Below are 142317 nucleotides of genomic sequence, written 5' to 3' on the forward strand. Positions count from 1 at the left end.
TCAGCTCTGGCCTGCTCTGGCCTATGGTGGTGCTGGGGATTGAACCTGGGATCTCAGAGAGTGAGGGATGAAAGTGATTTGCATTGCTATTATGTTGTTTGCCCAGCCCCTCAAACAGGTCCTTAATACTACCTTAAAGCATTGGCCAACTCTCCTTTTACCATGGGAGGCCCAGAGGGTTCTGGGCACCTAATGAAACTCTACTACTTTTGTAGCTGCTTGTTTTCACAGTTCCCTCCCCTTAGTGCCAAGACAGACTGAGATTTTCATTTACTTGACCTACTTGTCACCAAAGTGTATAAACAAGAGAAATTCACAATGCGTGTTACCAACTCTTTTAGGGTTTGTCAAGCAGGGTTTCCGGTCTCTACCACCTGTGAAGCGACTCCCCTGCAGGTGGGGAGCTGAGGGCTAGAACCGGGATCCTTATGCAGGTCCTTGCGCTTTGCGCCACGTGCGCTTAACCCACTGCGCTACCGCTCGACTCCCGATTTTTTTTTTTTTAGCACCAGGATTATCGACAAGGCTCAGTGCCTGCACAACTCCATTGCTTCTGGTGGCCATTTTTTTTTTCTTTTCCTCTCGATCGAGGGTGAGAGACAGAGAGAGAAGTAGAGATGCCACCGCACTGCTACACCTATCATGAAGCTCCTTAGCGTCATGCATAGTGCAGTGGGTGCCAGGCCTTGAACCCACTGTCCTATGCAGGTGGACTGTTTCCTGGCCCCAGATATATGTTTGTACAATAGTAATGTAAAGTTTCCATTTATTTACTTTTTTTTTTTTTTTACCACTAGGGGTATTGATGGGGCTCAGTGCCTGCATGGCTGCATTGCTCCTGCCAGCCACTTTCCCCTTCTAGAGAGAGGGTGATAAACAGAGAGAGAGAGAGACAGACAGACAGAGAGACAGAGAGAGAGACCGAGACCACAGCACTGCTCTACCACTTGTAAAGTTCCCCCTTCCAAGAGTTCCCACATGGTGACCCAGGGCTCTGACCCTGGTCCTGACCCTTGATAATACGTGTGCTCTATCCAGTGAACCACTTGCTGGCCTCAAGTTTTTTGTGTTTTTTTTTTTTTAATATTTCTTCCTTTCTTTTTGTTGCCCTTGTTTCATCGTTGTAGTTGTTATTATTGTTGTTATTGATGTATCTGTTGTTGGGTAGGACAGAGAGAAATGGAGAGAGGAGGGGAAGACAGAGAGGGGGAGAGAAAGACAGACACCTGCAGACCTGCTTCACCACCTGTGAAGCGACTCCCCTGTAGGTGGGGAGCCGGGGGCTTGAACCGGGATCCTTACGCCGGTCCTTGCACTTTGCGCCATGTGCGCGTAACCCACTGCGCTACCGCCTGACTCCCAGTTTTTTTTTTAACACATTAGTTTATATAGAAAATGATGTCAGTGAAAATGACAAGTCAACTTTTACAGATCTGGATATAACCAAACCTGTGGTTTCTGAGGTTTGAGGAAGCCCTCCCTAGGCCAGGCTTCTGTTTCCTTTTTTTAAAATTTATTTTATTTATTTATTCTCTTTTGTTGCCCTTATTGTTTTATTGTTGTTGTCGTTGGATAGGACAGAGAGAAATGGAGAGAGGAGGGGAAGACAGAGAGGAGGAGAGAAAGATAGACACCTGCAGACCTGCTTCACCGCCTGTGAGGCGACTCCCCTGCAGGTGGGGAGCCGGGGTTCGAACCAGGATCCTTATGCCGGTCCTTGTGCTTTGCGCCACCTGCGCTTAACCCGCTGCGCTACAGCCCGACTCCCCGAGGCTTCTGTTTTCATTATGTTCTCTTTTCTTCTTCTTTTTTCCCCTTCTTTTTTTTCTTTTGTTAAGAGGGGAAGAGAGAAATTGAGAGGGAAGGAGAAGATAGAGAAGAAGGAGGAGAAAGAGAGGGAGAAAGAGAGGGGGAGGGGGAGGGAGGGAGGGAGAGAGAGAGAGAGAGAGAAAGAAAGAAAGAAAGAAAGAAAGAAAGAAAGAATAGAAAACGAGAACTGCAGCCTTGCTTCACTACTCATGAAGGATCCCCCTGCAGGTGGGGACAAGGTGTGCTTTGCTGGATATGCCACTGCCCAGTCACCTGCTTTTCATTGGGTTTGCAGTGGACTTCTTGAAATTGGCTTGGAAAAAAGGAAAAGAAAATAAAAAAAAAAGAAAGGAAAGGAAAGGAAAGGAAAGGACAAGAACAGAAGTCCAGGGACCAGGAGATAGCTAACTCAATAGACTACACACATTACTATGCATGGGACCAGAGTTCGGGCCCCAGGTCACTACATGGAAGTACCATGTACCCCAGAAGCTTCCCAGTCACTGGAGGTGTGCCATGGTGGCTTTCCTTCACTCCTTTTCTTTTCTCCTCTTTTCTTTTTTTTATTTTTTAAAAAATATCTATTTATTGGATCGAGATAGTGAGTAATATAGAGGAAGAGGGATACAGAGAGGGAGAGAGACAGACTCCTGCAGCCCTGCTTCACTACTCATGAAGTCATCCTCCAAGTGGGGACTGAGGGCTTGAACCTGGGTCCTTGTACATTGTAACATGTGTACTCAACCAGTTATACCACCACCCATCCCCCCTCTGTCTCATTTTCCATTTATCTCTGAGATTGAAAGGAAAACATACTGAGTTTGTGGTGGCAGTGGGGGTGGGAGTGTGGAATCACACAGACATCCAGCCTCAGCAAGGCCCTGGAGGCAAAAAGAAAGGAGAGAGAGAGGAGGAGGAGGGGGAGGAGGGCAGCGGAAGGAAGAGGAAGAAGGAGGAGGAGGAGAATGAGAAAATAATGGAAGTCCAAGTTACCTTGAGGTGCTGGATCATTTCTTTCAAAGGCAGCTCTGTGATCAGACAGATGTCCAGGGATCCAGGGGTTGGGTGAGCAGCTTTGGGTTCGAATTCTTTTCCCACTTCATGGAGGTTAAATTTCTGGTCTCCAAAACACAGGGCTTTCCGGTCTCCCTGCAGGGGGAGAGCAAACCACTGACATGTAAACTTCCAAGATGGGTTGAAGAAAGAAATAGATAAGGATAGTTATTTATTTATTTATTTATTAAAAATGTTTTTTTAATTATTTTTTTTTCTTTTTTATTTAAGAAAGGATTAATTAACAAAACCATATGGTAGGAGGGGTACAACTCCACACAATTCCCACCGCCCAATCTCCATATCCCACCCCCTCCCCCAATAGCTTTCCCATTCTCTATCCCTCTGGGAGCATGGACCCAGTGTCATTGAGGGTTGCAGAAGGTAGAAGGTCTGGCTTCTGTAATTGCTTCCTCGCTGAACATGGGCGTTGACTGGTCGGTCCATACTCCCAGTCTGCCTCTCTCTTTCCCTAGTAGGATGGGTCTCTGGGGAAGCTGAGCTCCAGGACACATTGATGGGGTCTTCAATCCAGGGAAGTCTGGCCGGCATCCTGATGATACCTGGAACCTGGTGACTGAAAAGAGAGTTAACATACAAAGCCAAACAAATTGTTGAGCAATCATGGACCCAAAGCTTGGAAAAGTGGAGAGGAAGTATTAGGGAGGTACTCACTGCAAACTCTAGTATACTTCTGCTTTCTTACTTTGGTGCCATACTCCAAACTCAGTCAATTTCTGCTTTGCGTTTCTACTTCTTTTTTTTTTTTTTTTTTTACATGCATAACATTCCCCAGATTCCCATTTAGCAATAAAACCCCCACTATTTCATTCATCATTTTTCATGGACCTGTATTCTCCCCACCCACCCACCCACCCCAGAGTCTTTTACTTTGGTGTAATACTCCAATTCCATTTCAGGTTCGACTTGTGTTTTCTTTTCTAATCTTGTTTTTCAACTTCGGCCTGAGAGTGAGATCATCCCGTATTCATCCTTCTGTTTCTGACTTATTTCATTCAACATGATTTTTTCAAGGTCCATCCAAGATCGGCTGAAAACGGTGAAGTCACCATTTTTTACAGCTGAGTAGTATTCCATTGTGTATATATACCACAACTTGCTCAGCCACTCATCTGGTGTTGGACACCTGGGTTGCTTCCAGGTTTTGGCTATTACAAATTGTGCTGCCAAGAACATATGTGTACACAGATCTTTTTGAATGGATGTGTTGGGTTCCTTAGGATATATCCCCAGGAGGGGAATTGCAGGGTCATAGGGGAGGTCCATTTCTAGCCTTCTGAGAGTTCTCCAGACTGTTCTCCACAGAGGTTGGACCAATTGACATTCCCACCAGCAGTGCAGGAGGGTTCCTTTGACCCCACACCCTCTCCAGCATTTGCTGCTGTTACCTTTTCTGATGTGTGACATTCTCACAGGAGTGAAGTGATATCTCATTGTTGTCTTGATTTGCATTTCTCTAACAATCAGAGACTTGGAGCATTTTTTCATGTGTTTCTCTGCCTTTTGGATCTCTTCTGTGGTGAATATTCTGTCCAAGTCCTCCCCCCATTTTTGGATGGGGTTATTTGTTGTCTTGTTGTTGAGTCTGGCAAGCTCTTTATATATGTTGGTTATTAAACTCTTATCTGATGTATGGCATGTAAAGATCTTCTCCCATTCTGTGAGGGGTCTCTTGATTTGGGTAGTGGTTTCTTTTGCTGTGAAGAAGCTTTTTAATTTGATGTAGTCCCATAGGTTTATACTTGCCTTAGTCTTCCTTGTAATTGGATTCGTTTCATTGAAAATGTCTTTAAAATTTATGCGGAAAAAAGTTCTTCCAATATTTTCCTCTAAGTATCTGATAGTTTCTGGTCTAACATCCAAGTCCTTGATCCACTTGGAATTTACTTTTGTATTTGGTGAAATACAGTGATTCAGTTTCATTCTTCAGCATGTTTCAACCCATTGTTTCCAACACCATTTGTTGAAGAGACTCTGCTTCCCCCATATAATAGTCTGGGCCCCTTTGTCAAAGATTAGGTGTCCATAGGTGTGGGGCCTCATTTCTGGGCTCTCAATTCTATTCCACTGGTCAGTTTGTCTATTCATGTTCCAGTACCAAGCAGTTTTGATGACAATGGCCCTATAATACAGTTTGAGATCTGGCAGTGTGATGCCTCCGGTTCTGTTCTTTTTTCTCAAGATTGTTTTGGCAATTCTAGGTCTTTTCTGGTTCCAGATAAACATTTGTAGCATTTTTTCTATTCTCCTAAAAAATGTGCTTGGGATCTTGATGGGGATAGCATTAAATTTGTAGATGGCTCTGGGTAATATATTCATTTTGATGATGTTAATTCTTCCAACCCATGAACATGGAATATCTTTCCACTTCTTTGTGTCTTTTTCAATTTCTTTGAGTAGTGACTCATAATTTTCAGTATACAAGTCTTTCACTTCTTTGGCTAGGTTTATTCCTAGATATTTTATTGTTTTTGTTGCTATAGAAAAAGGAACTGATTTCTGGATTTCAATTTCTTCTAACTTAGTGTTTGCATAGAGAAATGCCACTGACTTTTGAATGTTAATTTTATAGCCTGACACATTACTGTATTGCCTGATGATTTCCAAAAGCTTCTTGCTGGATTCCTTAGGTTTTTCCATGTATACTATCATGTCATCTGCAAATAAGGAGAGTTTGACTTCTTCTCTTCCAATCTGTATGCCTTTAATTCCTTGCTCCTGCCTGATTGCTATGGCAAGAACTTCCAACACTATGTTGAATAGTAATGGTGATAGTGGGCAGCCCTGTCTAGTACCTGATCTGAGGGGAAATGCTTCCAGTTTTTCACCATTGAGTATGATGTTGGCTGTAGATTTGCTATATATAGACTCCACTATCTTCAGGAATTTTCCATCTATTCCTATTTTTTGTAGTGTTTTGATCATAAAGGGATGTTGTATTTTGTCAAAGGCTTTCTCTGCATCTATTGATATGACCATGTGGTTTTTGGTCTTGCTTTTGTTGATGTGGTGGATCACATTGATTGATTTACGTATATTAAACCAACCTTGCATGCCTGGGATAAACCCCACTTGGTCATGATGAACAATTTTTTTGATATACTGCTGTATCCGGTTGGCTAGAATTTTGTTCAATATTTTCACATCTATGTTCATCAGAGATATTGGTCTGTAGTTTTCTTTTTTGGCTGTGTCCCTGTCTGCTTTTGGTATCAGGGTGATGTTGGCTTCATAGAAGCTGGCAGGGAGTATTCCAGTGTCTTCAATCTTCTGGAAGACTTTTAAAAGTAGAGGTATTAGTTCTTCTTTGAAAGTTTTGTAGAATTCATTTGTAAAACCATCTGGTCCAGGACTTTTATTTTTGGGAAGATTTTTGATAACTGTTTCAATTTCATTAGCTGTGATGGGCCTGTTCATGTTATCCACTTCCTCTTTACTTAGTTTTGGAAGTTGGTAGGTATCTAGGAAATCATTCATTTCTTCCAGGTTCTCTAGCTTGGTGGCATATAGTTGTTCATAGAAGCCTCGCATGATATGTTGAATTTCTGCAGTGTTTGTTGTGATTTCTCCTCTTTCATTTACTATCGATTTATTTGGGTCTTCTCCCTTTTTTGTTTTGTGAGTCTGGCTAAAGGTTTGTCGATTTTGTTTACTCTTTCGAAGAACCAACATTTACTTTCATTGATCTTTTGTATGGTTTTCCTATTCTCAATGTTATTTATTTCTGCCCTAACTTTAGTAATTTCTGTCCTTCTGGTTGCTTTAGGATTCCTTTGTTGTTCTTCTTCTAGGTCTTTAAGATGTGCAATCAGGCTGTTTATTTGTGCCTTTTCTTGTTTCCTAATGTGTGCTTGTATAGCTATGAACTTCCCTCTTAGGACTGCTTTAGCTGTGTCCCAAATATTTTGATAGCTTGTGTCTTCATTTTCATTGAACTCTCGAAACATTTTGATTTCTTCCTTGATTTCCTCTTTGACCCAGAAGTTGTTAAGAAGTGTACTGTTGAGCTTCCACATTTTGGCACTGTTACTAATCTTTTGTTGATTGTTAAGTGTTAGTTTAATTCCACTGTGGTCTGAGAAGATGCTTGGGATGATTTCAGTGCTCTTGAATAGGCTGATGCTGTCTTTGTGGCCTAACATATGGTCTATCCTTGAGAATGATCCATGTGGATTTGAGTAAAATGTGTATTCCAGTTTCTTGGGATGAATGACTCTGAAAATGTCCAATAGTTCTAGTTTATCTATCTCTTCATTTAGCTCCCTTATGTCTTTATTGATTTTCTGCCTGGATGATCTGTCAAGTTGAGATAGTGGAGTGTTGAAGTCCCCTACTATGATTGTGTTACTGTTAATATATTGCTGTAGCTCTTTCAGTAGAAGTTTGATGTATTTAGATGGCTTCTCATTGGGTGCATAGATATTAATAATTGTTAAGTCCTCTTGATTGACTGATCCTCTGAGCATTAAGTAGTGTCCATTCCTATCTTTTTTAATCTTATCTATTTTAAAGTCTATCATGTCAGATATGAGAATAGCTGTTCCTGCCCTTTTTTGTGGGCCATTGGCTTGAATGATAGTTTTCCATCCTTTCACTTTAAGTCTGTGTTTGTCTTGTTGCGTTAGGTGAGTTTCCTGTAGACAACATATTGTTGGGTTGTGTTTTCTGATCCATCTTCCTACTCTGTGTCTTTTAATAGGTGAATTCAGGCCATTGACATTTATTGATATCAAAGACTGAAGATATTTTAACGCCATTCTTGTAGAGTTTTAGAGTGTTTTGATATATGTCCTATTTGTGGTGGTCTGGTTGTTTATAGGAGACCTTTCAGAACTTCTTTCAGGGCAGGCTTGGTGATGGTTGCTTCCTTCAACTGTTGCTTGTCTGAGAAGGTTTTGATGCTTCCATCTAGTCTGAATGACAGTCTAGCAGGATATAGTATTCTTGGCTGAAAGTCTTTCTCATTGAGCACTCGATAGATATCTTGCCATTCTCTTCTGGCCTGTAGTGTTTGTATGGAGAAGTCTGCTGCTAATCTTATGGGTTTTCCTTTGTAGGTGACTCTTTGTTTTTCTCTTGCAGCCTTGAGGATCCTTTCTTTATCCTTATTCCTTTCCAATCTAAGTATGACATGTCTTGGTGTCTTTAGGTCTGGATTAATTCTGTTTGGGACCCTCTGGGCTTCTTGAATCTTTATGTCTTTGGTGTTGTCTAGACTAGAGAAATTTTCAGCTATTATGGCCTGGAGAACGCTTTCTTCCTCCCCTTCTCTTTCTTCCTCTGGTAAGCCAATAATGCGTATATTGTTTATTTTGAAGTCATCCCATAGGACTCTGTTGTTGTTTTCAGCATCTCTTAATCTCTTTTTGAGATCTCTTACTTCTTTTTTAGTTGTCTCTAATTCATCCTCAATCTTGCTAATTCTGTCTTCAGCCTCATTGATTCTATTCTCTCTGCCCTCTACTGCTTTCTGGAGTTCATCTATTTTGTTGCCCTGCTCTGATACTGTTTTAGTTTGTTCAGCTAGTTGCCTTCTTAGCTCAGCGATTTCAGCTTTCAGCTCTCTAATAACCATGAGATAATTAGAATTTTCTTCCATATTCTCATTTGTTGTTCCTGCATTTCTGATTACAATTTTTTCAAATTCTTTACTCACTCCTTTTATTATTTCCTTAGCTAATGTTTGGATGTTGAACTCGTTGTTTTGTGCTTCACCCTCTGGAGGACCTTTAGCTGGACTCTTGTCCTGGTTCGAGTCTCCAATATTTTTTCTTGTTGTTTTAACCATTTTATATAAGTTAACAGTTTTTTCAATCCCTGAGTTGGAGTCCAGTGGTGTAAAAGCCTTTTTTTTCCCCCTGTAGGCTATGGGAGCCTGAGGGCTTTTAAACTATCAATAGGCTTCTTAGCTTAATCACTGACTCCTGACCAAGAGATAAAGCAGGGTGTGGCAGAGATAATCCAGTGGTTATGCAAAGAGACTTTCACAGCCCCTCAGCTATGCCACCGAGGTATAGGTCTTCTCCTGAGTTTCCCGGTTAGATCTCTGTACCCTGGTGTCCCTCCCTGTTGCTGCTCCAGATTCTGAGGGTAGTAGCAATGGAGACTCAGAGTTGCACTTGGTGAGTCTCTGGGGAGTCCTTTCCTCCCTTCAGCTGTCCCCTTGTTGGTGGAGCAGACTGGAGGTGGTGTCTCCGCTGACAAACTGTCAAACTGTTAGCAGTCACTTAATCTCTCCTTAGGCCCCTCTCTCCTCTCTGTCACCAGCCACGCGTGTTGTACTCACGGGTGATTTACTGGGTTTCTGTGGTCATTCTAGTCCTGTCTTGTTTCGGTCTGGGTGGTCTCCTTTGGTATTCCTAGTTGATCTGGGAGAGGAGAGTAGTGGAGAGAAAGCGATCTGCTGCTCGTAGCTCCGCCTCCAGAAGTTGAATCCCTCTTGTATTTTTTTTTTAACCTGAGCTCTGCACAGCTCTGTCTATTAGTGGTGCCAGGGATGGAACCTGTGACCTCTTCCAGGCAAGTCCCATGTACAAGCTCCTCAGCTATGTGAGTCTTTTTTTAGTTTGTTTAGTTTTCAAGTATTTTCATCAGATTTTTTTTTTTGGGTCAGAGCACTGCCTAGTTCTGGCTGATCATGGTGCTGGGGATTAAACACAGGTTTATTTTATTTGTTTCATCAATTAGAGAGTGAGGGAGAGGGAACCAGAGCATCCCCCTGGCACATATGATGTTACTTATGGAACTCAGGACCTCTTGCTTGAGAGTCCAATACTTTATTTACTCTGCCAATTCCTGGGCCTCTCATCAGATCTTATTGCCATTGCAGTTTGCCACTTGGGGGAATGATTACCTTGAAGCTCACCACCTCCAGGCCCAGGGTCCTGGAATAAAACATGGTGGTATCTTTGATGCTCTTCACTGTCATCACAACGTGGTCAAGTCTGTGGATGAGACATGGAGGAGAGGCCTGGCTTCTGTCCCTCTGAGACTTAAAAAAAATCAAGAAAGAAAACAAGTTAAATGTCAGAAGAGCATGTCAGGTGGTGACGAATCTGATTGAGCACACACTTTACCAAGTGCAAGGACCAGGGTTCAAGCCCCTGGACCCCACCTGCAGGGGGGAAACTTCATGAGTGGTGAAGCAAGTCTGCATGTGTTTCTTTTTTTCTCTCCCTCTCTCAATTTATCTCTGTCCTGTCAAATATAGGAAAGGGGAAAGTTTTGTTAAATAGCCACCAGGAATGGTAGATTTGTAGATATCAAGCCCCAGCTATAACCCTGGTGGCAATTAATAATAATAATAATAATAATAATAATAAATGAGGTTAGAAAATATCATGCCCAAGTTTTCCTGTGCCCAGTTCCTTACCTTTCCAATAGCCAGATTTCTTTTTTTAAATTTTTTAATTACTTATTTTCCCTTTTGTTGCCCTTGTTGTTGTAGTTATTATTGTTGTTAATGATGTCATCGTTGTTGGATAGGACAGAGAGAAATGGAGAGAGGAGGGGGAATACAGAGAGGGAGAGAGAAAGATAGACACCTGCAGACCTGCTTCACCACTCATGAAGTGACCCCCCTGCAGGTGGGGAGCCAGGGCTCGAACTGGGATCCTTAGGCCAGTCCTTGCGCTTCCTGCCACCTGCGCTTAACCCGCTGCACTACTGCCTGACTCCTAATAGCCAGATTTCTTCTGCACCCTGGGAGGAAACTTTAGTGAGTCCTACTGAACATGTGGAGGTTCACAGGAATCCATGTGCTGGTCTAGCAGGTGGCACAGGGTAAAGTGTTGGACTCTGGAGCATGGGGTCCTGAGTTTGAGCCTCAGCATCAAAAGCGCCAGAGTGATTCTCTGATTCTCTCCTCTCTCAGCAACAAATAAATAATAGAGCCCATGTATCTGCTATAACCGCCCTCAACTAATTCCTTCTCATTCTATTGCTGAGTCTTCATTGCTCCAGGCCAACGTGTTCAGACAGAAAGAGGCAAAGTCTGAGAGATAAGGTCTGGCTGGTGGCTCACCCAGTAGAGCACATGTGTGAGGACATGGATTCAAGCCTCTGGTCCCCACCTGCAAGGGAGAAGCCTCATAAATGGTGGAGCAGTGCTGCAGAGAAAGGTCTCTCTCTCTCTTAATGTTTTTATTATCTTTACTTATTTGACATAGACAGCCAGATATCAAGAGTGGAGAAGAAGATAGGAAGAAAGACAGAGAGACACCTGCAGCACTGCTTCACCACTCATGAAGCTTTCCCCCTGGAAGTGGGGACTGGTGGCTTGAACTCAGGTTCTTGTGAATTGCAACATGTGTGCTCAACCAGGTGTACCACCACCTGGCCCCCTCTGACCTTCTCTCTTTTCTCTCTTCTCTCTCTCTCTCTCTCTCTCTCGTAAATAAGTATATATTTTCAAATCTACAGGATAGGGGGCCGGACGGTAGCACAGAGTGTTAAGCACACATGGTACATAGTGCAAGGACTGACATAAGGATCCCGACTTGAGCCCCCAGCTCCCCACCTGTTGGGTATTGCTTCACAAGTGATTAAGTAGGTCTACAGGTCTATCTTTCTCTCCCCCTCTCTGTCTTCCCGACCTCTCTCGATTTCTCTCTGTCCTATCCAACAGCAACGACAGCAATAACAAAATAACCACCACAACAACAACAATGATAAACAACAAGGGCAACAAAAGGGAAAAAATAACCTCCAGGAACAGTGGATTCGTAGTGCAGGGACCAATCCCCAGCAATGACCCTGGAAGCAAATTCTATCTTCATGACATGGGCATTAGTAGAATTGCTGAGCTCTGTAGTCCTCATGAACAGAGAAGGAGCAGAACTGAGAAAATGACTGACATTTGGGCTCTGCTAAAACAAACAAACAAACAAAAACTTGTCTTGGGAGTCAGGCGGTAGTGCAGCGGGTTAAGGGTACGTGGCGCCAAGTGCAAGGACCAGCATAAGGATCCCGGTTCGAGCCCCCAGCTTCCCACATGCAGAGGAGTCGCTTCACAGGCTGTGAAGCAGGTCTGCAGGTGTCTTTCTCTCCCCCACCCCGGTCTTTCCCTCCTCACTCCATTTCTCACTGTCTATCCAACAATGATGACATCAACAACTACTACAACAATAAAACAACAATGGCAACAAAAAGGGAATAAATATATTAAAAAACCTGTCTTAACAATGTCATCAACATTTGAACTTCTGTAGACTCTGTAATAGCACCCCATTTTTGTTCCTGACACTTTGACTGAGGTTCCCAGTTGGATCCACAGAACTGCATGTGACGGAGTAGTGCTCTAGCTTATCTTTCTACCTCTGTCTCTCCTTTCTCTCTGCCTTATGTTAAACTCTGTCAGGTATAATAAATGAAATTTTCTTTAACCCGAGCACTGCTTAGCTCTGGCTTATGATGGTGCTGGGACTTCAGAGCCTCAGCTATGACAGTCCCTTTGCAGAACTATTATGCTGTCTTGACAGCCCATCTCACACATACACACACACACACACGCACACGCACACGCACACACACACACAATCTGGTACACTCCAACTGCAGTCTCCCCAGTCCTATGTCTTCTACCAGTGTTAACTGCTGCTGGGGCTTTGTGCCTGGATGATGGATTCACCAGTCCTTGTGGCCATTTTTTTTGCTTCCAGGGTTAGCACTGGGGCTCAGTTCCTGCACTGTGAATCCAGTTCTCCTGTGGCCATTTTTTTTTTGTTTGTTTAGGATAGGACAGAGAGAAATGGAGAGAGGAGGGGGAAGTCAGAGAGGGGGAGAGAAAGATAGACACCTGCAGACCTGCTTCACCGCCTGTGAAGCGACCCCACTGCAGGTGGGGAGCCAGGGGCTTGAACTAGGGTCCTCGTGCTTTGTACTTTGTGCACCTAGCCCAGTGTGCAACTGCCTGGTCCCCCAGTGGCCATTTTTTTAAAGAATTTTTCCTTCTGTTTGTTTGATATCAGGGAGAAAATAGAGAACAAGATAGGAAGAGAGAGAGAGAGAGAGAGAGAGAGAGAGAGAGAAAAGGAGAGACACCTGCAGTATTGCTCTGTCGTTTGTGAAGCTTCCACCCTGCAGGTGGGAACCAGAGACTTGAATCCAGGTCTTCTTGCCTAGTAACACATGTGCTGTAGTACTTTGTGCCACCACCACCCAACCCCTGACTTCTGTTTCCCTATAGAGCTCTCTTCATGGTCCCTTTCAGAATGCTATGGGCTTGTGGAAATTGTTAGCAAAACACAAGTTCAATGTCAGGCCTCTGGCTCCCTTGCACACTTCCACACGAATGAACTCCACCCTGGCCCAGGTCCCCTCCTTCAGACAAGTGTGTACTAGCTCGTCAAGTGTGTATTGGCACAAGGCTTTTCTTTCCATGTATCTCTGCTGCCCTCTGCTTGTTTTTAAAGAGGCAGGGAGAAAGTGAGGGGCAGATTGGAAGGTGAATGCTAACAAGGCCTGCTTACCTGCTTCTCTGACGTCCCAGTCCACATCCTAGCTGGCAGCCAGAGGGGCAGCCGGCGCAGCATGGCGGCCAGGAGTCCGTGACTGAGCACCTCTAGAAACGGCCCTGGCTCAGCGCCCAGAGATCAAGGGGCAGGGCTGGGAGGGCCACGAGTTGCTGGTAGCAGGTGGTGCCAATGCAGGGACTCTGGCTTGAAAGTCAGAGCCTCAGAAGTCGTGGCTCAAGGTGTCTCAGCCAACTCGAGCCATTCTGACACAGTAACAACCACAGAAGTATATTTTCTTCCCTCCTTCCTTCCTTCCTTCCTTCCTTCCTTCCTTCCTTCCTTCCTTCCTTCCATCCTTCCTTTTTTTTTTTTTTCCTCCAAGGTTATTGCTGGGGCTTGGTGCCTGCACTACGAATCCACTGCTCCTGGAAGCCATTTTCCCCATTTTTTGTTACCCTTGTTGTTGTTACTGTTGTTACTGTTGTTGTTGTTGTTGTTGTTGGATAGGACAGAGAGAAATGGGTAGAGGAGGGGAAGACAGAGAGGGGGAGAGAAAGACAGACACCTGCAGACCTGCTTCACTGCCTGTGAAGTGACTCCCCTGCAGGTAGGGAACTGGGGGCTTGAACCGGTATCCTTACGCTGGCTGGTCCTTGCACTTTGTGCCACCTGCGCTTAACCTGCTGCGCTACCACCCGACTCCCTATACAACTTTTTTTTAGCTACTAATTTGTTGTTGCTTCCAAGTTTGGGCTGTTATTATACATTGTGCTGCTATGAACATAGGAAGTATACACAGATCTCTTTGGATTTCTGTGTTTGGTTCCTTAGCATATAGCCCCACGACAGGAATTGTTGGACCATAGGGCAATGGACAAAAGGCTAATAACCAAAACAGAGGGAGCTTAGGAGAAAAATATCCAAAAGTAGGGAGAAGAGGGCCGGGCAGTGGCGTACCAGGTTAAGTGCACATAGTACTAAGTGCAAGGACCTACACAAGGATCCCAGTTGGTGCCCCCCGGCTCCCCACCTGTGGGGGGAGAGGGTCACGTCACAAGCGGTGAAGCAGGTCTGCAGGTGTCTATCTTTCTCTCTCCCCCTCCCCTCTCAGTTTCTCTCTGTCTTATCCAATCAAAATGAAAAATTTCTTCCAGGAACAGTGGATTCATAATGCTGGCATCAAGTCTCAGTGACAACCCTGGAGGCAAAAAAAAAAAAAAAAAGAGGAGAAGATATGGACAGAATATTCACCAAAGAGGAGATTCAAAGAGCTAACAGACATATGAAAAAGTGCTCAAAGCCACTGATTATTAGAGAAATGCAAATAAAGACAACAGTGAGATACCACTTCACTCCTATAGGAATGTCATACATCAGAAAGTACAGAAACAACAAAGACAGGAGAGGGAGAGGTTGTGGGAAGTAATGGAACCCTCAAATATATGGGTGAGGGAGATATCATAATGTTTATGCAAAGAGACTCATGTCTGAGACTCCAGAGTCCCGGGACTCTGGAGCCCTAGCACCATCATATGCCAGATATGATCAGTACACAGCTAAAAATAAAATAAAATATATTCAATTTTGTTTTTTCATCACAGACCATGTGGGTGAGAGATTCATGTATTCCACTCTGGGGAGGAAATGCAGTTGGAGGTATGCATTCAGAAACAGCTGAAGCAGGGTCAAGTGTTGGCATACCAGAGTAAACGCACACCCTTACAGTGCCAAGGATTAAACCATCATGCAACCTGCTTCAAGTCCCCGCTTTTCCACCTACATGGGGAAGCTTCATGAGCAATGGAGCATTGAAGCTGATGTCTCTCCTTCTCTCTCTCTCCCCCCTTTACCTCTCAATTTCTCTTTGTCTCTATAGAAAAAAAAAGCCTCTGAGAGAAGTGGATTTGTCATGCAGGTCCTGAGCCCCAGCAATAACCCTGAGTGGTGGGAAAAAAATAGCAACACTGGGGGTCAGGTGGTAGCGCAGTAGCTTAAGCACACATGGCACAAAGCACAAGAACAGCGGAAGGATCCCGGTTCGAGCCCCGGCCTCCCCACCTGCAGGGGAGTTGCTTCACAGGTGTTGAAGCAGGTCTGCAGGTGTCTCTCTTTCTCTACCCCTCTGTCTTCCCCTCCTCTCTCCATTTCTCTCTGTCCTATCCAATCACGATGACATCAACAACAACGATAATAATAACCACAACAGTGGTAAAAAAAAAAACAAAAACAACCAGGGTAACATAAAGGGAAAAAATAGCAACACTGAGTCAGAGAGAGCATTCAAAGAGCAGCTGTTGGATGTGATGTCGATTCTGGCTGCGACATTTATCATCCCATCGATCGCCAAGGTTGATTCGGCTGATCTGGCTGGCTAGGCGAGTGTCCCCTTCCTCCCTCACCGCTCCATGTGTGTCCCTCCCAAAGCTGAGCTCTCAGTGGAAGAGGACGACCTTTCCTGAATATAGAGACAGAAGGACCAGTCTTTGGTCGAGGGTATATGAGTTTCTGCACTCCCCTGCTAGAACCTCCAAACAAGCTCTCAAAGAGCAGCCATTAAAGGCTTTAGACAAGGAACCACTGACATCAGCAGACCAAAACCAGTGTGAATTCCCATGAGTGTGCTTATATCCCAGAAACAAATTTTTAAGAAAAAAAAAACAAAACCAGAAACAGCCTATTAGACTTGAAAAAGTCAATTTATTTGTTAACAAGAGAACTAGAGCATCATTCTGTTCTGTTTTGTTTGTTTTGTGTGTTTCTTTTGTTGTTTTCTCCAAAGGCACTCTTCCTCCCTTCCTTCTTTCCTCCCTTCCTACCAGAGCACTACTAAGCTCTGGTTTATGGTGATGCTGGGGTTTGAACCTGGGACTTCTGAGGCTCTGGCATTTAAGTCTTTTTTTTTTTTTTAAATACCAGATCACTGTTCACCTCTGGTTTATGATAGTGCAGGGGATTGAACCTGGGCTCTGGAGCCTCAGGCATGAGAGTCTCTTTGCATAAACATTATGCTATCTACCCTCCACCCATTTAAGTCTTTTGAAGAACCCCACTATACTGTCTCCCCAGCCCTTGCCTTGACTTCGTTGTCTAGGAAAAGGGTACAACTTGTTTCAGGCTTCCTTTGTCAGAGTAGTTTATATGTAGAAGACACACACATGGCTGCCATGTGTCACAGTACATGGTTTGGATGTCAGACTGGAAGTCATAAAATACACAAAAGAAAATATTGGCAGAACACTCCACAGTGCCTGACGCAAACTGTGTCTTTGTGGTAGGGAACACAGCATAATTATTTTGCGAGAGAATTTCATGCCTGAGGATCTGAGGTCCCAGGTTCAATTCCCAGCACCACCATAAGCCAGAGCTGAGCAATGCTCTTGAGTTTCTCTCTTTCTCCCTCCCACCCCACTCCTTCCTTCCCTTTCCCTTTCTCCTTCTAGCTCTCTTATCTCTTGCTCTGTATCTCTTCCTTTAAATAGATAAATCAAATTTTAAAAAAAAGAACTGTGTCTCTATAGTCCTACAGTAAGGAAAACAAAAGAAAAAGTAAACCAATGAGATTGCATCAAACTGAAAAGCTTCTGCACAGCAAAGGAAACTATTACCAAACAGGAAGGTATACTGCAGAATGGGAAAAGATCTCTACATGCCATACATCAGACAAAGAGTTAATAACCAAAGTATATCAAGAGCTGACAGAATTCAACAACAACAAAAAATGGGGAGAAGATATATCAACAGGCTCTTCACCAAAAAAGAGACCCTGCAGGCCAATAAACGTGAATAATTGCTCTTTCTATCTTGTGTTAATTGTTATTATTATTGCCTCCAGGGTTATCACTAGGGCTCGGTGGCTGCACTACAAATCCACTGCTCCTGGTGGCCTTTTTTTTCTGGATTAGACAGAGAGAAATTGAGAAGGGAGGGGAAGATAGACACCTGCAAATCTGCTTCCCTATTTGTGAAGCGACCCCCCCCCCCGCAGGTGGGGAACCAGGGGCTTGAACTGGGCTCCTTGTGCGGGTCCTTGCTTCATAACTACATGCACTTAACCTGGTACACCAACACCAGCCCCAATTTATTATTATTATTATTATTATTATTATTTTCTTTTTAAAATTTTTTATATTTATTTATTTTCCTTTTTGTTGCCTTTGTTGTTTTATTGTTGTTGTACTTGTTGTTGATACCATCGTTGTTGGGTAGGACAGAGAGAAATGGAGATAGGAGAGGAAGAGAGGGGAAAGAAAAACAGACACCAGCAGACCTGCTTCACCACCTGTGAAGCGACTCCCCTGCAGGTGGGGAGCCGGGGACTTGAACTGGGATCCTCACACCGGTTCTTGTACTTTGCGCCACGTGCGCTTAACCCGCTGTGCTACCACCCGACTCCCGTTTATTATTATTTTAAAAGAAAGTTATGGTATGTATACACCATGGACTACTACTGGGCTGTAAGAAACGATGACATCTTCTCTTTTCCTTCATCTTAGATGGAACTTGGAGAAATCATGCTAAGTGGGATCAGCTAGAAGGAGTGTGACTACCAGAAGACCTCCTCGCTTACAAGGGGGAGTTTAAGAAACAAAGAAAAAGGAAGTCACAGGGTGAAACTTCGACTAGCTGTGGTCTGTTGCAGCAGAACCAAGGACTCTAAAAGGGGAGGTGGGAGGCAGAGTCAGAAGCAGAGAAAGAGGGTGGGGGCAGATAGCATAATGGTTATGCAAAGAGACTCCTGCCTCTGGCCCCGAAGGAAAACCCAGGTTCAATCCCTTGCCCCTACCATATACCAGAGCTGAGCAAGCCTCTCTCGCTTTGTAGCTTTCTCTCTCTCTCTCTCAGCAAGAAGAGATAAAATATTAAGAAAAATGTCAGTGTGTGTGTGTGTGTGTGAGATACACTGAAGTTTCCTCCAAAGTGGTGCGTCACGCACATGGCAGAGCAGCACACCATCCAATCGAGCTATTTTGCCACTTGGGAGTTTACCTGTTAACCAACAATACTCATAGTCATCTGTGAGAAGACCAAGAAATGGGATTTATCAATAGTTACTGTGTGAGGAACCCTGGTCGTGTGGCAGAGAAGGGGGCTCGGAGGTGTCACGCAGGAGGAATAATTCCTGAACGCCAGTAGAGTGGGTCGTGAGTGGTAATGAACTCTGTGGGCTTCGGAGCTCAAGCATAGTACAGCCCTCTTGCAGGAGGATCTCGGATTCTAGAAGCTGCTCCTCTTTCCTGTCCAGCTGGTGGAGCTCTAGGGTGAGGTGGGGTGTTGCCCTGGGGCCTTGGGGTGGGGGCTGCATGTGGAACCCTGTTGGACAGAGACCCAGTGGCAAATGAGGCTCAGGAATCCTGGGGTTTAGCATTTCTTTTCTTTTTTCTTTTTTTTTTTTTTTTTAAGATTTTTATTGATTGATTCATGAGAAATGATAAGAGAGAGAGAACCAGACATCACTCTGGCATGTGTGCTGCCCGGGAGTGAACTCAGGACCTCATGCTTGAGAGTCCAATACCTTATCCACTGTGCCACCTCTCAGACCACAAGGGTTTAGCTTTTCTAAAGGGCTTCAGGGTATATTTATGCTTCCCATAGATTTTTTATATTGATTTATTTATTCCCTTTTGTTTCCCTTGTTTCATTGCTGTAGTTATTATTGTTGTTGTTGATGATGTCATCGTTATTGGATAAGACAGAGAGAAATGGTGAGAGGAGGGGAAGACAGAGAGAAAGAGAGACACCTCCAGACCTGCTTCACCGCGTGTGAAACGACTCCCCTGAAGGTGGGGAGCCGGGTTTAGCTTTTCTTTTCTTTTTTTTTTTTTTTTGCGTTTCTACTTCTTTTTTTTTTTTTTTTTACATGCATAACATTCCCCAGATTCCCATTTAGCAATAAAACCCCCACTATTTCATTCATCATTTTTCATGGACCTGTATTCTCCCCACCCACCCACCCACCCCAGAGTCTTTTACTTTGGTGTAATACTCCAATTCCATTTCAGGTTCGACTTGTGTTTTCTTTTCTAATCTTGTTTTTCAACTTCGGCCTGAGAGTGAGATCATCCCATATTCATCCTTCTGTTTCTGACTTATTTCACTCAACATGATTTTTTCAAGGTCCATCCAAGATCGACTGAAAACGGTGAAGTCACCATTTTTTACAGCTGAGTAGTATTCCATTGTGTATATATACCACAACTTGCTCTGAATGACTCTGAAAATGTCCAATAGTTCTAGGTTATCTATCTCTTCATTTAGCTCCCTTATGTCTTTACTGATTTTCTTCCTGGATGATCTGTCAAGTTGAGATAGTGGGGTGTTGAAGTCCCCTACTATGATTGTGTTACTGTTAATATATTGCTGTAGCTCTTTCAGTAGAAGTTTGATGTATTTAGATGGCTTCTCATTGGGTGCATAGATATTAATAATTGTTAAGTCCTCTTGATTGACTGATCCTCTGAGCATTAAGTAGTGTCCATTCCTATCTTTTTTAATCTTATGTATTTTAAAGTCTATCATGTCAGATATGAGAATAGCTGTTCCTGCCCTTTTTTGTGGGCCATTGGCTTGAATGATAGTTTTCCATCCTTTCACTTTAAGTCTGTGTTTGTCTTGTTGCATTAGGTGAGTTTCCTGTAGACAACATATTGTTGGGTTGTGTTTTCTGATCCATCTTCCTACTCTGTGTCTTTTAATAGGTGAATTCAGGCCATTCACATTTATTGATATCAAAGATTGAAGATATTTTAACGCCATTCTTGTAGAGTTTTAGAGTGTTTTGATATATGTTCTATTTGTGGTGGTCTGGTTGTTTATAGGAAACCTTTCAGAACTTCTTTCAAGGCAGGCTTGGTGATGGTTGCTTCCTTCAACTGTTGCTTGTCTGAGAAGGTTTTGATGCTTCCATCTAGTCTGAATGACAGTCTAGCAGGATATAGTATTCTTGGCTGAAAGCCTTTCTCATTGAGCACTCGATAGATATCTTGCCATTCTCTTCTGGCCTGTAGTGTTTGTATGGAGAAGTCTACTGCTAATCTTATGGGTTTTCCTTTGTAGGTGACTCTTTGTTTTTCTCTTGCAGCCTTGAGGATCCTTTCTTTATCCTTATTCCTTTGCAATCTAAGTATGACATGTCTTGGTGTCTTTAGGTCTGGGTTAATTCTGTTTGGGACCCTCTGGGCTTCTTGAATCTTTATGTCTTTGGTGTTGTCTAGACTAGAGAAATTTTCAGCTATTATGGCCTGGAGAACGCTTTCTTCCTCCCCTTCTCTTTCTTCCTCTGGTAAGCCAATAATGCGTATATTGTTTATTTTGAAGTCATGCCATAAGACTCTGTTGTTGTTTTCAGCATCTCTTAATCTCTTTTTGAGATCTCTTACTTCTTCTTTAGTTGTCTCTAATTCATCCTCAGTCTTGCTAATTCTGTCTTCAGCCTCATTGATTCTGTTCTCTCTGCCCTCTACTGCTTTCTGGAGTTCATCTATTTTGTTGCCCTGCTCTGATACTGTTTTAGCTTGTTCAGCTAGTTGCCTTCTTAGCTCAGCAATTTCAGCTTTCAGCTCTCTAATAACCATGAGATAATTAGAATTTTCTTCCATATTCTCATTTGTTGTTCCTGCAGTTCTGATTACAATTTTTTCAAATTCTTTACTCACTCCTGTTATTATTTCCTTAGCTAATGTTTGGATGTTGAACTCGTTGTTTTGTGCTTTGCCCTCTGGAGGACTTTTAGCTGGACTCTTGTCCTGGTTCGAGTCTCCATTATTTTTTCTTGTTGTTTTAACCATTTTATATAAGTTAAGAGGTTTTTCAATCCCTGAGTTGGAGTTCAGTGGTGTAAAAGCCTTTTTTTTTCCCCTGTAGGCTATGGTAGCCTGAGGGCTTTTAAACTATCAATAGGCTTCTTGGCTTAATCAATGACTCCTGACCAAGAGATAAAGCAGGGTGTGGCAGAGATAATCCAGTGGTTATGCAAAGAGACTTTCACAGCCCTTCAGCTATGCCACCGAGGTATAGGTCTTCTCCTGAGTTTCCCGGTTAGATCTCTGTGCCCTGGTGTCCCTCCCTGTTGCTGCTCCAGATTCTGAGGGTAGTAGCAATGGAGACTCAGAGTTGTACTTGGTGAGTCTCTGGGGAGTCCTTTCCTCCCTTTAGCTGTCCCCTTGTTGGTGGAGCAGACTGGAGGTGGTGTCTCCACTGACAAACTGTCGAACTGTTAGCAGTCACTTAATCTCTCCTTAGGCCCCTCTCTCCTCTCTGTCACCAGCCACGCGTGTTTGTACTCACGGGTGATTTACTGGGTTTCTGTGGTCATTCTAGTCCTGTCTTGTTTCGGTCCGGGTGGTCTCCTTTGGTATTCCTAGTTGATCCGGGAGAGGAGAGGAGAGGAGAGAAAGCGATCTGCTGCTCGTAGCTCCGCCTCCGGAAGTCCTGGGGTTTAGCTTTTCTAAAGGGCTTCAGGGCACATTTATAATATATATATATATATATATATATTTTTTTTTTTAACTAGAGCACTGCTCAGCTCTGACTTACAGTGGTGTTGGGGACTGAATCTGAAACCTGGGACCCTCAGGCATGAAAGTCTTTTGTAGAGTCACTATGTGTGCTATCTCTCCAGCCCTCCCACAGGTGGATGAAAGGCAGTTTTGTTTTATTTTATGTGATTTTCTTTCCATTAGGGTTATGACTGGGACTCAATGCCTGCACAATTACACCATTCTCAGCGGCCTTTCTGTCTCTGTCTCCGTCTCTGTCTCTCTTTCTCCCTTCCTTCCTTTACTTCTTTCCTCCTTCTTTCCTTTATTTCAAATAGTTTCTTTCTTTCTTTCTTTCTTTCTTTCTTTTTTTTTTTTTTTTTTACCAGAGCACTGTTCAGCTCTGGCTTATGGTGGAGTGGGGGATTGAACCTGGGACCTGACTGAGCCTCAGGCAGGAGAGTCAGTTTGCATAGCCATTATACTATCTACCCCCACCCCGTTTATTTCTTTCTTAATGAGAGAGATACAGAGAAAGAGGCCAGGTAGTGAGTGGTGCGCCTGGTTAAGCGCACACATTACAGGGCACAAAGACCCAGTTTCAAGCCCCTGGTCCTCATCTGCAGAGGAAAAGCTTCACAAGTGTTGAAGTAGGGCTGCAGGTGTCTCTCTGTCTCTTTTCCTCTCTATCTTCTTGTCCCTTGTCAATTTCTTTCTGTCTCTGTCCAATAAATAAATAGATAAATTTTTAAAAAGGGAGATACAGAGAAAAAGATAGAGATACCAGATCACTGCTCAGCTGTGGCTTCTGGTGGTACTTGGGATTGACCTGAGACCTCAGAGCCTCAGGCAGGAAAAGTCTTTTGCAGAACCGTTATGGTGTCACCCAGCTCTCTTCCTTTTAGACATAGGGTGAGAGATTAACAGAGAGAGGAAGGCAGAGTGCCAGAGACACAACAGCACTGGTGCACCACTCCTGAAGGAAACCCTGCAGGATCTTCCATGTTGTCACCAGGGCTCAAACGTAGGTCTCCGCACACAGTAACATGTGCGCTCTGCCTGAAGAACCACCTCCTGGTCCCTAAAGAGACCTTCAAATGGGGTGAGGGGGATAGGCAGTAGCACACTGGGTTAAGCGCACATAGCGCAAAGCACAAGGGCCGATGCAAGGATCGTGGTTCAAGCCCCCGGCTTATGAAGCAGATCTGCAGGTGTCGATCTTTCTCTCCCCCTCTGTGTCTCCCCCTCCTCTCTCAGTTTCTCTCTGTCCTATCCACAACAGTAACAGCCAGCAACAACAATGGGGAAAAAAGATGGCTGCCAGGTGCAGTGGATTCGTAGTGCAGGCACCAAGCCCCAGCGATAGATAACCTTGGAGACAAAACAAACAAGCAAGCAAAAAAAACTTCAAATGCATATTCTCTCTCTCTCCCTCCCCCTCCCTCTCTCTCCCCCTCCCTCTCCCTCTCCTCCTTGCCCTCTGAATTATAGGAATTAAATGAGCATACGGGGGGGGGGGGGGGAGGCACTAACACACCTGGTAGAGTGCACACGTGCAAGGACCTAACAGCCAATCAGCAAGTTAGCCCAGCCACTCACTCCTTCTGAAAGTCCAAGGACCAACCGAAGAAGCCTTATCTCAGCAAATGCAACCTGGAGAGGGAGAGAGAGAAGGAGTAACATCTGTGGCATCATGAAGGCTTCCCCCTTGCAGGTGAATACCAGAGACTTGAACCTGGGTCCCTGTGGATAGTAACTTGTGTGCTCTACTGGGTGTGCCACTGTTGAGCCCTTTGCATCAGAGTTTCAAAAGCATTTATGAGGGGTGGGGAGAGGAGAGAGAGAGGACCCCAGAGCACCACTTTGGCACCTGTGATGCCAGGGATCAAACTCAAAACTTTATGCCTGAGGTTCCAATGCTTTATCCAGGCTGCGGCATCGGATTTTGATGCTGGGTCTCTGTGCTATGTGTGGATCTCTGGCCTAACTGTTTGAGATTACTTAGCTCTCGGGATTGTTTTCTGAGAGCTGAATTGTCTGAACTGGAAGTGCCCATGTCTAGGGCTCTTTAGGGTTCATGAAGTCAGTCCAGAAGCTCTGTAATTGACGGGGCCAGGTGATGGTGCACCTGGTTAAGCGCACACACATTACAGTCTCAAGGACCAATATTTAAGCCCCTGGTCCCCACCTGCAGGGGGAAACTTCATGAATGGTAAAGCAAGGCTGTAGGTGTCTCTCTGTCTTTCTCCCTCTCTATTTTCCCTCTCCCCTCTCAATATCTCTGTCTCTATCCAATAATAAATAAAAAAAAAATAAGAGAATGAGATCACTGAAGCAATGGGGTCTTTTCCCCAGCAGTGACAACTCTGACTCTGGCTATTTTAAAATATTATTTATTGGGGGCCAGGCAGTAGCACAGTGGGTTAAGTACACATGGCACCAAGCGCAAGGACCAGAATAAGAATTCCGGTTTGATCCCCTAGTTCCCCACCTGCAGGGGGTCGCTTCACAGGCAGTGAAGCAGGTCTGCAGGTGTCTATCTTTCTGTCTCCCTCTCTGTCTTCTCCTTCTCTCTCAATTTCTCTCTGTCCTATCCAACAACAACAACAGCAATAACAACAAGGACAACAAAAATGGGAACAATGGGGAGTCAGGCGGTAGCGCAGTGGGTTAAGCACACGTGGTGAAAAGCGCCAAGAACCGGTGTAAGATCCCCGGTTCGAGTCCCCGGCTCCCACCTGTAGGGGAGTCGTTCACAAGCGGTGAAGCAGGTCTGCAGGTGTCTATCTTTCTCTCCCCCTCTGCCTCCCCTCCTCTTTCGATCTCTCTGTCCTATCCAACAACACAGACAGCAACAACAATAATAATAATAACTACAACAATGATAAAACAACAAGGGCAACATAAGGGGGAAAAATGGCCTCCAGGAGAAGTGGATTCGTGGTGCAGGCACCGAGCCCCAGCAATAGCCCTGGAGGCCAAAAAAAAAAAAAAAAGGGAAAAATGGCCTCTAGGAGCAGTGGATTTGTAGTACAGGCACTGAGCCCCAGCAATAACCCTGGAGGCAATATATATACATGTGTGTGTGTGTATATAATTAATTTATTTTTAGTTTAATAAGAAAGATACACACATACACACACACACACACACACACACACACACCACAGAGCACTGCTCAGCTCCGGCATATGGTGGGACTGGCTGTTGAACCTGGGACCACCTCCAGTTCTTTGGAGAACATGTGTGCCAGGCTGAGAGGTTTCAGAGACACTGTGACTCTGTGATTCATGGTGTTCTATGTTCGAGCTCTTTTACAGCGCTTATGTGAGATATGAGGGCTCTAATTCTTTGCCTTTCTTGTTCACAAGAGTTTGAGATCCTCTGACTGTGTGTAGGATTTGCTCCCAGGACATGAAGCCTCTGATCAACTCTGGGGTCTGTGCCTAGAATATGAGGTGGCAGGTGTTTGGGGACAGTCTATTTCTGTCACTTGGCTTGAGGTCTCTAAGTTGCTTGAATGACTATGTTCAGGTCTGGGAAGAGAACAGGTAGGCGGAGAGCATTTCATATCTGAGGCTGTGAGGTCCCAGATTCAATTCCCAGCACCACCATAAGCCAGAGTTGAGCATTGTTCTAGTTAAAAATAAAATAAGGAATGGGCGGCGGGGAGACACAGCATTATGGTTATGCAAAGAGACTCTATCCCTGAGGCTCTAATGTCTCTGCTTCAGTCCCCCCTCACCATCATAAGCCAGAGCTGAACAGTGTTCTGGTTAAATAAATAAATAAGTAAATAAATAATAAAATAATGGGATGATCTCACTCTCAGGTAGAAGCTGAAAAACAAGATCAGAAAAGAAAACACAAGTAGAATCTAAAATGGAATTGGTGTATTGCACTGAAGTAAAAGACTCTGGGGTGGGTGGGTTGGGAGAATACAGGTCCATGAAGGATGATAAATGACATAGTGGGGGGTGTATTGTTAAATGGGAAACTGGGGAATGTTATGCATGTACAAACTATTGTATTTACTGTTGAATGTAAAACATTAATTCCCAAATAAATAAATAAATAATAAAATAAAAATAAGAATTACCATGCCCATGGACATGTCCCACAGTGCATTCCATCTTGGAGTTTCTCTGAGTTATTTCTTTTTCATGATTTTATTAATAAGAAAGAGAAAAAAAGAGAGAGAAAGAACCAGACATCACTCTGGTACATGTGCTGTCTGGGGTTAAACTCAGGCAGGACCTTATGCTTGAGAGTCTAATGCTTTATCCACTGAGCCACCTCCACGACCACTATTTATTTATTTATTTTTTTATCTTTATTGGATAGAAACAGCCAGAAATTGAGAGGATAGGGGAAGATAGAGAGGAAGAGACACCTGTAGCCGTGCTTCACCACTCGCAAAGCTTTCCTGCAGGTGGGGTTGGGAGCTTGAAAGCAGGTCCTTGCGTATTGTAACCTGTGCACTCAACCAGGTGCGCCACCACCTGGCCTCTCTGGGTTATGTTTGTTTAAGGTGATTATGAGGTTGTCAGTCTCTTTGGATTCTAAGTTTCACGAAGTGCTATACATGAAGTGTATGGAGCGTGAACTGCAAGAGAGACAGGGAGAGAGAGTGACAGAGGTAGAGAAAGAGAGAGGGAGAGGGAGAGGGAGAGAAATGGTCGTCATCTGACTGCAGAGATGATGTCAGTACAGGCTGCGGGGCCTTCAGGGCTTCAGTGCCTGCACAAAGACTATATCATTCCCAGTGGCCATTTATTCCCTTTATTTTCTGAGACATAGAGAAATATGGAGATAGGATAAATACTCCCAACACTGCTCCACTACTCATGAAGCTTCCCCCTATGAGTGGGGACTGGGAGGTTGAACCCAAATCTTTGAGCATGATGACGTGTGCACCTACAAAGTGAGCCAGGGCCCAGTCTTGGGGATTACCTTCCTGACGAAGATGTCTCTGCCTTACTGGGATCTGTTTTCAGAGTTATCTATGAAAATGCATCACAGGCATGATATCCCTGTTATCTTGTCGTGTCTGCATCCTGGACTGTGTGGTCTCTGGAATATTCTAGAGGTCTGTGCCCAGTGTGTGACATCAGTGAGGTGCTGGTTATCTGTCTCTGTAGATTCTCAGTCAAGCTCCAGGCATCGTGAGTTATCTGATGGGAGGCTTTTCAATCATTTGGCTTTTGCTAATCTTTCTGGTGGTCTACTTCTGAGGAGTGAGGAATCTGTTCCAGACACCAAGTTGCAGACGCTATCATAATTCCATCCTGATTTCACTGAGCAGACAACCTCACTAATGTGTCCTAGAACCTCACCTCTCCAGAGCCCTACCCCGCTAGGGAAAGAGACACAGGCTGGGTGTATGGATTGACCTGCCAGCGCCCATGTCCAGTGGAGAAGCAATTACAGAACTTCTATCTTCTGCACCCCCAAAACAATTTTGGCCCACCCATACTACCAATGAAGGAGAAGTGATAGGATGAAGAGGATAAGAGGGCTCTGAACTCCAGCTCTCTCAGGACCCAGGGAGAGAGAAGGAAAAAGGGAGGGACATTTGGATGTACTAATAGGGTTGTGTGTGGCTTGGAAGGGGAGAGAGGCCTAGCCCTGGAAGAAAAAGGGGGGCAATTATGTACAAATATAGACAGATCATTGTAAAGATGATAAATAATTAACCCATACTGCAATCTTAGGAGAACTGCTGTGGCTTGCAGTGGAGGGACTAGGGATTCAGAACTCTGGTGGTGGAAATGATATGGAGTTATAATCCTTTTGACATGTAATTTTGTAAATCAGTATTAATTTTTTTTAAAGAGTGAGACATCTAGTCTTCTGGCATCTATAAATATTTCCAAGCACTGAGCTTTATTGGTATCTCATTACCCAGGTAGGAGATCTTCATGCTCTAGAGCTGGATAACTTACTTGTTGGTTACTTGGGGTTTGTTTCTCTGACACATTTCCAGGTCTGTGTCCAAGGTCTGGTGCAGCAGGGATACCTGAGACCGTCTGAGACCAGAATGTTAAGTTTCTAGAATGTTTCTTTCCTCCAGCGTGTGGGACTTGAGTGTCTAGATGTCTGTGCTGCTGATTACGAAGTCTCCACAGATATCCAGAAATGTTTTCAGAGGTCTGGTTCTGTGTCTTGTCCCAGGTGTGAGGTCCCTGAGTCATTTGGGAACTTAACACACATGGGTGTCACCTTTCTGAGAAGTGGGGGTTGGGGGGATGGGATTGCTGAAATGATGATGACTTCGATCATCAAGTTCGTGCTACAGCTCTCTGAGTTTTTGCAGGGCTGGTGCTCTGTAGGGGGCCTTTGAACAACTCCCCTGGTTGCTTTCACCCAAGCATCTGAATTGATTTGAATTGATTTGAGGTCTTTGTCCCAATTTTTTTTTCTTTTGCCTCCAGGGTTATCGCTGGGGCTCAGTGCTGGCACTAGGAATCCACTGCTCCCGGTGGCCATTTTCTATTTTTATTGGATAGGACAGAGAGAAATTTAGAGGGGAAAGGGAGATAAAGAGAAATAGAGAAAGGTAGACACCTAGACCTGATTTACTGCTCATGAAGCTTTCCCCCTGCAGGTGGAGAGTGGAGGCTTAAATTGGGATCCCTGTGTAGGTCCTTGTGCTTAGTACTATGTGCACTTAACTGGATCACCACCTGGCCCCTTTGTCCTGATTTTTTTTTTAATTTATAAAAAGGAAACACTGACAAAAACCATAGGATAAGAGGGGTACAACTCCACACAATTCCCACCACCAGAACTCCGTATCCCATTCCCTCCCCTGATAGCTGTCCTATTCTTTATCCCTCTGGGAGTATGGACCCCAGGGTCATTATGGGGTGCAGAAGGTGGAAGGTTTGGCTTCTGTAATTGCTTCCCCCGCTGAACATGGGCGTTGGCAAGTCTGATCCATACTTCCAACCTGTCCTTCTCTTTCCCTAGTGGAGCAGGGCTCCCGATTTTTTTTTTCCCTCCAGGGTTATTGCTGGGCTCGGTGCCTGCACCATGAATCCACCGCTCCTGGAGGCCATTCCCCCCCTTTTTTTTGTTGCCCTTGTTGTTGTAGCCTCGTTGTGGTTATTATTATTGCCATTGTTGATATTGTTCGTTGTTGGCTAGGACAGAGAGAAATGGAGAGAGGAGGGGAAGACAGAGAGGGGGAGAGAAAGATAGACACCTGCAGACCTGCTTCACCACCTGTGAAGCGACTCCCCTGCAGGTGGGGAGCCGGGGACTCGAACCGGGATACTTACGCCAGTCACTGTGCTTTGCGCCACATGCACTTAACCCACTGCGCCATGGCCTGACCCCCAGGGCTCCCAATTTTTAATGTATGTCTCAGGCTATAGTCTTAAGACTGCTTTGGAGTCTATGTACCTGTTCTGATGTATTCAAACTCTTTGGGGTTTGTCTCCCACTGTTTGTGTTGGGGGGCTGAGATGATTTGGTGGTGACCCAGGTTAGGGTCTCTGCAATGTCTTGGAGCCTGTAAGCAGAATTTGAGATCTATGAACTAACTCTTTATCTATTTACCATATATCAGTTTTTTTCACTTAAAAAAAAATTTTTGTCTTTTTTTTTGTTTATTGGATAGAGACAGCCACAAATTGAGAGGGAAGGAGTTGATAGAGAGGGAGAGAGACAGACAAATACCTGCAGCCCTGCTTCATCACTTGTGAAGCTTTCCCCCTGCAAGTGGGGACCGGGGGCCCAAACCTGGGTCCTTGCACATTGTAACGTGTGCTCAACTAGGTGCGTCACCACCAAGGTGCGCCACCACTTTTTTCTCAGTATTCACTGATATTTTTATTAGTGATTTAATAATAATCAAGACAATAACAAAATAGTGGGATAAGAGGGGTGCAATTCCAGACAGTTCCCGCCACCAGAGTTCTGCATCCCATCCTTTCCATTGGAAGGTTCCCTGGAGTATGGACCAAAGATCTTTTTTTATTATTTCCCCTCTCATATAAATTGAATAGTGATTTGTGAGACTATAAGTTAATCGGAGTGTATCTTAACACCAGTCCCACCACCACCAAAGGTCTGTGTCCCACTCCTCCCCAAAGATCTTTATGGGGTGCAGAAGGTGGGAGATCTGGCTTCTGTATTTGCTTCTGTGCTGGATATAGGCATTGACAAGTCGAGCCATACCCCCAGCCTGTTTCTATCTTTCCATAGTGGGGTAGGGCTCTGGAGAGGTGGGGTTCCAGGACATATTTGTGAGGTCATCTACCCAGGGAAGTCAGGTTGGTGTCATGATAGCATCTGCAACTTGGTGGCTGAAAAGCACTAAGATACAAAGCAGAACAAATTGTTTAGTAATCAGTAACATAAAGGTAAAGATATAACAGATGACATTTGGGGTCTTCATGTTGGAAGAAGCTAGGAAGTCTATTTTAGGGATAGCCTAAGGGGCCCATGGTTTTACTAATTTTGCCTGAACCCAACAGCTAACATGCAGGTGGGCTGAAGGACCTTTTATCTGATGCACTCACTCCCACATATCTGATGTAGAGGTCTGGTTCCAAGGACCATTGGGTGGAAGGACAAAGGGAGAACACTGGTAGAATGAATTCGAAAACTTCCATTTACCTGCTTTGAGTGAAACAAAGACCAATGAACTCAATTATTCATTATTAAGGGTAAGAAAAATGAGAAAAAGCACATGAATACACTTTGAAGACTGTTTGGTAAATAGTAGGACCTGTATATCAACTTAATTTTTGATTCATACTTACAATTTTGATAAAAATAATATTTGTATCTTTTCTCCTGGAATGTCTGGTCCACAACTTCCCTTAGAGACTGCCTTTATTTAAGCCTCCTATCAAAGAAAATTTAGTTTTGCTTCACAAAGGCTAAGACAGTTTAAAGCATAGGGAGGTAGTCTTAACGTAAGAGCTTTTTGCCTGCCTCTCCTATCTTTGCAAGTCTGTGTTTTGACAGGATGTCTGTTGCATTTGAACTCTAGGCTTCAAGGAAAAACCCTGTTTTATCTCCAGCTAACTTCAAAAATCTCAAGCCCTCTTGTCATTTGTAATCCTTAGTGCAGAGTTAAAAAGAGGAAGAGGATTTGTTTCCAAATGTTTTACACAGGATTTTGACCCTCTAAAGGCAAGATGTGTTTTCTTGAATATTTTTATGCCTCACTGAATCACAGTGCAGCAGACTGTAAGCACCCCACGTAAACATTAGAAGCCTATGGATTCAAATTATTTTTGTGTCATTAAAATAAGCTTCAGTTTCCAGGTAGATAGAAATTTCAAAAGAGGGCTGGGGAGATAGCTTAATGGTCATGCGAAAGACTCATAGGCCTGAGGCCTTGAGGTCCCAGATTCAATCCCCAACACCACCAGAAGCTAGAGGTGAACAATGCTCTGGTTTCTCTCTGTATCTTTCTTTTGCTATATTAAGTCTTTTAATTATGTTTGTTTGCTTGTTTTGGTTGGTTGGTTTGTCTGTTTGTTTTGCCACTCTTAGGTCAGAGCATGAGGCCTTGAGGCTATTTTGTGTGAGATCCCCAAACTGTTTGAGACTCTATGTGCCATGGTGTGAAGGCTCTGAGCCTTGCCGTGTCCAGCGCTAACTCTCTGAGCCATGCGGGGTATGTTTGCAGTGGAGAGGTCTCATCCAGCTTCTCTGCCAACCAGTGCTCCACAGTGGAGTGTTAATCACCTTCATTCATTTACCCTATCCTCTCCTTGTGCAGACAGACCCATGAATGTGTTCCTTAGCACCCTGTTTTAGAAGTGGGATCACCAGGTCAGAGCAGCCATTCTTTCCTTATTCTTCTTCTTCTTATTATTATTATTTATAAAATAGAAATATTGACAAGATTATAGGATAGAAGGGGTACAATTCCACACAATTCCCACCCCCAGAACTCCGTATCCCATCCCCTCCCCTGATAGCTTTCCTATTCTTTAACCCTCTGGGAGTATGGACTCGGGTCATTATGGGGTGCAGAAGGTGGAAGGTCTGGCTGCTGTAATTGCTTCCCCGCTGAAATGGGCGTTGGCAGGTTGATCCATACTTCCAGCCTGTCTCTCTTTCCCTCAGGGGAGGGGTCTGGGGAGGCTGGGCTCCAGGACACATGGTGGGGTCCTCTGCCCAAGGAAGTTGGGTTGGCATTATAGTATCACATGGAACCCGGTGGCTGAAAAAGAGTTAAGATATAAAGCAGAACAAATTGTTGACTAATCAGGAAACTTTTCTGGAAAAAGCTAGTAGGTCTATTTTAGGTATATTCCAAGGGGCCCATGACTTTACCAGTTTTTGCCTGAGCCTGACAGCTAACATGCAGGTGGACCCAGGTGATTGTCGGGGGTGGGGGGCCAGGGATGGTGTCATAGTTGGAAGAGGAGTCATGCTTTATTCAGCAAATCCCCTTTTGATCAAATACTCTGTGCAGGGTACAGTTTTAGGTGCTGTGGAGACCCAGAGAAATGAGTAATTCACACACATGCACATGCAGGTGGTACTGGCATTGTGGTGGGTTACTTTTTAAAAAAATATTTATTTATTCATGAGAAAGATACTGGGAGAGAAAGAACCAGACATCTCTCTGATACATGTGCTGCCGGGGATCGAACTCAGGACCTCATAGTTGAGAATGCAATGCTTTATCCACTGTGCCACCTCGTGGACCACTAGGGATACTTTTAAAATTTCCTTTTTAAAAGGATTTATTTTTTATTTATTTTATTTTAATGAGAAAAAGTAGGTACAGAGGGAAAGATACCAAGTGAGTGAGAACTCTGCTCAGTTCTGGCTTATGGTGGTGCTGGGGATGGAACCTGGGACCTCAGGGCCTCAGGCTTGAAATACTTTTGCAGAACCAGTGTCATGTCTCCCCAGCCCTAAGGATTTATTTTATTTCCATGACAGAGACCAGAGCATGGCTTAGCTCTAGTATACTCTGGTACTAGACATTGAACTTGAATTTCTGGGACCTTGGGCATACAAATCAGGTGTGCTAACAATGTTATCTCCCCTAACCCCCCCTTTTAATGTTGCTAGATATTGCACAAGTTCACACTTTAATCAGCATTATCTGGGAATGTCAAGGAGTTCTGCTGGATGTAAAAGACTAGAGCCGAGGTGGGTTAAGGAGAAAGGGGTTTATTCGTGTGGACTGAGTCCAGATCACTCTGAGAACTCACGGCCCCAGTCAAAGGGGCAGTACAGGCTTATATAGGGGGTGAAGACTAAACAGAAATCATCATCACAGGGAGTCGGGCGGTAGTGCAGTGGGTTAAGTGCACATGGTACAAAGCGCAAGGACCGGCATAAGGATACTGGTTTGAGCCCCCTGGCTCCCCACCTGCTGGGGGGTCGCTTCACGGGCAGTGAAGCAGGTCTGCAGGTGCCTATCTTTTTCTCCCCCTCTCTGTTTCCCCTCTCTCGATTTCCCTCTGTCCTATCCAACAACAACAGCAGCAATGACAGTAATAATGACAACAAGGGCAACAGAATGGGGAAAATGGCCTCCAGGAGCAGTGGATTCATAATGCAGGCACCGAGCCCCAGCAATAACCCTGAAGGGAGGAAGGAAGGAAGGAAGGAAGGAAGGAAGGAAGGAAGGAAGGAAGGAAGGAAAGAAGGGAGGGAGAAATCGTCATCACAGAAGGAAAGACTACAAGCTTAAGGGGTGGGACTTGTACCCATTGCTCAGGGTATGGTTGCCTTAATTTAATCTATGCCATTATAGAAGTCCAGTCTGACCTTCTTCATCTCAATTCTTTGTTTTCACTCAATTGACCTCCTGCGTAATTACCTGTACAACCTCAAACTCCCGCACATACTCAGTTCCTCTGCACATTCTTAGCCCTTCTCTATATTTTCAGTTTTTCTATTCTGTGTCACTATGACTTAGTAATATGTGTTTTGTTCCCCCCTCTTAGTTCTATGTTGCCCCTCCGGCTCTGGTCTTCCTGTCAGGTGTCTTCTACCCCTGTAGCCGGGAGTGGGGGGGTATTCTTGGAGTCACCCAGATTTCTAACAAGCAAAAGCAACCCCTGAGGCCTTCTTACAAACACACCGGAACCATATTATAAGCACATACCACAAGCACACTCAGGGGCTTAATCTTTGGAGATTTCCATCTCAGGAATAAATGACTTTTATGGGCCAGACTTCCTCAACAAAGGGTAGCACACCTTGGCCTTAAAAGCAGCTAGGATATCTGGGACAGTCTACTGGGGAAGATGAGAGGTGGAGATGGGGATGCAACAGAAGAGGTGGTCTTGTTGTCCTGGGGGTGAATAAATGAATCCTGGGACACTGACATGAAAAAGTTCTCTCTGGGGCTGGCCGGTGGCCCACCTGGTTGAGTGAACGTGTTACACTGCAAGGCCAGGGTTCAAGTCCCTCAGTCCCCACCTGCAGGGGGTAAGCTTCACTAGTGGTGAGTGAAGCAGTGCTACAGGTCTCTCTTATTCTCTCCCTAGCTCCTCTTCTCAATTTCTTTTTTTTTTCTTCTTCGTCTTTTGTTCCAGGGTTATTGCTGGGAATCTGTGCTGGCACTACAAATCCACTGCTCCTGGCAGCCATTTTCCCCCCGTTATATTGGATAGAACAGAGAGAAATTGAGAGGAGTGGGAGATAGAGAGGGCAAAAGACAACTGCAGACTTGCTTCACCATTCGTAAAGCTTTCCCCCTGCAGGTGAAGATGAGGGGCTCTAACCAGGATTCTTGCACGGGTCCTTGGGCTTAGTACTATGCATGTTTAACTGGGTTTGCCACCACTCCACCTCATTTATTAGTTAATAGGACACAGAGAAATGAGGAGGCCGGGCAGTGGCACACCCAGTTAACTGCACAGTACTAAGCCTCAGGACTTGCGCAAGGACCCGGGTTTGAGGCCCCCCCCCCCAGCAGGGGGAAAGCTTCTGTCAGCAGGTGTCTTTCTCTCTCCCTCTGTATCTCTCTTCCCCTCTCAGTTTCTCTCCCCTATCCAATAAAATGGGAAATTATATATATATTTTAAAAAAAAGTTCTTGCGGGGATATAAAGCATAATGTTTATGCAAAGACATTCTCATGCCTGAGGCTCCAAAGTCCCAGGTTCAATCCCCCGCACCACCATTAAGTCAGAGCTGAGCAGTGCTCTGGTAAAAGAGGAAGAAAGGAAGGAAGACTAAAAAAGTTCTTGCTAAAAAGGATAACAGAGAGTGCAAAGACTTAATGAGGAGACAGGGAAATTCCGGAATATTCCACCAGGACACAATAAGGAAATGGAACAGTCCGGGAAGTACTACCATGTGGGGGTGTCACATATATAGTGTCCCCTTATCAGGAAGCGCCTCCACCGTGCTCTTCTACCTGGTCCCTCCCAGATTGGCTCTTTGATTGGCTCCGGTGTGAGAGGGGCGGGATTAATGTACTTGGTGATTGGCTGCGAAGTGAGATGGGCGGGAACAAACCCCGTCCCTGATTTCTGATTGGCCGTCGCGAGAGAGCGCAGCCTAAATTCTTCCAGGGTACTGAGGTTCTGCGGAATCTTTTAGAGGCTAAGAGCCGGACCCTGTGGCTCTGTTTTACCATTGGCCTCAGGTGGTGCGCAGGCGCTCTGAATCCTGACTTGCTTTTCCCGCCCCACTGAGGGCTTGCGGAGGCTGGGCTTTGGCTTCGGGAGACAGTGGGTTCAAATCTTGTCTAGGAACTTCAGTGTGCGCACCTGTCAGAGAAGCTGGCACTAATGGCTGGCACAGAATGTATCGGGTAACCCTTTCTATTTCCTTCTACCTTTCTATCTTCCATCTATCTTTTGAAAACCGTGCTCATTGCACCCCAGTGTATTGATTTCGGGACATCCTCCCTCCGCCCCCCCCCCCACCCCCGGTCACAACAGCACTGAGAAAAACTCTTCTCCAGGACTCCAGGCATCCATATGCCAGGCTGCTTGTCGGTCTGAGTCTTGCAGAAAGAGTTCATAATTCTCCTCTGGGCACCCCCCCTCCGGGGAGGATGATTTAGGGTTTGGTGGACTGGGAGGGAGTGGGGAGGTGAGTGCATGTGGATGTGTGTCTCTGTGTAGGGCACGGTTGTGAGCCAAACTTGACTAAAGAGAGATGCATGATAACATACTCAGGGAGGGTAGGATAAGTAGCGAAGACTGAAGTCCAAGGAGTAGAGTTTTGAAGCACCGGGCAGGAGTAGTATCTAGTAAGGAGGAAGGAAGTTGTTCTCAGATCGGTCGGTTGTCTCCGTGTGTGCGGTTTTGAAGGGCTGTGTTATTTTTGTTTTGGAATCTCGGGTATGGCATCTATCAATGGACTGAAGTGTCTAAGCTGTTTGGAGGTGGAGGCTGAGGGTGGTGTCACGAAGATTTGGATCTTTCAGATGATACTTGTGGGTCTCTGTCCCAAGTCATCAAGTCTCTGAGCTGTTTTTCTTTTTTTGGGGGGGAGGGGGTAGATATACCTGGCTGGTTATTCCCCCTTAAAGCTGAATTTTTGGGCTGGGGAGTTAGCATAGTGTTTTAAGCAAAAGATTTTCACACCTGAAGCTCCTTAAGTCCCAGATTCCATTCATCCTCCTCTCTCCGCTACCATCACTGTGAGCCAGAGCTAAGTAGTGCTCTAGTTTTTTGTTTTTTGTTTTTTTTTTAAAGAATATATATATATTAAATTTAATAGTAGGTCTCTAAGTACTAGAGGGGCTTAAGATTATTTTCCAGGCTGGGGAAACAACATAATGGCTATGCAAAAAGACTTTAATGCCTGAGACACCAGCGGTCCCAGGTTAAATCTCTAGCACTACCGTAAGCCAGGCTGAGCAGTGTTCTGGTTAGAAAAAAAATATATGGGATTCAGGCGGTAGCGCAGCAGGTCAAGTGCAGGTGGCGTGAAGCGCAAGGACTTGCGTAAGGATCCTGGTTCGAGCCCCTGGCTCCCCACCTTCAGGGGAGTCGCTTCACAGGCGGTGAAGTGGGTCTGCAGGTGTCTGCCTTTGTCTCCCCCTCTCTGTCTTCCCCTCCTCTCTCCATGTCTCTCTGTCCTATCTAACAACGACGACATCAATAACAACAATAATAACTACAACAACAATAAAAAATAACAAGAGCAACAAAAGGGAAAATAAATTTAGAAAAAGTTTTTTTTTAAAAAGAAAAAAGTTGTATATAGGTATATTCTAAACTTGTTGCCGAGATGTATTGCAGTTGTTGTTGTTGCTGCTGCTGTTGGATAGAACAGAGAGAAATTGAGAGAGGAGGGGGAGACAGAGATAAACACCTGCAAACTTGCTTCACTGATATCCCCTACAGGTGGGGAGCCAGGGGCTCCAACTGGAATCCTTGCACAGATCCTTGCACTTCACACTATGTGCTCTTAACCCAGTCTGCTACCGCCCTCCAATGCATTGCAGTTTTAATTTCAGTCTTGTGAGTTCCTATTTTATGTTACTCATTTTTCTATTTATTTGTTTACTTTTGGTCATCTCTAGAACTTCACCATTCCCAGATGACTTTTCCAAAGAGGCAGAGATGGGTCGGGGGAAAGAAAGCACAGCACCAAAACTTCCTCCACTCTGTTGGGGAGCCAGGCTCAAACTTGGGTCAAACACATAACACCTATCAACGTGGACTGTTTTGCCAGCCCTGTGTCCATTGACCTTTTTCCCTTATTATTTTATTTTATTCTATTTTATTTACCACAGCACTGAGCATCTCTGGTTATGGTGGTACAGGGGATTGAACCTGGGACTCAGAGGCAGAGCCTCAGTCTGTTTGCATAACCATTATGCTATCTATGTCTAGTCGCTTTGAACAGTTACAAAAAAGAACAGTGCAGAGAGTTCTCACTCCTTACACAGCTCTCCTGAATGTTGGGAACTCACTTAACTACACTACCATTTTATTTTATTTTTTTTTTATTTTCCTTTTTGTTGCCCTTGTTTATTATTATTGTAGTTATTAGTGTTGTTGTTATTGATGGCTTCTGTGTTCAGAGTGTGGGCACCCAGGGACTCTTAACTTTTCAGTCTTGGCTAGTTTTTTTTTTTTTTTAATATGACTTATTATTAATGAAAGAAAACCAAAGCATCCCTCTGGCCCATGTGGTGCTTGGAATGCAACTCAGGTTCTCGTGCTTGAGAATCCAATACTCCAGCCGTGACACCACTTCCTGAGTCGTGCTCGGCTGGTTTGGATTGGTCGCTCTCAGAGGTGAGGAGGCCAGGGAGCATGTTTGGGTTCTGAGGTGAGGGCACATTTTCTCCACCTCTGTGCTCTTGGTCTTTTGGGCCGGATAGTTCTTTTTTGGCCAAGCCATGGAAGGATGTTGTAGGAGTTTGCTGAGGCTGCTGTATAAAACATACCTTCTGGGTCTGGGAAATAGCTCACTTGGATAGTGTGCTACTTTTCCATGTGTACTATCCAGGTTCGAGACCACCTGCTCTACATGGAAGGAAGCTGGAAGTTCAGGATCAAAGTGTTGAAATTTTCCAAAGCCTGTAAAGGTCAGTCTGCCTTACATCTCTGTCCTTACTCCTGGTGGCTTGCTGGCAGTCACTTATGACCTTTGGCTTCTGTCATATCTTCCTCATTTTGCTTTTGTCTCCACACGGTGTGTGGCCTTCCTCAGTGTGTATCTGGGTTCGAGTCTTTCCTTTATAGTTAAGTCTTCTTATTGTTGTTTTTTTTTTTTTACACCAGAGCACTGCTTAGCTCTAGTTTATGGTGGTGTAGGGGATTGAACCTGGGACTTTGGAGCCTCAGGTATGAGAGTCTCTTTGCATAACCATTATGCTGTCTACCCCTGCCCAGTTATGTTTTTTAATATAGAGACAGGGACCAGGTGGTGGTACACCTGGTTGAGTGCACATGTGACAATGCGCAAGGACCCGTGTTTGAGCCCCCAATCCCCACCTAAAAGAGGAAAGCTTTGTGAGTGGTGAAGCAATGTTGCAGGTATCTCTCTGTCTCTCCCTCTCTATCACCCCCTTCCCTCTAGATTTCTGCCTGTCTTATCCAATAAAATAAATATAATAAAAAATTTTTAGAGAGAGAAAAGGTAGAGAGAGAGAGAGAGAGACCACAACACCAAACCTTCTTTCAATGCGGCAGGGGTTGGGCTCGAACCTGAGTCGTGCACATGGCAAAGCAGCGCATGACCCGAGTGAGCTATTTTTCCAGCTTGTCTTTCCTTCATATACAAACACTGGCTCTGTTGAAGTAGGCATTTGGCTACTGCAGCATGACTTCATCTGCTGGCATCTGCAGTGGCCTTGTCTCCGAATAAGACTTCATTATCCAGTCCCAGGGGTTAGGACTTGAGCAGAAAAAGAGGGAAGTATGGCGAGAGGGAGGGAGGGAAGAGCCCCCATAGCTGCAGAATATCAGGGTCCCACACCATGACTTTTAAAAAATATTTTTATATTTATTTTTTTATTCCCTTTTGTTGCCCTTATTATTTTATTGTTGTAGTCGTCGTTGGAAAGAACAGAGAGAAATGGAGGGAGGATGGGAAGACAGAGAAGGGGAGAGAAAGATAAACACCTGCAGACCTGCTTCACTGCTTGTGAAGCGACTCCCCTGCAGGTGGGGGGGGCAGGGACTGGAACCAGGATCCTTACGCAGTCCTTGCACTTTGTGCCAGGTGTGCTTAACCCGCTGCGCTACTGCTCAACTCCCACATCATGACTTTTTTTTTTTTTAACAATCCTTTACACTACACCCTCCAAAAGTGTCTCCAACTACCTCTTTGTAGTCAAATCCTTTTTCCACCCTTAGCAACCATTGATCTATTCTCTATCCCCTATAGTTTTGTCTTTTGCAGAATGTCGTTTATATGGAATTGTATCGGGTGTGTCTGAGTCTGGCTCCCTTCACTTGGCAGAATGTATTCTCTGCTGCTGCACGGATCGATACCTGGCTCTCTTCTACTGCAGAAGTACATCTCAGCGTCGTCGTTGCTCTGAGTTCATTCTCCAGCTGAGGGATACTACATTGTTTCCAGATTTCAGGGATAATGACTAAAAGAGCAATAGATGTTTGTATACAGGCCTTGTGTGTGTGTGTGTATGATATGGATTTTTCATTACATTGGACACAATATCTAGAAGGAGATAATTAGGTCATATAACAAATGTTTAACTAACTTAATTTCTTTTTCTAGTGGGTGGAGGGGAAGGAGGCTGGAGACAGCAGGATTGTTATGCAAAAGACTTCCAGGCTCTAAAGTTACAGGTTCAACTCCTAGCACCACCAAAAACTAGAGCTGAGCAATGTTCTTGTTAAAAAGAGAGAGAGAGAGAGGAAGAAAGAAAGAAGAGAAAAGAAGGAAGAAAAAGAGAAAGAGAGAAAGAAATTCAAGTAGCCTGGATGGTGGAACATTGGACTTATAAATATATGAGGTGCCAAGTGTGATGCCAGATTATTGCACATGTCAGAGTGGTGCTTTGGTTTTCTCTTTCTCTTCCCCTTTCTCTATCATGAATACATAAATACATTTTTTAAGTATTTTTTAAATTTCATAGAATTTTTCAGTGTTTTATGAGTGTTGCATTCTTTTTTATTTTTAAATTTCTTTATTGGGGAATTAATGTTTTGCTTTTATTCTTTTAAAAGAAGACTACTTATCAATGAGGAAGTATGTGTGTCGGGAGGGGCAGGAGACACAAGGAGAGAGACGCAGGAAAAGTGAAATTATATGTGGGTAGGGTGGGGCTGGAGAAAGGGGAACCACAGCATCACTTAGGAACATGCAACACCCGGAATCAAATTTGGGGCCTCATGCTTGACAGCCCAATGTTCTGTCTGCTGAGCTACTTCCAGGGCCACAAGATTTCTCTTTATTTTTATTTGAGAGAGATGGGGAGAGGGAGAGGGAGAGAGAGACATGAATACGCACACCAGAACATTATTCCAGTGCATGCAGGGCCCAGATTGAATTTGGGTCCTCCTGTGCAAGTCCTATACTCTGCCACTGTACTGACAGCTTTTTTCCCCCTTAAAATTTTTTTTTTGTGTGTTTTATTTACTTATTTGTTACTGGATAGAAACAGAGAGAAATTGAGAAGGGGGGGAGATAGAGACAGAGAGACACCTGTATTCCTGCTGCAGCACTTGTGAAGCTTTCCCCCTGCAGGTGGGAACCAGGGGCTTGAACCTGGATCCTTACGCACTGTCATGTGTGTGCTTAACCAGTTACGCCACCGCCTGCCCCCCCCCCCCACTTTTTTTCCCCAGAGCATTCATTCCTCAGCCCCTGACTTCTGGTGGTCCCAGGTTCTGGTGGATCCACTTCTGTTGATCCACTTCTGGTGGATCCTGGTACTTTGGAGCCTCTGGCATGAGAGCACTAGTGGCATTTAGTTGGTAGAAATAAGAATTAAGCACTGTAGTTATGCAAACAGGTCTCATGCTGGAGGCTCTGAAGCCTCCTCCGCACTGTGTCAACCTAAAGTGTCCCCAGACATTATCAGTTGTTCATGGGGGGTGTGTGGTCGTGGGGGTGAGTTGCCTCTGGTTGAGAATCATTGGTTTAGGGTGTAAAGGGTTTGAGTGATTCGGGGTGTGTTGTGTCAGGGGCCGGATGGCCTCTTCATGTATCAAAATCCAGATCTGATGTGTCTGTACACACACGCACGCACACACACACGCCTGCCCGTATGCCAGCTGAGGTTAGTGGGAAGGGGAGGAATGGTCACATGATTGGCAGTGAATTTCTCCTGGTGGGTTCACAGCCTCTTTGGCCTCCAGTCTATAAACCATGCTGCTTCCTTTAGATCAGAGCTGGACAACTTTTTAATTTATTTATCTGCCCAAGACCATTTAGATATTTTAATTATTTTTTAGTTTAATTATTTTAGTTTATTTATTTTTACCAGAGCACTGATCAGCTCTGGCTTATGGTGGTATCTTTGGGTTCGGGGGTTGAACCTGGGACATTGGAGCCTCAGGCATGAGAATCTCTGCATCACCAGTATGCTATCTACCCCCCATCCCCATTTGGATATTGATAACGACATTCTTGGGTCCTGCAAAAGTGTCAGCTTAAAAATGACCACTTTGGGCTGGAAAAATAGCTCACTTGGTTAGTGCGCTGCTGTGTGATGTGTGCAACCAAGGTTCGAGGCCAAACTTCACCACACTGGAAGTAGTTTTAGTGCTGTGGTGTGCCTCACCACCCCACCCCACCCCGCCCCTTTTTGCCTCTAGGGTTATTGCTGGGGCTTGATGCCTGCACTACAAATCCTCTGCTCTTGGCGCCACTTTTTTCCCCCTTGCAACCCATTCTGTTTTATTCAGGAGAACAGAGAGAAACTGAGAGGGGAGGGGGAGATAGAGAGGGAGAAAGACAGACACTTATAGACCTGCTTCACCACTCGTGAAGCATCCCTACTGCAGGGACGGGAGTGGGACTCAAATCTGGGGCCTTGCACGTAGTACCATGTGCGCTTAACTGGGTATGCTGCCACCTGCTCCTCTCCCTCTCCCTCTCCCTCTTGCCTCCAGGGTGGGGCTCGGTGCCTGCACTATGAATTCACTGCTCCTGGAATCTACCTTTTCCCTTTTGTTCTTGTTGTTTATTGTTGTTGTTATTGCTGTCGTTGTTGTTGAATAGGACAGAGAGAAATCGAGAGAGGAGGAGAAGACAGAGGGGGAGAGAAAGAGAGACACCTGCAGGCCTGCTTCCAACCCCTTTGTGAAGTGACCCACCCACCTCACCCCCGCAGGTGGGAAGCCAGGGTCTCAAACTGGGATCCTTATGCTGGTCCTTGCACTTTGCGCCATGTGGGCTTAACCCGCTGCCCTACCGCCCGGCCCCCTCTCATTCTCTATTAAAAAAATGAAATAGGGGGCCAGGTGGTGGCACACCTGGTTGAGCATACATGTTACAATGTGCAAGGACCCAGGTTTGAGTCCCCACCTGCAGGGGGAAAGATTTGCAAGTGGTGAAGCAGTGTTGCAGGTCTCTCTCTCTCTCTGATTTTTTTAGTGATTTGATATTGATTTACTAAATTACATGTCAACAGGTGTATAAGTCTACACTGTTCCTACCACCAGAGTTCTGAATCCCGAGTCCTTCCATTGCAAACCACCACTGTGGTTCTCCCAAGGTTGCAGATATGGATTAACTCTCATCTCTTCAACTATCCGTCTTCATTTGTACATATTTGCCCCCCACCCCTTTTCCTTCCAGGTCCAGTTCTCTCTTCCCCTGCAGGCCACACATAACCCTATTACTACATCCAAATATTTCTCGCTTTTTTTTGTCCCTTGTCTCTGGGACCTGATAGAGCTGGAGCTCAGAGCCCCCTTATCCTCTTCCTCCTATCATTTCCTCCCCACTGGGAGTATGGATCAAGGTTGTTTTGGGGTGCAGATGGTAGGGGTTCTGGCTTCTGTGATTGCCTCTCCACTGGATTTTGGTATTGGCAGGTTGATCCATACCCCAAGCCTGTTTCTGTCTTTCCCCTAAGTGGGGTAGGGCTCTGGGGAGGTGAGGTTCCAGGACACACTGATGAGGTCGTCTGCCCAGAGAAGTCAGGGTAGAATCATGGTCGCATCTGCTACTTGGTGTCTGGAAGGTGGCAGGACATAAATTGAGACAAAATGGTTAATGAACAGGAACCAAAAAGTAGAAATAGGGAAGATGAGCTTGGGGCTCTTAGGGTGGTAGAAAGATCAGAAATCCATTTTAGGCATGTTTCTAGGGGCCCAAGACTATGCTAGGTTTTGCTTGAGTTTGATAGCTAGCACGAAGTTGGATAAAAACATTATCTGAGGGAGTTGGGTGGTAGCTCAGAGGGTTAAGCATACTACATGGTGCAAAGCGCAAGGACCGGAGTAAGGAATCCGGTTTGAGCCCCCGGCTCCGCACCTGCAGGGGAGTCGCTTCACAAGCGGTGAAGCAGGTCTGCAGGTGTCTATCTTTCTCTCCCCCTCTCTGTCTTCTCCTCCTCTCTCCATTTCTCTCTGTCCTATCCAACAACAACGACATCTATAACTACAACAATAAAACAAGGGCAACAAACGGGAATAAATAAATTTTAAAAAATCTGAGAAAATGGTGTCAGAGTAAAGAAAAGGATTAGAGAGTTGGATTAGGACAGAGAGTAGCTCCCATTCTTGAAAAAAATTCTGTGGATAGAATTAAATATTAACCTCCATCCACCTGACCCAGGGCCCACATATATATTTGTGTTTAACATTAGAACCTGTGTAACCTCTAAGCCCCTATTGGTCTGAGCTCGCAGCTCATGATCACAGCTGGGGACATTGGAGGTTGCACTCATTTCAGGACCAGTCTTCCTCGAGTGACAGGGCAGGATACTCCAGCCTCCCTTCGGAGACTGGGGCAGTCCCTACCATCGCTGCTCTATGGTGAGGGCAAGGTCCTGAGAGAGCCCACAAGAGGATTTGTGATGACGTTCCTGATAGAAGCGCCCAGTGGGGAGTCAGGCAATAGCACAGCGTGTTAAGTGCACGTGGCGCAAAGCACAAGGACCGGCCTAAGGATCCCGGTTCGAACCCCCGGCTCCCCACCTGCAGAAGGGTCCCTTCACAGGTGGTGAAGCAGGTCTGCAGGTGTCTGTCTTTCTCTCCCCTTCTCTGTCTCCCCCTCCTCTCTCAATTTCTCTCTGTCCTATCCAAACAATGACGACATCAATAACAACAACAATAATAACTAAAAACAACAAGGACAACAAAAGGGAAAAATAAATATTAAAAAAAAAGAAGTCTAGGCCCATCATATTTGTGTGGGAATCCAAAGATTCCCTGATTAGGGCCCCAGATGGTGAGGTGGTATGATGTTGACCAGAGGGGTCATTATTAAGTGGGCCCATCTCTTGCCGTTGTCCTACTTTTGTAGTCTTCTCTTTGTCTGATGACCTTAGACTTTCTCCCAGTTGTTTAAGCATTGAGTGCCATTTATTTATTCAGCCCAACCAGAATCAGGTTATTAGGCTCTATCTTCTTTGGGCCTTTCTGATTTATTGCTAAGCTAATTTGATCAAAGTCTAATCAATTACAGAATTCACAGCGCTTTCCTTAGGCACTACAACTAGGATTCCAGGTTTATTAGGTCTAAGTCTAATCAGCAAAGACTATTGAATACTATTACTTTGAGTTATATAATTGCCCCTAACTTATGGCTACAGGTACACCTGTACTCGGTACCCCAAACACTACCCCATACCTAGTGTCTGTTATTTTGTTAGCTGCTGTGTCATCTATTAAAGTGGATGTAGGTAGTCCCATGTGTTAGGAAAGATCTCACCAGATTTGAAGAGTTGTAAGGTTGACATCTCAAGCTTTGTTCTTTTAAAGTTATTTTTTAATTTTATTTATTTATTTATTCCCTTTTGTTTCCCTTGTTGTTTTATTGTTGTAGTTATTATTGTTGTTGTTATTGATGCCATCGTTGTTGGATAGGACAGAGAGAAATTGAGGGGAAGACAGAGGGGGAGAGAAAGATAGACACCTGCAGACCCGCTTCACCGCTTGTGAAGCGACTCCTCTGTAGGTGGGGAGCTGGAGGCTCGAACCGGGATCATTACTCAGGTCCTTGCGCTTTGCGCCACCTGCGCTTAACCCGCTGCACTACCGCCTGACTCGTGACATCTCAAGCTTTGTATCTCTGGGTGTTGTCCACTGAGTGTATTCAGTAGTGGCGTAATGTGGGATGGCAGCTCTAGTAGTGATTTGCTTGAGGTCACTGTAGGTATCACGGTGATAAGGAATCAGAGAGAAATATCGAGGTTCCAGGACTAGGTCTCTCCCTGTCTATCCCTCTTGATATCTGACTGTCTTTATCTAATAAATAAATTTTTAAAAATTTAGAATAGGAAAGCTATCAGGGGGAGAGGATGGGATATGGAGTTCTGGGGGGTGAGAACTGTGTGGAGTTGTACCCCTCTTATCCTATGATCTTGTCAATATTTCTATTTTATAAATAAAAAAATAAAGACAGAAAAAAAATTTTAATTTAAAAATGAAATAGATATCTTTTAAAAGATGAACATATCATGCTGCTATCTTGATTGATTTATTTTAATTTTTTAGGTTTTTATTTATTTATTTATTCCCTTTTTGTTGCCCTTGTTGTTTTATTGTTGTAGTTATTATTGATGTCGTTGTTGGATAGGACAGAGAGAAATGGAGAGAGGTGGGGAAGACAGAGAGGGGGAGAGAAAGATAGACATCTGCAGACCTATTTCACTGCTTGTGAAGCGACACAATGCAGGTGGGGAGCCGGCGGCTTGAACCGGGATCCTTATGCTGGTCTTTGCACTTTGTGCCACATGCGATTAACCCACTGCGCTACTGCCCAACTCCCTATCTTGATTTATTGTATTTCTTTTTTTTAATTTTTTAAAATTATATTTATTTATTTTCCCTTTTGTTGCCATTGTTGTTTTTTATTGTTGTTGTAGTTATTATTGTTGTTGTTATTGATGTCATCATTGTTGGATAGGACAGAGGGAAATGGAGAGAGGAGAAGACAGAGGGGGAGAGAAAGATAGACATCTACAGACCTGCTTCACTACTTGTGAAGCGACTCCCTGCAGGTGGGGAGCCAGGGGCTCGAACCGGGATCCTTATGCCTATCCTTGCGCTTCTCGCCATGTGCACTTAACCCACTGTGCTACCGCCGACTCCCCTATTTATTGAATTTCTAGTCCTATCTGTGTTTTGGGCAAAGCCAGACCTGACTTTTTAAAATTTACATCATTATTATTATTATTTTAAATATTTTTAATATTTATTTATTGCCTTTTGTTGCCCTTGTCGTAATTATTATTGTTGCTATTATTGTTTTTGTTGTTGTTGGATAGGATAGAGAGGAGGGGTAGACAGAGACGGGGAGAGAAAGACAGACACCTGCAGACCTGCTTCACCATCTTGAAGCAATTCCCCTGCAGGTGGGGAGCCGGGGGCTTGAACCGGGATCCTTACGCCAGTCCTTGTGCTTTGTGCCACCTGCACTTAACCTGCTGTGCTACCGCCCGGCTCCCTATTATTATTTTATGAGACCACTGCTCAGCTTCAGCTTATGGTGGTGCAGGGGACTGAACTTGGGACTTTGGAGCCTCAGGCATGAGAATCTCTTTCCATAAGCATTTTGCTATCTCCACTCCCCGACTCTAGACCCAATGATTTGCAGGTTGTATGCAACTTGCGAGCCAGATGTTTCGCAGCCCTAATCTGGATCAAGAGTTTCATCCTTAGCTCTGGAGTTCATAAAGTCTCCATTATCTCTCATGACAGGTGGCACTTAGGTGTTTTATTTTTTGAATTTATTTATTTATTTATTTTGCCTCCAGGGGGTTATCACTGGGGCTCCAGTACCTGCAGTACAAATCCACTGCTCCTGTGGCCTTTCTTTCTTTCTTTAATATTTTTAGTATCTATTTATTCCTTTTTGTTACCCTTGTTGTTCTTGTTGTTATAGTTATTATTGTTGCTATTATTGTTGTTGTTTTTGGATAGGACAGAGAGAAATGGAGAGAGGAGGGGAAGATAGAGGGGGAGAAAAAGACAGACACCTGCAGACTTGCTTCACCGCTTGTTGAACGACTCCCCTGCAGGTGGGGAGCAAGAGGCTGGAACCGGGATCCTTATGCTAGTCCTTGCTCTTGGAACCACCCGCGCTTAACCTGCTGCACTACCACCTGACTCCGTCTTTTTTATCTAGAATAGAGAGAAATTGAGAGCGGAATGGGAGATTAGAGGAGAGAAAGACAGACACCTGCAGACCTGCTTCACTGCTTGTGAAGCGACCCCCCTGCAGGTGGGGAGCCAAAAGCTTGAATGAAGACCCTTGTGTGGGTCCTCACACTTTGTACTGTGTGCGCTTAACCCAGTGTGCTATTCCTGGCCCTCACTTATTATGTTTTAATCTTTCATTTTTATATATTTGGGATAGAGACAAAGGGAAATTGAGAGAGAAGTAGGAGAGAGAGAGAGAGAGACCTGCATTACTTCTTTACCGCTTATTAAGCTTCTCTCTTGCAGGTGAGGACTGGGGCTTGACCTGGGTCCTTGAACATGGCAATATGTGAGCTCTACCAGGTGTACTACCGCCCAGCCCCGGGAATTCTAGCTTTTTTAAAAAAATATTTATTCCCTTTTGTTGCCCTTGTTGTTTTCTTGTTGTAGTTATTGATGTCGTCGTTGTTGGACAGAGATGGAGAGAGGAGGGGAAGACAGAGGGGGAGAGAAAGATAAGACACCTGCAGACCTGCTTCACCACCTGTGAAGCAACTCTCCTGTAAGTGGGGAGCTGGGAGCTGGAACCGGGATCCTTCCACCGGTCCTTACACTTTGCGCCGCGTGCGCTTAGCCCGCTGCTCTACCGCCCGACTCCCAGAAGTCTAGCTTTTATGGATCTGTCTTTCAAAAACAAATGGAAAGGAATGGAAAGGAAGAAAAGAGACACTACAGCACCAAAGCTTCCTTTCAGTGTGACAGGGGCTGGGCTTGAACCTGGATTGAGCACGTAGCAAAGCAACACACTCTTTAGTTATTTGTCCAGCTTTGAGTTGTCTTCCTAAACCTTAAATTGGCCTGCCTCGATTTTACAAGCCTACTCTGAGTCTTTAGAACAGCATACACCCACCCCCCAGCATCTATATACACAGAGACACTCATGTAGTCCTTTGATTTTAGCCCCTTCCCTGTAATGCTACATGATTCTGAAGACACAATTCAAGGCTAGGGGAAAGAACAAGTTTTTTGTGGTTTTTTTTTTGGTGCTTTTTTGTTTGTTTGTTTGTTTGTTTTGCCTCCAGGGTTATCACTGGGGCTCAGTGCCTGTACTACGAATCCACTGCTTCTGGAGGCTATTTTTTCCCCTTTTGTTGCCCTTGTTACTTATCATTCCTGTTTCTATTATTGTTGTTGTTATTTACATTGTTGTTGGAAAGGACAGAGAGAAATGGAGAGGGGAGGAGAAGACAGGGGGAGAGAAAGACAGACACCTACAGACCTGCGTCACCGCTTGTGAAGTGACCCCCTGCATGTGGGGAGCCGGATGCTCAAGCCGGGATCCTTATGCCGGTCCTTGCACTTTGTGTCCTGTAGAACAAGTTCTAGGCAAAAGTCAACCACTGCTCAGAACCCAGCAGCTCTTCTTTTAATATGTATTTATTTATTTTATTGCCACCAGGGTTTTTGCTGGGGTTCATTGCTTATACAATAAATCAAGAGCTCTGGCTACCATTCACCCCCCCCCCATTTTTATTGGATAGTACAGAGAAATTGAGTGGAGAGGTGCAGATGTAAAAAGGAGAGATAGACACCTGCAGCACTGCTTCACTGTTCATCAAGCTTCCTCCCTGCAGGTGAGAACCAGGGGCTTGAACCGGGGTCCTTGCACATGTTAATGTGTGCTCTACTGGGTATAGCATCACCTGGCCTCTTAAAGGTGCGCGCGTGTGTGTGTGTGTGTGTGTGTGTGTGTGTTCCACTCTGCCTTTGTCCCGTCCCGCGGGACCTTCAACGTGAGTTAACCTAGGAGAGGGAGTGAGGACAAGGACAAGAGGGGAGAGGGAAGGGGACAAGACACGCAAGAGAAATGAGACAAGTCAAGATTCTGATCAAGTCTGTTTATTAGCACCAAAGGTGCTGCTTTTAAGGCTAGGGCAAGGGGGGAGTTAGCAGTCGGGGACCATTGATTGAAGTGGTGTGTTGCCATGGTGATCAGCATTATCTGGAGGGTCCTGGGTGATTCATGGGGAAGTGGAGTTGGGAGACAGAAACTTATCTCTTGAGCAAGGCTGTCTGTGAACAGGGACTCTAAGGAGTAGAGAAGCAGGGACTTTATCTTATAAGCAAGGCCTTCTGTGAACAGAGACTCTGTGGCCATGCCAATAGCAACCTTGAGGGCACATGTGGCTCCCCACATGCCTTTATCTTAGGAAAAAAATGACAGCCAGGGACTGGGTGTACCAATTTGAGTGTACACATTACTATTCACAAGGACCTGAGTTCAAGCCCCCCCCCCGTCCCCATCTTTGGGTGTGGGGGGGAGAGCTTCATAAATGGTGAAGCAGTGCCGCAGGTCTCTCTTTCTCTCACTCTCCCTCCCTCCCACTCCTTCTCCCTCTCTATCTCTTTATTCCCTCTCAGCTTTCACCTGTCTCTATCCAATAAATGAATACATAAAATACATTTTTAAAAAAATGACAGACCAGGGAGTCGGGCAGTAGCATAGCGGGTTAGCGCACATGGCACGAAGAGCAAGGACCGGCATTAGGATCCCGGTTCGAGCCCCGGCTCCCCACCTGGAGGGGAGTCACTTCACAAATGGTGAAGCAGGTCTGCAGGTGTCTTTCTCTCCCCCTCTCTGTCTTTCCCTCCTCTCTCCATTTCTCTCTGTCCTATCCAACAATGACGACATCATCAACAACAACAATAAATAACAGCAATAAAACAAGGGCAACAAAAGGGAATAAATAAATGAATATTTTTTAATGACACTCCAGGAGGTGAATCAGTGAGTGGATAAAGCATTGGACTCTCAGGTTTGAGGTTCTGTGTTTGATTCTCTGCATTGCATGTGCCAGAGTGATACTCTGCTTCTCACTTTCCTCTTCGTCTCTCATTAATATTGGGTTGTTGGAAAAGTCATGACAGGACGGGGGGAGATAGAATAATGGTTATACAAAGAGACTCTCATGCCTAAGGCTCCATAGTCCCAGGTTCAGTCCCCTGCACCACCATATGCCAGAGCTGAGCAGTTTTCTGGTAAACAGTACAAAATAAAGGTTAAAAAATGGAGAATGGAACTTATCAAACACAAGTCAGGTGCGCTATGTGCTACACCATCCTGGACCACTGGATGTTTAGATTTCTTGTGACTGATTTAGTGGTTCTATTAAAAAAAAAAGTCATGACATTTTTTCTGCCTAGGAAAACAGATAAGATATGGCATGACTTTTCTGACACCAAGACAAAGTACATGAACGGAAGTTAACAAGAGCAAGAAAGAAATCCCTTGTCTGTCCTCATCAGTCTCTGTTAGAAAGGTTGGTATATTTTTATTTATTTTCCCTGTTGTTGCCCTTGTGGTCTTTTTATTGTTGTTGTAATTATTATTGTTGTTATTTTTTAATTTTATTTTTAAATTTTTATTTATTCCCTTTTGTTGCCCTTGTTGTTTTATTGTTATAGTTATTATTTTTGTTGTTATTGATGTCGTCGTTGTTAGATAGGAAAGAGAGAAATGGAGAGAGGAGGGGAAGACAGAGGGGGAGAGAAAGATAAGACACCTGCAGACCTGCTTCACCGCTTGTGAAGCGACTCCCCTGCAGGTGGAGGGCCGGGGTCTTGAATGGGGATCCTTCTGCCGGTCCTTGTGCTTTGTGCCACGTGTGCTTAACTCACTGTGCTACCACCCAAGTCTCTGAAAGGTTTGTGATCTTGCCATCACTGTCCAGAGAATTTGAGGTCTTCCGAGGGCTCCAATCTGTTTGTGAATATATATATTATACATATATTATATATATGTATATAATCTGTGTGCAGGCTGGGGAGAAAACATAATGGTTTCTGCAGTAGACTTTCCTGCCTAAGACTGATGTTCCAGCGCCACCAAAAGCCAGATCTGAGCAGTGCTCGGGTTAAAAAAATATATATTATTATTATTTGGCATCAGGGTTATTGCTGGGGCTCAGTGCCTGCATGATGACTCCACCAACCCCAGTGGCTTACTTTTCTTCTAGAGACAGAGAAAAAAGGAGAGGGAGAGATAAGTGCTAAGAGAATGAGAGGAAAGAGAGATACCGGCAGCACTGCTTTTGAAGTTCCCCTCCCCCAGCAGATGTGGACTCAGGGCTTAAACCCAGATCCTTGTGCCTGGATGAATCAAAAATTGCATGACTAAAAACCACACCTGGTTGAGCGCACAGGTTACAACGCACAAGGACCTGGGTTTGAGCCCCGGTCCCCACCTGCAGGGGGAAAGCTTTGCGAGTGGAGAAGCAGTGTTGCAGATGTCTCTGTCTCTCTCCCTCTCTGTCACCCCCTTTCCTCTTGATTTCTGGCCATCTCTATCCAATGAATAAAGATTAAAAAGAAAAGTCTGCCCACTGTGTGAGGTCCCTGCTCTGTCTCTGCCCATTGGACCCCAGGATATAGGTGGGCAGCCTTCTTGTCACTGTCATTGCCATCATGTGAATTGTCTTTTATGGATGTATGTAGAAGTGTATATTTGTTTTTCTTTCATGTTTGTGATGTGTGTGTGTGTGTGTGTGTGTGTGTGTGTGTGTGTGTGTGTGTGTAAACAGGGCATCACCACTCCAGGCCACTATTGGAGAGAGAGGGAGAGAGAGACATGGAGAGAAGCAGCCTATAGCACTGATGTCTCCTCCATTGGTGTTGCCTATGCTTTTGGAGCCAGGTAGCGCAACCACCCTCCCCAGTGAGTTGTGTCTCTGGCTGGATCTACCTGTGACCCAGTGAACCTGGGTTCCAGGAAGCCTCTTCCTTGGGGGCGCACGTCTCAGCCAATACAATCTGCAGGGTCTTTGCTGGGGGCAAGTGTGGGGAGTGTCTGACATTGTGAAGTTTCTTTTTTTTTAAAGGCTTTTTAAAAATAGTTCTTTATTATTTATTCCCTTTTGTTGCCCTTGTTGTTTTATTGTTATAGTTATGATCGATGACATTGTTGTTGGATAGGACAGAGAGAAATGGAGAGTGGAGGGGAAGACAGGGGGAGAGAAAGATAAACACCTGCAGACTTGCTTCACCGCTTGTGAAGCGACTCTCCTGCAGGTGGGGAGCCGGGGCTCGAACCTGGATCCTTAACGCCGGTACTTGCACTTTGCGCCTCCAGTGCTTAACCCGCTGCAGTACTGCCCGACTCCCCCGTTGTGAAGTTTCTAATGTGCGTGCAGACATATGAACCGGGTACAAGATCAGCAACCTGCTGGCGGGGGTCTGTGTCCCCAATTCTATCACCTCTGAGCTGTGCCTTGATGTAGATCTCAGAATGTGAGGGCTCCCATCTGTGGGGTGTGTGTTTCCTAAGAGGTGTACTTTCTTACCTGACTTGAGGGGGTTTCTGTGTAATGTGTGAGGCCTCTAAGATGTTTAAGGGTTGCAGTCCAGGTTGGAAGACCTTTGATGCCTGTTCAGAGGTCTAGCTGATAGCTAGGAGATTCCTACTTGCTTTCTTTAAAAGTAATAATAATGCGGGGAAGTCAGGCGGTAGCGCAGTGGGTGAAGCGCACATGGCACAAAACAAGGACCAGCTTAAGGATCCTGGTTCGAGCCCCCGGCTCCCCACCTGCAGGGGGAGTCGCTTCACAAGCGGTGAAGCAGGTCTGCAGGTGTCTATCTTTCTCTCCCCCTCTCTGCCCTCCCCTCCTCTCTCCACTTTTCTCTGTCTTTTTAAAAAATAGTTATTTATTCCCTTTTGTTGCCCTTGTTGTTTTATTGTTATAGTTATTGATATCATTGTTGTTGGATAGGACAGAGAAATGGAGAGAGGAGGTGGAGACGGGTTTCTCTCTTTAGCTCTTCTCTCTGTTCCTATCCAAAATAATTTTAAAGAAATTTTATATTTATTTATTTTCCCTTTTGTTGTCCTTGTTTTTTATTGTTGTTATAGTTATTATTGTTGTTGTTACTGATGTCCTCCTTCTTAGATAAGACAGAAGTGAGGAGTTGGGCTATAGCTCAACGGGCTAAGTGCAAGTGGCACAAAACACAAGGACCGGCATAAGGTCCTCTTAGGCATGAGGTCATGAGTTCAGTCCCCAGTGTTGCATGTACCAAAGTGAAACTTTGGTGTTCTCTCTCTCTCTCCTATTAATAAGTATTTTAAATACATTATTATTATTATTAGTAGTAGTAGTAGTATTACCAGAGTTTCACTGGAGGTTCAGTGCCTGCACAACCAATCCACTGTTCCTAGTAGCCATTTTTCTTCTCCTTTTTAAAAATTTTTTTATATTTATTTTATTTTCCCTTTTGTTGCCCTTTTTTATTGTTGTAGTTATTATTGTTGTTGTTATTGATGTCGTTGTTGGACAGGACATAGAGAAATGGAGAGAGGAGGGGAAGACAGAGAGGGTGAGAGAAAGATAGACACCTGCAGACCTGCTTCACCGCCTGTAAAGTGACTCCCCTGCAGGTGGGGAGCCGGGGGCTTGAACCAGGATCCTTATGCTGATCCTTGCGCTTTGCGCCATGTGCGCTTAACCCGCTGCGCTACCGCCTGACTCCCTTTCTTCTTCTTTTTGACAGGACAGAGATAAATTCAGAAGGAAAGGGGCAGATAGGGAGGGAGAAATCGAGAGAGCGATATATAGATACATAGGGAGAGGGAGAGGGGACCGACCTTTGGCACTTGCTTCACCCCTGCAGGTGGGGAGGGGAGGGCTGGAACCCAGGTCTTTGTGCATAGTATTGTGTGTGCTCAACTAGTTGTGCCACCAACCAACCCCATAAATATATCTTCAAAAGAAAAAAATAGAACTCGATGCCTTTGCTGTCATTTGCAAACACATACAGTTCTGATCTGTGTGTATACACATACCTATATCTTTGTATATTTTATTTATATATCGATGCCTTTGCTGTCATTTGCAAACACATACAGTTCTGATCTATGTGTATACACATACCTATATCTTTGTATATTTTATTTATATCTATATATCTATACATACATACGCACGCACACACATTTATTACAGAAAGCAAGATTTATTATTTGTGGGGCTCACGAGGTAACATGGTGAATAGGGCGCTGAACTTGGGAACATGAGATCACGAGGTCACAAGTTCAATCTCCAACATCTCCTGTGCCAGAATCATGGTCTTCTCCCCCTCCATCCCTCTCTGTTAATAAATAAATAAAATCTTTTTAAAGGTTTATCATTTGTTAAGTTGTGAATATCTAGGGTATGAGGTTTCTGGACTCAGACGCTGAGTGTCCGGCCTGAAGTATGTTCTGTGATTTGTACTCTCACCTCCTTGTAGGGTGTGAGCCCAGAGATGTCAGGCACCTGCCACTATTAGTGTAGGGACTCTAACAGGCTGTGGGGTCCTGTTGCCGGCTTTGGAGTCTTGCATCCAGCTGTGCAGTGTGTTTCACAGTATAAGAGGGGCTCAGGGGGTACTCGGGGGTTGCTTTTGCTTGTTGTTGATTTTTTTTAAGGCAATTGCCTGCTCTGCTTATGTTAGATATATTTCTGAAGGTGGAGGGTTCTGATCTTTCTTTAATAGACTTATTTCTTGGATAGAGACAGAGCAATTGAGAGGGGCGGGGAAGGAGGTAGAGAGGGAGAAAGAGCAACATCAGCAGCACTACTTCACCACTTGTGAAGTTTCCCTCCTGCAGGTGGGGAGCGGGCACTTGAACCTGGGTCCTCGCGTACGGTAACATGTGCACTTAGCGATGTGCACTACGGTCTACCCAGCCCCAGGTTTTTTTTTTTTTTTTTTTTTTTTTTTTGCTGACCACAAGTTGACAACACTCACCAAGCCTGATGCAGCGATCTGCTGATTAGGATGTTGGTGGTTATGTGCTCGTGCTTGGGAAGTCCTTGAACTGTTGATGAGAATATGGCTCAGGAGGGGGGCCGGGTGGTGGCACACCTGGTTGAGTGCACATTACAATGTGCAAGGAGCCAGGTTCAAGCCCCCAGTCTCCACCTGCAGGGGGAAAGCTTTACAAGTGGTGAAGCAGTGTGGCAGGTGTCTGTCTCTCCCCGTGATCCCCTCTTCCCTCTTGACTTCTGGCTATCTCTGTCCAATAAATAATGATAATTTAAAAATAAAAAAAATTGGCTCAGGAGGTAAAATTTCTAATTGTTTATGTCTCTCCTTGGCTATACAACAAGCCCCCAAAAGAAATCTAGCACAGGGCATATGACACAGGGGTTCCTATCAGGGAAGGTGAAGTGATGACAGAAGCAGAGTCAGAGAAGGTGATGTTATGACAGAGACAGAGAACAAAGAGACTGGAAGAGACAGCCCTGGACAACTTCGAAGCCATGCGGAAGAAAGGGCCCAGGACCAAGTATGCAGATTGTGCTGGGGACTGGAGGAAGCAAGGGAGTGGATTCTCTTCGAGAACTTCCAGCAAGAAGACAAGAATCAATTTGCACCTGACTTTAGCTCTGTAAGCCCCATTTCCAGGTTCCTAACCAACACAAATGTCAGAGAAAGAAGTAAATCTGTGCTTTTTTTCACGACACTGAGACTAGTGTTTTTGCACTAGTCTCTTTTTTTGTTTTTGCACTAGTCTCTTTTGCACTAGTGTTTGTGACACCCTAATACAGTACGGAAGTGCCCTGGCTTGTGGTGGCCCAGTGTGATTGTGCACATTCTGGGATGTGTCTGAAGCCCACCCTGCCCCACCCCCTAGCATGTCTGTGAACAGACCTCTGATGCTGGGGGGGTTTAGCTTTGATCTGTGTGTTGTTTCATGAACCAGGCTGCAAAGTCAGCTGATTTGGAGGTGTTTTCGTCCACTGCACACTTGGGAAATAAGTCGTGTTTCACAGGTAATTTCTGAAATAGAAAATTTGGTGTACATTTGGACACACGCAAATAACAGAATGAGGGGGTTCTGGTCTGTACATATGTAACTGAACATATGTGAGGTTTGAAGTTTACTGTAGGTATCCTTTCTTTTCTTTTAAAAGATAGAGATGGGGGAGTAGGGCGGTAGCGCAGCGGATTAAGTGAACATGGCGCTAAGCACAAGGACCCCAGTTCGAGCCCCCAGCTCCTCACCTGCAGGGGAGTCGCTTCACAGGCGGTGAAGCAGGTCTGCAGGTGTCTGTCTTTCTCTCCTCCTCTCTGTCTTCCCCTCCTCTCTCCATTTCTCTCTGTCCTATCCAACAACGACAACATCAACAACAATAACTACTACAAGGGCAACAAAAGGGAATAAATAAATATTAAAAAACTTTTTTAAAAAAGATAGAAATGGGGCTGGGTGGTGGCACAGTTGGTTTAGCACACATAGTTTGAAGTGTAAGGACCTGCGCAAGGATCCTGGTTCGAGCCCCCGGCTCCCCACTTGGGGGGGAGGATCGTTTCACAAGTGAAGTAGGTCTGTAGGTGTCTTATCTTTCTCTTTCCCTATCTTCCCCATCTCTCTCAATTTCTCTCTGTCCTATCCAAAAAATTGAAAAAATGGCCACATCAGCAGTGGGTTCATAGTGTAGGCACTGAGCCCCAGTGATAACCCTGGAGGCAAATGTAAAAAAAAAAAAAAAAGGCAGAGAGAGACAGACAGACCATAACATCAAAGCTTCCTTCAGTGCAGTGGGGATGGAGGCTTGAACCTGGGCCACACACATGGCAGAGCAGCACACTCTCCAGGGGACCTGTTTTTGTCCCTTCCATGGCTGTGTTTTATATCTGAACTTCTTGTGGGTCTGTGAACTCTTTCTGGGTGTTTTCTGAAGCAATCAGTCTTGAGGTGTTCTGGAACATGAGGTCTTTCGCTTGATCATGTAAGATGCAGGACTTGAGATCTCTGGTGTGTGTGTGTGTGTGTGTGTGTTAGGGTGTGAGATCTCTCAGTTGTGTGTTGGTCTTCTCAGGTGAGGCTTCTGTTCTGCTTTGGCCTGTCTACCACAGTGCTTATAGTTCTGATCTCTTCCTGTGTTTGTCAGGGTGTGAGGTGTTGTCTGTGGTTATATGTTTCCATTGGACATCCCTGCCTTATTTGTTGATATTTGACACAGAACATGGGTGTCACTTTTTATTTTTGCCACCAGGTTTATTGCTGGGGCTCAGTGCTTGCATGATGTCCACTGCTCTTATTAGCCATTTCTTTTTCTCCTCTTTCCTCTAGATGGAGGGTAACAGACAAAGGACACAGAAAGGGAGACGTTATAGCACCGTTCATGAAGCTTCACATACAAGTGCTCCCATGTGGCAGTCCCAGACTCAAACCCAAGTCTTTGTGCAAGGTAACGTATGGGTTCTACTGGGTGAGTCACCTACCAGATGTTCCTTATTTTTTGGCATATGCCCAATGTTGGAAAAATCTCTGATGTCTTTGGGATCTAATGACACAGAATGTGAGATCTCACCCCCACCCACCCCCCCCGCAGCCAGTGCGCAGCCCTCCCCAGAAACTAGAATGTGAGATCTTTAAGTTGCTTATGGGCATAAATCTCAGAATGGATTTTTTTTTCTGCTTGTGGACATATATTTGTGGTTGATGGAATAAAGATCCCCATGTCCTAATTTACGGGACTAGCAAATAAAATATATAACCTTACCTGTTAAACCTGTGCCATTTGTAGATGTACATAAGTAGTCATCTTTATGTCTGTGACGTATATATGTGCATATTCTTATGTGGTACTGGAGACTGAACCCAAAACCTCACGCATGCAAAGCATGCATTCGACCACTGAGATATTGGGCTGTTGGGAAAGTCATGATGTGTTCTTCTATGCAAAAATGCATCATGACTTTTCTGACAACCCATTGTACCTCCCTGGCCTCAAGCAATTATCTCAAGGTGGGGAAGAGAGCAGCCTAGATTTTCCAGATGACCCCAATGCAATCACTAGAGTACATAGAGAGACTGGACACTGGGTTAATAAATCTAATGACTGAAACATAAGGATTGGAGAGAGATCTGAAGGTGAAATCCAGCCGGTTTTGAAGATGGAAGAAGAGGCCATGGATCAAATAATGTAGGCAGCTCTGGAAACTTGTAAAGGCATGCCACTGGATTCTCTCCTCAAACGTTCAGGAAAAATGTAGCACTGCTGATGGCTTGACTTTAACCCTCTAAGTCCCACTGTTGACTTGTCATCTGCAGAAAGTAAGAGAATACATTTGTGTTGATGGATGGCCCCAATCATGGTGCTTTGTGACAGCAGTGAGCAGGTATGGATACTGTATTCCAACTTGGGATGGCTCTACGCAGTGGGCTCTGTGCCTGCCAGGACCTCAGGGTGGTGGGGGCTGCTGATCTGTGTGCGGCTGTCTACACCTGACGGTTTTGAGGGAACTATGGCCCACAACTTGTGGCCTCTTTGCATCTTAAGATTTGAGATATCTGAACTGATTGAGGGAGCACACTCTCGTGTATGTGTGTGTGTGTGGGGGGGGGGGCTCTGGGATACTTGTGGCTTATGCTCCAGAGGGAGAGAGTGAAAGTGACCACAGCACTGGAGCTTGCTTCAGTGTGGTGGGGGGCTGTACTCAATCCTGGGTGGAGTACATGACCAAACAGCGCACTATCCACATAAGCCAATTCGTTGGTCGTGACCTCATTGATATTATGTGCCCGCATGCCAGAGCCCTGACTTGTGTGGGTGGGTAATTAATCATCTTAACTAGAGAATTATGCTCTCTTTGCTGGTCAGTATCCTAACACGTGAGCTCTCTGATCGTTTATAGATTCGTGCTGCAAGATGCCAGGGGTTCTGGTCTGTCTCTGACTTGTGGTTCTGCACTACAGGACTGAAGGGATTGTAACTCGGTGTGTCAAATGCTTATGCTCTCTGAGTAACTTGTGTGCTTTCTGCCCTGTTTCCTGCATTAGACTCTGGATGTGAGTGGCCTAGGAAGCGGCACAGTGGCTAAAGCATTAGACTTGCAAGCATGAGGCCCCAGGCTCAATCCCTTGCATCGAGTGTGCCAGAGTGATGCTCTGGTCCTCTTGCCTCTATTTATCATTAACCAATAAAGGAAGGTTTGGGACACAGAACTCTGGTGGTGTGGTGTGGCGCACACAATACACTGCAATCTCCCAATCTTGCAACCCACTGTTAATCACAAATAAAAATGTAAAAAAAATATATAATAATTTTTAAAAGGTTTACTTTCATTAAAATTTCATTTATATATTTACTATTTATTGGCTAGAGACAGAAAAGCTGAGAGGGCAGGAGGAGATAGGGAGAGAGACAGAGAGACACCTGCAGCACCAGGAAGCTTTCCTCCCACAGGTGGGGTCCAGGGGCTTTAACCAGGGTCCTTGTGAATTGTAATATGTGCACTCAACCAGGTGTGCCACCACCTAGTCCCCCCACCCCAAAATTTAAAATCTTCAGTGTCTGATAGTGTGGAATTTCTGGTGTGTTTACTGGTTAGCAAGCCAGAGTGTGAGGTCTCTTCTCCTACACTCTGAATTCTCTGATCCATTTGGTATTTTTTGGCATGCTCTAGGAAATGTCTGGCCCATGAGTAAACGTATACCCATTTCCAGGTGTACATTACAGGAAATGGGTTCTCTGTGCTGTTGGGTATTGGGGTGTGCCTGTTCCATCTGGGCCATCTACTCATTGAGGATTTAGGGCTTTTTCTCCTTTTCCTTTAAAAAAATTTTTTTAAAGACAGTGACAGAGAGAAAAACAAAAAGTAAAAAAGAAACCACAACCTCGAAACTTTCTCCACTGCAGTGGGGGCTGGACTCGAACCTGGGCTGAGCAGCAGGGCAAAGCAGCGCACTATTCAAGTGAGTTATTTTCACTGGGTCGGGTTTGTTTCTACACACATGCGATTTCTTGCTGGTACATAGATGTCTTTGTCTATGCAACAGTGGCTGCATCTGTACTGATTTATCTGAAGGGGCGTGTGTGTGTGTGTGTGTGTGTGTGTATGTGTGTGCGTGCGTGCGTGCGTGTATGTGTACTGGGAGGTCATTCAGGAGTCCTTTCCTCTTATGGGAAACTTCTGACTTGCGTGGGACTGTGTCCCAGATATAAGTGAGTGCTCCAGTGTATGTGCATGTGTGCGTGTGTGTGTGTGTGTGTATACACCGTATGTCATACACATGAAATATGTGCTCTGCCATTGAGGCCCTCTAGTCCCTCTGTGGGTATTGCTAGTTCATGCATCTTAAAATCAATTTCTGGCTCTTTTCCTAGAAGATGAGATTTCTGGCTTGATTGTGGGTATATACTAGAGAATCTGAAATTTCCTTTTTATAACAAACACATCTAAAAAGACTTATTTGTGAGCAAGGTGGGGGGGAGGGGAGAGACAGAGTTCGAGTGCCAGAGCCCCACTGGCCAAGTGCCATGGCAGGGACCTCATGCTTGGAGGTCTGTTACTCTTGCCACTGTGCCCCCTCCCAGGCTACACTCTGGTTCGTGTCTTGAGTACATTTCCATCCTTGTCTCTGAGAGGGTCTTGGGTGTATGTCCCAGAAATTACGCTCTCTGATCTCAAGTCTGTCTTCCCGGAGATTTTTACGGTCTGTATTTGTCTGAGGGCACTCCCCAGGATGGAGAGGGAGAGGGAGAGAAAGGGAAAGAGGTAGGTTTCCTCTGTGCAGGACTAGAGGCCTCAGGTGTGGTGTGGATTATACTTCCCAGGGTGGGTCTTTGGTCTGTTGGTGCATGTGTGCAAATGAGCGTGCCACCCCTGGGTATGTTCCTAAAGGTCTTGAAGGATGTTCTGGTTGTAGCCCTATGACCTAGTGTCTGAGGTCCCTGAAATGTTTGTGCCAGGACCCTATGGGGGTGGGAGGAGCTTCAGGAGTGATGAAGCATTGCTACAAATCAGTCTCTCCCTCCCCCCCCACACCTCTCTTTCCTCTATCAAAAAGGGAGAAATGGCTGTTGGGAGCAATGAAGCTAGTTTGCAGACATAGCCCCAATGATAACCCTGGTGTTAAAAAAAAAAAAAAAATCCACTATAGAGGGGGCAAGAGGTGGTACATCTGGTTAAGCGCACACATTACAGTGCACAAGGACCCGGGTTCAAGTCCTCTGGTCCCCATCTGCAGGGGGGAAAACTTCATGAGTGATGAAGCAGGTGCCTCTCTCTCTCTCTCTCTCCCCCCCCTCCCTCCCTATCTCCCCTTCCCCTCTCAATTTTTCTGACTCTAGCCAATCTTCTTCTAGCATTTGCCCTTCTTCAGTAGCCAGTCAACAGTGTCAGGTTGAGCCTGATGTAAAGTTTCGAGACCTCCTTTGAATCTGGAGAGGTGGCAGTCGTTGACTATGTGGGTCATAGTCTGTCCGTAGCCGCAGGGGCAGTTCGGGTTGTCTCTGGCTCCCTAGCGATGGCACATAGCGGCGCACCGGCCATGGCCTGTTCGATAGCGATTGAGGAGGGCCCAATCATAACGTGCTAGGTCAAAGCCGGGTTGACGCTTGCAGGGGTCTGTGATGAGGTGCTTGTTCTTTACCTCAGCTGACTGCCAACTCTGTTTCCAATAATAAAAACGCACAATATATGTAAAGCCAAGAATAAGTGACTCTATATGGAAACGGGTGATGACCGAAGTAGACACAAAAGGTGGTGTGATGGCAGAAGTAGAGGAGTGAGAAAGAGAGGAGGGAGAGGTATTTGAAGGTAAACTGCTCAAATCTTCTCATCTCTTGCTGCGCTGCACCACAAGAGGGCACATAGTCAACGACTGCCACCTCTCCAGATTCAAAGGAGGTCTCGAAACTTTACATCAGGCTCAACCTGACGCTGTTGACTGGCTATGGAAGAAGGGCAAACGCTAGAAGAAAACAAGAGGGCACACTAACGGTCTGGTGTACTATTTGAGTGGCTTTTTAAGAACGTGGAGTGTCTGACTTGACTGTGGATTTATGTCATAGGATAGGAAGCTTCTGGTCTACCTTTTAGTCTGTGATGGCCCTGAGTATGAGATCTCAGAGCTGTTTGTCTATGGAAGTTTCTGGGTTGGAAGTTCCTGACCTGTGTGGCTGTCTCCGTTTATTTATCTATTTTTGTGGGGGGGGGAGTTGCAAGTATCCAAGCTCTCAAAGTTGTTTGTGGCTATATTCCCTGAAATTGGGAGGAGTGAGCTATCTCTATGGGCGTGTATACGTTTTCTTTGTTATTGTCAATTCTAGGACAGAAGATGGATGGGATGGGGCATGGGTAAGGTTTGCAGGATTTGATGTCTGTGCTCTACTTGAGCGGCTATGTCTCTGGATATGAGACTTCTGATCCTGTTTCTGTGCATCTCTCTCTCTCTCCCTCAGCACACAAGGCCCATGAGACACACACACACACTGTATGTCCCAGGATGTGGCATTGTATCAGAGTAGTTGAGGGCTCTAACTGGTTTCTTGCTATTTGTTCCAGTGTGAACAAATCTATGTGGAATCCAAATCGGTGGCTACAGGTACCTGGGTTTGTGCTCTCTGGTCTGCCTGTGGGTTAACAGCCCACAGTTGGGAGCCTGCGAAGTCACTCACTTGGGTTGTGCACTGCTTTGCCATGTGTGTGACCCAGATTTGAGCCCGATCCCCACTGTATTGGAGGAAGCGTCTGCGTTGTGGCCTCTTTCCCCACCTCTCTGCTTTCTCTGCCTCGGTTAAAAATAAAGTTTCTTGAGAGTTGGGGAGATAGCGTAGAGTTTATGCAAAAAGACCTTGTTGCCTAAAGCTATAACGTCTCTGGGCCCATCCCCAGCACCACCAGCCGTGGGGTCTAGGAGATCCCTGTGCCCCTCGACCCCAGAAGGAATTTTTTCTGATGTGTCCAGGGACTGAAATTCAGTGTGTCAGGCAGTACTGGTGGTGTGAGCTCTCTCAGAGGACTCTTGCTGCTCAGGGGCCAGGCCATGGCACTACTGGTAGAGCCTACATGCCATCACGCATTGAGGACCTGGGTTCAAGCCCCTGGTCAGTCTCTACCTGTGGGAGAAGCTTCACAAGTGGTAGAGCAGTGTTTCTCTTTCACTCTGTCTCAAAAAGGAGAAAAAGAGGAGTCCATGGCTCAGAATTCAGTGAAGCCAGTCGACTCCCTGCATCTGTACCTGAGCTCCATGGAGAGGTGTACCCCAGGGAGGCGAGGGGGAAAAGAAAACAAAACGGGAGGGGGCGCTCATTTTAAGGAGTGAAAAGAAACATTTGAAATGCCACCTCTCTGCACCCTGCTTTATACCCTGGCACTTGTAGGCACTCAGTACATTTTGCAGGAAAAACCAAAAAACTCGGTGCACACATTTTCCCCCCTCTTTAAACATAGGAGAGCAACTTTGGTTTGAAATGTCTAAAGAGCAGGGCGTTCCAAGGAGAATTGTGTCTTCCTATGTGTATCCACTGTTTTTCTCTGTTGGTTAACATGGTGAATGGTGATGGAGTGTGCGTTTGGGCGTCAACTAGTGAAATGCACTTTGCTTCTTAAATGCATTTGAAGATTTTAAGTATCAAGCCAGATTATTCTGGGTCAAGATGTTATACGGCCAAGGGGCTGGCAAGGTGGCTCGTCTGGTAGAGTGTACAACTGACCACGTGCAAGACTGATATTTGAGCTCTGGGTCACCACGTGGGAGTGCCTGGAGGGGTGGGGTGGTGCTGCGGCATCTCCTCGCCTCTTTCTGTCTCCTCTCTCCCTATCTCTCTCACCCTGTCTGCCAGGAAAAAAAAAGTCCCTGGGAACAGTGGAATTGTGCAGGCACTGAGCCCCAGCTGATAACGCTGGTTACAAAATAAAATAAAATAAAATGGTCACACAGATGATGGTGCAAGTGTTACTGTGGCGGGGGTTTTACCCAATGGCTACATTGTGATGAATACAACCCTGGGAAGCCCAGCGCCCAACCCCCGGCCCCCACGCCTGTGCAGTCAATGAATCACTTTATTGGTGCCTGCCCCAAGCTGAGTAGGGCTGAGGGATGTACAAGAGGAGATCAGCTTTATTTCAAGCCTGCAGGGTCGGGGTGCGGGGAGCACGGGCACAAGGACGGACACACAGATCTGGCATCTGGTGGCACAAATCTGGTGCCGGGACACTCGGCACAGGTAGTCAGGGAAGGCTTCCTAGTGGGAGACCTTCTGGGAGAAGCAAGGGGGCGAGGCAGCCAGCAGAGGCTTTTGTACATTTGTGGGTTGGATCACTTTTGAGACCAGTGGACCCAGGGCGAGTGCGAAGGGCTGGGCTGGGGGCAGCAGGTAGGAGGCCTTCCTCCTCACCTCTCCAGACCCTATGGGGTGAGCTGGCCCCCACTGCCCACTTCCTGGCCAGGATGCTGCCTTCCGCCATGCAGGCCCTTTCCTGGGGTCACCTCCATAGCTTCAAGGCTTCCCTAAGACACGGACCAGGTGCTCTGGCCAGTAATGGGCACCTCCTCAGCACCCTGTCAATGCCCATTTTTACCCTAAGTGCTATCAACAGCCTATCTTAGGTCTCGGGGACCAGCTCTGAGTAGCCCTGGCAACTTGCGAGTTCTGGGGTGAGGCGGCTCCTCCTGTTGGTGAAGGGCGAGATAGGTCTCCAATGGTGGGCCAGGCGCCCAGTCCCCCTCCAGTGGCGTGTGGGTATCCAGCCCTGAGAGACCCCCATGGCTCCTAGGCCAACTAGCTGGCACTCGGACCCAAGCAGAAGCCAGCTTCAGTGCCGAGCCTTGGTGGACACACACACCGGCACAAAGTTTCTGTGTGTGGTGGGATGGGGCAAGACGGGGGTGAACAGAGCGGGGAGCCGGAGGCGCTGGTCTCAACCTGCTCTGGGGCTGCTTCCCCCTCCCCTTGGGGCACAGGGCAGAGGCCTAGCAAGGCCCCTTAAGCTCCAGGCAGAAAGAAACAGGTGGCAACAACAGAAGCCTTGATCTATTCTGGGCTTGGCTGAGGTTCACCCTGCCCCCCCCACGGCCAGCCAGGAGTCCTGGAGCTGGAGAGTGACTTCTGAAGATAGGCGGTGGGGGGGGGTGTAAGTGCAATTTGGCACGAGGGCAGGGTGAGGCCGGGGGCTGTAGCTCGTCAGGTGTGCCCTGGGCACGGGCAGGTGGGGGCGGGTGGAGGCAGGCAGGAGGGCAGTGGCGGGGGGAGGGGCACGGGCAGCTGCCAGCCCACTAGTGCAGTCTGACCTGACTCCAGCGGGCTAGAAGAGGTATTTGCGGCACAAGTCCGTTCCACACTTGCATTCGATACGGACCCGCTTCTTGGGGGAGTTGGGGAGGCCAGCCAGGCCAAAGTTGGAGTCCATGCGGGTGCTCTCCATGTCTACAGGATCTACTGTGGAGTCACGGCGAGAAGAGATGCATTAGAAGGCCCATATGAAGTGTGTCCCACTGTCCTTTTTTTTTTTTCCCCAAACCAGGGACCCCAGGGGGCCTGAGGACTGGGAGTGGTTCTGTGTCAGGAAGGGCTCTTGGGATTGTTGTTTTGAAACTAGGGTTCTAAATGTTGGGGAGATGGCCAGGGTATGGTGCTTGCTAGGAGAGGGAGGGATCTGTCTGGTGGGAGCAGGAGGATGTGGGAGCAGACAGAGATCAGGTGTGGAGGGCCAACTCAGGCATCCAGAAGCAAGACACGCACTCACGCGAGCTTTGGAAATGGCTAGTTTTTCAAGTAGGGTGTGGTGGATCTGCTGGGTGACCAGGGGGCTAGAATGAGAAGGGCCAAAGAGGACTGACAAGGGGAGACACCAAACCGTGTCCCCTGGCAGTCTTGAGCTATTGGTACAAGAGACTCAAGGCAGTGCTAGGCATTGGCGCACCTGGTGGGACGCACACATTACCATGTGCAAAGACCCGGGTTCAAGCCCCTGGTCTCCACCTGCAGTGGGGGGAGCTTCACTAGCTGGGGAAGCAGGTCAGTAGGTTATCTCTCTTTCTCTTCTATGTACCACTTCCCTCTCAATTTCTCTCTGTCCTATCAAATAAATAATTGTTTAAAAAGGGGGTGTTCCGGGCTGCCAAGAAGGGGCCTCCCAAGTGTGGGCAAGGGCCTAGGAGACTGAGTCCCTGGGGCGGTGTTCCCACGGCGCAGCCCTGTGCTGCTCCCACCTTGCATGTTATAATCGAAGGTGAGTTCCTCGCCTGCTCGAATGGTTCTTATGGCGAAGAATGCGATGCGGGGCAGCCGCTCATCGAGGTTGTCTATGAAGACGTTGTAAACTTGAAGATTGGGGTCGCACTGGGCAGAAAAAGAAGAGCCGGGGGAGGGGGGTGAGGCAGGGCCCTGGCCTGCTCCGTCCACCTGTCACCCCCCACCCCGCCCACCTGAGGGTACCCACACTGTGGTTGACAAAGTGGGAGATGTTTCCGTAATAGGCAGCGTCCACGGTGTACACGTCCTCCACGTAGTCCAGATCGAAGAGGTAAGTGGCGCCCTGACGGTCGTAGATCTGGCCCCTTCGCTCCGCCTCCTCTGAGGTAATGATCTGGGGAGAGGGCCGAGTGGGCTGGGCCAAGAGGACCTCCCAAAGGCAGCATTGCTACTGACCCTCAAGGAAGTAAGCAGGAACAGAGAGGTGCCCCCACCCCATGGGGCAGGCACAGACAGCTGGGGGCGGGGAACAGGGGACTGGGTCTCTGGTGCTCACCCCCCCCCAGGACTGCAGATGGCAATGCGGAGTCATAGGTGGACTAATGCTGGCCTAAGGCCCCATAGTGAGTGAGAAAGAGACAGAGATGCACAGGGGCCGGGTCATGACACACCTGGTAAAGCACACCCATTACCATGCTCAAAGACCTGGGTTCGAACCCCCCATTCCTCACCTTCAGGAGGGAAGCTTCACGTGCAGTGAAACAGGTCTGCAGGTGTCTCTCTGTCTCTCCCTTCCCTCTCAACTTCTCTCTCTCATTTTTTTTTTTTACCAGAGCACTGTTCAGCTCTGGCTTATGATGGGGCAGGGGAATGAACCTGGGACTTTGGAGCCTCAAGCATGAGAGTCTCTTTGCATAACCATTATGCTATCTACCCCCCCAACTTCTAGCCTATCAAATTAAAGGGAAAGAAAAAGGGGGACAGGTGGTGGCACCTGGTTGAGTGCACATGTTACAATGCACAAGGACCCTGGTTCAAACCCCTGGTCCCCACCTGTGAGGGGGAAGCTTCACAAGCAGTGAAGCAATGTTGCAGGTGCTCTGTGTCTCTCTCTCTCTATCAGCCCCTTCCCTCTCGATTTCTGGCTGTCTGTATCCAATAAATAAATAAAGATAATAAAAAATTAAAAAGAAAAAAAAGAAAGAAATGGCTGCATTGTGTAGACTAAAGCCTCACCGATAACCCTGGTGGCAATTAAAAAAAAAAAAAAAGCTAAATGACATAGTGGGGGGTGTATTGTTAAATGGGAAACTGGGGAATGTTATGCATGTACAAACTATTGTATTTACTGTTGAATGTAAAACATTAATTCCCCAATAAAGAAATAAATTTAAAAAATAAATAAAAAGCTAAAATAAGAGATGCACACTGTAGTGAGATGAGTCAAAGGGCATACAGCAGAGAGTTGGGGAAACTGGGGCAAGGTAACCCAAGACCTGGTGCAAGAGAGGGAGGCCCAGGGCAAGCCAGGCAGACGAAGCAAAAAAGAACCAGGGTGGTGGGAGACGGAGGCCGAATGAGTGGAAGCGGGACTCAGGACAGAAGACTGAGGTTCAGAGAACAGACCAAGTACCGTGGGAAACTGAGAGGGCAACAAAGAGGGCACAAGGATGCCGCCTTCAGCCCAGATGCCGCCCAGATGCCGCCCAGTGCCGGTGATGGTTTCTGAGAGAGCTGCAGGCACCCACCTCCTGCCTGACGGGGTCTTTGTCTGCCCTCAAGTCTGACTTTGGAGCCCAAGTGCTTCTCCTGCTTCTCCACCCCACCCTACCCACTGTGACTCTTCTTCCGGGTCTCTGCGGCCCCTAGACCCTCTTGCCTGAGGGTCCTGTGGCATCTAAGAATATCCCTCTGGGGAGGCCCAGGAGGTAGTGCTGTGGATTAAACCTTGGGCCCTCAAGCATGAGGTCCTGAGTCCAATCCTCTGGCGTCATTCTGGCCAGAGTGAGACTGTTTTTCTTCCTCCTTCTCCTCCTCCTCCTCCTCTCTCATACACAAATAAATCTTATCTAAGGGAAATGTTACTACGTAACAAACTCGCAAACCCTGCCAGAGGCTGAGGCACCAAGTTCAAGTCCCTCACATCACCTGACACCAGAGCAGAGCAGTTCACTAGATAAAAATAAATAAAAAGATACTTTGTTGACTCCAGGGTTATCCCTGGGGCTCAGTACATGCAGGACAAATCCACTGCTCCTGGTGCCACCCCCCCCTTTATTCGGTAGGACAGAGAAACGGAGGGGAGGAGGAGACAGAGAGGGAGAGAGGCAACCTGCAGTACTTGTTTCACTATTTTGTGAAGCTTCTTTCCCCCACCTCCACCCCCAGCAGCTGGGGAGCGGAAGCTCGAACCTGAGTCCTTGTGCATGGTATTGTGCACGATTAACCCAGTACACCACCACTGGGCCCCCAATTAAAAAAAAAAAATCTTAAAATAAACAAACATTCCCTGCCAGCAGAGTGCATGGCACTGTGAGAGTGTGAGGAACACTCCTGACTCTTCTCTGCTTCTCAGCCTTTGGAAGAACAGGATTTAGCCCTGGGGTCACCTGACTCTCTGCCCCATCTTCCAGCTTCATTCTTTGAGGGACCTGGCTCCCCACCCCTCCCCCATTATTATTTTTTTTTAATTTGATCATTCCTTCACTCAGTGTTAGCACTGCTCAGCTCTGGCTTCTAGTGGTAGCAGTGTGTGTGTGTGGGGGGGGGGGGCTTGAACCTGGAACTTTGGAGCCTCAGGCATGAGAGTCTCTTTGCATAACCACTATGCTATCCACCCTGCCTCCGCCCCAGTCAGTAGATTTCTATGAGGCCCATCCCGTGCTTGGGTGCAGCTCTCAGGGGGTCATGGTTGGGTGGGGGCACACAGCTCCTGGCCCTAAGTGGTCAGGTTGGAGGGACAGTCCCAGGGACCCCAACTGCCTCACGGGCCAGCCCAGAAGCAGAGAGCCATACAGATACGACACGCATAGTGTCAGCTGCTGACCAGGCAGGGACCATGGGTGGCAGGGACGATGGAGAAGAGAGACGCCATCTGAAGCCAGGCGTGGCACCAGAAAGGACCTTGACACCAGGGTGGCATCCCTCTGCCTTGTGCCACCGGCTCCAACAGATAGCTGCCATGGCATAGTGTCACGGAGAGATAGGGGCAGGCCGGAGTGGAGAACGTAACCACACTTCTCTGCAGGAGTTGCCCACCTTGGCAAGTCCTGGCATTTAAGGGTCACCTCTCCAGGACTCCAGAACTTTCCGGGTGGGGTCTGAGCCTCCTTTTGCTCCTTGCTGCCCCTCCCCAGCCCACAGGGAATGTTCTGCCTGCTTCTCTGGTTCCCTCTGGCTGCCTGATCTGTCTCTGCCTGCTCCCTCAGTCTCAGTGGGGGTGATTCACACTGCACGCCCTCCGGGCACAAACGGCTCTGTCTGTCTCCTTTGCAGTCCTGCTTCATAATGGCTGGTCATCACGCTTCTAGAGCTCTCTGAGCACATCACCACATACGAGTGGGCCTCAGTTTGCTCTCCTGTGGGGTAGGACTGCCTGTAACCCCAACTTGACAGGAGTTGAGTGACTCTGATGGTCCTGGGAAGGATGGAGTGAGGGAGAGACCAAAGCACAGAGGGGCCCTACAAGGCGGCGAGGGCCGGGCTCAAACCTGGGGCATGCACGTGGCAAAGCAGCGCACTATCCAAAAGAGCTGTCTCACTGGACCATTTCTGTCCGAGCCGCGTTGGGAGTGATAAGCAGCACACCCTCTTGCGTGAACCCAACGCATGCCATGTTTAGGTGCCCTTGCCCAAGAAAGAAGTCTTGTTGAGCACATGGCCACCCACCATCCCTGGGTTCAACTGAGCAAGACTCAGCCTTGTGCCAGAGATGTAAGGGCGTGAACAAGATGCATGTGCGAGAATGGATAACAGAGGCCGTTACTGTGCTCTGTGGGCTGGAGGTTGGGGTGGGGGTGGGCCCTGCAAGAACGGGGGGGGGGTGTCAGCAGTTTTGTGAGGAGGGGCTGTTGGTGCCAAGCTACCAGGCGGAGAAGCAAATGCTATGTGTAGACTGTAGGGTGATGGGGGGGTGAAGTGGGATGGGGGGCTTCATTCTCAACTCAAAGTAGGGGCCGGGACAGTGATGGAGAATCAAGTCTGCCATTATCTCTGCAAGGAAGCGGATGTCTAGTCACACCAAGGCGGGTGTTGGGTTTTTATAGCCAGAAGAGTTACCAAAATAAAAAATAAAGTAATAGATCAAGTCCGACTTGCTGAGGGCTTTGCATTTGAATTCTCAGGGGAATCGATGGCTAGCTGAAGACGCGGATACACGTTGTTCACGCTCTTTCGAGTGCCTCCCACAGAGTAACTTGGTGGCTGCCGGGACAGGAAGTGGGCGCTGCTGTGTGCCCCCATTTTACAGGCTAGGAAGCTGACAGGCAAGGGGGAGAGGATGACAGCGACATCCAAGTGGTAGGGCCGGGGTTGGGCCTCAGGCTCCAGGCTCCACCCTCCTGCGCACACAGGCAGGAAGAGGAGTTGAACTCTGGCAACATTTGGGGGTGGGGGTGGGTGGGAGGTGGTCTATGGTGTCATCCAGAGGTCCACAGGTCTTAAGAGACAAGACTGACCTCAACTAGGGGGACTCTGGGGTGGCTGTGGGGTGCAAGCTCTTCAGCACTGCCTGTTGGGACCACCTGGGCCCCAAGACAGCTTTCCCACAAGACGGCCAGACTCCCCTGGACTCTGGGAATCACCTTCCAACTGGTGACATAGCTCTGCTAGCATTAACCTCCTCCCCAGTTAGTGCCCCCATGGTTTGGATACCCCTTCTCCCAGGATGCCAGGACACTGAAGGTGGGACGAGGCTGCTCCAATCCCTGGGGGGGGGAGGCTTTTTTCCTGGTAGGGCAGGAGAGTGGGTGTGGACGCTTAGTCCTTGGACTTAAGAGAGTTCTGTGTCTGCCTCCAGGTCAACTCCTCCTCCAGCCTTCAAGATGCCACTGGGGTGTGGACATATCTCTCAGCAGCCCCCCCAGGGCCCTCTATACTGTGTGACCTGCTGGGTCTCTAGCCTGCCTCTTCCCTATGCCCTGGGGTCATGACACTAAGTTTCCCAGAGGAAGAGCCTCTATGTCAGTCACTACTTCACTCCCCACAGCTATATCTGACAACTTCTTTGCACCTTCCCAACTTTTTCACTATGGATGGGGGGGGTGTAGAGGGGACAGAGAGACAACATAATGGTTCTGCGAAAAGACTTTTATGCCTGAGGCTCTCAAGTCCCAAATCCCATCTCCACACCCACAATATGCCAGGGCAGAGCAAGCAGTGCTCTGAGAAAAAGAATAATAGTAAAATAAATAACAGACATATCACAAGGATTATGGAGAACTTTGCACGTGTTGTCATGATAAGGCATACTCAAGGACTAAGTGGTCATATGGTTAGGGACATTTAATGTCCCTCAAAGACATGAGATGCCCCTACAGAATAAAGACTTGTTCCACCCAACCATATAATTCACCCTGCACTAAGAACCCGTCACAGGGGCCGGAAGGGGGCACACCTGATTAAGTGCACAAACTGAGGTACAAAGGACCCAAGTCCAAGCACCTGGTGTGGGGGGGAAGCTTCACAAATGGAGAAACAGGGTTGCAGGTGCCTCTCTCTCTCTCTCTCTCTCTGTCTCCTTCCTTCTCTACCCGGTCCTACCTTCTCAATTTCCTGTCTTTATCTAATAAAGATAAAAATAAAAAAATATTTAAAACACGAACCCATCTGGGACCTGCTGTCCCAGACACACTAGTCATCCAATCCCTTCTGTCTCCCACCCAGCCACATGGCTAAGGAACAATTCCTAGTCTGCCTGGTACAGGGTAATGCCAGCAACTCAGTCCTCGAGGTGATGTGCACTGTGTTCTGACCGGACCCATTAGAGAGCCCCCTCCAGGAACCAGGAGCTGGTGCAGTGGATAGTATTGGAAATCTGCAGCCTGAGGTCCTGAGTATGATGCCTGGCATCACATGTACAATGTTCGTTCTCTCTCTCACTCTCCTTAATAAGTAATTTTTTTTAAAAATGGGCAGGGAGACAGGATTATGGTCATGCAAACAGACCCCATGCCTGAGGCTCTGAGGTCCTAGGTTCAGTCCCCCTCCCTCACCCCACTGTAAGCCAGAGCTGAGGAGTGCTCTGGGGAAAAAAGTAATAAGTACAAATAAAACTAAAATATAATATTAAAAAAGAAAGACATCTCCCTTCCTCCCCACCCTGTAGTGCTTGTCAGGCCATGCTGAAGGCAGGACAGCAGCAGCCCGACAAGGAGAGAGACTTGGTGGCCGTGGTGCTGTGTGAAAGGACACCACCCCGAGCCCACACAGGTTGGGTACCGGAGCAGAAGCACACCAGGCTTCTCCAACAAGAAGCCCCTAAGATCTCTGGGTTGCTCAGTGGGGGGAATGATGTGCCCCAAATCCCTGGCCTCGCCCCCGTGCCCTGCAAGTCTATAGAGATGCTGCCCCACACTGCGTCCCTCCCAGGCGGATGCTGCTGGGTGATAAGCAGAGCCCTTGTGAAAAGAAAAGGCGGGAGGGCCTTTGCTCTGTGACACGATCCTGTGCGTGCAAGGCGCACACACGGCCTGTTAGACATGCTGCCTTGGGTGGCGGTTCCCACTCTTCCTCTTTGCTAGCCCCCCTTGGTCAGGAGGCCAACCTAATCCTGAAGCATCACACCGGGTCGCCTGGCCGAACTAGTAGGCACCGATCTGGGAGACTCGGCCCTGCCAGAATCGTGCCCAGCATCCTTGGGGTAACCCCCTGCCCACCTCCAGCTCTTCCCCACCCCACCCCCGGGGGCAGAATCAGGCCCACAGCAAGGGGAGCTGGGCACACAAGAGTGGGAACCACACAGCAGGAAAAGTGCTGTGTGCGGCCCCGGCTCCCTACCTCTCCCACGTACTCCATGACGAAACTGTTCCTACGGATCTTCTCCAGGGTACGTACGCCCCAGCCGCGCCCGTTGTCCGTGCGGAAGATACAGAGGTCATAGCGGATGCCCTTCTGCACGACGCGGTTGGGGCAGTCATAGCCGCAGCGGCAGCGGGAGTTGCACTCGTAGATGGGCATCCCAGCCCGCAGGCGCACCTGGCCCTGGTCGTTGTAGGCAAACTTGTGCATCGAGGCCCCAGGGCAGCAGCCACCGATGGGGGCCAGCAGACAGTCTTGGCACTCGCAGCCTACCGCCACCTGGTTGAGGGTGATGCCCTCACCCACACGGTACTCGTTGATGTACACAAAGGCCCGTGGGGGGCCGTCCAGGTCCACCTCGTTCTCCACGGTGATCCGTCCCGTGTGGTTACGCTTAGTGTTGAGCTCCTGCTCCCAGCAACGGAGCGCCCGCCTCTGCTTGGCCTTCTGTACTAAGTAGCTAGCCAGGCTTGGGTCCAGGTGACGGGGACGCTTGGTCCGGCGGTGCCGTCGTGCCAGTTCCTTTTCTAAGTCCTTATGGAACTGCTTAAGGATGCGCACGCACTTGAGGTTCTGGCGCGGTTCCCAGGTGTTCTCGGTTTCCGGGTACCCACGCCATTTCACCAGGTAATATTCCTGTTCCTGTGCCGGGGAGGGGCAGAGCGGAGAGGCGTCAGAGTGGCAAGACCCTTGGGGAATGGCTCTTGTGGGGGCTTCTGTCCCCAAGCCAGTCACACCCAAGTCACGTTCCCCACCCCTGACCCCCATGTGCTCAGATGTTCCCATGCAGTGGTTAGAAGTCATGGGCTTAGCTGGAATTCTGCTCTCCCACCTGGCTCCCCAGGCTGAAGTCCTATTTCTGTTTTCCTCTCCCCAGATGACTCATTCCTCCGGCTCCCCTACCATCATTGCCTGCCTTTTTATTTTTTTATTCTTATCTTTATTTATTTATTGGATAGAGACCGTCAGAAATTGAGAGGCAAGGGGGGAGCTAGAGAGGAAGAGAGGCAGAGAGACACCTATAGCCCTGCTTCAGCACTCTCGAAGCTTTCTCCCTGCACGTGGGAACCGGGGGTTCGAACCCAGGTCCTATGACACACTGTAATATGTACCATCAACCAGGTGTGCCACCACCTGGTCCCTCATCTGCCTCATTTAAGGTGTTCAAGCTCCAATTCTTCGTTCTCTTGGAGTCCTTCTCCCTCTCCCTCTCCCTCTCCCTCTCCCACTCCGTCTCTGACTTCCCATGTCCACCCTCTACAAATGCAGTCAGCCCCGCCCTTCAGACTCCACTCAACATCCATTGCTTGCTGGGACTGAGACAGAGGCCTCTTCACCGGACCCCTGCTTCTGACCTGGCCCTGATGCTCTGTTCATCCCTAGGCAGCCGGGGGGTGGGGGGTCTATGTTTTGCTGAGAGTCCTCTATGGGACAGGGTGAAGTGACACATGCTAGAGTGAGACACCCAGGTAAGAATCCTAAATTCACCTCTCCCCATGGTCTCAGACACATTATTATTTTGGGGGGGCAGTCAGCTTCCTCATATGCAAATAAGGAGCAAGCTGACATTTCTCTGTCTTACGTGTACTGTCGACTGCTTAGTCCTTGAAACCCTATATGAGGCAGACATGACTAATGAATCCCATCTCCACCCCCATCCCCCCCCCCGTTTTACAGCTGAGGCAAATGAATCGCACAGACTTGGGGGGGGATATGCCAATGGTGACCGTTTCCCAGTGGTGCTGTGGGCACTGAGTGACTGAAGGAGAGGCTGGGAAGTGCCTGGCGTGGCGCACTGAGAGCAGTCGGCTGCCATTCACGTTCATCGTTCTCATCCCCAGGCTCAGCATCTCAACATCCGGGGAAGGCAAGGAGACACTCTGGCTCCTGCATCCCCTCACAGCCACTCTCCCCCTCACCCCCCCCCCCCGCCATAAAATGGAAATACTAAGAGACCCTACTAATCCTTTTTTTTTTTTTTTTTTTTTTTTTGACCAGAGCACAGATGGCGCCGGGGATTGAACCTGGGATCTTGGAGCCTCAGACATGAAAGTCCTTTTAGATAACCACTATACTATCTCCCCAGCTCTAATCCTATTTTCTTTTACGATCAGAGAAGGAAAACAAAATCCCATCTAGAAACAGATGTAGGGTGTGTGTGTGTGTGTGTGTGCATGTGTGTTGGGGAGGGAGACAGGACAGGACACCCCAGACTCACGCGTGTTTTCTTGTAATCACATAAGTATTCGACTTCAAAGTCGTAAAGGTTCCTTTTAGAGATGCCGAGGGCAGGGCAGGATAGCTTAGCCAGGCGGCACAGGTCTTGCAGTTGATTCCAAGATGACTTGCAACACACATTACAACCTAGGATGTGGCAACCAGAAACAACTATTACTGGGCATCTTGACAAGGTCAGGGATCAAAGGGAGCTCACAGTTGTGCCTGGAACTTCCCAGGAATTCCCTTGGTGTCTGGAAAGTTTAATAGAAAGGCCTTCCCATTGCTACAATCCTTGAAACACAGACACAAAGACACACATACAGAGACACAGAGACACACAAACTGCTTCCTTCAATCCCAGGGCTCACAGTCTAAGGCTGCCCCCCACCTCCAGCAGTGGGCATCAAAGTGGGATCTGCTGTGTGAATTGTCCAAAAGGATGTTTTCCCAGAAGCTTCACAAGTGGTGAAGCAGGGCTGCAGGTGTCTCTCTGTCTCACTCTCTGTCTCCCCCTTTCCCTCTCAACTTCTGGCTGTCTCTATCCAATAAACAAAGATTATAAATAATAATAATAATAATAATAATAACAATAAAGAATGTGTTCCCAGACCCTCCAGATCCTTCTAGGCAGTTCCTAAACCTGCCTTGGGTCCAGGACCTACCTTCCCCAAAATACACACACACACACACTTTTGCAAGAGAAAGACCCCCCCCCAAGTCAGCCAGCAAAGTACATCATGCTGGGGAGGGGGGCTGGGGCTGGGATTTAAAACTACTAGGATACCAAGCAAAGGTATAACTGAAAAGACTGGTCACTATTGCTTATCTCATACTCCTGGGGGTAGATGTGTCTTTGGAATTCAAAGTGTTTGGGGATTCTTAATCACACAGACCCAGTGAGATCAAAGACCTCAAACACATCAATGGTTCTGCAGACAGCACTATTACAACCCCAAACAGGAGAAATCAAGATGTGAGACTTCAGCCTTCAACAGTCCCGCCTGGCAAGGACAAAAAAAAAAAAGAGTGAAGGCACTCCTGAATGAAGGTGCTTTAGAAGCCATTTTGACACAGTATCAATAGCAAATGTTGTCTTAGTCCTGTAACTTTGTAAAAGGTTGAATGTTAAGAGGTTACTTTCAGCCTCCAGCTACAAGACGTGTGTGTGCTGACAGACTCTAAATGTCAAGTTGAAAATACACAGGGGCTCTGCACAAAAATTCAGGTGCACTTCCCCACTCCACTGAGTTTGTCTGCTTTCTCTCTCCAAGACACCTCTCTCCCTATCAAACCCCTTCAGTGCCAGGCAGTCAAGCACAAGTCACCGTGTGCAAGGATCTGAGTTCAAGCCCCTGGGCCCCAACTGCAGGGAGGGGGGCAAACTTCACAAGTGGTGCAGCAGGATTGCAGGTGTCTCTCTATCTTCCCCATCTCCTCTCAATTTCTATTAAAAAAAAAAAAACTTCTCTTGCAATCGAAACAACACTAACGTGACCCCAAATATCATCTTCAGCTACTGACTGGACGCTGATCAGAGCTGGGCTCTCTGTCCCCCACCAACCCCCCCATACTTGTGGAACCCACCCTCCCCACCAGCTTTCCTCACACAGGGGGGCCCCTCACAAACACACTGGGAAAGTCAGCCCCCTTTCCCTGCACACCCGGGAGTCCAGCTCCAATGGGGAAGCCACCTTCCCCTCCACCCAAGGGAGTCCACTCCACTGCACACGTTCCGCTCGACCCACTGAGAGCAGAGCCCCTTCCCCCTGAAGAGCGCCCGCTCCCCGTTCTGTACGAGCGCTCCATCCCCAGCCCTCCCCTCTCCTTCCGGCGTCCTGCGTGGACACCAAGCTGGTAACGGTCACCGGTGGCCAATTTTCCCGCGCGCGGGCGCGGTCTCCCAGGCGAGCCCCCGCGCGTGCGCGCGTCAGCCGATCGCGAAGTGCCGCGCGCGTCCCCCTCCCGCGTCCCCACTCAGCCCCTCAGCCGCCGCGGACCGCAACACGCGCCCCCTCCCTCAGCCCCGCCCAGCCGCGCACAGAACCCGCGCGCCCCATACCCCATCCCTTTGGCGCCGGGCTTCCAGCTCCTGGCTCCGTGCCCTCGGATGCCAGGGTCCCGAGCCCGCGGTGCCTCCCCTCTAGCCCATCCCGGCCCGGCCCCGGGCCCACGTCGCTGCCACCACTGCTTCACCTTTTAAATTTTCCGCCATCTTTCCCCACGGCTAACGACATTCGGGCCTAGCCGGCCTCGCGAGAAGAGAGCTCGCGCGGGCGTAGCCGAGGCTGTGGAGCCTATTGGCCGCGCCTCTGTGCGAGCAGCGCCGGTAAGGGCCAACCAAACCCACAAGCCGAAACCAAACTCCGCCCAGCCACCCGGTTAGGCTCGACGGCGCTTAGCCCGCGAGAGCGCTCCCAGAGTGCTTCTGGGAGACCGCACTGGCAACGGGCGACTGAGGTTCTGAGAAGCCCAGCCCACCTTTTATGTCGTTAGCCAATACGTCAGAGCCAGCCAAGCTGGGGGTTGGGGGGGAGGGGACACGCACTCTCCGTTCTGTCAGACCTCACCCCACCCTCGGCCCCCTCCGATTATCTCTGGCAATCGATTCCTCACATCTTACCCCTGAGCAGGCTGTGGCTCCCAATGGGTGCCATCGCCAAAGCACCGAGCTGCTCGGTTCCCCGACTTAATCAGACAATGGTTCAGACTCCACAGTCGGGGTCCCTGACCCCATTCACACTGTGGGTTGATCAAACACTCTTTCTACCTTCCTCCGCAGCCAGCTCACCACTTATTCATTGATCCCCAGCAACCAGCTAGATAGACCTTGGGGCAGACTGTGATTAGGTGTGCTGTCATTCTCTGCACCTCATGCAGCCTTGGCAGACAGCTCCATTCTCAGCTGTCACTCGCTCTCTGCCACTGCAGTTGTTATGTGCCCCCAACCCCCACCGCCAGGGCTGATAGCCAGAGCAAGACACCTCCCAGGTCGTCTGTCAGGGGTCAGGAAGTCAGTCATTTTTCGTGCTAGGCATGTCCATCGTGGGTCAGTCAGTTGGTATATTATCGTTTGAGGACCCTCGCAGGAATGGGGGGGGGTCCTGATCACATATAGCCATTGAGTCAGAAAAACAGACGGATCTTCTGGTCAGCTGGCATACGGCTTTTCAGCCCCCTCATTGTACTGTCAGCCGGTCAGGATTCTCGGCATCTGCCCAATCACACACCCAAACACAGTGTGTGACTGGGTCAGGGCAGCCTGCCCGGCAGGCGGCCACAAATCCATTAGGGTAATTCTTGCCCATCCGTGTAACCAAGGATCCAGGTTTTTCATGGGACATCAGCCAGCCAGTCCCTCAGGAAGCTGTGTGTCTTCCCTACTACTGAATTGCCAACCCTGGCAGTCCGGGTAGCAGTCTCACTGTGAGCTCCTCCTGTCGCCCCTCTCCCAGTAGGCAGGTCCATGACTTCTATAGGTAACTGGTTGACCAAGTGGTTATTCTGCCCACCCACCTGCCAGTCCAGCTGTGAGTTGACTGCAGAAATAGCCTCGAGGCCCAGGAGATGATGCAGTTGATATAGCAGAAGGTCCTAACTTCTATCCCCAGCATCACAAGTACCACCACAATGCTATTGTTTTAATATTTTTAATTTATGTTAATATTTTATTTATTTATTATTGGATAGAGACAGAAATTGAGGAAGGAGGGGGAAATAGAGAGGGAAAGAGACAGAGAGACACCTGAAGACCCTGCTCCATCACTTGTAAAGCTTTCCCCCTGCAGGTGGGGACCAGGGGCTTGAACCTGGGTCTTTGCACACTGTCAAATGTGCGTTTAACCAGGTGTGCCACCACCTGGCTTGCTATCTCTCTCTCTCTCTCTCTCTCTCCTTCTCTTATAAATAAATAAATAAATAAATCAGTAAATAAGTAAATGTGTTGTCCGGGAGATAGTGTAGTGGATAAAGCATTGGACTCTCAAGCAGGAGTGCCAGAGTTCAACCCCTGGCAGCACTTTTACCAGAGTGATGTCTGGTTCTTTCTCTCTGTCTGTCTCTCTCCTCCTATCTTTCCCATTAATGAATAAATAAAATCTTAAAGATAAGTAAATAAATTTGAGGCATAGAAGTGTCCAAGTTTCCACCAGGCCCTGCTTGCCTTGAGTAGAATAGTCAACAAGCAAACTCCACTGTACATCACCTCCCTTAGACCTTTTAGGATGATCAAATGATGGGCCCACAATTGCCCTTGGCAAGACACACACACACAGGAACACACACACACACACACACACACACACGTTCAAAACATGGCTTCTTTCAGCCTAAATGTAGGAGCCTGTGCTGTATTGACAGTTCTCAAACAAATACAAGTGGAATTACCTTATGAGTTATGGAGGAGGTCGGGCATGGACCACTGGGTTAAGTGCACATAATACGAAGCACAAGGATCCCAGTTCGAGCCCCCAGCTCCCCACCTGCGGGGGGGGGGGGGTCACTTCACAAGCGGTGAAGCAGGTCTGCAGGTGTCTATCTTTCTCTCCCCCTCTGTCTTCCTCTCCTCTCTCCATTTCTCTCTGTCCTATCCATAAGAACGAAATCACTAACTACAACAATAAAACAGCAAGGGCAACAAAAAGGAAATAAATAAATTTAAAAAAATAAAAACATGATATGTTTTTATTCCTTTGGAACAAAAGGAATAAAAACTTTGGAACGAAATGGATGGAACTGGAGGCGATTATGCTTAGCAAAGTAAATAAAATAATGAAAGACAATTGTCAGATGGTTCCTCTCATATGGAATCTAGAGAACTGAAACATAGAATCTTTAAAAAAAAACAGAAGTAAACAAAGTTTCTAAGACTTGGGAGAACTACGGTGACTATCTTTGGGAGCTTACGGAACACAGAACATTGGCAGTGGGTATGGTGTGGAAGTATTGTTAGATTACAGTTAATCTAACAATCTTCGAAACACACTGTTAATCACAAATAAAAATGGAAAACATAAATTCAGGGGTCTGTGGACTTTGGCCAATTTCTTTCATTCATTCATTCATTTATTTATTTATTTTATTTTACCAGAGCACTGTTCAGCTCTGGGTTATGGTGGTGCAGGGGATTAAACCTGGAACTTTGGAGCCTTAGAAATGAGACTCTTGGGGCCAGGTGGTGGCGCACCTGGTTGAACACACATGTTACAGTTCAAAAGGACCCCAGTTCGAGCCCCTGGTCCCCAACTGCAGGGGAAAACTTCATGAGTGGTAAAGCAGGGCTGCAGGTGTCTCTCTATCTCTTTCCCTCTCTATCTTCCTCCTCTCTCAATTTCTGGCTGCCTCTATCCAATAAATAAATAAAGATAATATAAAAAATAGAAAGAAATACTAAACATTTTTTTAAAAAGAAATGAGAGTCTTTTTGCAGAACTGTTATGCTATCTCCCCTACCATGGACAGTTTCTTCATCTATGAAAACTCAAATAAATGAATAATGCAGAATGACGACCGCAGGAATCAAACCAATAGCCTCAAGCACGCAAGTCCCATGCTGTACCTATTTGAACCATTTCTCCACCACTAATGGGGATTATTTTCTTTCTCCACTTTCTTTTTTTCTTTTTTTCATTTTCTGCCCCCCCTTTTTTTTTTCCACATCAGAGTTGTCACGGGCTCAGTGCCTGAACAACTCCACCGTTCCTGGAAGCCACTTTTTTTTTCTTTCCTCCAGGGTTATTGCTGGGCTCGGTGCCTGCACCATGAATGAACCCACCGCTCCTGGAGGCCATATTTCCCCCTTTTGTTGCCCTTGTTGTTGTAGCCTCGCTGTGGCTATCATTATTGCCATTGTTGATGTCGTTTGTTGTTGGATAGGACAGAAAGAAATGGAGAGAGGAGGGAAGACAGAGAGGGGGAGAGAAAGATTGACACCTGCAGACCTGCTTCACCGCCTGTGAAGTGACCCCACTGCAGGTGGGGAGCCAGGGGCTCGAACTGGGATCCTTACGCTGGTCCTTGCGCTTTGCGCCACATGCGCTTAACCCACTGCGCCACCGCCAGACCCCCCTTTTTTTTGCTTTTGGAGAGGCTCAGAGACAGAGAGATGTATAGAGAGAAAGAGGGGGGCAGGCGGTAGTGCACCCAGTTATGCATACATAGTATGAAGCACAAGAACCTGTGCAAAGATCCTGGTTCCCAGTTCAAGTCCCTGGCACCCCACCTGGGCTCAAACCAGGATCCTTATGCGGGTCCTTGCGCTTTAGCGCCACACGCGACTTAACCCATTGTGCTACCGCGTGACTCCCGCTCATGATGCTTTCTTCCTGTAGCCAGGCCCAAGGTTCAAACTCAGGTCCTCCCTCACGGTGACCTGTGTGCTCTACCAGGTGAACTATCTCCCAGCCCTGCTCCCACTCCTCACACCTCCTTTTTGACACACTGGCTGCACCCCTTGCCTGGCTTATTTCCTCTCAGCCCTGCCCCCCCACCACTCTATCACCCCAGGGCTCAGCAGATGAAAGAATCCTGCCTCTCTGACTCCTCTTCACCATTATCTTCCTCCTCTGAAGATAGAAGAGCTAAGATGCCAAATCCACCAGATTTCAAACATCAGAAGTAGGGGCCTGGATTCTAGACTTTGATGTGAAGAGTTTCTGATTACTCCATCGGGAAGAGTCTTTGATTTTTATTTTGTCATCTCCAGGGCCTTGCAGCTCACTTTTAAAGAAGGAGGAGGAGTTGTCAGGTGGCAGCTCACTGAGTAGCCCACATATGTTACCATGCATGAGAGCCTGGGTTCAAGCCCCTTGTCCTCACCTGAAACACTGCTGTGAGTATTTCTCCTGTCTGGCTCACTCTCTATCTCACTCTTTTAAATGTGTAAAAAGAAAGTGATCTTGGGGGTTGGGCAGTGGTGCACCGGGGTAAACACACATAATATGAAGTGCAAAGACCCCGAGTGAGGACCTTAGCATGAACCCCGGCTCCCCACCTGCAGGGGTGGGGGGTCGCTTCACAAGTGGTGAAGCAGATCTGCAGATGTCTGTCTTTCTCTCCCTATCTGTCCCCTCCTCTCTCAATGTATCTCTGTCCTATCCAATAAAAAAAAGAAAGTTATCTTCATTTTTTTAATTTTTTTTTTTAATTGGGAGGCATCCTGATATTTTTTTTACTAGTGATTTAATAGTGGTTTGCAAAATTGTCCACACCACACACATCACCAATAATCTGTGTCTCCCCCTCCACCCATGAGAGCAATTTAATTATTTTTATTTTTTAAATTTTTATTTTAACAAGAGAGAAAAAGAAAAAGATAGAGATAAGAGAGGGACTAGAGTACTGCTCAGCTCTGGCTTTTGGTTATTCAGGGGATTAAACCTGGGACTTCCGAGCCTCAGGCATGACAGTCTTTTTTTTTTTTTAATATTTATTTTATTTATTTATTCCCTTTGTTGCCCTTGTTGTTTTATTGTTAGTCATTATTGTTGTTGTTATTGATGTCGTCATGGAGAGAGGAGGGGAAGACAGAGAGGGGAAGAGAAAGACAGACACCTGCACACCTGTTTCACCGCTTGTGAAGCGACTCCCCTGCAGGTGGGGAACCGGGGTTCGAACCGGGATCCTTATGCCGGTCCTTGTGCTTTGCGCCACCTGCGCTTAACCCGCTGCGCTACAGCCCGACTCCCAGGCATGACAGTCTTTTGCAGAACCATTATGTTATCTCCCCAGGCCTTTTATTTATTTTTTTAAGATTTATTTCCTGTACTGCAAAAGCTGGATAAGGGCAAGAGACCAGCATACTTTAATGATACCTCCTTTGATTACTGACTGCCAAGCCACCTCATTTCCTGGGGCCCTAGTCAGAGAATCCTGGGATCCCCACACAGACATGATGGGCCTAGATCTCTAACAGATCCCTCTCTCCACTGTCTCTGGTCAGCTCCATCAGGAACAACATAATGGACCTCCTTATGGGCCTCTACAGGACCTTGCCCTCAATGTGGATCAACAATGGTAGGGACTACCACATTCTCTGAAGGGAGATTGGACCAACATACTCTACCACTCGAGGAAGATAGATCTGGCTATAGGTGTAGCCAAGAAAGCTCTTAGCTCTGGTCACAGAATGAGAGCTCAGACCTACAGAGATGCAGAGGTTACACAGGCTCCTGGATAGAATATAGGCCCCAGATCAAATCAGTGAGGTTTACAGTTAACAATACTTATAAACTTTCCCCACATTTGGGAGCTACTCTCTTCCATGATCCAGCTTTCTAGTCCTGTTTCCAACTCTGACACCATCTCCCCAGACAATACCTTTGGTCCACCTGCATGTTAGCTGTTGGGAGCAGGCAAAATTGCTAAAGGCATGGTGTCCTTGGGATATAACTAAATTAAACCTACTATCTTTTTCCAAAACAGAGACCCCAAATCTCATCAGTTATATTCTTGCCTTGAGGTTCCTGATTATTTATTTATTTATTTGCCTCCAGGGTTATTGCTGGGGCTCAGCGCCTGCACCATGAATCCACTGCTCCTGGAGGCCATTTTTTCCCCTTTTGTTGCCCTTGTTGTTGTAGCCTTGTTGTGGTTATTATTGTTGTTGATGATGTCGTTTGTTGGATAGGACAGAGAGAAATGGAGAGAGGAGGGGAAGACAGAGAGGGGGAGAGAAAGATAGACACCTGCAGACCTACTTCACCGCCTGTAAAGGGACTCCCCTGCAGGTGGGGACCCAGGGGCTGGAACCGGCATCCTTATGCAGGTCCTTGCGCTTTGCAGCACGTGTGCTTAACCCGCTGCGCTAACGCCCGACCCCCAGGTTCCTGATTATTAAACACCATTTTCTTCTTTGTCTCTAAATGCTTTTTCAGACATCAAGTTGCATGATGCCAACCTGACTTCCCCCAGCAGACAACCTCACTAACGATACTCTGGAGCCCCACCTCTGCAGAGCCCTGCCCCATGAGGGAAAGATAGAAACAGGCTGGGAGTATGGACTGACCTGCCAACGCCCATGTCCAATGGAGAAGCAGTTACAGAAGCCAGACCTTCCACCATCTGCACCCCATACCCCATAATGATCCTGGATCCATGCTCCCAGAGAGACAAAGAGTAGGAAAGCTTTTTTCAAAGGAGGGGATGGGATACAGAGCTCTGGTGGTGGGAATTGTGTGGAATTTTACCCCTCTTATCCTATGGTCTTGGCAATATATATATATTTTTCCTACAGGGTTATTGCTGGGCTCGGTGCCTGCACCATGAATCCACCACTCCTGGAGGCCATTTTTCCCCCTTTTTGTTGCCCTAGTTGTTGCAGCCTCGTTGCGGTTATTATTGCCATTGTTGACGTTGCTTTGTTGTTGGATAGGACAGAGAGAAATGGAGAGAGGAGGGGAAGACAGAGAGAGAGGGGAGAGAAAGATAGACACCTGCAGACCTGCTTCACCGCCGTGAAACGACTCCCCTGCAGGTGGGGAGCTGGGGGCTTGAACCGGGATCCTTACGCCGGTCTCTGCGCTTTGCGCCACGTGCGCTTAACCCACTGCGCCACCACCCGACTCCCTTGGCAATATTTTTTACTTTATAAATAAATTTTAAAAAGGAAAAGAACATTTTTCCTTTTTTTTTTTTTTTTTTTTTAGCAGAACACTACTCCTCCGCTCTGGTTTATGGTGAACCTGCAACCTTTAGAACCTCAGACATGAGAGTCTCGTCTCTTTACAGAACCATTATGCTATCTACTCCCACCCAATTATTTATTTATTTATTTATTTATTTATTTATTTATTTTTGCCTCCAGGGTTATTGCTGGGGCCCGGTGCCTGCACCACAAATCCACTACTCCTGGAGGCTATTTTTTTTCCATTTTGTTGCCCTTACTGATCTATCATTGTTGTGATTATTATTGTTGTTGTTGTTATTTCTGTTGTTATTGTTGGATAGGAAAGAGAGAAATGGAGAGAGGAGGGGAATACAGAGAGGGGAGAGAAAGATAGACACCTGCAGACCTGCTTTACCCCTCGTGAAGCAACCCCCCTACAGGTGGGGAGCCAGGGGCTCGAACTGGGACCCTTAGGCCAGTCTTTGCACTTCACACCATGTGCACTGAACGCACTGCAGCCACCGCCTGGCCTCCTCAATTATTTATTTCTTAATGAGAGAGGGAGAGAGAATATCAGATTATCACTCTGGCACATATGATCCTGAAGACTGAACACAGGACCTCATACCTGAGAGTTCAGTACTATAGCCACTGTGATAATTCCCTGGTCTGTAAATCAAGTACAAAGATTGAGAGGAGTCGTCTGCCTATCAGGACCCCTGTGCATGTTCTGTGCAGGTGAAGAATGGGGATATCTGACCACTGAGTGCTCTCTCCATCAAGGATCATATTGATAGAATGGTATTATACTTTGTCTGGGAAGACTCCCCTTTCTCATCTTTCAATGTCAGAGAGAGAGAGAGAGAGGTGGAAATAGAGAGAAAGAGAGAGAGATCCACCGTGCAAGGTGCTTCAATGTGGTGGTTGGGGGCTTGAAGCCAGGTCCTTATACATGGTAAAGATAGTAAGGTATGGGAGTCAGGAAGTAGCACAGTGGGTTAAGCGCAGGTGGTGCCAAGCACAAGGACCAGCGTAAGGATCCCAGTTCAAGCCCCCGGCTCCCCACCTGCAGGGGAGTCACTTCACAAGCGGTGAAGCAGGTCTTCAGGTGTCTGTCTTTCTCTCCCCCTCTCTGTCTTCCCCTCCTCTCTCCATTTCTCTGTCCTATCCAGTGACGACATTATCAACAACAACAATAATAACTACAACAATAAAAACAACAAAGGCAACAAAAAGGGAATAAGTAAATACCTATTTAAATTTTTTTAAAAAAAAAAAGATGGTAAGGTGTGTGTTCTATGGAGTGAAATATCTTCTAGCCCAAATTGAATTTTTTTTTTGCTTTTTTACTTTCTTTATTCCCTTCCTTCCTTCCTTTTTATTTGATAGGGCAGAGAAAGTTTGAGAGGGAAAGAGGAGACAGAGAGAGAGAGAGAGAGAGAGAGAGAGAGAGACATCTGCAGGACTGATTCACCACTCCTGAAGCATCCTCCCTGCAAGTGGGGGACTGAGACTTGAGACTCAGCTCTTCTGCATGGTACTATGTGTGCGCCAACACATGGCCTCAGAATTACTAGGTTTTTTTTTTTTTTTTTCCTCCAGAGCTATTGCTGGGGCTCGGTGACTGCACCATGAATCCACTGCTCCTGAGGCCTTTTTTTCCCCTTTTGTTGCCCTTGTTGTTGTAGCCTTGTTGTGATTATTTGTTGTTGTCGTTTTTTGTTGGATAGGACAGAGAGAACCGGAGAGAGGAGGGGAAGATAGAGGGGGGAGAGAAAGATAGACACCTGCAGACCTGGCTCACCGTCTGTGAAGCGACCACCCTGCAGGTGGGGAGTGGGGAGCTCGAACCGGGATCCTTATGCCTGTCCCTGCGCTTTGCGCCACACCCAGTATCAGGTCAAACTTTATCCTCCTCTTGGGGGCTTTTGCACTAGCTGTTTCCTTAGTCTGGAATGTCCTTCCCCCCAAAAGTCATCTGCTTGAGTCCTCTCTCTCTCTCTAAGATCACTGTTCACTGTCACCTCTTCCAAGTGGTTTTCCCTGACTACCTGCTTCTGGATGTCATTTTCCCTCAGCTCTGCATAGCATTTATCATGATCTGTAATCATCATTTACTTATGACATATGAGAGGCAGAGAGTTTCACATGAAACAGAGAGGAGAGACAGAAAGGGTGAGGGGAAGAGGTCCAGGGCAGTGAGAGGTGCTGGAGATCAAGCTGGGAACCTCAGGAATGAAAGTCCAACATTTTACCAGTCAGGTGATTTTTTTTTTTTTTTAGATTTTGAAGATCCATGCATTTATTGAAGGAGAAAGTTAAGGGTTTGAATGAGATATGTCAGTAATTTTTTAAATTTCTTTATTGGGGAATTAATGTTTTACATTCTACAGTAAATACAATAGTTTGTACATGCATAACATTTCTCAGTTTTCCATATAGCAACACAACCCACACTAGGTTCTCTGTCATTCTTCTCGGACCTGTATTCTTAACCCAACCCACACCAGTCTTTTACTTTGGTGAAACATGTCAATTCCAGTTCAGGTTCTATTTGTGTTTTCTCTTCTGATCCTGTTTTTCAACTTCTGTCTGAAAGTGAGATCATCCCAAATTCATCCTTCTGTTTCTGACGTATTTCACTTAACATGAATTTTTCAAGGTCCATCCAAGATCGGCTGAAAACAGTGAAGTCACCATTTTTTATAGCTGAAGAGTATTCCATTGTGTATATATACCACAACTTGCTCAGCCACTCATCTGGTGTTGGACACCTGGGTTGCTTCCAGGTTTTGGCTATTACAAATTGTGCTGCTAAGAACATATGTATACACAGATCTTTTTGGATGGGTGTGTTGGGTTCCTTAGGATCTATCCCCAGGAGAGGAATTGTAGGATCATAGGGTAGGTCCATTTCTAGCCTTCGGAGAGTTCTCCAGACTGTTCTCCACAGAGGTTGGACCAATTGACATTCCCACCAGCAGTGCAGGAGGGTTCCTTTGACCCCATAACCTCTCCAGCATTTGCTGCTGTTACCTTTTCTGATGTATGACATTCTCACAGGAGTGAAGTGGTATCTTGTTATTGTCTTTATTTGCATTTCTCTGACAATCAAAGACTTGGAGCATTTTTTCATGTGTTTCTTGGCCTTTTGGATCTCTTCTGTGGTGAATATTCTGTCCATGTCCTCCCCCCATTTTTGGATGGGGTTATTTGTTGTCTTGCTGTTGAGTTTGGCAAGCTCTTTATATAACCTGGTTATTAACCTCTTGTCTGATGTATGGCATGTAAAGATCTTCTCCCATTCTGTGAGGGGTCTCTTGGTTTGGGTGGTGGTTTCTTTTGCTGTGCAGAAGCTTTTTAATTTGATGTAGTCCCATAGGTTTATGCTTGCCTTAGTCTTCTTTGTAATTGGAGTCATTTCACTGAAGATGTCTTTAAAATTTATAAGGAAAAGAGTTTTGCACGTGTTTGCACTCACCGGTGGTTTGGTGGGTTCCTGAAGTCGTTCTAGTCCTGTCTTGTTGCGGTCCTAGGTGGTCTCCTTTGGTCTTCCTAGTTGACCCTGGAGAGGAGAGGAGAGAAGCACAGCTGCTGCTACTCCGTAGCCCCGCCTCTGGAAGTCTTTTTTTTTTTTTTTTTTTTTTTGGCCTACAGGGTTATTGTTGGAGCTTGGCGGCACTTGCACCACAAATCCACTGCTCCTGGAGGCCATTTTTTTCCTTTTTTTTTTTTGTTACCCTGGTTGTTTTACCATTGTTGTGGTTATTATTATCGTTGTTACTGATGTCATCGTTGTTGGCTAGGACAGAGAGAAATGGAAAGAGGAGGGGAAGACAGAGAGGGGGAGAGAAAGATAGACACCTGGGGACCTGCTTCACCGCCTGTGAAGCAACTCCCCTGCAGGTGGGGAGCCGGGGCTCGAACCGAGATCCTTAAGACGGTCCTTGCGCTTAGCGCCACGTGTGCTTAACCTTCTGTGCTACCGCCAGACCCCCCCCCCCCCCGCCCCGGTCAGGTCATTTTTCTGTTCATTCATCTTTATTTAAGTAAAATAATTATTTATTTACTTATTTATTTCCTCCAGGATTATCGCTCAGGCTGAGTGCCAGCACTATGAATCCACTGTTCCTGGTGGCCATTTTTTTTTCATTTAGTTGCACAGAAGAGAGAGAAATGGAGAGAGGAGGGGAATATAGAGAAGGAAAGAGAAAGATAGACACCTGCAGACCTGCTTCACTGCTCCTGAAGAGGACTCGCTGCAGGTGGGGAGCTGGGGGTTTAAACCCCGATCCTTGCACTGGTCCTTGCACATAATACTGTGTGCACTTAGCTGGATGCACTACTGTCAGTCCCCTAGTTTGTTTGCTTGTTTGTTTGTTTACCTCCAGGGTTATCACTGGGACTCAGTACCTGCACTAAGAATACACTGTTCCTGGAGGCCATTTTTTTTCCATTTTGTTGTCCTTGTTATTGTTGTTGTTATTATTGCTATTGTTATTGTCAGATAAGACAAAGAAATTGAGAGAGGAGGGGGAGATAGAGATGGGGAGAAAAAGACAGACACTATGGACCTGCTTCACTGCTTGGGGAACGACCCCTCTGTAGGTGGGGAGCCAGGGGCTTGAATTGGGATCTTAATGCCAGTCCTTGTGCTTCATACCATGTGTGCTTAACTCGTTTCTCTACTGCCTGTCTCCCTTTTTTAAATTTATTTTTATTTTTTTAAAATTTTATTTATTTATTTTCCCTTTTGTTGCCCTTGTTGTCTTTTTTGTTGTTGTTGTTGTAGTTATTAAAGTTGTTGTTATTGATGTGGTTGTTATTGGATAGAACAGAGAGAAATGGAGAGAGGAGGGGAAGACAGAGGGGGGAGAGAAAGATAGACACCTGCAGACCTGCTTCACCGCCTGGGAAGCGACTCCCCTGCAGGTGGGGAGCCGGGGGCTGGAACCCGGATCCTTACGCCGGTCCTTGCGCTTTGCACCACCTGCGCTTAACCCACTGCGCTACCGCCCGACTCCCTAAATTTATTTTTAAAGACTTCTTCGTTTATGAGAGAGGGAAAGTGCAGATGGGTGGGAGGAGAGAACCAGAGCATCTCTCTGGCACATGAAATGTCAGGGATTGAACTCAGCACCTTGTGCTTGATGATCCAATGCTTTATACCACCTCCCAAGCAACTTATCTTTTGAGTTTGATTTTAATTTTTTTTAGAATTCTCTTTTTTTTGTAATTTTTATTTATTTATCTTCCCTTTTGTTGCCCTTGTTGTCTTTTGTTTTTATTGTTGTTGTAGTTGATGTCGTCGTTGTTGGATAGGACAGAGAGAAATGGAGAGAGGAGGGGAAGACAGAGAGGAGAGAAAGACAGACACCTGCAGATCTGCTTCACCGCCTGTGAAGCGACTCCCCTGCAGGTGGGGAGCCGGGGCTCGAACCAGGATCCTCATGCTGGTCCTTGCGCTTAGCGCCACCTGCGCTTAACCCGCTGCGCTACCGCCCGGCTCCCTTCTTCTTCAAGCGTTTGCCCTTCTTCCGTAGCCAGTCAACAGCGTCAGGTTGAGCCTGATGTAAAGGTTCGAGTCCTCCTTTGAATCTGGAGAGGTGGCAGTCATTGACTATGTGGGTCACAGTCTGTCTGTAGCCGCAGGGGCAGTTCGGGTCGTCTCTGGCTCCCCAGCGATGGAACATAGCGGCGCACCGGCCATGGCCTGTTCGATAGCGATTGAGGAGGGCCCGATCATAACGTGCTAGGTCAAAGCCGGGTTGACGCTTGCAGGGGTCTGTGATGAGGTGTTTGTTCTTTACCTCAGCTGACTGCCAACTCTGTTTCCAAGAGACTGGAACAGAGAAGTTCAGTGTAGGCATAGGGGACCAGATTGGGTGACAAGACGTCAAGCGTTGGACAGGGTGGGCGAAGACATCTGCGTATATTGGCAGGTCCAGTCGAGCGTAGACATGGGAAATGAACTTAGATGATGCCGCATCCCGACGAATATCTGTCGGGGCGATGTTGCTAAGAACTGGCAGCCATGGAACGGGGGTGGAACGGATGGTTCCAGAAATTATCCTCATGGAGGAATATAATTTGGAATCGACCAAGTGGACATGGGGGCTACGGAACCATACTGGGGCACAGTATTCTGCAGTGGAATAGCATAATGCCAGAGATGATGATCGTAGTGTGGAAGTGCTCGCGCCCCATGAGGAGCTGGCCAGTCTTGCAATGATGTGATTCCTCGCGCCCACCTTTGCTGCAGTTTTTATCAGATGTTTGTGAAATGACAGAGTGCGATCGAGAGTAACGTCAAGATAGACTGGCTGGGCTTCATGCTGGATTCTCGTATCGCCAAGCTGCACATTAAGCTCATGCGAGGCCGAGGCATGGTGTAGATGGAAAACAGATGATACCATTTTTGCAGTGCTAGGGATTAGTCGCCATTTTTTACAGTAATCAGATATCAGAGACATGTCTTTCGTGAGTGTTTCCTCGAGGATGTCGAACTTGGATGCCTGAGTTGCACAGCAGATGTCATCGGCGTAGGTGAACTTCCTTGAAGAAGTTTCTGGGAGGTCATTGATGTAAATATTAAATAGCGTAGGAGCCAGAACAGAGCCCTGGGGGAGGCCACTTGAGACAAGTCTCCATCTGTTAGACTTGTCACCCAGATGCACCCGGAATCTTCTGTTTCGGAGAAGAAACGATATAGTGTTGGCCACCCATGGAGGCAGGCATCTTGAGATCTTGACTAGGAGACCACGGTGCCAAACCGTGTCATAGGCTGCTGTGAGATCAACAAAGACAGCACCCATCTTTAAATTCTTCTGGAATCCATTTTCAATGTAAGTTGAGAGGGCCAGGGCTTGTTCGCAGGTAGATCTTCCTGGGCGGAAACCAGCTTGGGCGGGTGATAGGAATTTCTCTGTAAGATGAGAAATACGTGACAGAAGCAGCCTCTCAAGGAGTTTGTAACACACAGAAAGGAGAGAAATTGGTCTATAGCTGGCGGCCAGTGTTGGGTCTTTCTTTGGTTTCAAAACCGCTATAATCTTCGCACGACGCCAAACTTTGGGCATAGACTCAGATTCCAAGATGTGGGACAGGAATGAAGCGAGCCACTTCTTTGCCGTGGGACCCAGGTTAAGAATGAGTTCTGGGGTGATGTTATCATAGCCAGCAGCTGTTCCCGGTTTAACCCTCTTCAAAGCGTCTTCCAGTTCAGACAGTGTAAAGGGAGAGAGTTTTGGAGATGGACAAGATAACTGAAAGTGGGATGACCACTCATGGGAAATTTTTCTTTTCCAGACTGGGTCGATCTTAGCACGTCCAACTTGAGTTAGGTGACTGGCCACTGAGTTTGGAGATACGGGAGGATGGGAGATGGGAGGGGGTTGGCTACCGGCACCCAGTCTGTGAAGAAGCTTCCAGGCCTTCCTACTTGAGTGGGTGAAGTTCAGACTTTCCGGCTCCCTGATTTTAATTTTTTCTTGTTTGTTTCCTCCCATTGAATGTCAGCCTCAAAGGAACAGATGTTTTTGTTACGTTTCTTTTCCATTGCTTAATTTCCAAACCCTAAAGTAACTGCATGCCAGATGATGTTTGTGGAAAGAAGGGCCAGATATTGGCACACCCAGTCGAGCACACACATTATAGAAATGCTCAAGGATCCGCTTAAAGCCTCTGGTCCCCACCTGTAATGCTGTAATTGTCTGTCTCTCTCCCTTTCTATCTCATCCTTCCCTCTCAATTTTTCTCTGTCCTATCAAGTAAAAGAAAGGGGGGAAAGGTGGAGCCAAGCGGTGGTGACACACCTGTTTAAATGCACATATTATAGTGTGAAAGGACCTAAGTTCAAGTCCCTGGTCTCCAACTGCAGGGGGGACGCTTCATAAGTTGTGAAGCAGGGCTGCAGGGCTCTGTCTCTTTCCTTCTTTATCTCCCCCTGCACTCTCAATTTCTGTCTCTAACCAATAATAAATAAATAAATAATTTAGGAAGGAAGGAAGAAAGAGGGGGGAAATGACCAATGGGAGTAGTGAGTTCATTATGCAGACACTGAGCCCCAGAGATAACCCTTGTGGAAATACAGTAAATACATAAATAGGGAGTCGGGCGGTAGCGCAGCGGGTTAAGCTCAGGTGGCGCAAAGCGCAAGGACCAGCATAAGGATACCAGTTCAAGCCCCCAGCTCCCCACCTGCAGGGTGTCGCTTCACAGGTGGTGAAGAGGTCTGCAGGTGTCTTATCTTTCTCTCCCCCTCTCTGTCTTCCTCTCTTCTCTCCATTTTTTTCTCTGTCCTATCCAACGACGACGACATCAATAACAACAACAATTAACTACAACAATAAAACAACAAGGACAACCAAAGGGGATGAATAAATACTTTAAAAAGAAATACATAAATAAACAATGAATAAATCGAATCTGTGGAACGAAGTGCAGAAGGAACCAAATCCTAGCTAAATGACTGAGGGAATGAATGAAGGCACTCAAATGAAACAGGACAGATGAAATGGAAAGGGCTTGGGAGAAAATAAAACAGGCCAATTCCCACATTTGAACAGAAGCAAACTGAGATTTACAGAACCAAAATGTTTATTGGCTTTGTGTTTAAAAATATCCGAGACATCTTCAAAGTCCCTAAGAGATTTTATAGAGTCCAGACTATTGCCAGGGGGAGCACAGGAAAGAGGCGGGGGGGGTGGGGGTGGTGTCAGTCCAAGGTAACAATCTGGAGGGGGGGGCGTGCTGGAAGGGAAGAAATGGGGATTGGGAGCTTGGAAGCCAAAAGTTGGGAAGCTAGCAGCTGCTGCAGGGGAGCACTTGAGGACAAGGGGTGGCTCAATCATCCCACTCGTCGTCATCGTCATCATCGCCGGCCTGGTCCTCCTCTTCGTCTGGAGGGAAAAAAAGAGAGTGAGACTCAGAATTGGTAAAGGAGGTTCAAAGGTCTTGGTTTGGGGGGTGGTTCATAGAGAGGTCTGGAAATAGGGTTCTGAGTCTGCTAGGGGCCTGGGGTTCAGGCAATTAATTGAGGAAGGGACCCCTCAGGGGAAAGAGAATTGTGGCTTCCATTTGAGACAAGAGCAGGGTTAGAGCTGGGGTATGGGTTCCAGTTGGACTTAATTAAACTGGATACTGCTGTCATATAAAAGGTGAATGTTGACAGGTCTGGAGGTTCATGGGGTGAACTGAAATATCAGGAAATGTGAACTAAATTATAACATTGTTGTTTCATAGCATGTCAATGTTAATATTGCCCACATACCATCGGGTTAGTGATAATAGACACAAAAGGTAAGTTTTTTAAAAAAAATATGTATTCTCTTTTGTTGCCCTTGTTGTTTTATTGTTGTAGTTATTGTTGCTGTCAACGTTGTTGGATAGGATAGAGAGAAATGGAGAGGGGAGGGGAAAACAGAGAGGGGGAGAGAAAGATAGACACCTGCAGACCTGCTTTACCGCCTGTGAAGCGACTCCCCTGCAGGTGGGGAGCCGGGGGTTCGAACCGGGATCCTTATGCCGGTCCTTGCGCTTTGCGCTATGTGCGCTTAACCCGCTGCGCCACCGCCTGGCCCCCATAAAGTAAGTTTTTTATCTAATCTTACCATAATCCATGGTCTGGAGTTAATGTCATGCTGCTGTCAGCATTTTTTATATTATTATAACTATATATAATGCTCTAGATAACTATATTGTCATGGGCTGGGGGAGATAGCATAATGGTTCTACAAAAAGTCTTTCATGCCCGAGGCTCCTAAATCCCAGGTTCAGTCTCAAACACCACCGTAAACTAGAATTGAGGGGGTCAGGCAGTGGCACACCTGGCTAAATGTGTGTGTTACCAAATGCAAGGACCCAGGTTCAAGGCTCCAGTCCCCACCTTCAGTGAGGAAGCTTGATGAGCAGAGAAGCAATGCTGCAGGTCTTGGCTTCTCTATCTATATCTCTCCTTTTTTTTTTTTTTTTTTTTTTTTTTTTTTTTTTTTGCTTCCAGGGTTATTTCCAGGCCTCGGTTCCTGCACCATGAATCCACTGCTCCTGGAGGCCAGGCCATTCCCCCCCCTTTTTTTTGTTACCCTGGCTGTTTTACCATTGTTGTGGTTATTATTATCGTTGTTACTAATGTCATCGTTGTTGGATAGGACAGAGAGAAATAAAAAGAGGAGGGGAAGACAGAAAGGGGGAGAGAAAGATAGATACCTGCAGACCTACTTCACCACCTGTGAAGCGACTCCCCTGCAGGTGGGGAGACGGGAGCTCAAATCGGGATACTTATGCCGGTCCTTGCGCCTTGCGCCATGTCTGCTTAACCCACTGTGCTACCGCCTGACCCCCTTTAAAATTTTTTTATTGTTTATTTATTATAGACAGAGAGAAACTGAGAAAGGAGGGGAGACAGGGAAAAAGACAGAGACACCTGCAGCCCTACTTTACCACTGGTGAAGCTTTCCCACTGCAGGTGGGGATGTGGGGCTTAAATCCAGGCCCTTACGCACTGTAATGTGTGTGCTCAGCCACTGCCTGCCCCCTCTCTCCTGTTCCATCCCCCTTCCCTCTCAATTTCTCTCTGTCCTATCAAATAAAATAAATAAGCTAAAAAGAAAAACAGAGTTGAGCAATGCTCTTCTCTCTGTATGTGTGTGTCTTTCCCTGTCTCTCTCATTAAAAGAAAGCAAAGTATATCTCTTAAAAATCATTTTAAAAGACTAAGTATACTATCATGATATAACTAACTATAGATTATACTATATAATAGGAACTATATTATATTTAGTTATTGTCATACGGTACATTGAGGTTACTATTCTCCTCATGTAGACAATATTGCTGCTACATTAAAGGACCTTCCAATATTATTATAAAGAGAAAGGCCATGTTAGTTCAAATATTATTATTGTTTCTTAACCAGAGCACTGCTCAGTTCTGGCTTATGGTGGTGCTGGGAATTGAACCTGGGACTTCAGAGCCTCAGGAATGGAAGTTTTTGTAGAATCATTATGCTGTTTCCCCTGTCCTAAAATATTATCACATAATGTGTTGATGGTGATCTGATTTTAACACATAGAACCAGTGTTCATCTTAGTGTCAAGGATATGGTTGTTTGTAATATCATGCAGAGGCCAATGGTGGTGTACAAATTACCATGTGGAAGGATCCAAGTTCCCACCAGCGAGGAGGGAAGCTTCACTAGCTGTGAAACAATGCTGCAAGTGTCTTTCTCTCCCTTTCTATCCCTCCTCCCACTCTTATTACTGTCACATAGTGGTGACAAATGGCATCACAGCCCCATCGCATCCAGTAGGAACCTGACTCTACACTCATGTTCAGTGTCTCATGTTCAGGTGAGGCTGCTGTGACCACCATTGGCAGCTCGCAGGGGAGGGCGGGACGCTCACCTGAGGAGTGAATGGCTTTGCTCCTCTTCTGCATGACGTGCATCAAAGCCCCCACCAGCCCCTCGGAGCTCTGTGGGGGAGGCTGCAGCGCTGAGTTTTCGGGAGCACCTGGGGTCTGCGGGGGAGTAGAGGTTGCAAGGAAGGCTCAGAACCTTCGAGGAGTGCTTCTCCCAGCCTTTAAGCAGTGATTTCTCTTTTCCTCGATCACCTCCAGGTCTCATCTTTGGACACCCTCCTGAAACCTTCACCCCTTCCCCCACCCGAGTGAGGGAGCCTGATTTTCCCAGCATACCCCAGAGTCCCCCACAAACCCCCAACCCTCCATCCAACCCATCCTCACCTTGTTCAGCTGAATCCCTTGCCGAATTTGGTCCAAGAGTGCCCCCCGACCCCCGCCAGGGGCCTGGCTCCCCACAGACCCCAAGGTAGGAGGGGGCAGAGGAGAGACTGGCCCATCCCCGATGCTGGGTGGAGGGGGCGGTGGTGGTGGCGGGGGCGGCAAGGGTGGGCCCGCGGCTCCAGAGGGCGGAGGTGGGGGTGGTGGTCCAGAGCGGCCTGTGGCCGGAGGGGGTGGTGGCGGAGGACCCCCTCGACCTAGGGCTGGGGGACCCCGGGGGGTGGGTGGGGGTGGGGCACCTCCCAAAGGTACAGGGGGCAGGGGACCAGAACGACCCTTATTGGCCCCCACAGCCGGGGGTCTGGGGGGCTGGATTCCTCCTCCTCGGGATGGTGGTGGGGGTGGTGGCAGCGGCCCTGGGGGGCATAGAGGAGGAAGGCAGAATTGTCATTATCCACCCCCCATCTCAATTTTGTTAGTTAAATGAGTAGCCACCCATTAACCGGGTCTACTCAAAAATTCCAGTGTCACCTCTTAGAAATTAGCGACCAGGGGACTGGGCAGTGACACATGTGGTTGAGCACACACTTTACAGTGAGCGAGGGCCCCGGGGTTAAGCCCCCAGTCCCCACCTGCAGGGGGCAAGCTTCACAAGCGGTGAAACTGTGCTGCAGATGTCTCTCTGTCCCTCTGCCTCTCTATCTCTCCTTTCCCTCTCAATTTCTCTCTGCATCTCTCCAAAATAAATAATATGTTTAAAGGAAAAGAACGTGGCAGCCAGGGCTGGGAGGGAAAGGGAAGTAGGAGGTAGGGGGTTCCAACAGGGAGGCTCACCCTGGCGTCTCATCTCCTGCCGCACAGCCTCTAAGCCGCCCTGGTCCTCGATGAAGTCGTAGATGAGCTTGGAGGTCTCAGCGTCTGTGAGTTGGGCCTCGCTGATTCCCGCCCGGGAGAACAGGCTGCGCAGATCGGGGTCCAAGTTGTTCACCTGCTCGGGGAAAGAAAGCGGCCCACCCGGGGCAGGGGTGTGGGACCAAGGTGAGGAGGGAAGGGGTGCAGAGGGCTACGGGGTCTTCCTTAGCGAGGGATCTGAGAGGGCTGCAGGCAGGCCCAGCGCCTCGCGAGTGTGAGCTACTGGCTATGGAAGGGTGGGTGGGGTAGAGTGGAGGGAACTTGAAGTTACTCACATCAAATCCGCTCTGGGGGTCCCATCCCACGTGGCTGACATGTCTGGGGGAGGGAAGGAGATGTATTGAAACCCCTCTGTCCTTCCTACCCCCGCCCCCTTCCTAGTGAAGCCCCCTGGCCCAACTGGACCCTGAGGGGTCAGACTTAATGAATGAGTCATCACTGAATGAATGGTGACCTCACAAGGGGTTCAGGGTTTGTGGTGCCTATCTCTCCACCCTTGCCTCTCCTCACATTTCATCCACCTGCCCACCCACCCACCTGCCCAACTAGCCATTGGCCTTCATTTCTTGGGCCACTGAGTTGTACACATTTGTCTCTCTATCCATCTGCCCACACATGAGTGTCCCCGCTTGTCCACTCACCCAGCCATGTCCCTACACATGTGCTTCACTCATGGTTTTACCCATTCAGCGACATGCTTCTGCCCCTATATCTAGTGAACCGTTCATTCTGCCGTAGGCCTGGTCTCCTGTCACTCTGTCCGCCATGTTGGTGAACTCTGTGTACACAGCCAGCTGTCCACATCCTCATCCTTTCACTACCCCCCATATAGCTACCTAGTTCCTTTTTACCCATATACTCATTTATTCACTCTTTCATGTATCTGGCCAGTTATCTCTACATATCTATCTATCTATCTATCTATCTATCTATCTACCTTTTTTATTTATTCCCTTTTGTTGCCCTTGTTGTTTTATTGTAGTTATTATTGTTGTTGTCATTGTTGGATAGCACAGAGAGAAATGGAAAAAGAAGAGGAAGACAGGGGGAGAGATGAGGAAGACGGGGAGAGAAAGACAGACACCTGCAGACCTGTTTCACTGCTTGTGAAGCAACGCCCCTGCAGGTGGGGAGCCGGGTGCTCGAACCAGGATCCTTCTGCTGGTCCTTGCGCTTTGCGCCACCTGCGCTTAACCCGCTGTGCTACTGCCCGACTCCCCTATCTATCTATCTTATCTCTCTCCTCTAAGGTTATTGCTGGGGCTCTGTGCCTGTACTACACTGCTCCTGGTAGCCATCTTTTTTTTCTATTGTTGTTGTTGCTGCTGCTGTTATTTTAATGCTTTTGTTGTTGTGGGATAGGACAGAGAGAAATTGAGAGAGTAGGGGAAGATAGAGAGAGAGAAAGAAAGATAGACACCTACAGATTAGATTCACCGCCTGTGAAGTGACCACCCTGCAGGTGGGGAGCCGGGGGCTCAAACCAGGATCCTTGTGCCCGTCCCTGCGCTTCATACTATGTGCGCTTAAACTGGTGTGGCATCACTTGGCCCCATTACTTATCACTCTCTACCCGCCGTGTCCACATCCTCATTGACTACCCACTTATCCATTCTTTTATCCATCCATCTACCCATCTGCACACTCATCGTCTTACCCACCAGGCTCACCCAAGCCACGACAAGGGTGAAGCAAGTGAAATGCTTAGGGTGCAAAATTTAAAGAAGCACTGCCTCTTAGAATCATGAATTGTGGGAGCCAGGCAGTGGCGCAGTGGGTTAAGCACACATGGTGCGAAGATCCCAGTTCAAGCCCCCAGCTCCCCACCTGCAGGGGGTTTGCTTCACAGGTGGTGAAGAAGGTCTGAAGGTGTCTATCTTTCTCCCTTTCTTTCTTTCTTTCTTTCTCTCTTTTTTACCAGAGCACTGTTCAGCTCTGGCTTATCGTGGTGTGGGGGACTGAACCTGGGATTTTGGAGCCTCAGGCACGAGAGTCTGTTTGCATAATCATTATGCTATCTACCCTCCGCCCAGGTGTCTTTCTCTCCCCCTCTCTGTCTTCCCCTTCTCTCTCGATTTCTCTCTGTCCTACCCAACAACAATGACAGCAATAACAATAACAATAATAATAACAACAGTGATAATAAGGGCAACAAAGGGGGAAAAATAAAATTTAAAAAAAGAAAAAAGAAAAAAAAAGAATCATGAATTGTGGCTGCATACCCCTAAGAGGAGCTAATTTCTTTATTTTTATTTTTTATATTTATTTTCCCTTTTGTTGTCCTTGTTGTTTTTTATTGTTGTTGTAGTTATTATTGTTGTTGTTATTGATGTCTTCACTGTTGGATAAGACAGAGAGAAATGGGGAGAGGAGGGGAAGACAGAGAGAGGGAGAGAAAGACAGACACCTGCAGACCTGCTTCACCGCTAGTGAAGCGACTCCCCTGCAGGTGGGAAGCTGGGGGCTCGAACCGGAATCCTTATGCAGGTCCATGCGCTTGGCGCAACGTGAGCTTAACCTGCTGCGCTACCGCCCAACTCCTGAGCTATATTCTTACATTTTACACCCCTGTTGACCCGCCTGCCTCTCTCTAGTCTTGGTCCTGCACCCACCCACCAATCCACTCATCTGCTTACCTACTCCCCTGCCCTGCCGTTCCTTCCAGACACCCAGTTCTCCCCACTTCCACATACCCCGCCCCCAAGGATCTGTGGGCTGACTGGGGAGAGGGTCTTACTTGAATCCGCAAGGCGCACCAATATCAGCCTTGCTGATCTTCTTCTTCCCTGAGCGTTTCTTGTCACTCGGGCCAGGCACAGGGGCTGGCAGGCCACGATATCTTGAACTTGTGATGTCCGGGTTCTGGATGTCCACTGTCACCAGCCCCAGGGACAGTGGGCCAGTTGATGGGCCTGTGGAGAAAACAGGGTGGCGGGATCGTTGACCACTCACATAACCACCAGCTGGAATATGGAAGCAAGAGACAGGAAGACCATTGGGGGAACCTGTGAGTGTGTTTGCTGGTCACGGAGGGAGGAGGTAAGGGGTCCAAACAGGGTTATTGAGGAAGTGTGTGGGTCCCACAAACCACTCATTCAATTGTCTTTTCAGAGCCAGATAGACGGCATAGCGGTTCTGCAAAAATACTTTTTTTTGGCTCCACGTTATTGCTGGGGCTTGGTGCCTGCACTATGAATCCACTGCTCCTGGAGGCTATTGTTTTCCCCTTTTGTTGCCCTTGTTGTTTATTGTTGTTGTTATTGCTGTCGTTGTTGTTGGATAGGACAGAGAAATGGAGAGAGGAGGGGAAGACAGAGAGGGGGAGAGAAGACAGACACCTGCAGACCTGCTTCACCGCTTATAAAGCGACCCCCCTGCAGATGGGGAGCTGGGGGCTGGAACCGGGATCCTTGTGCCGGTCCTTGGGCTTCGCGCCATGTGCGCTTAACCTGCTGCGTTACCACTGGCCCCTAACTTTTTTCTTTTTTATTAGCTTTATTTATTGGGTAGAGACAGTAAGAAATCCAGAGAAAAGGGGGAGATAGGGAGAGAGAGACACCTACAGTGCTGCTTCAACACTCACAAAGCTTTCCCCCAAAGGTGGGAGCCAGGGATTCAAACCCAGGGCCTTGTGCATTGTAACTTGTGTACTCAACCAAGTGTGCCACCACCTGGCCCCCAAAAAAAGCCTTTTTCATAAAAAAAAATTATTTGTTTATTTATTTATTGTGGATAAAGACAGAAATCAAGGGGGAAGTCAAGAGGGAGAGAAAGAGGCAGAGACCTACAGCACTGTTTCACCGCTCATGAGGCTTGCCCCCTGCAGGTGGGGGCCAGGGGCTTGAACCCAGGTCCTTGTACACTGTAATGTGTGCACCCACTTGGGTGTACCACTGCCTGGTCCTTCCAAGTCTTTTGATTTTCATGTCAGAGGCTCTGATGTCCAATCCCCAGCACCACCATAAGCCAGAGCTGAGCAGTGCTGTGGTGAAACATAATTTCAAAAAGTAATAATCCTTTCACTCATTCACACAATCATGCATTCAATCATTGGTTTCTTTGCTGAAATCACTCCTCTACTGACTGTTCGATTCATTCGACTAATGAGTCTCTCACTCACTGATTAATTTACTCACTCATCTATTCATGCATGCACTCACTCACATATTCCAATATCCATCTATGTATATTGTATTTTTAAAAATTTATTTATTTTCCCTTTTTTGTTGCCCTTGTTGTTGTTGTTGATGCTGTCATTGTTGGATAGGACAGAGAGAAATGGAGAGAGGAAGAGGAGACAGAGAGGGGGAGAGGAAGATAGACACCTGCAGACCTGCTTCACCGCCTATGAAGTGACTCCCCTGCAAGGTAGGGAGCCAGGGGCTCGAGCCAAGATCCTTACATTGGTCTTTGCGCTTTGAGCCATGTGAGCTTAACCCGCTGCACTACCGCCCGACCCCCTGTATATTGTATATTTTAAAGATTTATTTATTTGAAGGAGAGAAAGAGAGAATCAGAGCATCACTCTGGCACATGTGATGCCAGCGACCAAACACAGGGCCTCATGCTTGACAGTCCAACACTTTAGCCACTGTGCCACCTCCTGGGCTGCCATCTATGTATATTTCATTCTCTCATCTATGTTCCCACCACTCAAATATCTACCCTCCACCACCACCACCAACAACAACAACAACACACACACACACACACACACATACACACATACACTTGCAGCTATACATCCATGTCCCTTTTCATCTATCAGTTACTTTCCCCTCATCCTTCCATCAGCCAGAGAGACACAGGGAGAACTGGCACTTACCGCCTTGATCTCCAGCTGGGTGAGGGGGCAGCGGCGGCGGGAGCCCTCCTCTTCTCTCTGGGCAAAGGGCATAGGCGGGGAGCTCTCAGGACCCTGTTACAGGTTTACAGGCTAACCCCTTCCTACCCCCTTGGACACCACGACTAACCTTCACTGGTGGGTGTGGGTGGTGGGGGCAGCTGGCGTCGGTCTGTGGATGGAGAAACAGAAGGAGGGGTACTTTTCCAGCTCCCCATGTGTACACACACGTCTGCCCACCCTCCTTCCTTCCATGACCCCCTGCCCCAAAGTTGTCCTCACCTCCACTTCGCCTCTGATTGCTTTTCTGTATCTTCTCCTGTACCAGTGCCTGGAAGGCCTGGGCCTCACCTTCATCTGCAAAGTTGAGGCCTGCTTGGCAGTCCTACATGAGTGAGAGCTGGGATCAGCAGCTTACAGGTCCCCTCACACCTTCCCTATCTACCCCCCTCCTCACCCACCCCCTACTCCAGGGAAGGGGGCAGGGGCTGGGTGGGCACTTACATCTCCAGCGAAGGTGTGGAAGAAGGGGGTGGGAGTGGAGTAAACCAGCTGTGAGTATAGTTCCTGTTGCCAGAGCAGCCGGCCAGCCTAGCGGGGCAGGGTATCGGGAGAGGACAGGGGGACACACTGGTACCCAGGCAGACCCCGGCTGGCAGGCCTCTGACCTCAGGACAGGGAACACAGTGCCCAGACTTGGAGTCCTGTGTTTCTCTTCTGTCTCTCTCTGAGTAAAAAATAATAATGGTTACGGAGTTCTGGTGGTGGGAACTGTGTGGAGTTGTACCTCTTATCCTATGGTTTTTGTCAGTGTTTCCTTTTTATAAATAAAAATTATTTTTTTAAAAAAAGGCTTAACCTTGGGTATTCTTGCTCTCTCTTTAGGTATCGCTATGTGGCCACAATGTAAGTCAGTCTCTCTTTCTCTCTCTCTCTCATGCACTAACATATGAATGTTTTCTAAGGAAGTTTAATATACCTGATAAAAATAATAATACTGGTGAGTTTACAGCAGACTCGAAGCTCAGTGCTCCTCAGTTTGAACTCTGGTAGGGAAGAGGCTTAAGAGGCTTTATAGATCTGGATATGGAGATTCTGGGGTCCCCTGTTGCAGAATGAAAGGCAAAGAGCTGGTGGTGGCGCACCCAGCTGAGTGCACATAGTATGAAGCGCAAGGACCTGCACAAGGATCCAGGTTCAAACCCTGCTCCCCACCTGCAGGGGGTCCAATTCACAAGTGGTGAAACAGGTCTGCAGATGTCTTTCTCCCTCTCTCTCTCCCCCTCCTCTCTCAATTTCTCTCAGTCTTATCCAATAAAAAAAAAAAGGAAAAAAAATGGCCTCCGGTGGATTCGTAGTGCAGGCACCTAGCCCCAGTGATAACACGTGACAAATATAGATGCAAAGAGCTTCAAGTCTCTTGGGGGTTCTCTGATCTGCCTTAGGGCTTGGGGTGACTAGATCCAAAGCTTTGGGTTTGTGGGTAGAAAATTAGTTGGCCTGTTCAATATGGGGTGGGGGTTGGGGGATCAGGGGTCACCTGAAGGCCGTAAAGGCGGATGAAGTAAGACTTCTGAGGGTTATCCTTCACGAAGCACACAGCCCCACAATGCTCCTTGGTCCAGTGCTCAGCTCCCGGGGGCAGGGCCAGGTAGAGCTGAACAACCGCAGTGGCCAGTGTCTAGGAAGGGAAGAAAGGCCTCAGTGGGATCAAGGCAGAGACATCCAGAGGACCCAGGAATCACATCCGGTCCTTCCTTGCCAGTGGCTGTCAAAGGCCCCAGTGAAGGCAGCTAGACCTGCAGATCTTTCTGGGCTCAGAAACACAAGGTGAATGGACACCAGGAGAGGAAATGATGGGGTGGGTGAGGGGAGAGAGGAAAGGGGAGGAAAGGAGGTGAGGGGGAGGATGGGGAAGACAAGGAGGTAAGTGAGGGTAAAAGGAGACAGGGGAGGCCCAGCTCACCCAGCATTTCCGGCCAAGCATCTCAAAGAGTCGCTGGTTCTCATGTTCTCGGAGGAGAGAAGAGGGGATGTTTTGCTGGATACCTGGTCCACCTCGGCCCCCAGGCCTACCTCCCGCAGGGCCCCCACTCATGGTGCCTTCTGCCCTTGTCCTCTCCGCCCAGGCTCAGGGTGCAGGGTGAGATGAGGAACTTCCGCAGTGAGCAGGGGAACAGGAAGTGCAGAAAACCACACGGGAAACAAGTCCTGGGTGGGGGGTGGCTCTCGGTGGACCCCGCCTCCTCCCCCTAGCTGGAGCCCTCTTCCACATGACTGCTGAGTCTCATCTTTTGGGACCAGTTCCTATCCCTTCTAGCTCCCTCACATTGACCCAGCCCAACCCAGCCTGCCTCTGAGGGACTGACAGCAAGATGTCAGCCACTGAGGTACTTGTATGGGGCTCACTGTGATGGCATCAGGCCTGGGTCTGAGCCTCCTGCTTCCTCCCTTGAGAAGAGAGTAGGCCCAGTCCTTCTGGGTTGGTTCCAGGCCCAATCCTACTCCTAAAGGGTGGTGCCTGGGATTTCCGAACCCCCTCCCCAGAGACCCAAACTGAAAGCATCTCCCCACTTCTGCTTTTCTCTCCCCTGCCTGTCCACCTCATGCCACTGGCAACTCCCACATTTTTTCCTGCATCTCATCTCCTTTTATGAAGACGGACATTTTCTTGCTACTGGAGACCTAAACAACGGTCTTGTTCAGTTTGGGTTGCTTTTGACCTTTCTAAAAGCATGTCATCTATGGAGATTTTCTCCCCGCCCCTACACCGCCATTCTATTTTTATTTATTTATTTTTTGGTCATCTTTGGGGCTTCACCACTCAGAGTTATTATTGTTTTTCTTCAGATAGAAGAAAACAGAGAGAGAGAGAGAGGGAGGGAGAGAGAGAGAGAGAGAGAGCGAGACCAACCACAGCACCAAAGCTTCCTTCAATGCAATGGTGGGGTCAAGCTCAAACTTGAATCATGTACAAGACAAAGCAGTACACTATCCAGGTGAGCTATTTTCCCAGCCCCACCTCCCCATTCTATATTTCTTTGGTTGAATGGCTTTGTTCATGTTTGTCTCCTAGTTTAACCAGAGCACTGCTCCGTTCTGGCTTATAGTGGTGTGGGGGAATGAACCTGGGACTTGCCACAGGCATTAAAGTCTTTTTGCAGAACCATCATGCTATCTTCCCAGCCCCCATTCTATTATTTATTTATTGGATATATACAGAGGAAAAAAAACCGAAGGGGGATAGAGAGGAAGAAAGAGAGACACGTGCAGCCCTGTTTCACTGCTCCTGAAGCTTCTCCCCTGCAGGTGGGGACTGAGGGCTTGAACCTGAGTCCTTACACATGTCGGTAATGTATGCGATCAAACAAGTGCTCCACTACCTGCCCCCATTCTCTTTTTTTCATTCTGTTTTTAATACAGATTTATTTGTTTGCTTATGAGGGAGAAAGGAGGAAAGGGGGGCCAGGCGGTGGTGCACTGGATTAAGCACACATAGTGTAAACTGCAAGGACCAGTGCAAGGATCCTGGTTCGAGCCCCCGCAGGGGGCTTGCCTCACAAGTGGTGAAGCAGGGCTGCAGGTGTCTCTCTCCCTCTCTATCTCCCCCATTCCTCAGTTTCTCTCTGTCCTACCCAATACAATGGAGAAAAAGGCCTCCAGGAACAGTGAATTCGTAGTGCAGGCACCAAGCCCCAGCGATAACCCTGGAGGAAAAAGAAAGAAAGAGAGAGAGAGAGAGAGAGAGAGAGAGAGAGAGAGAGAAGGGAGGGAGGAAGGAAGGAAGGAAGGAAGGGAAGGAAGGAAGGAAGGAAGGAAGGAAGGAAGGAAGGAAGGAAGGAAGGGGAAAAAGAACCAGAGCATCATTCTGGCACACAAGATACCAGGGATCAAACTCAGGACCCCATGCTTAAGAGCCATGGTATCATCTACCTCGCCCTTTCCCAGGTTGCGTCGGGTTCACATAGCTCAAACCTTCCCAGCCTGTGTCCCCTAGTAGCTAGAATGCTAGCTCGTTCGCCATTCCTCTCTTGGGCCTTATTTCCCATTTAGGGACACGACACTCACGGGTATACAGGCAGCAGATAAGGAGTTGACCAGGTCGGGGTGTGACTGACATTCCTGGGTGCCCAAAGGGAAGCAGCACATTCCAAGGAGGACAGCCACGATTGGGCTCATAAACCTGCTTGGTCCCCGCAGCCTGCAGGTTGAGTGTATTCCTTTCACAGGCCTGGGCTCAGTCACTTCTGCTGTGTTAATTCCACCCTCCCTCTCTCCCCCTGGCCTCCAGAAACCCAGCTGGTGGTGCCTCAGCGCACCAGGAGAGCTCATGCCCTCAGACCTGGAGCCTCTCCCAAACTGTTTATTAGGGTTTTGTTTTTCTTTTTGTTTTTTTAAATATATTTATTTTTCCCTTTTTGTTGCCCTTGTTGTTTTATTGTTCTAGTTATTATTGTTGTCATCATTGTTGGATAGGACAGAGAGAAATGAAGAGAGGAGGGGAAGACAGGGGGAGAGAAAGATAGACACCTGCAGACCTGCTTCACCGCCTGTGAAGCGACTTCCCTGCAGGTGGGGAGCTGGGGATTTGAACCGGGATCCTTATGCCAGTCCTTGCGCTTTGAGCCACCTGCGCTTAACCCGCTGCACTACAGCCTGTAGACTCCCTGTTTTTTCTTTAAAAGGCCATAACAAAGGACTGGGTGATGTTGCGCCTGGCTAAGCGCACGTTGCCATGTGCAAGGACTTAGGTTCATGCCATTGGCTCCCACCTTCATGGAGAAAGCTTCATGAGCGGTGAAGCAGGGCTACAGGTGTCTCGCTATCTCTCTCCCTCTTTATCTCTCCTTTCCTTCTTTATTTCACTCTGTATGTATTCATTAAAATAATAATAAAATTTTTTTCTCTCTTTTTTTTTTGCCTCCAGGGTTATCAATGGGGCTCAGTGCCAGCATTAGGAATCCACTGCTCCTGGAGGCTGTTTTTCCCATTTTGTTGCCCTTGTTGTGATTATTATTGTTGTTATAGATGTTGTTGTTGGATAAGACAGAGAGGAGGCTATTTTTTTTAGTTATTTGCTATATATATATTTATACTTTCATTATAACAGATTTTAGAAGTACAAAAAAGTCAAAACACAAAATATTCACGATCAATTTTAAAATTTCCTTTTACTATACATACTAAACAAGTTTACACTTATTAATAAGGAAGACCAAATGTATCCATGTGGCTTCCTGGGCCGGCAGGGGGTGGGGAAAGGGGTGGGGGGGATGGGACACAGTCTTTTGGTGATGGGAATGGTGTTTATGTACACACCTATTAAACTGTAGTCATTTAACAATTAAAAAAAGACAGAGAGGAGGAGAGAAAGATAGACACCTACAGACCTGCTTCACCGCCTTCGAAGAAATCCCCCTGCAGATGGGGAGCTGGGGGCTTGAACCGGGAATCTTGTGCCTGTCCTTGTGCTTTGTGCCATGTGCACTCAACCCACTGCGCTACCACCCAGTGCCGGGATAGCCTGAGGGTACTTCTTCCCGAGCTAGTGCTCTCTGGGTTGGAGAGAACTCAACTGGAGCCGATACAGGCTGCTGCGTGGGAGAGGGATCAGGAACTCATGCCGCACTAACTTCGCAGGAGATACACTCTGGAACTCTCGGAGCCAGAAAGCAATTTCCAAGTGTCTTTAATCAGAAGAGCAGCTGTTTTTATACTCTCCAAGTAGGGTGGAAACAGGATGTGATATAGAGAGGGTGGAGCAAAAAGTGACTGGTGGAAGATCAGGGTGTGACAAGGAAGAGAATCAGGGTGTGACAAGGAGAGGGGGTGGAGCAGGTGAGAATTCTACCACTAAACCACCAATGCCCTGGAGGGAGTGTGGTGCTTTATGTAAATGTAAAAGTGATTTATGTAAATAGACCAAAGCTTTGAATGGGATTAAATCTATCCCTATATAGGCATATGGTTAAGCAGAAGCCAGGGGGAGCTGGCATACTATCCAACATCTCCCCCTTTCTTTTTAACTATTTGCCATAGTATCAGGAGTTCGGGGCACTTTTTGAGGCAGGAAGACTGATAAGAGGCACACTTTTTGGGGTTCTACTGTCCCTCTTTGCTCACCCTCTCCATAGAGAGAGAGACTAACAAGATTGACACACCCCTCAGGATCAAGCCCTTCCAAGCTCAACCATATCCTCACAATTCCCCAACATCTCCCTCTTACTTAATGGCCATATATAACTGGGTCAATGTCTGTAAAAGGCTTCATCTCTGTCAGGGGAATAGCAGTGTAGGGGTGAACAGAAACCTGTTGGGAAGAAAGAAGAATGATAGTGTGTGTCTTCAAAAAGAACTAGCACAAGACAGGGAGGGATAAGTAAGAGTAGCAAGAGACAGAGTGAACCTGATGGGTGGAGGAGTGGGGGCCTGATAAGCCGAGGGGCTAGAGGGGTGATCTGGTATTGCAAAATCCCGAGTCAGCTGGCGGAAAGTTCTATGAACTGCTACAGTCATTCTTCAAGAAGTCCAGCAGTATAAAGGGAGTGTCCAGCAAGTTCTGTAGAAGCATCAGTCCAATGTCAACGGCCAGGAAATAAATGCCACACGTCTATCTTCATGGAGGAGGACATCCACTGGAACTTTTCTTCTCTGTAGAGAGTGACCTGGAACCGCCAAAACATGATGGGTGAAACAGAAGCAGGAAGAGCAGACACCGATGGTTGAGAGAAAGGCAGTAGGAAAGTCTTGTCCTTTGGAGTCTGTGAATCAGGTTCTCCAGATCGTGTCAGGACACATCATGGGTTTTGGGGGATGGCTGTAATTGTGGGTGATGTCAGAGGTCAGGGGTCCAAGATGGATTTCTGGGGATTTGTATTTTAACTTAGGAGATGATGAATTGTCAGATTGAATATTTAGAGTTTTACCTTAAACACTCAGTTACTTTAATGAATTGATTTTACCTCTTCTCATAAGAATGTAGCTTCGAAGTTACAATTTAACCGTTAAGTTAATGTTTACCAAACTTGAAACACGCATATTAAACATATAGTTTATAACACACAGGAGAAGAAAAACTTGTAAATAAGACATATCATTTCAAATGCGAATTTAGATCTACTGTCATAGTTGAACCATCTTTACTCACACAGTTTAAGACTAGACATTTCATATTTATATCAAGACTTAAAAAAGAAATCAAAAAGAGGAATGAACAATTTTTGGACTGTTTCTGGACGTCTCCAGAAACCATGGCTGCGTCCAGCCATGTTCTATAAAGTCAGTTAACTTTCAGAGTACTCTGAGCACAATGGGTTGTACAAAAATTTTGGTCACTCAACTCACTCAATTTTTTTTTTTACTCACTCACTCACAAAACACAACTAGCCAGTCATAGCATAAGACATTCGGGGGGTGGGGGAAGAGTTCTGTGAATCATATATATATATTTTTTCTGCCATGCTGTATTATGGATCCTGGGGTGCATCCTGCAGCCAGTCCTCTTGCAGCCAGTCTTCTTGCAGTGTTTCTTGTTCTTCAGGGATATCAGCGCCATCATGTGGGTATTGCCGGACATGGCAGGCAGGAACCCAAACAGGCTTGGAGTAATTTTGTGGAAAAATGCATGCAAAACCCCTCCCCATAGTCAACAGGGGGTCAGGTCCTTTCCAAATTTTATCAAGTGGGTCTTTCCATTTGACTTTAATAGCTGGGAGGGTGGGTGGTGTTTGCCAATGAAGAATAATAGGAGGTTGGTCTGAGTTTTTGTAAATATTAAAGAGATTTAATGTAGTTAAGGCTTTTGCCAGCTGGATATTAGGGGGGTACAATTCCCCTTTTTCTTTATTTAATTGAGCCTTCAGAGTTTGATGGGCCCTCTCAACAATGCCTTGTCCCTGTGGATTATACAGAATGCCTGTAGTATAAGTAATGTTCCAGAGGGAACAAAAATCTTTAAATTGTTTGCTGGTAAAAGCAGGTCCATTATCCGTTTTAAGTTGAAGATGTAAGCCCATTACAACAAAACAGGAGAGCATATGGCTTATAAGCTTTTTTGAGTTTTCTCCAGTCTGAGCTGTAGCCCACATAAACTTAGAGAAGGTATCAATTGAGACGAACACATATTTTTGTTTGCCAAAGTTGGGTATGTGGGTAACATCAATTTGCCAAAGAGCAATTTAAACCTCGAGGATTAACCCCCAGAGTTTGAATATCAGGTATTTTGATTAGACCTGCACAGGAGGAACATCTACAAGAATACGTTTTAACTGTGGCAGAGGAATATCAGGAAATCGAGCTCGAAGACCATTAAGATTAACATGGGTTAGGGAATGAAAGTCAGCAGGATTAGAGACAGAGGCTAGGAGAATTCCTGTGGAGGCAAGGTGGTCGGCTGCAGCATTCCCTTCAGACAGGGGACCAGGAAGAGGGCTGTAGGAATGTAGGTGCTGAACATACAGTGGTTGGGTTCGAGAATAGAGCATAGAGGCAATTTGAATTAAAAGAGGAGAAAGTGGGTTGTCATCAATTCTTACATAAGATCGAGCAAGCCATGGAAGTAAGTTAACAGTATACACACTGTCAGAAAAAAGGTTGAAGGATTCTGGTACAACTTTTAATGCAAGGAAAACAGCATAAAGTTCTTTGTACTGAGGGGAATTATCAGGAAGTTCAGTAAAGAGAGGTTTGGGGTATTGCTGGTCTGGATAATATATAAGGGCAGCAGCTCCCTTTTTTCCACCATCAGTGAACACTGTAGGAGCAGAGGGGATGGGATCTCGAGAGAAAAGTTTAGGTACTAGTAGAGGCAACAGAGGTAAAGAAGCTATCAAATTATTAGAGGGAAAATGATTATCTAATTGTCCTGGAAAACCCATTAAACTTATGGCAAAACGAGAATGGTGGTGTATGAGCCATTCTGTATCTGTGAGAGAAAAGGGAAGAATAATTGAATCTGGTTCCCTTCCTAAGACCTGAACTGATCTGTTTCTTCCTTGGCGAACCATAAATGCTAAGGCATCAATCTCTGTAAGGAGTCTTGGAGCTCCGCCTACTGGCGTATGCAGCTATTCGAGAACGCCATGTTTCTGCCACAATGCCCCCACTACCATGGGGGTGGAGTTAAAGATTAGAAAATTTACTGGAGAGGAGGAGGAGAACCGAACGAGGTGCATGTCCTGGAGAGCCTGGTTAACTTTTTCCAGTGCCAAGGAGGCTTTGGGGGTTAACATACGCTTTGAGGAAGGCTGTTTGTTTCCTTTTAACAGATCGAACAGTGGTTGCAGGCAGCTCGTAGGCAGATAAAGATACTACCTAAGCCAATTAAAATTTCCAAGAAAACTTTGTAAAGAAGCAAGAGTGAGATTAGAAGGAAAAGTAACGCAAGGTTTTAAAGGACAAATCTGCATTAGGGAAATCTCTGAGCCTAAGAAAGATATTGGAGGGATTAGCTGTATCTTCTCAGGAGCTACATTAAGTCCACTTCTCTTTAAGGCAGGGATTAGAAAATCACGTAGGGTGGAGAGATCTGTATCTAATTCTCCCCATATTAACACGTCATCCATATAATGAAAAGCCTTAAGGCCCTTATGAATATATGGGAAAAGGGCAGATTTAACAGCCTCTTGACAAATAGTAGGACTATTAGCCATGCCCTGGGGCAGTACCACCCATTCAAATCTATCGGCAGGGCTGGCATTATTAATAGAAGGAACAGAGAAAGCAAAACGTTTACAATCTTGTGGGTGTAAGGGAATAGAGAAAAAACATTCCTGTATATCAATAGCTATGATTGGAATTCCTGTGGGAATCGCGGAAGCAAGAGGCAAACCCCTTTGGGGGGAGCCCCAAACCTGCATGGTTTTATTAACTGCACGAAGATCTTGGAGGAGGCGCCATTTTCCTGAGCGCTTTTTAATCACAAAGACTGGAGTATTCCATGGGCTCCAAGAATGACAAATGTGTCCCAAAGATAAACTGCTCTTGGACGAGTTCTTTTAAAATTTCTAGCTTCTCCCTAGGCAAAGGCCACTGTTCCACCCAGACAGGCTCATTAGAAAGCCAATCTAAGTGGGGAGTTCTGTTATGAACAGTGGCAGTTAGTATTGGGGGTGCTGGTTGGGTCTAGCAGTCTCACAGGAGTGAGTGTGGTGTCCTGCAGAGGTGTCTGAGGATATCACTACATCTAAAGATTCCAGAAAGTCTCTTCCCAATAAATTGGTGATTATATCAGCTATTAAAGGCTGAAAGCATCCGGTAGTCCCTTCTGGATCTTCCCACACAAGGGAATCTCGTGTGTGGAATGCCTGAGTCAATCCTCCAACACCATGTAAGCGTGGTCCTGGGAGGAGTTCCCAACTCTGGGGAACCTCTGCTTGCCTTAATATTGTCTTATCTGCTCCCGTGTCAATCAAACACTTACAAGGAATATTACCAATCTTTACTGTCATAGTTGGGTGACCCCTTTCTAAAACAGGGGTGGTCCATAAAATCTCAGGCTCTGAATTTGAGCTGTTCTCTTGCTCCAGCCGGTTATTTCTATGCTGGAAGTTCCCACATACCGCGGGTTCCTCCTTCTGCTCACCCTCTGTTATTGTTACTTGGCGTGGTGGGTGTAGCGACGGATTGGCTCCCAAACTGGGCTTCTGTTTGTGGAAGAAGGGCACAGCACCAAGCGGGCGACCTGCTTCCTTCCCTCTTGGGGGTGGGGCTAAGGGAAGCCCCACACCTACTTTAAATCCCTGTTTACATTTGGCAGAGGCGTGCCGTTCCTATGGAACCTTGACCAACAATCTCTCCTCCAGTGAAATCCTTTCTGGCATCTGGGACAAGGCATTCGTGGTCTCTGATTCCCTGTCTGGAGGCGGGGTTGCCCTGACTGGAGGCGGGGTCGCGGTCTATTTTCTGGACATTGGTTACGCCAATGCCCTTGGCGACCGCACTGAAAGCAAGCCCCTTTTTGCTTATGTAAGGTAGCTGCATAGGCCTGTAACATAGGTCCTTGAAAAGAGCTTGATCTGAGATCCTGTGTAGCTATAATCCAAGTATCTGGGTGTTCGTTTTTAAGAGTGATACAGGCCTGTCGAAAATGTGGAAGCATTCCATCCCAGACTATGGGTCGCAGGAGGAGAAAACGAGCATCAGGATTATAAATCTTCCTTTCCAAACTCGACTGGACCCTGGCAATGAATTTAGTGAGGGATTCATCAGGTTGTTGTTGAAGGGAGAGAATGGGGGCTGAGGCCGCTCCCATAGGTGGTGTTAATCGCTCCCATGCTTTTAATGCACACAGGCATACCTGATCAAAATACCCCGGTGGAAACTTGGCTTCCGCCTGTTGAATCCCTGTTTCTAATTGGCCTGTTCCAAACAATGCATCAAAATTCCCCTCTGGCTGATTTTGAATATTTTTCCGCGATTGTTGTAAACATTCGTTGCAAAAGAATGCCTCCCATTGCAGGAAGAGGGGGCCTGGGAGCATAGCACGAGTTACATCCCTCCAATCTTGGGGGGTATTAAGGTTCTGAAGCAGGCCTTGTAAAATGGACCTAGTCCATGGGGCATGAACACCATCATCCTTGATAGCCTGGCGTAGTTCCTTCAGGTCTGTTGCGGAATATGGATACCAGGCCTGAGGTTTTTGTCTATTGGGGGCAACATTGACCGGAAATGTGTGGACTTGCTCTGATAAGTGTGTAGCGGTAGGAGGAGTCACCGAAGTGGAAGCTTCTGGACAAGCGGCTGAAGAAGTGGTTTTGGAGGTTACAGGAGAATTCGGACATGTGTCTGTCAAAACGGGGGGTGGGCGAAGAAGCAGCAGTGGAGGCAGCAGGAGGTTCCGGACACATGTCTGCCAAAATGGGGGCCTCAGGGCAACATGCCAAAATAGGGGCCTCAGGGCAAGATGCAGAGGAATTAGGGTGGGTCAGGATCACGACAGGCCTTTGCTTCTTCTTGTTTTTAAGGTGCTGGTTAAGTTCTATGATCACTTCCTTTATCTCTTGGACCTCAGCCTCTAGGTCCTTAAGCCTTTTGAGAGGTTACCCTATATATCCCTTAAAAGCTGCTATGATGATCAACAGGATGTAAGGTGCAGCCCCGAGAAAAATGTCCCAGATATATAAAAATTGTATACTGGAAAAAGAATGCAGAATTTGGAGAAGATTTTCCATGGTGGAGAGATCTCAGGAAAACAATAAGAAAGAAAAAAATCACATTGCCTTAACACAATATTGCAGATACCCAAAAGGTGTGTACTTATCTAGGATGTCTTCTTGTAAATCTGCTGCTTACGTGTACCTGTTCCGGGTGCCAGATGCCGGGATAGCCTGAGGGTGCTTCTTCTCGAGCTAGTGCTCTCTAGGTTGGAGAGAACTCAAATGGAGCCGATCTAGGCTGCTGCGTGGGAGAGGGATCAGGAACTCGTGCCACACTAACTTCGCAGGAGATACACTCTGGAACTCTCGGAGCCAGAAAGCAATTTCCAAGTGTCTTTAATCAGAAGAGCAGCTGTTTTTATACTCTCCAAGTAGGGTGGAAACAGGATGTGATATAGAGAGGGTGGAGCAAAAAGTGACTGGTGGAAGATCAGGGTGTGACAAGGAGAGGATCAGGGTGTGACAAGGAGAGGGGGTGGAGCAGGTGAGAATTCTACCACTAAACCACCAATGCCCTGGAGGGAGTGTGGTGCTTTATGTAAATGTAAAAGTGATTTATGTAAATAGACCAAAGCTTTGAATGGGATTAAATCTATCCCTATATAGGCATATGGTTAAGCAGAAGCCAGGGGGAGCTGGCATACTATCCAACAACCCAGCCCATTTTTTTCTTTTCCCTCCTGTTGCTGGGGTTCAGTGCCAGCACTGCAAATCCACTGATTCTAGTGGCATATATATATCAGGGAGAAATTGAGAGTGGATGGAGAGATAGAGAGGAGTAGAGAAAGATAGACACCTGCAGACCTGCTTCACCGCTTGTGAGGTATCCCCCCCTGCAGGTGGGGAGCTGGGGTTCAAAACAGGTCCTTAAAACGTATCTACTCTGTAGTACTATATGTGTTTAAGTGGGTGTGCCACCACCTGGCCCCAATATATATATTTATTTATTTATTTGTTTGTTTATTAAAGACCATGACAGGGCTGAGGAGACAGCATAATGGTTCTGCAAAAGACTTTCTTGTCTGAGGCACTGAAGTCCTAGGTTCAACCCTGAATATCATCATACACCAGAGTTGAGTAGTGCTCTAGTAAGTGTTTCTCTCTCTCCTCTCCTCTCCTCTCCTCTCCTCTCCTCTTCTCTTCTTTTCTCTCTCTCTCTCTCCTCTCTGTCCATCCCTCTCCTTCTTCATTTCCCTACCCCCTTCACTCTCCTACATCTCTCTCTCCCTCTCTCCTCCTCTCCCTCTCTCTCTCCCTCTATTTCTTTCTCTCTGTGCCTCTCTCTCTCCCATTAAAAAAAAAAAGACCAGGAGTGGCGCGGTAGTGCAGTGGGTTAAGCACACGTGGCGTAAAGTGCAAGGACCAGTGTAAGGATCCCTGTTCGAGCCATTGGCTCCCCACCTGCAGGGGAGTCGCTTCACAGGCGGTGAAGCAGGTCTGCAGGTGTCTATCTTTCTCCCCCCCGCCGTCTTCCCCTCCTCTCTCCATTTCTCTCTGTCCTATATAACAACGGCGGCATTAATAACAACAAGAATGACTACAACAACAATAAAAGAAAAAGAGAAAAACAAAGGCAACAAAAGGGAAAATAAATATATATATTTTTTAATTTAAAAAAAGACCATGACAGTGACCTTGGTGGTTGCTCAGCAGATAAAAGATTGGACACTCAAGGATGAGGTCGTGAATTTGTTGCTTGGCATCACATATGCCAGATGGATGCTCTGGCTCTTTCTCTCTCATCTTCTCTCTCACATTAACAAATACATAAATCTAAAAATTATTTTTGGAGCTGGAAAAATAGCTCACTTGGATAGTGCGTTGCTTTACCATGTACATAAGCCAGTTTCAAGCCCGGACCCCATTACTTTGGAGTAAGCTTCAGTGCTGTGGTCACTTTCACTCCCTCTGACACTTTGCTTCTCTGTACCTATTTAAACAAATAAAATAGAGTTTTTTTGGGGGTCAGGCGGTTTAAGCACATGTGGTGCAAAATGCAAGGACCCATGTAAGGATCCCGGTTTGAACCAGGTTCTTACTTGCAGGGGAGTCGCTGAACAGGCAGTGAAACAGGTCTGCAGGTGTCTGTCTTTCTCTCCCCCTCTCTGTCTTCCCCTCCTCTCTCCATTTCACTCTGTCCTGTCCAACAACTAACGACATCAACAACAATGACAATAACCACAACAAGGCTACAACAACAAGGGCAACAAAAGAGGGAAAAAATGGCCTCTGGGAGCAGTGGATTCATGATGCAGGCACTGACCCCCAGCAATAACCCTGGAGGCAAATATATATGTATTTTTTTCAAAATAGACCTTACAGTGCATACACTTGCACACTGCTCCTTGAGCTCTCACTGTACCAAGAAAATCCCTAACAGCACAACAAAGGGTATTATAAAGGAGAAGAAGAAAAAAGAAGAGGAGGAGGAGGAAGAGGAGGAGGAGGGGGAATAAGAGGAAGAAGAAGTAGAAGGAACTGGGCAGGGAGATAGTCTATTGGTTCTGCAAAAGATTCTTATGCCTGAGGCTCTGAAGTCCCAAGTTGAATTCCCTGTATCACCACGAGCCAGAGCTGAGCAGTGCTCTAAAAAGAAAGAGAGAGAGAGAGAAAGAAAGAAAGAAAGAAAGAAAGAAAGAAAGAAAGAAAGAAACTATTAAGTCCTAGTAGGTGGCAGAGTGATAGAGCTTTTAGCTACTAAACACAAAGTTCAACATTGAATCCCTATCCCTAGCTCTGTCTCATGAAGCAAATTAAAAAAATATTTTTGTTGCCAGTGTTATGGCTCAATGCCTGCATGACTTCACTGTTCACGGTGACTTTTTAAATTCTTTTAATGGAGGATAGAGGAATAGGAAAAAAGAGAGGCAAAGGAGATAACATAATGTTTATGCAAAGAGATTCATGCCTGAGGCTTCAAGGTCTCAGGTTCAATCCCCCACACCACCATTAACCAGAGCTGAGCAGTGCTCTGGTAAAATAAAATAAAAATAAATAGAGGCAGAAAGAAAGAGAGTCACCTGCAGCACTGCACCACCACTCATGAAGTGTCCCTCCTGCAAGTGATGACCGGAGACTTGAACCCTGTTGATTGAGCATAGTAACAATGACTACTGAGTGAGACACCACTTGATCCCCAAAATAAAATCTTTAACAAAAAAAAAATGGGGAGGGAGGGAGGAAGGAAGGAAGCTCAATAAAGGGTCAGTGGCTGGAGAGGCAGCATAATGGTTCTGCAAAAGACTTTCAAGCCTGAGGTTCTGAGGTCCACGGTTCAATCCTGAGCACTATCATAAGTCAAAGATGAACAGTGCCCTGGCTAAAAATAATAATAATTCTGAGGCCAGATCGCTTCTGAGGCAGAAGGCAGATATATATGAAGCATTGACAAAATCATAGGATAAGAGGGGTACAACTCCACACAATTCCCAACACCAGGGCCCCGTATCCCATCCCCTCCCCTGATAGCTTTCCTATTCTTTATCCCTCTGGGAGTATGGACCCAAGGTTATTGTGGGATGCAGAAGGTGGAAGGTCTGTCTTTTGTAATTACTCCCACGCTGAACATAGGTGTTGACAGGTCCATCCATGCTCCCAGCCTGCCTCTCTCTTTCCCTAGTAGGTTGGAGTTCTGGGGAAGCAGAGCTCCAGGACACATTGGTGGGGTTGTCTGTCCAGGGAAGTCTGGTCGGCATCCTGCTAGCATCTGGAACCTGGTGGCTGAAAAGAGAGTTAACGTACAAAGCCAAACAACTTGTTGAACAATCATTAACCTAAAGGCTGGAATAGTGCAGATGAAGAGTTGGGGGGGTTCTCCATTTTATAGGTAGTTGGTAGGCATATTTTAGTTATATTCCAAGGGGCCTGTGGCTATACTAGTTTTTTTTTCCCCTGAGCCTGAAATCTGATATGCAGGTGGATCCAAGTTATTGTCTGGGGAGATAATGTCATAGCTGAAAAAGGAACAGAAAGCTGGATCAGGGAAGAGAGTAGCTCCCTAATATGGGAAAGGGGTATAAATATTGTTGATTTGGTCTGGGGCCCATATTCAGCTTAGGAGCCTATGTGACCTCTGCATCCCTGTAGATCTGAGCTCACATTCTGTGGTCATGAGTAGGAACGTTCCAAGCTGCCCCAATATCAGGACCCATCTTCCTCAGGTGTAGCATAGAGTATGTTGTCCAGCCTCCCTTCGGACGATAGAACATTCTCTACCGTGGTTGATCCAAGTTGAGGGCAAGGTCCTATGGGGGGCCCACAAAGGGGTCTATTTTGTTGTTCCTGATAGAGATGACCGGTAACAAGGTGAGAGGGATTTATTCGAGGTCTAGGCCCATCATGTCTGTTTGGGAATCCCAAGACTCCCCGACTAGGGCCTCAGCTGATGAGGTGGCCTGATAGTGACTAAAGAGTCATCGTTAAAGTATGCCAGTCTCTTGCTCTTATTCAGCTTTTGCAGTCCTTACTTTGCTAAGGTTAGCTTTGGAGTAAGTGAAAGAACTGTAATAGGAAGTAGGTGAGGAGGGAGAAGGCAGATTCTTTTATTTTAGATAGAGCATGAGAGAAACGAGATATGCCACAGCCCTGCTCCACTGTCCCTGAGATTTTTCCCGTCAGATATCTCATGTGGTGACCGGGGGCTCAAATGTGGGTCTGTGTGCATGATTATGTGTATAAACTACCAGGTGAGTCGGCTTCCACTCTCATTATTTGATAGGACAGATAACAATTGAGACATGGACGGGGAGATAGAGAGCAAGAGAAACAGAGAGACACCTGCAGCACTGCTTCACCACTTGTGAAGCTTCCCCCCTGTAGATGGGGACTGGGGGCCCAAACCCAGATCCTTGTGCACGCAACTGGTGTGCCACTGTTTGGCCCACATCCTTATTTTTTTATTATTCTATGTCATCTATTTATTAATGAGAGAAGTGAGAGACCAGAGTATCATCTTCGCACTTGTGGTGCTAGGTATCGAACTTGGGACTTCATGCTTAAGAGTCAAATAATTTATCCATTGAGCTACCTTTTGGGCGTAAAAATTCTGCTGCTTTTTTGAAAAAGATATACTGGGGAGTCGGGCGGTAGCGCAATGGGTTAAGCACACATGGCACAAAGCACAAGGGCCGGTGTAAGGATCCCAGTTCCAGCCCCCGGTTCCCCAGCTGCAGGGGAGTCACTTCACAGGCGGTGACGCAGGTCAGCAGGTGTCTCTTTCTCTCCCCCTCTCTGTCTTCCCCTCCTCTCTCCATTTCTCTCTGTCCTATCCCACAACAATGGCATCAGTAACAAGAACAATAATAACAACAACAATAAAACAACAAGGACAACGAAAGGGAATAAATAAATAAGTAAATTTTTTAAAAGATATACTGTTGGAGCCAATGAGATAGCACAGTAGTGTATGCAACAGACTTTCACTATTTGCAAAAAATTATTAACAAAAAAGGAAGGAAGGAAGGAAGGAAGGAAGGAAGGAAGGAAGGAAGGAAGGAAGCTCAATAAAGGGTCAGGGGCTGGAGAGACAGCATAATGGTCATGCCCGAGGCTCTGAGGTAACATGTAACATGATAAAAGGCAAAGAAATTTCTAAAGACAGGGCAAGGTGGTGATGCACCTGGTTAAGTACACACACTACAGTATGCAAAGACCCAGGTTCAAGCTCCTGGTCCCCACCTGCAGGGGGAAAGCTTCATGAGTGGTGAAGCAGAGTTGCAGAAGTTTCTCTGTCCCTTTCTTTCTCTATCTCGCTCTCCCTTCTCAATTTCTGTCTCTCTCCAACAACAAATAAATAAACATTTTTTAAAAGATGTGCTTATTTAAAAAAATGATGGGGCTGGATGGTGACACACCTGGTTGCGTGCACATGTTACATTGCAGAAGGACCCAGGTTCAAGCCCCTGGTCCCCACCTGCAGGAGACAAGCTTTGCAAGTGGTGAAGCAGGGCTGCAGGTGTCTCTCTGTATCTCTACCTCTGTATCTTCCCCTTCCCTCTCAATATCTGGCTGTCTCTTTTAAATACATAATAAATAAAGATAATTTTTTAAAAATTAAGTTATTGGGCAAGGGTAGTGGTTATGCAAAGAGAGTTTTATGTCTCAGGCTCTGAAGTCCCAGGGTTCAATTCCCCATACCACCATAAGCCAAAGCTGATCAGTGCTCTGGTAAAACAAAATAATATATATATTTAATATATATACATTTTAAAATATATATTACCACCACCTGCTGGGGAAAGTTTCATGAGTGGTGAAGCAGGCTTTAGGTATCTCCCTGTCTATCTTCCTCTTCCTTCATGATTTCACTGTCTGTATTATATATATGTGTGTGTGTGTGTATATTTCTTTTCTTTTTTTTTTTTTACCAGAGCACTGCTTACCTCTGGCATATAGTGGTACAGGGAATTGAACCTGGAACTTGGCAGCCTTAGGGATGAGAGCCTCTTTGCATAACCATTATGCTATCTACCCCCCCACCATTTAATAAATAGGGGTCTGAAAGATGGTGTAGTGGACTCTCAAGCATAAGGTCCCAAGTTCAGTCCCTGGCAGCACATGTACCAGAGTGATTTCCAATTCTTTCTCTCTCTCCTCCTATCTTTCTCATAAATAAGTAAATAAAATCTTAAAAACAAACAAATAAAAGGGGCCTGGGAGTTGGGCACTAAACTTGGAAGCATGAGGTACCAAGTTTGATCCCTGGTATCCCATGGGCCAGAGTGATGCTCTGGTTCACTCACTCTCTTCCTCTATATTGTGTTAATAAATACAATTTTTAAAATAAATTTTGTTAATTTTTTATTATATTTATTTGATTTACTGGATAGAGACAGCCAGAAATTGAGAGGAGAGGGGATGATAGAGAAGGAGAGACAGAGAGACACTTGCAACACTGCTTCACCACTTGCAAATCTTTCCCGCTGCAGGTGGACTGGGGGCTTGAACCTGGGTCCTTGTGCACTGTAACATGTGCACTCAACCAGGAGCACCACCACCCGGCCCCAATAAACACAATTTTTATAAAAGGAATGAAAGAAGACACAAAGAAAAGGAGATAGCAGAGTGGTTCCGCAAAACAACTTTCACATCTGAGCCTCCGTGGTCTCAGATTCAGTCCCCAACACCACCATAAGCCAGAAATGGTTCAGAAATGATAATAAGGGAGGGAGAACCAGCCCAGGGGCAGCACACTAGCCTACCAAAAAATGATAATAATGCAATAAGAAGGTAACTGGGAGGAGACTCACCTGGTAGTCTGCACACGTAATCATGCACACGGACCCAGGTTTGAGCTCCCCCTTCCATCACCAGGTGTGATACATGACAAGGGGAAAGTCTAATGAACAGTGGAGCGGGGCTGTGATATGTCTCATTTCTCTCATCCTCTATCTAAAAATAAAAGAATTTGCTTTCCAACTCGGCAACCACAGCAGAGGGGGGCAGCCGTGGTCCTGTGCTACTCCATGGCTGTGGGCCACAAAGTCACCTAGAAGGTCACACCACCAGGAACGCCTCACCAAGCATGACTAAGTTTGTGCTGGATGTGATCTGGGAGGTGTGCGGCTTCACCTGCTACGAGGAGCCTACCATGGAGCTGTTTGAGGTCTTGAAGGACTAACCTTCAAGTTCATCAAGAAGTGAGTGGGCACCTACATCCGGGTCTGGAGAAAGCGAAGCAGCTGAGCAAAGTGCTGGCCACCATGAAGAAGGTGGTGGCCAAGAAGGACTGAGTCCCCCCCCCCCACTTCTGGTTGCCCTACCCCCCCAACTCTGAATAAACCATGGTTTTCTGAAAAATAAATAAATATATAAATAAAGGAATTTATCACCCTAGGTGGCATTTCGCAGGTGAAGAGCCCCAGCAATAAACCTGGTTGGAAAAAAAAAATGATATTAATTTGGCTATTTTTTTATTTAAAAATCTTTTTATTTTACTTATTATTGGATAGAGACAGAAAGAAATGGAGAGGGGATGCAGATATAGAGCGGGAAAGAGACAAATACCTGCAGCCCTGCTTTACCACTCGTGAAGCTTTCCCCCTGCAGGTGGGGACCAGGGGTCCTTAAGCACTTTAATATGTGCACTTAACCCGGTGCCACCACCTGTCCCACCCCTGCCCTTTTTTCTTTTTGCCTTAGGGTTAGGGCTGGAGCTCAGTGCCAGTACTACAAATCCTCTGCTCCTAGAGGCCATTTTTTATTGTTTTATTGGATAGGACAGAGAGAAATTGAGAGAGGAGGGGAAGATAGACAGGGAGAGAGAAAGATAGACATCTGCAGACCTGCTTCACCACCAGTGAAGTAAACCCTCTTCTGCAGGTGGGGAGCTGAGGCTCGAACCAGAATCCTTGTGCAGGTCCTGGCACATCATATTATGTGTGCTTAACCCGGTGCGCCACCACCCGACCTTTTCTTTTGTATTTATTTTCCCTTTTGTTGCCCTTGTTTTGTTCTTTCTATTGTTGTTGTAGTTATCATTGTTATTATTGATGTCGTCGTTGTTAGAGAGAAATGGAGAGGAGGGGACGACAGAGAAGGGGAGAGAAAGATAAGACACCTGCAGACCTGCTTCACTACCTGTAAAGCGACCCCCCCCACAGGCGGGGAGTCGGGGGCTCGAACCGGTATCCTCATGTCAGTCGTTGCACTTTGTGCCACGTGCGCTTAATCCTCTGTGCTACCGCCCGACTGGCTTTTATTATTATTATTATTATTTTAGAGACAGAGAGGCAGAGAGAATGAAAAGGAACACAAAACTGAAGCTTTTTAAAATTTTTTAATTAATTAATTTACTTATTATTGGATAGAGACAGAGAGAAATTGAGAGGGGAATGGGAGATAAGAGAGCGAGAGAGACACCTGCAGCCCTGCTTCACCACTTGTGAAGCTTTCCCCCTGCAGGTGGGGACCAGGGGCTTGAACCCCGGGTCCTTGTGCAATGTAATGTGTGTGCTTACCCAGATGCGCCACCTCCTGGCCCCAGCACCAAAACCTGCGGAGGAGTCACTTTACAGGCGGTGAAGCAGGTCTGCAGGTGTGTCTATCTTTCTCTCTCCCTCTCTGTCTTCTCCTCCTCTCTCCATTTCTCTCTGTCCTACCCAACAACAACAACATCAATCATAACTACAACAATAAAACAACAAGGGCAACAAAAGGGAATAAATAAATATTTTTAAAAAAGAAACTGAGGAAGGGAAGAGACAAGAGAGGGAAAAAGAAAGACACTTGCAGTATTGCTTCCGCACTTGCAAAGCTTTCCCCCTGCAGGGATTTGAACCCAGGTCCTTGTGTAAGATAACATGTATACTCCACCAAAGGCATCACCACCAGGCCCTGCTCCCACCCCTGGATTTATCTTGAGTGGCAATTGCCCACAAGATTCCAATCCCTGCTTTTTTTTTTTTTCCTCCAGGGTCATTGCTGGGGTTCGGTTCCTACACTAGAAATCCACTGCTCTTGAAGGCCATTTTTCCCATTTTGTTGCCTTTGTTGTTGCCCTTATTGTTTCTATTACTGCCATTGCTATTGTTGTTGCTGGAAAGGACAGACAGAAATCGAGAGAGGAAGGGAAGACAGAGAAGGAGCTAGAAAGGCAGACACCTGCATATCTGCTTCATCTCTCATGAAGCGACCCCCCCTGCATGTGCGGAGCAGGGGGGCTCCAACCGGAATCCCTAGGCCAGTCCTTCCTTAACCCGCTGCGCTACTGCCCAGCCCCCCAGTCCCTGCTTCTTATGAGTCTTTTTTTTCCCTAAAGTTTAATTTTTCTTTAAATGTTTATTTATCTGTTTATTTATTCTCGGATAGAGAAATTGAGAAGAGAGGGTAAGATGGAGAGGGAAAGAGACAGAGACACCTGCAGACCTACTCCACCAGTCATGAAGCTTTCCCCTTGCATGTAGGGACCGGGGGCTTGAACCTGGGTCCTTGTGCACTGTAATGTGTGCGCTTAATTAGGTGCGCCACCGCCTGGTCCCTAAGTTCTCTTTATTCATTAATGAGAGCGAGAAAGAAATAGAGCTTCACTCTGGCACATTTCGTGCTGAGGATTGAACTAGACACCTGAGCATTCAAAGCATTAGCTGCAGTGCCACCTCCTGGGCGACCCCTTACAAGTCTCATGGTATGTGGCTGTCCCCCAGCATTTCCGTTTCCTGCCCAGCTAACATCAGGACACCCATCTGATTGTGGCAAGGTAGCCCTGCTAGGAACCCCCCCAAAGCCACTCCGTCTGTCCTGCCTATAACCATATCTTTATCAGGCTGCACTGGGATCAACTACCCTATGCCCACAGGATCCCGTGTTAGGGCTTCAGGACTCAGAGCCGGCCATTGGAGTCAACCAGGAGGAACTTTATTAAGATGTGGTACAGTGGGTTTAGTGTTGAACCCTCAAGTATCTGCAACAGTGATGCTCTGGTTCTCTCTCTCCTCTTCCTCTCATGTAAGTAAATAAATAAATCATTTAAAAATACATCTCCCTAAAGAAACCAGAAGGACTGAAATAACTAAAATTATGGCAGAAATAAATAACATCTAAAATAAGAGAACCATACAAAAGATTAAGGAAGCTAAATGTTGGTTCTTTTAAAAAGTAAACAAAGGGAGTTGGGCAGTAGCACAGCGGGTGAAGCACAGGTGGGACAAAGCACAAGGACCAGCATAAGGATCCTCGTTTGAGCTCCCCATCTGCAGGGGAGTCGCTTCACAGGCGATGAAGCAGGTCTGCAGGTGTCTCTCTTTCTCTCCCCCTCTCTGTCTTCCCCCTCCTCTCTCCATTTCTCTCTGTCGTATCCAACAACACTGACAACAATAATGACTACAACAATAAAACAACAAGGGCAACAAAAGGGAAAATAAATAAATAAATAAATAAATATTTTTTAAAGTAAACAAAATTGTCAAACCCTTAGCCAGACTCATTAAAAAAATAATAAAATAAAGAGGGAGTCAGGCGGTAGCGCAGCAGGTTAAGGACAGGTGGCGCTAAGCACAAGGACTGGCATAAGGACTCCAGTTTGAGCCCCTGGCTCCCCACCTGCAGGGGAGTCGCTTCACAGGCAGTAAAATAGGTCTGCAGGTGTCTATCTTTCTCTCCCCCTCTCTGTCTTCCCCTCCTCTACCCATTTCTCTCTGTCCTATCCAACAACAACAACAACAGCAGTAACAACAGTAACAACAACAAGGGTAACAAAAAATGGGGAAAATGGCTGATTACTCAGGTGAGACCTTTCCTTTCATAGTATTTTCTAATTCCATTCCAGGAGGTTCACTTCCTAACAAAGTCCCAAAACCTAGATATAGACCAGGTCGCGTGAGATAGAGCCTATGTTAACACGTATCCATAAACTAGGGCAAAATATATACCTGAAAGCAAAAGTACACAATAGTCTGCAGTGAGTCAGTATAAAGTTCTTAATGAAGTAGTATCTAAATAGACTTAGGTAATCAGGGTGAAGGGTTGACATTCCATGCCTGACATCTCTGGACACAGTCTGAAGTGAAGCATGCCGAGGTGGTACTCGTTGCGTTGATTAGGTTGGGATCAGCGGATGCAATATCGTTTGGTATGAATTGAGAGAAGCATGAAGGAAAGTGAGCCCCACCCTAGGTTCCAGGACTGGGGGAAATATAGGCTCTATAGAGGAAGTGGGAGGTTCCTGCTGTCTTAGGGTTAAGAAGACAGTAGATAGGTATTACTATAATCACATTATTTGGCAATTGAAAAATTGAAATTATTTGGCAATTGAAATTATTTGGCAATTGAAAAATCCCTTTGTTAGGATTTGCTGTATCATACGCAACGTCACCATAATTTATGTCCTTTGACATTATTTGTATATAGCTGTGCCACCGGTTGCTTCTGTTCTCCCTGGTCTAGGCTTTTGAGAGAGTCAACATATCAAAGACTCAGCCTATGTATTAAAAAGACTCAATCTGTCCTTTAAAAAGTTTGAGACCTACAATCAATTTTTCCCCTCTCATATTAATTAAATAGTGATTTATATGACTACAAATTAATAGGAGTGTACATAAACACCATTCCCACCACCAAAAGACCGTGTCCCATCCCATCCACTGCCCACCCTGTCCCCGTCCCAGGAAGCCGAACATCCACCCTCACCCTCACCCCAGGGTTTTTACTTTGGTGCTCTACTAATATAAACTTTTTAAAAATATTTATTTCCTTTTGTTGTCCTTGTTGTTTTATTATTGTAATTGTTATTGATGTCATCGTTGTTGGATAGGAAAGAGAAAAATGGAGAGAGGAGGGGAAGAACAAAACATCACTCTGGCATAGAGAGCATCAGGGATCAGGAACTCGGGGGCCCTTGCCTGTGAGTCCTATGTTCTACCACTGAAACACCCCACTCTGACTTTCTGGCTTTCTCATTAGGCTCAAGAAAAGAATGAATGGCTCATTCTGATGCCTCTTCAGATTTTGAAGCCTTCACCAGAGGCTCTGAAGAGCAACAGCACTCACTACCCAGAGGAGCTGACTTACCATGAAATATTCTGGCCTGGATGCCCCCAGCTTTTTCTACTGCCCTCCTGAACTTCAGCTTTGTGTTTCATAACCTTCCCATGTAGGGTTGCCAAGTGAACTGTGTGCTTATAGTCTTCCCCCCCCATACTTTCTTTTTTTTAATATTTATTTATTCATTTATTCCCTTTTGTTGCCCTTGTTGTTTTATTGTTGTAGTTATTATACATGGTAAAATGTGTTTTCTACTGCATGTGGTGGTGGGACCCTCTATTTTTTTTTTTTTTTTTTGCCTCCAGGTTTATTGCTGGGGCTTGGTGCCCATTTTTTCTATTTTTGTTGTTGTTGGATAAGATAGAGAGAAAATTAAGAGATGAGAGAAAGACAGAGAGGGAGAGAGAAAAATAAGACCTGCAGACCTGCCTCACTGCTTGTGAAGTAACCCCCGCCCCCCACAGGTAGATAGCCAGGAGCTCAACCTGAATCTTTGTGACGGTTCTTGTGCTTCATACTATGTGTGCTTAATCCAGTGCGCTACCACCCAACCCATTCTATTTTTTTAATGAGAGGAGACACACACACAAACACACACACACACACACACACACACACACACACACACACACACACACACCAGAGCAGAGCACTGCTCAGCTCTGGCTTATAGTGGTGCTGGGGAATGAACCTGGGAACTCTGAGCTTTAGGTATGAAAGTCTTTTGCAGAACCTTTCTTCTGTCTTCCCAGCCCTGCCCATAGTTTTTCTAATGTGGATTTTACCTAAAGAAACATGTTACCGGGGTCTATTGGTAGCACAGCAGATTTATCGCACATGGAGCTAAGCACAAGGACCGGGGTAAGGATCCTGGTTTGAGACCCTGGTTCCACACCTGCCGGGGATGGGGGGGGGGGCGGTGGGGGAGAGGAGGGTCGCTTCACAAGTGACTTAGCAGGTCTTTCTCTCCCCCTCTCTATCTTCCCTTCCTCTCTCGATTTCTCTCTGTCCTATACAACAACAGCAATAATAACAATAATAACAATAACAGCAAGAAAGGCAAGAAAAATGGGGAAAATGGCTTCCAGGAGCAGTGGATTCGTAGTGCAGGCACTGAGCCCCAGTGATAACCCTAGAGGCAAAAAAGAAAGGAAGGAAAGAAGGAAGGAAGGAAAGAAGGAAGGAAGGAAGGAAGGAAGGAAGGAAGGAAGGAAGGTACTGCACTGGGGGGAGTTGGGTGGTAGCGCAGCGGGTTAAGCGCAGGTGGCACAAAGCAAAAGGACCGGCAGAAGGATCCTGGTTCGAGCCCCCGGCTTCCCACCTGCAGGGGAGTCACTTCACAAGTGGTGAAGCAGGTCTGCGGGTGTCTATCTTTCTCTCCTCCCCCCTACCTTCCCCTCCTCTCTCCATTTCTCTCTGTCCTATCCAACAACGACATCAATAATAACTACAACCATAAAACAATAAGGGCAACAAAAGGAAATAAATAAATATTAAAAAAAGAAAGAAAAAAAGAAATTGCACTGGGGCCACGATGCACTTGTTTAAGTGCACATATTACAGTGCATAAGGACACGGGTTCAAGTCCCTTGTCCCCACCTACAGGAGGAAAGTTTCACAAGTGAAGCAGTGCTACAGCTGTCTCTGTTTCTTTCCTCCACTACCTCCTCCTCCCCTCTCAATTTCTCTCTCTATGCACTAATAAATGATTTTATTTATTTATTTATTTATATTTTTTTGCCTTCAGGGTTATGGCTGGGGCTCTATGCCTACACTACGAATCCACTGCTTCTGGAGGCCATTTTCCCATTTTTTTGTTGCCCTTGTTATAGTTGTTATACTTATTTTTGTCATAGCTGTTGTTGTTGTTGTTGGATAGGACAGAGAAATCGGGAGAGATGGGGAAACTAGAGAGGAGAGCGAGATAGACACCTGCAGACCTGCTTCACTGCTTGTGAAGCGACCCCCTGCAGGTGGGGAGCCGGGGGCTCGAACAAGGATCCTTACGCTTTGGCCCTTGCGCTTTGTTCATGTGCACTTAACCTGCTGCGCTACTGCCCACCTCCCTTATAAATAATTTTAAATTTATTATTGGATAGACAGAGACAGAGATAAAATGAGAGAGGAGGGGATATAGAGAGGAAGAGAGACAGAGAGACACCTGCAGCCCTGCTTCACCACCTGTGAAGCTTTCCTCCTGCAGGTGGGAATGAGGGACTTGAACATGGGTCCTTGTGCACTATAATGCCTAACACATAATTTTTAAAGACAAGTACTTATTGATCTATAAATTCATGAGAGAGGGAGAGTGTGTGAGCATCATTCTGACATATATGATTCCAGAGACAAACCTCAGGTCCTCAAACTTGAAGGTAAAACACTTTAATCACGGTGCCACCTCCTGGGCCGAAAATTCTAATGACTTCTATTTTTAATTATTTTTTTTTTTAAGATAGAGGTGCGAAGAGTGAAAGAGACCACAGCAGAAAGCTTCCTTCACTGCAGTGGGGGCTAGATGGGCTCAAACCCGGGTGGAACACATGGAAAAGCAGTACACTATCCAAGTGGGCTATTTCACCAACCCTGTAATTATTATTATTTTTAGCTCTTTTTAAATATTTATTTATTCCAATTTGTTCTTATTATTATAGTTGTTGTTGTTGTTGATATTGTTGTTGGATAGGACAGAGAGAAATGGAGAGAGGAAGGGAAGACAGAGAGGGGGAGAGAAAGATAGACACCTGCAGACCTGCTTCACCGCCTGTGAAGCAACTCCCCTGCAGGTGGGGAGCTGGGGGCTCAAACCAGGATCCTTACGCCGGTCCTTGTGCTTTGCGCCACCTGCGCTTAACCCTCTTCGCTACCGCCCGACTCCCTTATTATTGTTTTTTAAAGAAGGGAATTGCTGTGGTTAGGTCTACAGATCCTGGCTACATTGCACTTGGCTGTGGCACATTTCTGCTATTTAATGTCTAGCAGCCGCTTAGAGACTCAGTACCCTTGTCTATAAAACGGCATTAATAGCTCTCTGGGCTCAGATCTAGTTGGGAGCGCCATGGCCAAGCACACCAAGAAGGTGGGCATCGTGGAGAAATACGGGACCTGCTATGGGCGCCTCCCTGCGGAAGATAGTGAAGAAGATTGAGATCAACCAGCACGCCAAGTACACCTGCTCCTTCTGTGGCAAGACCAAGATGAAGCGGCGCGCCGTGGGCATCTATCACTGCGGCTCCGGCATGAAGACCGTCGCGGGCGGGGCCTGGACCTACAACACCACTTCAGCCCTCACAGTGAAGTCTGCCATCCGAAGACTGAAGGAACTCCTAGAGTTCCTCGTAGAAAGACTCGTAGAAGCGCTACCACCTGCAATATTGCTAGCCTGTAATAAATGGGTTAATTTATATAAGTAGATAGATAAATAAATAAATAAATAAATAAATAAATAAATAAATAAATAAATGGCAGTAATAAAGTTCAGGTTGTTGTGAAGACCCAATGTGATGATTCATGTGCAATGATGAGGACAGAGCTTGATTCGTTATGATCATGACTTGTGGTTGTTATTGTTCTTTTTTTTTTAAAGATTTTCTTTATTAATGAGAAAGTAGGAGGAGAGAGAGAAAGAACCAGACTTCACTTTGGTACATGTGCTTCTGGGGATTGAACTCAGGGTCTCACGCTTCAAAGCTCAATTCTTTATCCACTGTGCCACCTCCTGGACCACGGTTGCTATTGTTCTTATGAAAAAGCTGGGAAATGTGGATAGATGCACTATGCCATGAGGCTTAGGAGGGTACAAAACTCGCTGCATGTGGTGTGGTGTGGTGTGGTGTGGTATTATAGCCCTGTAGTCTTGTAAAACACTATTAAATCACTAATTTAAAAAACAGGGCAGAGTAGATAGCATAAAGGTTATGCAAAGAGACTCCCATGCCTGAGGCTCCAAGATCCCAGGTTCAGTCCCCTGAACCACCTAAGCCAGAGCTGTGTAGTGCTCTGGTAAAAAAAAAAAAAAAAAAAAAATACATGGGAGTCGGGCGGTTGCACAGCGGGTTAAATGTACGTGGCACAAAGCACAAGGACCTGAGTAAGGATCCCGGTTCGAGGCCCCGGCTCCCTCCTGCAGGGGAGTCGCTTCACAGGTAGTGAAGCATGTCTGCAGGTGTCTGTCTTTCTCTCCCCTTCTCTATCTTCCCCTCCTCTCTCCATTTCTCTCTGTCCTATTCATCAACAATGATAGCAATGGCAACAACAGTATAATACAACAACAGCAACGATAAACAACAAGGGCAACAAAAGGGAAAAAAATCGCCTCCAGGAGCAGTGGATTCATAGTGCAGGCACTGAGACCCAGCAATAAACCCTGGAGGCCAAAAAAAAAAAAAAAAAATACACACACACACTGGAAGAGATAACATAACAGTTATGCAAACAAACTCTCATGCTTGAGTTCTCAGGTTCAATCCGCAGCACCACCATGAATCAGAGATGAGTAGTGCTCTAGTAAAAATTAAGTTAATATTAATTTAAAAATAGAAAAAAAAAAGACACTATGCCATCAGCTCTGCCCCTTGCTCAGAGCAGTCTGAGAGCCAAAGGTCCTCTCCTAATCCCTGTACTGGCCACACACTCAAAATCACCAACGATCATTTCGCGGCAGCTTCCTGCGTCCCTCCACCCCAAATTTATGTGACTCCTTTCCTTCCGCTGCAGTACCCATTCCCCAGTCAGTGAGAACACAAGTGTCCATAGCCGACTGTGCTGAATGTTCAAAGGCTACCCAAAGCCTGGATAGAAAGAATGATCACGAGGGGGTTAACGCCGCACCCCGAAAAGTGCACAGTAGGTGTGGCGAAGAACCCAAAATGGAACTGTTTATCCAGCACCACCCGGGAGGGGGCGGCCATTTTACGACGGGCCATTTTGTCGCGGGTGCAGAGGAACCGGAAGAGTCGACCGCCACCTCATGCCCTAATGCAGAGGGGAGTGTCACTAGCGACTTGTTCCATAAGCCTCAGGCCATCTATGCCTCCCCCCCAGGCTGGGCCGACACCCAGCAAATTAACCGCCCCGACCCCCAAGGTCTAATTAGCGCCTCGCTTTATCCTAATTTGCCCCACCCCGGAGGCGGAGCCTGCAGCCGACCAAGGACTCCGATTGGGAGTTATTAGAAGCCACCTGGGAATTTGAAGCCTGTGGGAATCCTCTGGCCCCGCCTCCGCTCTCTAAACTGGGTTCCCATTGGCCGTAAACCCCAAGCATGCGCGTTGCGTGCCACACCAGCAGGTATCTATGTCAGACCATTGAGCTTAGTTGCTAAAACACTGCGGTGACAGATGCTAGGTATTATGGGTTCGAATCCAGCCTCATAGGATCCAAGTGTTCACATTCTGAACTGAATGTCAATAATAATAATAATAACCCACTGTCTTACTACTCAGCTGAGATGCTCCCACTCTGAAAATTGCTGAGCCAATTACTACAGTGTCCTGAAGTCGGTGAAATAAAAAAATAAAATACAATAAGGTATGTGAAATAGCCACTTGTGAAGATAGCATGCACCAAAGCCAGTACCCTTTTTCTCATGTTACCAGTTGCTGGAGGAAGAAATCAGAGATGAGTTGCACAGCCTGACCTTTGCGTCTTCAGAAAACCATTTCCAGACAGACACAAATAAAATTATGTAGCCAGGCAGTGGCGCACCTGGTTGAGTACACTGGTTGCAATGCTCAAGGGCCCAGGTTCAAGCCTTTTTCCCCACCTGCAGCTTCACAAGTGGTGAAGCAGGGAGGCAGGTATTTCTCTTTCTTTCCCTCTCTCCTCTCAATTTCTTTCTGTCTCTATCCAATAATAAATAAATAAATATATTTTAAGAGAAAATTTTTTAATGTTTTTAGTATTTATTTATTCCCTTTTGTTGCCCTTGTTGTTTTATTGTTGTTGTTGATGTCGTTGTTGTTGGATAGGACAGAGAGAAATGGAGAGGGGAAGATCTAGAAGGGAAGAGAAAGACAGACCCCTGCAGACCTGCTTCACCGCCTATGAAGTGACTCCCCGGCAGGTGGGAAGCCCGGGGCTCGAACTGGGATCCTTAGGCCGGTCCTTGTGCTTTGTACTATGTGCGCTTTACCCGCTGCGCTACCGCTCGACTCCCAAGAGAAATCTTTTTTATATTTATTGATTTTTCCCTTTTGTTGCCCTTGTTGTTTTTCACTGTTGTAGTTATTATTGTTATTGTTATTGATATCACTGTTAGAACAACAATAATAACTACAACAACAATAAAAAACAACAAGGGCAACAAAAGGGAAAATAAATAAAAATTAAAAAATAGTAATACAAATAAAATTAAATAAATAAGCGGGGTGGTGGTTAAATAGCATAATGGTTATGCAAAGAGACTCTCATGCTTGAGTCCCAGGTTCAATCTCCCGCACCACCATAAGCCAGAGCTGAACAGTGCTCTGGTTAAAATAAATAAATAAATAAATAAATAAATAAATAAATAAAATAAGAAACAAAGCACACCTACACATACACATACACACAATTTTTTCTATTGGATCACAACCCAAATAGGCAGTTCCTTCACTGGAAGTGGGATGGATGTCTGTATGTGTATACAACAAACACATATATTTGGTGTGCTTTTTTTTTTTTTCCCAGAGCACTTCTCATCTCTGACTTATTTTATGGTGGTGCTGGGGACTGAACAAGGTAATTCTTCTTTTCTGAAAAAATGCATGCAGCATAGATGAAATTTCCTCTCCCCACCTCTAAGATTCATTCATTTGTTTGTTGCCACAGAGTTATTGTTAGGGCTCAGTGTTAGCACTACAATTCACTGTTCCTGGTGGCCATTTTTGACTTTATTTTATTTGATGGGACAGAGAATTTGAGAGGGGTGGGGGAAGGAGAGAGGGAAAAGAAAAGATAAGACACCTGCAGACCTGCTTTAAGGCTCCTGAAACTTCCTTGCCAGGGGTGGGGAGTGGGGGCTCAAACACATATCTGATTCCACCACTCTGGGCCACTTTTTCAGATAGGAAGAGACAGACAGACAGAAATGGAGGGAAAGGGAGTAGGGCAGTAGTGCAGCGGGTTAAGCACATGTGGCACAAAGCTAAAGGACTGGCCTAAGGATCCCAGTTCGAGACCCCCCGCTCCCCACCTACAGGGGCATCGCTTCACAGGCGGTGAAGCAGGTCTGCAGGTGTCCATCTTTCTCTCCCCCTCTCTGTCGTCCCCTCCTCTCTCCATTTCTCTCTGTCCTATCCAACAATGACGATATCAGCAACAATAATAATAACTGCAACAATGAAAAACAACAAGGGCAACAAAAGGGAAAATAAGTAAATTAAAAAAAAAAAGAAACGGAGGGGAGGGGAGTCTGGCGGTAGTGCAGCAGGTTAAGCGCAGGTGGCACAAAGCACAAGGAGCAGAATAAGGATCCCACTTTGAGCCCCCTGGCTCACCACCTGAATGGGGAATCACTTCACAGGTGGTGAAGCAGGTCTGCAGGTGTCTATCTTTCTCTCTCTCTCCACTTCTCTCTGTCCTATATAACAATGACATCATCAACAACAACAATAACTATAACAACAATAAAAGAAAAACAACAAGGGCAACAAAAGGGAACATAAATAAAAATAAAAATATATAAATAAAGAAAGAAATGGAGGGAAAGACACCACAATATGGAAACTTCCCTTAGTGCCCTGGGACTCTGATATGGTGTGCTTCTGGTTCAAATCTGAGCCACATGGAACCCTGCTTCCCCAGAGCCCTGCTCCACTAGGGAAAGAGAGAGAGGCTGGGAGTATGGATCGACCTGCCTATGCCTATGTTCAGTGGAGAAGCGATTACAGAAGCCAGACCTTCCACCTTATTTCTGCACCCCATAATGACCCTGGGTCCATGCTCCCAGAGGGATAAAGAATCAGAAAACTTTCAAGGGAGGGGATGGGATTCAGAATATTGGTGGTGGAAATTGTTTGGAATTGTACTCCTCTTATCCTATGGTCTTATCAATATTTCCACGCACGCACGCATGCACATGTGTGCCATGCTCTGGATTTCCATAGGTTCACCCCAAATAGTCCATTATACTGAGCACATGTGGCTGGGTGCACTGCGTCTCAGAATCCACTGGAGGGCTTGTTCAAACAGAGGCCACTGGGCCCCACTCCAGGCAGGGGTGGAATCTGAGAACTGGCATCTCTAGCAAGTTCCACCCACAGCTGACTGGATAAAGAAGTCACTGGCTATACACTCAATGGAAAACCACTCCAACATTTAAAAATAATAATAATGAGGGCAGGAGAGATAACATAATGGTTTTGCAAAAAGACTCTCATATTGGAGGCTTCAAGGTCCTGTGTTCAATACCTCCACACCACCATAAGTCAGAAATAAACAGTGTTTTGATGGGGAAAAAGGGGGGAGGGGAGTCGGGCGGTAGCGCAGCGGGTTAAGCGCACTTGGCACAAGGCATAAGTATCCTGGTTCGAACCCCTGGCTCCCCATCTGCAGGGGAGTTGTTTCACAAGTGGTGAAGCAGGTCTGCAGGTGTCTATCTTTCTCTCCCCCTCTGTCTTCCCCTCCTCTCTCCATTTCTCTCTGTCCTAGCCAACTATAATGACATCAATAATAATAATAACTACAACAATAAAACAAGGGCAACAAAAAGGAAATTAAATAAATATTTTTTAAAAAATTAAAAGGGGGAAGAATGGGAGGAGGATGAAAAGAAGAAAGAAAAAAAAGGAGAGAGAGGGAGAGTGAATGAAAGAAAATAAAAGAAAGGAAGAAAGAAAAAGAAAGGACTTTTGTCATTTGGGCCAAAAACAGATATAACTAGAGGTGATGATATTTAATGAAATACAAAGAGAAAGGCAGTGGTCCAGGAGGTGGCACAATGTGATAAAGGACTGAACTGTCAAGTATGAGGTTTCAAGTTCAATCTCTGGCAGCACATGTACCAGCAAGATGCTCTGGTTCTGTCTCTCTTCCTATCTCTCCCACTAGTAAAGAAAGAAAAAGCTTGTGGTCCGGGAGGTGGCACAGTGGATAAAGCGTTGGACTCTCAAACGTGAGGTTCTGAGTTCAGTCCCTGGCAGCAGGTAAACTAGAGTGATGTCTGGTTCCTTCTCTCTCCTATCTATCTCATTAATAAATAAATGAATAAATAAATAAATAAATTCTTTAAAAAAAAAGAAATAAAAAGCTTTCAAACAAAAAGGAGTGAAAGACACAGACAACTGGAATGAATTAAAAAAAAAACTCAAGCATGAGGCCCTGAGTTCAAATCCCGGCACTGCATGGGCCAGAGTGATACTCTGGTTCTTCCTCTCTCTTTTTCTCAAGTACCCACCTCCCAATGAATGAATAAATATAAAATATGGTTGACTGAAGGGACTCCGTGGTGGCACGTCTGGTAGAACACACATTACAATGCTCAAGGGCCTGGGTTCAAGCCCCTGCTCCCCACCTGCAGTGGGCGTGGAAGTCTCATGAGTAGTTAAGCAGTGCTGCAGGCGTCCCTCTCTTATATTTTATTTATTTTATTTTAAAATATATATGTATATATATATATATATATATATATATATATATAGAGAGAGAGAGAGAGAGAGAGAGAGAGGGAGGTACCAGAGCACTGCTAAGCTCTGGTTTGTCTTGTTGGGGACTGAACCTGGGACCTTACAGCCTCAGGCATGAAAGTCTTTTTTGCAGGGCTGGGCAGTAGCTCAGAGGGTTAAGTGCACATGGTGCGTAGCACAAGAACCGGCGTAAGGACACCAGTTCGAGCCCCCAGTACCCACCCTGCAGAGGGGGTCACTTCACAAGCAGTGAAGCAGGTCTGCAGGTGTGTATCTTTCTCTCCCCCTCTCTGTCTTCCCCATCTCTTTCGATTTCTCTCTGTCCTATCCAACAATGACAGCAAGAACCACAATAATAATAACAATAACAACGATAAAAAAAATACAAGGGCAACAAAAGGGGAAAAGATGGCCTCCAGGAGCAGTGGATTTGCAGGCAGCCCCAGCAATAACCCTGGGGGCAAAAAAAAATCTTTTTGCAGAACTATTATTCTATCTCCTCAGCCCTGTCTCTCTTTCCCTTTCCATCTCCCCTTTCCTTCCCAATTTCCCTGTCTCTATCCAAAATAATTTAAAAATCAAATCAAATAAAGATTAAAAAATGATACACTGTGCTAACTCTTAAATTCTCCGAAAATGATGACGGTGATGAGCAGAGAGCAGAGGGGTAGGAGAGGACTCTGTGACTGGCACAGGGAATTTGGTGGTGGCTATAGAGACCTGTATAGATGCACTTAGGTATGAAACTGTGGGTTGGGGAGACAGCATAATGGTTATGCAGACGGACTCCAATGCCTGAGGCTCTAAGGTCCCAGGTTCAATTCCTCACAACACCATAAGCCAGACAGAGCTAAGCTGAGACACTTAGAGCTAAGTGTCCTGGGAAATAATAATAATAGTTAAAGATATAAAGATGTGTTCCCAAAATCCCATTGTGTTGCAAACCAATGCTAAATTGATTTTCAAACATTATGAGAGAGGGAAAAAATAACTGGGGGGAGTCCCGCGGTAGCGCAGCGGGTTAATTGCACATGGCGCAAAGCACAAGGACCAGCATAAGGATGCCGGTTCGAGCCCCTGCCTCCCCAACTGCAGGGGAGTCGCTTCAAAGGTTGTGAAGCAGGTCTTTCTTTCCTCTCTGTCTTCCCCATCTCTCTCCATTTCTCTCTGTCCTATCCAACAATAACGACAACAGTAATAGTAACAACATTGGTAAACAACAAGGGCAACAAAAGGGAAAATATGGCCTCCAGGAGCAGCGCTTTGTAGTGTAGGCACCCCCAGCAATAATCCTGGAGGCAAAAAATAAAGAAAGAAAAGAAAAGAAAAAGAAGACATACAGAGGTCTCCATTTTGGCAAAATAAAAAGTGTTCCCACGGCTGTGCCTACATACGGGAACCTCGCTTAGAGTGCTGTGGGTCTGGGTGGGCAAATGGAGTAAGGACAGCAGAGCCTCCAGGGGATGTGAGTCCCCCACTAGCACACCCCACAGACTCAGTCTACCCAGGACCTTGTGTTTAGATAAGTTAACTAGCCAGCTCTTTCTAAACCCTGGGTCAAATCCATTTGATGAGGATTTGCCATTTTATTAGAAATGGAATCTGATGGGAGTCGGGCTGTAGCGCAGCGGGTTAAGTGCACTTGGCGCAAAGCACAAGGACCGGCATAAGGATCCCAGTTCCAGCCCTCCGGCTCCCCACCTGCAGGGGAGTCGCTTCACAGGTCGTGAAGCAGGTCTGCAGATGTCTGTCTTTCTCTCCCTCTGTCTTCCCATCCTCTCTCCATTTCCCTCTGTCCTATCCAACAATGAGGACATCAGTAACAACAACAATAATAACTGCAAAAAAAAAAAAAAAAAACAAGGGCAACAAAAGGGAGTAAATAAATAAATAAATAAATAAATATTAAAAAAAAGAATCTGATGAGAACTTGCAGTTTAGAACAGACAGTCCAGAGAGACAAAAACAACCCTGGTGCCTCCGCCCTGAACCATTTTCTCCCCCGCAGGCTCCCAGGCAGTCCGCCTCCTTCCTGAGGCCTCCAGGATTGGTGGCAATTTTTTTTCAGACCCAAAGGGAGGAAGCGGAAGCATCCAGATGGGGATGGGAGTGAGGTGTCTTGGTATTTATGGAACAACACTGCCACTTGCAGGAATCTTCTTCCAAGGTTTTTTTCTTTCTTTTTTAAAAGAGAAGCATTGACAAAACCATAGGATAAGAGTGGTACAATTCCCACCACCAGCTCTCCGTATCCCATCCCCTCTCCTGATAGCTTTCCTATTCTTTAACCCTCTGGGAGTATGGACCCAAGGTCGTTGTGGGATGCAGAAGGTTTCTTTTATTCATTTTATTTATTTATTTATTTATTTATTTATTTTTGCCTCTAGGGTTATTACTGAGACTCAGTGTCTGCACCATGAATCCACTGCTCCTGGAGGCCATTTTTCCCCCTTTTGTTGCCCTTGTTGTAGCCTTGTTGTAGTTATTATTGTTATTGTTGATGTCGTTCGTTGTTGGACAGGACAGAGAGAAACAGAGAGAGGAGGGAAAGACAGAGAGGGGGAGAGAAAGACAGACACTTGCAGAGCTGCTTCACCACCTGCAGGTGGGGAGCAGGGGGCTCAAACCGGGATCCTTATGCCATTACTTGTGCTTTGCACCACTTGGGCTTAACCCGCCCGATCCCCTGTTCTATTAATTATTTATGAGAGAGCTTTATGCCAGAAAGAATCACCACTTTGGTGAACAGGAGCACCAAAGATGGAACCAGAAACCGGAGACATGTCTGTCCAGGGCTCTATACACACGGCTATTTCCCAGCTACCCAAGAATACTATCTTTTATTAAAGTTCTTGCCACCTGGGCCTACCCTGAGTTTTGTACCCATGCAATTCCGCTGCTTCCAGTGGATTCTCTAATTCTCTCTCTCTCTCACCCTTTCTTTTTTCTTTCTCCCATCCTCCCTTCCATTCTTCCTTCCTCTCTTTTTTATTTTTTTTGAATGTTTACTTATTTATTCCCTTTTGTTGCCTTGTTTTATTATTGTAGTTATTACTGCTGTTGTTATTGATGTTGTTGATGCTGGATAGGACAGAGATAGAAGGTGAGAAACAGGGAGTCGGGCGGTAGCACAGCAGGTTAAGCACAGATGGCGCAAAGCGCAAGAACCGGTGTAACGATCCCGGTTCAAGCCCCGGGCTCCCCACCTGCAGGGGAGTCACTTCACAAGCGGTGAAGCAGGTGTGCAGGTGTCTTTCTCTCCCCCTCTCTGTCTTCCCCTCCTGTCTCCATTTCTCTCTGTCCTATCCAATAACGACATCAATCGTAACTACAATAAAACAAGGGCAACAAAAGGGAATAAATAATAAATATTTAAAAAAAAGAAAAAAAGGTGAGAAACAGAGGAAAGAGAGAGAGAGAGACCCCAGAGCACGGCTTCACTCCTCATGAAGTCTCCCCTTGTGTATGGTGCTCCTATGGGGTGGCCAGGGGCTCAAACCTGGGGCCTCCAGCGTGTAAATTGTGTGTTTTACTTTTGATCTCTCTCCTGGCTCCCCAAGAGGATCTTTTCTTTTATATGGTATTATTTATTCTTAATCAAAAAGAGATACAGGGAGATGGGTTCAAGCCTCTGGTCTCCACCTTCAAAGAGGGAGGGGAGGGAAGCTTCACAAGTGGTGAAGCAATGCTGCAGGTCTCTCTCTCCCTATCTTCTCTCTCAATTTCTTTTTGTCTTTATCCAAAAATAAATTTAAAAAAATATATAAGGGGTCGGGAGGTAGCACAGCGTGTTGAGCGCATGTGGCACAGAGCTCAAGGGTGTAAGGATCCCAGTTCGATCCCCCCGGCTCCCCACCTGTAGGGGAGTCGCTTCACAAGCGGTGAAGCAGGTCTGCAGGTGTCTGTCTTTCTCTCCCCCTCTCTGTCTTCCCCTCCTCTCTCCATTTCTCTCTGTCCTATCCAACAACGAACGACATCAACAACAATAATAAGCACAACAAGTCTACAGCAACAAGGTCAACGAAAGGGATAAAAAAAATGGCCTCCAGGAGCCGTGGATTCATGGTGCAGGCACTGAGCCCCAGCAATAACCCTGGAGGCAATATATTATATAGATAGATAGATAGATAGATAGATAGATAGATAGATAGATAGAGAGAGACATACAGAGATACAGAAAGATACAGAGGCCAGAGTGCTGCTCAGTTCTGGCATATGGTGGTGCTGGGGATTAAATCTGGGACCTCTGATGCCTCCTCAGGCCAGAAGAAACTTTAACAAGCACCTCGATTGTGTGGGCAAACTCCACGAGCCTGCAATACTGGAAGGGACTGCTTTGTAGGAGCAGACAATCCAGAAGCCCTGAGAAAAGGTTCCAGGAAGCTGGTGAAACATGTTCCCGTGGGCTGGGAATTTGAGCATCTGCCAGGATTACAGCAGCAGTAGATAGAAACATGTGAAATAGGGTGGGGATAGATAGCATAATGGTTAAGGAAAGAGACTCTCATGCCTGAGGCTCCAAAGTCCCAGGTTCAATCCCCCGCACCATTGTAAGCCAGAGCTGATCAGTGCTCTGGTTTAAAAAAAAAAAGAAAGAAAGAGGGGAGTTGGGCAGTAGCGCAGCAGGTTAAGCGCATGTGGCGCCAAGCACAAGGACCAGCATCAGGATCCTGGTTCAAGCCCCTGGCTCCCCACCTGCAAGGGAGTCGCTTCACAGGCGGTGAAGCAGGTCTGCAGGTGTCTATCTTTCTCTTCCCCTCTCTGTCTTCCCCTCCTCTCTCCATTTCTCTCTTTCCTGTCCAACAACGACAACATCAATAACAACAACAATTATAACTACAACAATAAAACAAGGGCAACAAATGGGAATAAATAAATATTTTTTAAAAAAAGAGAAAAGAAAGATTGTGAAATATAAACATGTTTGATAGAGAGAGACCTACAACACCATTCACCTCCAAAGCCCCCTGACAGGTGGGGATGGGGGCTTGAACACATGTCCTTTGGCATTTTAATGTAAGTGCTCAACCAGCTACACCACCACCTTCCCCCTTATTGGTTATTTTTGTTCCTTTAGATAGAGATAAGAGAGACAGGGAGGAAGGAGAGGGAGAAAGAGTACTTCTATGTGGTAGTGGTCAGGTTTGAACTGGGTCATGCACTTGGTGAAACCGCCACCATCCAAGTAAATTATTTCACCAGCCTTTTTAAAAAAAAATTAGCATTTTAAATTTTATTTATTTATTGGATAGAGACAGTCAGAAATTGAGAGGGGA

At 46.6% G+C, this 142317-nt stretch overlaps 3 protein-coding genes, 1 long non-coding RNA gene and 1 pseudogene across 7 annotated transcripts in view; 2 read left to right on the forward strand and 3 right to left on the reverse strand.

Annotated features, from left to right (window-relative positions):
- GLOD5 (glyoxalase domain containing 5) overlaps nucleotides 1-13460 on the reverse strand; it is a 16753-nt gene extending 3293 nt beyond the window's left edge. The window contains exons 1-3 of the mRNA XM_007529393.3: nucleotides 13353-13460; nucleotides 9737-9874; nucleotides 2803-2958 (exon numbers count right to left, since the gene is read on the reverse strand). Of these exons, the coding sequence (XP_007529455.2) occupies nucleotides 2803-2958; nucleotides 9737-9874; nucleotides 13353-13415 (357 nt within the window). The 5' untranslated portion in view covers nucleotides 13416-13460. The remainder of the gene's footprint in view (nucleotides 1-2802; nucleotides 2959-9736; nucleotides 9875-13352) is intronic.
- Nucleotides 13461-35419: 21959 nt separating this feature from the next.
- Nucleotides 35420-84926, forward strand: LOC132535942 (uncharacterized). The gene is made up of 4 exons (XR_009547663.1): nucleotides 35420-35566; nucleotides 50712-50827; nucleotides 57622-57739; nucleotides 84583-84926. It is a non-coding gene; the product is annotated as an uncharacterized LOC132535942 (long non-coding RNA).
- SUV39H1 (SUV39H1 histone lysine methyltransferase) lies at nucleotides 57924-78119 on the reverse strand. 3 transcript variants are annotated; one of them, XM_060183642.1, is made up of 7 exons: nucleotides 77374-77518; nucleotides 75711-75856; nucleotides 73472-74134; nucleotides 66723-66869; nucleotides 66493-66622; nucleotides 65572-65716; nucleotides 57924-58599 (listed from the first exon to the last, which is right to left on the reverse strand). In XM_060183642.1, the coding sequence occupies exons 1-6, from the start codon at nucleotides 77516-77518 to the stop codon at nucleotides 65586-65588; spliced, it is 1362 nt and encodes a 453-aa protein (XP_060039625.1). In that variant the 3' UTR covers nucleotides 57924-58599; nucleotides 65572-65585. The 3 variants fall into 3 exon arrangements, with proteins under 3 accessions (XP_060039625.1, XP_060039624.1, XP_060039626.1); XM_060183641.1 differs by having other exon boundaries at nucleotides 57927-58599; nucleotides 65572-65719; XM_060183643.1 differs by lacking the exon at nucleotides 77374-77518 and adding an exon at nucleotides 77906-78119 and having other exon boundaries at nucleotides 57929-58599; nucleotides 65572-65719.
- Nucleotides 84927-93899: 8973 nt separating the features above from the next.
- Nucleotides 93900-105682, reverse strand: WAS (WASP actin nucleation promoting factor). 2 transcript variants are annotated; one of them, XM_007529391.3, is made up of 12 exons: nucleotides 104774-105680; nucleotides 104348-104488; nucleotides 103312-103398; nucleotides 103090-103192; nucleotides 102938-102979; nucleotides 102790-102846; nucleotides 100702-100876; nucleotides 98240-98282; nucleotides 97887-98040; nucleotides 97056-97468; nucleotides 96716-96830; nucleotides 93900-94213 (listed from the first exon to the last, which is right to left on the reverse strand). In XM_007529391.3, the coding sequence occupies exons 1-12, from the start codon at nucleotides 104903-104905 to the stop codon at nucleotides 94158-94160; spliced, it is 1518 nt and encodes a 505-aa protein (XP_007529453.1). In that variant the 5' UTR covers nucleotides 104906-105680; the 3' UTR covers nucleotides 93900-94157. The 2 variants fall into 2 exon arrangements, with proteins under 2 accessions (XP_007529453.1, XP_060039628.1); XM_060183645.1 differs by lacking the exon at nucleotides 103312-103398 and having other exon boundaries at nucleotides 104774-105682.
- A 24812-nt stretch (nucleotides 105683-130494) lies between these two features.
- Nucleotides 130495-132746, forward strand: LOC103119174 (large ribosomal subunit protein eL43-like; annotated as a pseudogene).
- The last annotated feature ends 9571 nt before the right edge of the window (nucleotides 132747-142317 follow it).

This window comes from Erinaceus europaeus, chromosome X, assembly GCF_950295315.1.
Source record: "Erinaceus europaeus chromosome X, mEriEur2.1, whole genome shotgun sequence".
Classification (NCBI taxonomy): domain Eukaryota; kingdom Metazoa; phylum Chordata; class Mammalia; order Eulipotyphla; family Erinaceidae; genus Erinaceus; species Erinaceus europaeus.

What these genes read in the sequence shown, in the direction of transcription:
- SUV39H1 (XM_060183641.1), bottom strand. Translation starts at nt 77,518, where the DNA reads ATGGAGCGCTCGTACAGAACGGGGAGCGGGCGCTCTTCAGGGGGAAGG. An exon ending in GTGATTACAAGAAAACACGC is followed by an intron (nt 74,135 to 75,710) that starts GTGAGTCTGGGG and finishes TCCCCGGCACAG; the next exon opens with GAACAGGAATATTACCTGGT. An exon ending in CCCACTTTGTCAACCACAGT is followed by an intron (nt 66,623 to 66,722) that starts GTGGGTACCCTC and finishes TTTTCTGCCCAG; the next exon opens with TGCGACCCCAATCTTCAAGT.
- WAS (XM_007529391.3), bottom strand. Translation starts at nt 104,905, where the DNA reads ATGAGTGGGGGCCCTGCGGGAGGTAGGCCTGGGGGCCGAGGTGGACCA. An exon ending in TGCTTGGCCGGAAATGCTGG is followed by an intron (nt 104,489 to 104,773) that starts GTGAGCTGGGCC and finishes TTCCCTTCCTAG; the next exon opens with ACACTGGCCACTGCGGTTGT. An exon ending in CAATCAGAGGCGAAGTGGAG is followed by an intron (nt 102,980 to 103,089) that starts GTGAGGACAACT and finishes CTCCATCCACAG; the next exon opens with ACCGACGCCAGCTGCCCCCA.